This window comes from Pyrus communis, chromosome 3 (assembly GCF_041283825.1).
Source record: "Pyrus communis isolate YQ-2024b chromosome 3, ASM4128382v1, whole genome shotgun sequence".
NCBI lineage: Eukaryota > Viridiplantae > Streptophyta > Magnoliopsida > Rosales > Rosaceae > Pyrus > Pyrus communis.
The window spans coordinates 8,151,898-8,296,076 of NC_142567.1; the positions used below are offsets into that span (position 1 = coordinate 8,151,898).

A 144,179-nucleotide genomic window follows, 5' to 3' on the forward strand; every position below is an offset into this window, starting at 1 on the left:
TTTTCTTTTTAGTATATTGTAGTGATAAAACTCCCTTTTGTGAAGACTTAGTCTTTGTCTATACTGTTCTTAAATTTGAGTCCTATTATAAATAGGCAAAAGTTAGAGAGATAACCTTTGCTAGGTACAGGTGCGAAGCAGGTGCAATGTATCACATTGTTTAGTTTTGTAACTATAACACAAAATGATTGTAGGTAAAGAGAGGAAGGGACAAATATTGATATTATTACTTTCACTTCTTTTCTTTGTTATGTGTTGTGATCACACACGAAGTGCTCTTTACATAGAGCAACATTTGTGAAGAACCAAAAAAAGGAAATGATTGCATTTTTGAAAAACATCATACAACAACAATTACACTACTATTCTCAAGTCTTCCTCACTTTAGCTAAAGTATGTGGGCATTCATTCTCACAACTTTTACAACACTCCCGCTTGGATGTCCACATATCAATATTAGCTGCCTCGTTAAAACCTTGCTTGGAAAAAGTGCAGTGGGAAAAAACCATAACAAAGGAAAAAGAGTGCAACTTTGCTTGGATTGTTGATATAGTGTTAAGTATGATTATGTTGCCTTGTTAAAACCTTGATAGGAAAAAACCAGTGGGAAAAATCCTAGTTAAAGGAAAAAGAGTACAACAGGCATGTATCATGGATGCTCCCCTTGATTCCGCATTCTTCAAATTTAACTGATTGATAAGCCGACATAATCCGATACCATGCACTTTGGTAGAGATTTGGTGAATAGGTTTGCCAAATTTTCATTGGAACGGATTTGTCTGACTTCAATAACTTTAGCCTTCTGAAGCTCATGTGCACTGAAAAACTTTGGAGATATGTGTTTAGCCTTATTGCCCATGATGAATCCTTCCTTCATTTGGGTAACACAGACAACATTATCTTCATGAATGCCTGTTGGAGTGTCTGTCTTTGAATGTAGATTACATGAATTCTGAATGTGGTGGATCATTGATATTAACCAAGAACATTCACGACTGGCTTTATGTAGAGCAGGTATTTTCGAGTGATTGGAAGATGTAGCAATTAACGTTTCCTTTGTTGAGCGCCATGAGATCGCCATATCTCTATTAGTGAACACATATCCAATTTGTGAGCAGGTTTTATGTGGATCGAAGAGAAAACCATCATCTGCATATCCAACAAGGTTATGGTCGTTTGTGGACTTTCTTTGAGTAGAAAAGACCCATTTCTGTTGTCCCACGAAGGTATCGTAAAACATATTTGATTCCCTTCCAATGACAAATTGTTGGAGTAGAGCTATATCTTACTAACAAGTTGGCTGAAAAAGCTATATTTGGTTTAGTACATTATGCTAAATACAATAAAGCACCTATTGCACTTAAATATGGTACTTCTGGACCAAGGACCATTTCATCATCTTCTTTTTGACGAAATAGATCTTTCTTAATGTTAGGAGAACGAACGACCATTGGCGTGCTGAGTGGATAAGCCTTATCCATGCCAAATCACTTCTGGATTTTTTCAATGTAAGCTGATTGATGAACCAAAATTTCATTAGCATAATACTCAATTTGTAAGCCGAGACAATATTTTGTTTTCCCAAGGTATTTCATTTCAAATATTTAGCAGTTTTATTAAGCTCTTCAGGGGTTCTAACTAAGTTCATATCATCAAAATATATTGCTACTATAGCAAATCCAAAATTCGATTTCTTAATGAACACACAAGGGTAAATGACATTGTTGGTATATCCTTCTTTGATCAAATACTCACTGAAACGATTATACCATATTTTTCTAGATTGATTCAGCCCATATAATGATCTCCTTAATTTGATTGAGAGCATACCTCGAGGTTTGTTAGTCGTTTCAGGTAATTTAAGTCCTTTTGGGACCTTCATATAAATGTCAGTGTCTAATTCTCCATATAGATAGGCGGTGATGCCATCCATAAGTCGTATGTCAAATTTTTCTGAAACCACCAAATTTATAAGTAACGGAATGTAATTGCGTCTATTACATGAGAATATGTCTCCTCATAATCAATTCTAGGTCTTTGTGAAAAACCTTGTTCAACGAGTTGTGCTTTATATCTTGCCATCTAGTTTTTCTCATTTTAATTTCTTGTGAATACCTATTTGTAACCAATGGGGTTTACACTTGGTAAGGTTTGGACTACCGGTCCAAAAGCACTTCGCCTTTTCAAGGAATTTAATTCTGTCTGGATTGTATATTTCCACTTAGGCCAATCTTGTCTCTGTTTGCATTCATCAACAGAGTGGGACTCAATATCATTGCTTAATATGATTTCAGTGGCTACTGCGAATACGAACATGACGTCGATTATTATTTCATTTTGATCTCACAATTCGTTTGTACATGCATAATTTATGGAGGTTTCTTTGCTTTCATGTACTTCTGTCTTTTCAGGGACATGTGTCTAATCAAGGACATTTTTTTTTTCTAGAAGTATAGAATCATGAATTGTTGATTCATCATTCATTTTCTTTTCCTGAATGGATTTATTTGGATTCAGTTGTGCCCTCATCTTTCTCTTTTGAGGGGCTGAATCTTTTGAACCTGGGGGTCTACCACGCTTCAAGCGTGCACCGAATGAATCATTTGCTGCCACTTTATTTTGTCTAATAAGGACATCAATTCTTGCAGGCGCATTTGCAGCTGGTATATGTGATTTTGTCACTTTTGTAGCATCATTAAATGCATTTGGCATTTGATTAGCAATACTTTGAAGATGAACGATCATTTTCACTTCATTTTCACATTAAGTGCTTCATGGATCAAAATGAGATAAGGTGGGTGCAACCCATGTCAGTTCTTGCCGTTATTCTGGAACGCTATTTTCTCCCACTAATGATGGGAAGACTGTCTCATCAAAGTCACAATCCGCAAACGAGCTGTAAAAATATCACCTGTCAAAGTTAAGGGTTCCAAATATCTAATGATAGATGTTGAATCAAAACCCACATAAATTCCCAATCTGCGCTGATATCTCATTTTAGTGTGTTGTGGCAGTGTAACAGGCACATAAACAGCACAACCAAAAACTCATAAATGTGAAATGTTTCGCTGATGCCCAAACATGAGTTGTACTAAGGAGTATTGGTGGTTGGCTATAGGTCTCAATCGAACCAATAATGCATCATGTAAGATGGCAAGTCCCTATGCAGACACTGGTAATTTTGTTTTCATGAGCAGTGTGCGAGCTATTAATTGAAACCACTTGATAAATGCTTCTGCTAAACCATTTTAAGCATGAACATGAGAGATATGGTGTTCAACATCAATGCTTAGTGTCATGCAATAATCATTAAAGGTTTGAGACGTAAATTCACCAGCATTATCAAGTTGGGTAAACATCAATGCTTAGTGCTCGCAACTTAATTATCTGAGCAAGAAATCTCGCAAAAACTACATTTCGAGTAGACAAGAGGAAAACATGTAACCATCAGGTAGATGCATAAACCAAAACTATAAAATATCGAAATGGTCCACAAGGTGGTTGAATAGGCCCACAAATATCCCCTTGAATTCTTTGAAAAAAATTGATGGGGATTCAACATCAATCTTTAATTGTGATGGTTTAATTACCAACTTCCCTTGAGAACAAGCCTTGCAAGGGTTACATTTGATATAGCAACATGTCTGCTTAATAATGGATGTTCATTAGAGTTGTTAATGATTCTACGTATCATGGTGGATCCTGGATGACCCAGACGGTCATGCCAAATCATGTAAATGTTTGTATCAATGAACTTCTAGTTCATGACAATATGTACTTCAATTGTCTTTATGTATATATAATACAATCCACTCAATAAACCACACAATTTCTCCAGTGTACGCTTCTGGGTACCATTAGAAGTAATGCATAGATACTCCACATCTTCTGCACTTTTTGTTTCAATGTGGTATCCATTTAAATGTATGTCTTTAAAACTCAACAAATTTCGAGTAGATCGAGTAGATACAATGTATTTTGTATGGACAATATTGTTCCATTTAGTATGATCTGGGCTTTTCCTGAGCCTTCAATTACATTTGATTGGCCTGATATTGTTGTTACCTTTATTTCGTAAACATCAAGCTTGAAATTTTTTTTTGATCTCAAAGTATTGTATGCGTGGTTGCGTTGTCTGCAAGACAAATATCTCTGCCATTGCTCTTGTTTTGAGAATAACCATAGTTTTTATCCATACTCTCTAAGTAAGGGAATCATAGTTAAAAACAATTTATTCATAACAAAAGAAAGTTGAAATGTGAGCTTTAAACTACAAGTTCAGATAATAAGAGTACATCAAACAAAAATGATTCAATTGGACCAATACATTTCATTCCCTCTTTCCACAATGAAGTCTGAGACATCCAGGTGGGTTGTGTTCAATTGCCCTGATAAATTGAACACCGGATCATTTATATTCATTGGTTTAGCTAGGTCAATGAAATTGGTTTTGACACCCTTCTTTGGGGTACGACAAGTATACATCCAGTGCCCATTGCCACCACATCTATGTCAGTCTCCTTTAAGATTTCTAGGAGTGTTATTCATACGAGCTTTACCTTGTGATGGTTTACATTTTTGAAGCTCGGGCCTGAATTATGCCTTGGACCCTGGTTGTAAAACTCGACACCATTATTCTTGCCTTTCTCGTTCTACCGGCCTCGCCTATGGCCACATCCTTGTTTGTAATTATTGCCACGAGATGATGTAGTGTTCACTTCAAGGGAAACAACATTCACTTCTGGGAATGATGCCGATCCAGTGGGTCGGGACTGATGATTTTTCATCAAGAGCTCATTGTTTTGTTTAGCCACAAGGAGCACCGATATCAGCTGACTGTACTCAGTAAAGCCTCGCTCTCTATACTGCTGCTGCATGAGCACGTTGGAGGCATGAAAGTTGCTGAAAGTCTTTTCCAGCATATCTTCCTTAGTGATGGTCTCCCCACAAAGCTTCATCTGGGATCTAATTATGAACATTGCAGAGTTGTACTCAACAATTGACTTGAAATCTTGGATCCTCATGTGTGTCCATTCATAATGAGCCATTTGGAGAATTACCATTGGATCCTCATGAAATGTGTAAAAACTTGCAATAATATGTATTCTGGAGGAATGTAGTGTTAGAACTTTTGGTTCTTACAAATTTTTCATTTTGATCTTCAGACCAAAATGATAAGCACTTGAAACTTCAGGCTCGATATTTACATAATTAATGAGGAAGACAATTGTACCGAACCACTCTCATTGAAACAATATAGCGTATGATGAGCGATTATACCGCACCACTCAAGCAGCAGGAAAATTTAAATATGTAGAGCAGGGTGGGCGATTATACCACACCACCTAAAATTGCAATAAAATTAAATCTGCAGTTCAAGATGGGTGATTGTACCGCACCATCTTTGATCGTAGTAAAATTAAAATAAATAAACATTGGGTTAGTCATCAAGAGCTACACCAAACAAGAAATCAAAAATATATGTAATTGTTATATTGAGAATTATGAGAAGGCATGGTGCTAGCAAATCTTGGCAAGGTACATCAAGCAGGTGAAGAAGAGGAGGAAGAAGAACAATAAGATCCTTGGAGGAAGAATTTTTCAAAAGTGAAGGGAAATGAGAACTAGTTAGGGTTAGAAAGTCGTGTTGATAACATGTGATATTTTTTTTTGAACGAGATAATGTGTTATAGATATGCAAAAGTTTGAGAGATAACCTTTACTAGGGACATGAGCGAAGCGTGTGCAATGTATCACACTGTTTAGTTTCGTAACTATAACACAAAATGATTGCAGGTAAAGAGAGGAAGGGAGGGATATTGATATTATTGCTTTCACTTCTTTTATTTGATGTGTGTTGTGATCACACACAGAGTGCTCTTTATATAGAGCCACATCCGTGAAGAACCCAAAAAAAGGAAATGATTGCCTTTTTGAAAAACATCATACAACAACAATTACACTACTATTCTCAAGTCTTCCTCACTTTTAGCTAAATCATATGGTCATTCATCCCCACAACTTTTACAACAAAACCACCATTATTTTTGTAATGTCATTTTTTCAATCCAATCATTTTCCCAAAACCCCTACTGAATCTTTATAATTTTCTCTGAGTTTTTTCACCTTGCTTATAAAGTTGGATCATTGGTGACCGACCTCAAGATCCACCCACTACTATACGATTGTTTCTTAAATCGTGTGATTGAGTTGATGGCGTTGTTGATTCAATTTGGCTTTCCCTTTTTTTTAATAAACAATATTATCAATACTAAGAGGAAGATGTGGGTGTAGCCTTATAACGGGCTAGCAATAATGTGGTTCAACTTCGTCTTTGACGATAATCAAACCTAAGACCTTTCACTTATAAGTGAAAAGAAATACTAGTAGACCGCAGTACAAAGTGGCTTGACTCAGATTGTTTTAGTAGTGTATTTGGGGTTTAGGTTGTTTTGAGTAGCCTTGGTAAGAGAATGTGAAGAAATTAAAATCTAACATTTAAAAAGTACGAAATTTCTTATTCTGCGGAACACTATAAATTTCTCCATCTAATTGAATGAGATTTTTTAAGAGATAAATCTCTATTTTCTCGAGTTAACCACAAGAAAAAGATTAATTACGTAAATTTCAAACTAAATTTTTTCTTAATAATCAGTTTTAGCTTTGCTCTCACTTTCAGAAAACTAAAGCATAAGTATTTTTACTATTATTTCAATTTTCTAAAAAATAACTATCTCGATTTCATATATAAATAAATATAAAATATTTGAAAAAGACCTTCCGTCGTAAAAAGGAAAATACTTGCATCTTCGGGATCTGATGCAACACAGCTCCTCAATACCACAGGAGAATTTTTTAACAAAAAGATTCATAGACTGATGGTTACGTATCATTTTCAGCTTGGAAGAGAGTGGAGGGGCAAAACAAAACGGAAGTGGAAAGCGTCGGCAATGAAGCAGGAACACCAACAAGCGCGCACTCATATCTTCTCTGATTGGTCTGCCTTTCCCCAACGCGTGGGACGGTGTTTCTGCATACCCCATCCCTCTGGATAAAAAAAAAACAACATTAAAATCTCTCTAGTGCCCAATGGCAAAAATACCTTAAAAGGAAAATAATACTCAAAGGGATATGATATTTGAAATACTACCTACCTTCACAAAACACAGAGTAGCACATAACGTATTAACAATATATATAAAGTGAAACTAAAAAAATATATCATTTGTTCACTTATGTTATTACACACGTTATATCCACTTATGTTCTCAGTATATGAAAAATTTCTCCTTAGTTGGATTTTCTCGTTCTATATTGTTGGTTTTATTTTTTATACTATAACATTTCAAAATTATTTACTTTTTTGTTTAACATTACAAAATGGGACTAAAAGGAAATTATGACACATGTTAGACCGACTTATGTTCTGAGAACATAGAAAAATCTCTCATTAGTTGGATTTTCTCATACTACTTTGTTGGTTTCATTTCTCATACTAATATACTGTACAATAATCTATTTTCTAATTTATCATTACAAAAGGAAAATAAGAGCCGAAAAGGTAAAATGTGAACTTTCAAATGAGAAGATTGTATTTATGTTGTTATATATGCTCATGGAATACAAAACTTCATAAGCTTTCCAACAAGCTTCAACCCACACCCGAATTTCTCTAGATTATTATCCTTACCAATATTCCTTCTTTGTCCTTCTGAAAGTTTGGTTCTATAGCAGCAGCAGCAACAGTATAATCTCGATTGATGAACTGATTGTCTTTGGGTCTTGGACGGATCTTCAATTGGGGCCACAGATTTCAAATTTTCAAGCAAATCGCTTTGACTTTGGAGCTAAAGAGCCAAAGGTGATGGGAAAAAAGAGCAAACCCATCTCAGATTTTTCTTTATTTTATTGTTGCTCTTTTGGGAACTCTTTGTCATTTTTTTGGTTCGTTTTATGTGACTTTTTTGAGGATTCAAAGGTCGAATTTTGTTTTTGGAATTCTTTGGCACGATCTTGGTTGCTGTGCTTACCTTTCCCTGTTTTGCTCCTTGGATTCGTTGGTAGAATATAATCTATCTGTGTAGAAAAGTAGGTAGCTTTATTGGACTGTGCAAATATCTTTGCATTAGTGTGAAAGGGTTTGCTTCTTATTAAGTTTGGAGAAGCTTACTGGAAAAGTGCTTTTCTGGGGTTTCTGGCTTGTTTTGGTTTATGTGAAGGATTTCAAGGTAAGGTTTTCTGGATTTTGAGCTTTGTTCAAGTGGTTTTTGTTCTTTGAATTACAAGAAATTTTTGTTTAGTTTTATATCTTGCATTATTGGGCTTGCTTGTTTTTATGTTTTGGGTTGTGGGTTTTGGAGGAGCTTACCGGAAAAGTGCTTTTTTGGGGGGTTTTGGCTTCTGGGTTTTGCCTGTTTTTGGCTTAAGTGACGGATTTCAAGGTAAGGGTTTCTGGGTTTTGAGCTTGTTCGTGTGTGTTTTGATCTTCGAATTACAAGAAATATTTGTTTAATTTTATATTTTGCTGAAGTTACAGGTTTGTGTACTCTCAGTTTCTTGTGTTGCTTATTTTGGTTTGGGGAGGTTTAGGGATTGAGCGGTCCTTATGAAAGTTCCTTCGATGAATGTTTGGCTTCTAAATTCTATGTTTTTGAGAATTGGTGTTTATTGCTGGACATGCTAGGATTTAGTTATATTTGGGGGTCTCGTTTTAAGCATCATAGAACGTTACAATTTGTATTCAACTGACGCCTTGAATTTTGACTAAAACATTATGAGTTTCTAATTTATGCTGTAATGACGCCTTGGATTAACTTGAACTGTACGAAGTTCTAATGTATTCCGTAAGGTGTTCTATTTCGAATTGGCTTTATATGTTTTTAGTATAAAATTGTTCAGTTTAGTTAAATGATAAATATCTGAGCTGAGTCTTTGGAATTAACTGGGTGGTACTTTCCAATTTTAGACCTTTAATTTTGGAGCGACTCGAGTTTTCTCAGAAAGATCTTTGTTGTGCTTTGCCAGGTTAACTTCCTTGGTGTTTATTAGCATGGATTCTCCTCAATCTGTTGTGTCTCCATTCAAAAGCTCTGTTGCCGAGCCTGAGAAGCAGTTCATTTGTACCAATGGGCCTGTATCCAATGGAACTGATGCCAATATAGATAGTAACTCAGAGAACTTCATTGGTGTTCTCGAGGTTTATGTTCATCAGGCTAGGGACATCCAGAACATCTGCATATACCACAAGCAAGATGTCTATGCTAAGCTATGCCTGACGAGTGATCCTGAAAAAACAGTCTCCACCAAGACCATTAACGGTGGTGGTAGAAATCCAGTCTTCAATGACAATGTCCAGCTCAATGTTCGTACTGTTGATTCCTCCCTCAAATGCGAGATTTGGATGCTGAGCAGGGTCAAGAATTATCTTGAAGATCAGTTGCTGGGGTTTTCTTTGGTGCCTTTGTCAGGGGTCCTCGTTAAGAATGGGAAGTTAGAGAAAGAGTTCTCTCTTTCTTCAAATGATCTGTTTCATTCCCCATCAGGGTTTGTCCAGTTGTCCCTCTCATACACTGGAGATCTGCCAGAAGTAATGTCCCTGGCCTCAAATCCTATTGTGCAGGACTCGGAGATAGCTGAGTCATGTGAATTAGATAGGTTAGAGTTCCCAGATCCGAACATTGACAATGAAGACCAGAGGATGGTTTCAGAGTACATTAAGATCCCAAGCTCTGAGTTTGATTCTCAAAGCTCTGAGTTTGTCACGGCTGACACTGAAACTCAGCCTAGTTCCAAAGTGGGTGTTCATGCTGTAGAAAGCTTGTCGACTGCTACTATTGAGTCCGCTCATGTTTGGAAGCTTGATTCTCCCCCAAGCAGCCTGTCAACTAATGGTGAATCATCTGCGTCGGGTCATACAAGCTCAGAGTCATATGATGCTCCATCAGCTTTGAAATCTCCAAATCACGAACAAGTTTCAGCTTCGGAAGAGAAGAAAGTGGATAAAGATGGTGAGATTAATTCGTCTGATGCGGTGCCGAGTGATACATTTGAGAAGCCTACTGTCACAGTCACCGTTCCAGAGCATACGGCGGTGCAGCAGGATTTTGTAGACATGTACATGAAAAGCATGCAGCAATTCACTGAATCTTTGGCGAAAATGAAGCTTCCGTTGGACCTTGAATCACCAACCAGTTCAGGAAACTCGAGCACTGTTCAGAAAATAGAGACACCAAAGAGCAGTGGTTCCCGTGTGTTTTACGGTAGTAGGGCGTTCTTCTGATCTTTCGTTTCACTTGTTCGGAGGGAAAAAAAACAGGTGACTCTAGATTTTAGATTCCTCGTACTGATGTATAATAATGCTCTATGTATTGTGTTGTTTCCCTTTGTATGTTGAGCTGCTTTAGATGACACGAGAATCTTGACGTACCGGTTACAAGCTTTTGTTCCATCACCAACCTTGTATTAGTAACTTCTGTTACATCTTTCCTCTTTGTATCTACTTTTAATTTTACCTTAATTATTGTGATATCGAATTCCGTCTAACTACGTGTTAATCATGTTTATAAACATGAGTTATGCTGTGTGATTAAGCTCAAAATTTTGAAAGGTGGCCAAAAGAATACAATTTGGTTAATCTTCCATTAAATCATTCATCTCCTTTACAAGTTGAAGTTTTTGTGCCCTTTGAAATTTAGGTGAAATCATAGGCTCTAATTATGATAGCGAAGGTAAAGTAGAATTCAATTACGTAATTAGTGTAATCTATCTGACGACTGCTAATGTTACTGAGAAATATTTCAAAAATCAAAGTATAGAAAAAATCCCTCGCGGTTATCAATCGTCAATATCAGGTGCAATAATAGTTGGTTCCCGTCCTGAATTTCGTATCCTTCACGATGGTGCTTCGAGCGTTTTTAACTGTGAGCTTATATCGAAATTCTGGCATATAAACTTAGCAGCAGAAGCAAATGCTGCAAATAAAGGGAAATTTAGATGCATAATATCGAAAAATATGCATTACAACATCAAAGGAAATTTAGATGCATAATTTCAAAGTGGCACTTCAATTATTTCATGTGCTCTGAGGTTAATATGCCTCCTGCAGATCCATGCAATCTGACCATCGTCTCTGTACCGCACTCTCCACAAACCAAACTTCTCGGCAATATCCTTTCCGGTTGAGCATTTCCGGTCCCTTAGGAAATCCAGAACCCATTGTTGTGCTGTTCTTTGATCTTGCTGGATGTCTCTTGAGCTTTCTGCAGCCTTACTTCTGTTCCTTCCCTGCCCAATTGCTGCAGCTCCCACTGCGCCGGCAGCAACTGCCCCTGCGGCTCCATAAAGGAGGGAAGAATCAGCCAGGTGAGCGACTTCCCTGCTCAAATCCGGTATCATTTCTCCCATGCCAGCGGCTAGATGTGCTCCTATCTTGAGAGCAAATGTAAGCAGTTTCATGAACTTTGTGGTGTACGGTGCCAAAGACTTCACGGTCCTGTTGTCAACCTGCATCAGTTCACACCCCATTTGATCTTCAACAACATGCATTTCTCGTCGAAATTCACATAACATGTGCAGTCGAATAGCATTCATGCCGGGAACCATGTTGGTGATCAATCTCCTCGAGTAGTTTTCTGTTCTAACAAAGTAGAACATATTCGGCACTTTCCTCTCTTCAATTTGGACATTGTATGTCACAAGGTAATTCACTTTGCGATGAAGCTCCGCAAGGAGTCTGTGCTCGTAATATCTCAGCCCTTGGATCTCTTGCTTCAAGTCTCTGATTTCTTGCTCAATGATCTTCAGCCTCTGCAAAACCGCTTCAACCCCCTTGGCAATTCCACCGAAGGTTGGATCAACTTTGTCAGGCTCGTCACTTGTGGATAATGTGTTCTCCGGGTCGCTCTCAGGTGGGATTTGCAGTTCCTGAGCAAGGTTGTATAGGTCATGATATCTCCGATGGAGCACTTCACGGAAATCATCATCTGATAGGAGGTCTCGGGCCAGATCAAAACCAGGTCCTAGAATTTGTCTTCCGGAGTCCGAGATTGGATCCCAGGTATGCTGGTAATCATACATGCTGTCTGCAGGAACAGAAAGTAATGCCTGTTTTAATTGTTGCAACGGCACAAATTGCGTCTTCCTGTATCTTGGAGGAGTGAGATTTTGCACGCATTCTGGCCGTATGACATTTTCAGTCAAGGTGATACCGTTACAGAGGCTATGAATTGCTGGAATTATAAGCTGCTGGATAACCCTCAGGGTTTCTGTCAGGTTCTTGGTGGAGCATGCGAGGATATCGATGTAGTAACCCAGCTGTCCTCCCAGTTCTACTCTGATATAGATTCCATTGATAGTTATCGAGATCAGGTACTTCTCAAGGCTGTATGTCGCTCCATGTTGGTTTTTCAAGGCCATGATTCTGTTATGCAGATGCACCTGGGTTCACAAGCATACAAAGTTTGATAAGAACAGATACAACCAAGGGTAACTTGATGAATGTTCAGCACATTGTAACCGTGGAATCGCTAGTCACAAGGTACATTAACTGGTACTGGTTTTTATTGAGTAACGTGACTCATAAATCCAAAATAGTTTGAAGACAAAACTAAACAAGAATCGAAGAGCAAGTTAAAACAAGGATTAGGGAAATTCTTGCCTGTAATCGAGGAAAGAAGCCAGGTGTGAGGAACATGTGGCTGGAATCATCGCATTCAAGATGCCTCCCGGCATAAAGGGACTCCGGTCTGCTTAACTGCCATCGTTGTGGCTTTCCTCTTCCTTCTTCAAGAATGGAGGGGATCAACAGCAAAGAATTACGATCTGAAGGGTCTTGTTCGTAACATAATTCCAGTTTAAGCATCATTCTCACAAGATCAGTTGCATCCAAGTTCTCAAATACCTTCGTACCCACTCCAGGAATTGGACTCTGCAAGCTTCCTCTTAGAATCTTCTCCAAATCTTTCTTGCTGATGAATCCATTGTTCTCATTTGAGCTTCGACTTCTTAAATCTAGTCTTATTAGTTGGCCAAGCACCTCGCCGCAGAACCACTCACAATCTAAGATCAGAAACCCGAGCTCATCAAAATAAATTACCTCTCCTATGTGGTGAAGGCAAGTAGCAACAACCCGCCTCCTCATTTCCACCTTCTCTTTGTTATCATGTCTTGATCGGACTCTTAATGATGGAACCTTAACTTGGCATAGCTCGTTGAACTCCTTCCACTGCATCGCTGGCTTGTTGTAGTTCTCTGATCTCCAATCTGATAATATTTGTGTCAGATCATTGCAGAGCTGATAGATTCTTGGGACTCTTTGGAGAACTGTCTTGCTTGTCTTTAGAAGGTGATGAGTGAGCTTACTCACTGATGCCGATGATCTTGCATCAATTGTGAACACTGTTGGATAGAAGTCAACAAATCCCTGGAACTTGTCTCGCAATTTTTGAATCGAGTTCACTGCAACCTGTAAGTTTTGTGACGGTTGATTGATTTTGTCATAGTGCGTGAGTACAACCGTGACATTTGGTAGCATGCATTGCTGCACTGCTCTTCTAGAGTTTGAGACTATGAACCTGAGCCAGTACTGGAGGTCCTCTTCTATCTCCATTGAGTTTTTCGGTTCTCTGTTGTTCGTTTTCCTGAATAAACTGGATACGATGACAAAGAATGACGCACTGCCATGCCCCGGGAACATGAGATCATGGAGAGAATAGAATTCATGCTGACCAGCAAGATTCCATATTGAAATCTTTGTGCTGTCATCATCTTTGAAAGTCTTAATCTTCATTCCAACTGTTCGAACAGCTTGCTCAACCGGGTTCACTAAAGATCGTACTTGGTCCACATACGGAACCTTTGAAGAGGAGACACTCTGCAATATGGAATTGCACAATGTAGTCTTACCTGAAATCGAAACCCGAAATTTTTTATGAGATAAAATACACTTGAGCGAATACAACTTTATAAAATAGTTGATAAAACTTTTTAACTTTCACAATTACCTGCATATTCTTGCCCACAGAAGAACACTCTACAACTTTTTGGTACTGTAAGTGGCATGTCTTTAAGCAAATCCATTTCCGGTTCAGGCTTCCCATTCTGCCCGAGTCTTTGATAGACCCCATCCGTCTTTCCTGAATTCTGCAGCGGCGTTCTTGCAAGATCAATATTTTCAAGCCAAGGATTTACCTGCAATGTCTCCATGATTGCCTGCAGAACCTGCTCTCCTTGAACGCCTTTGCAGCCCTGTAACGATAAGTGTCTCAAGCTGGCATTCTTCTCCAAGCTTTTGAAGAGTTTAACAAAATCATCGGGCCTTAAACTCTCATCATCGTATATACCTAACCGCGTCAAACTTTCATTAGTTGTCAGCATCTGTAAAATTGCTGCAAGCCCCTCCCTTCCAATCTTGGTTCTTCCACCTCCAAGTGTTACTGATTTTAAAGTAATGTTTGCTTGATATTGCAAGGCAGAGAACCTGCTCAAAGGGCAGAGTAAATGCTCAACTCCGATACCTCCAAACGCGTTCCCATCTAAACACAAGCACTCCAAGCTCTGGTTCTTGAAGAGTCCAGCTGCTACATACACAACCCCCTTATCTTTCAGCCAAGTTTTTGACAAGTTTACCTCTTTGAGGGTTTGGTTCTGTTCCAAAACCCACCGAAACTCCTTAGCCCACCTTGATTTCAACCGCACTCCAGTAAGGTCGAGGGACTTAACCGTTGAGTTCCACCCGAGAGCACAGGCAACCCTGCAAGCGCCCGAAAGGTCGAGCCTGTAAATCCTAAGCGTGCTGTTTTCGGGTAGAAACTCAACCACCTTCGAGCTTCTTTCTCCGTTTTCTCCACTCCAAACATGGACTTCCATAGACCTATTCCTTGCTAAAACTGCAGAAATAAGTGGAGTTGCAGTGATCGAATTCGAGTCAAATATTGTCAACACCTTCAGTGTTGAGTTCACTTCAATCATCTTCGAGAGCTCCTCTGCGCCTTTCGACCCAATAGAGTCTTCCCATATCTGCAACTCCTCCAAGCTCTCATTGACCTTAAGCGCAGAAGCAAGAAACCCGGCTCCAGCAAACCCGATACCTGATTCCGAAAACATAATCTCTTTGATCACTCTATTCCTCTTCACGATCTCACACAACTCTGCCAAGCATTGTTTGTCAAATCTGTTTCTCCGAAACCCAACTTGCCTGATGCTCGAACTACTCTCAAGCAACGCCGAAAGATGGCGAAGCTGCTGCACGTCCCACTGAACCTGGTGAAACTCCAAGTTCATCAGAAGTTGGTTGGTTTGGGATGTTGCTAAAGCTGTGAGGAAGTGGGAGAAGAAAGAGAGGCTGTCGTTCGAAACGTTGATGTTGACGGAGTTTTCGGTTTCCTGGAAGCCGAAGGAAGAGGGTTGAGAGAGGTAGAAGGAGATGTTGTGGAGGCTGAGGCTTTCGGATTTGATGGCATCCAGAAGCCATTGGAGATCCTTGAGATTGTTCTGGCTCGTTGCCATTGCTAAACGAAACAAAAGGTCCAAAGATTTGTTTTGTGAAATTGTGATGATAATATCAGGATCAAGATCATATCAGTGACACTTTTGATAAATTGGTCGGTAAAATAATAAGAATTTGTAGTTAATTAATTGGCAAACCGCGTATTTTTTCGGTGTAAAGGTCCAGCTTTTGCCTTTTTATGGTTCATATATTCTCAAATTCCATCTCAAGGTATGTAGCCTTTAAGCCACATTGTTTCAAAAGGAACAATATGAACATTTCTCTCCTTGTTTTGCACTCACTTTATTTCATTGGCACGGGATGCCACCGTAGCGGTATGCTTCTTTTCCATCTGCGGAGGTCAAGTTTGGTGTATATGATTGGACTTGATTGGATAACTTATTAGGTCCGTAGAAATGCAAACTAACTTCCAAATTTTGTCCAAGTTGAAGTTAGAAGGTGATTTAGTCACGAAGGAAACTAGGCACCACATTATGTCCCTTCCAGTCCTACCATTTTGTGAGATTTGGAAGGGATACATTTCTTTCATGACTAATCCATATAATTTGATCCTAGACACTAAACGTAACACGAGCCTTGTAAACCACATAACATGTGATTGTATACACCGCAAGATCGATGCACTACGCTCCACTGATATGTTGATCAAAACAGTTTATACAATTATTTTTTGTTACATTAGATGATTTCGAACTCTGAACCTAACTTAGTCACACACATTATCTTACCGACTTCACCACTAGGCTAACCCCAGTCATCAGTCTATACACTTTAGTGTGAAAAGTCTAGGCTGATCACTGGCCGCTTCAAGCATAGAACAGAGGAAAAAGACAGGTTTTGAGGGTAAAAACAAATGGAGTAGTACACTTTATTGACATTTTGAGCTGTGAGCACTGAGCAATGCTCCTTTTCCTTCTTTTCCCATTGAAAAGAACAAGGGAATCCTATAAAGCACAAGAAAATGATGGTTGAGTGTTGGGGGACAAATAAAAATCTCCACATGGGATTTCCAATCATTGGGACTCTACCGTTTAGTTTGAATTATGATCATCAGGGGCGAGAGCAATTTTCATGAAATGAATTAACCGTCAACATAGCATCACAGCTCAATAATGCGTTATCATGTGAAGGAAAACTCACACATGAGAATGCATTGTTGAACCAAATTGCCACGTGACAATGAACTCGTTTGAATGCCGCATGAGTGCAAATGTACTCAATAAACTATTTACATGTTCCACATAATATAGAAGAAGCAGAAAATAGCATGGGAAGAAAGAAAAGAAAACAATTGAACTTAAAAACAAGGAATCTAAATGTTAAACTTATTGATGGGGGTTTCACCAGTTGGGAGTCCTATTGTTTCACACGAGTAAATCAGAAACCTCACATACAATCTGAGAGAAAAACCAAATCCCAGAAAAAATATAACCACCAGCAACTTTGCCAGGCTTACAGAAACGAAATGAAAGGGGAAGAAAAAAACACGAAAGTTAAAAAATCAATTGCTCTCTCTTTCGACAGACTAACGCTGGCTCGTCCCACTGGAGATGGAAGGTGCATTAATTGAAACCGTCTTCCTGAGTGTATATCCCGCGATCTGATGCTACACCTCAATCGAATTTTAAGAAAGGAACCTAAATTTTCGAGGAAAAAAAGCAAATCCCAAACCTTGACACAAATTTCCATGTACCTGCTTTCTCTCTGAATATGTATACTTCCAAATCAAGAAACCTCGTTAGAACTATATGATCAATTTCCTTACAAGCTGAAAATCTTAATAAGGGAGACGTATAATATTCACAATCCTTCAATGCTTGACTGGTTTCGCTTCACCTCTTCATACCAAACAAATCACCTAAGCAGCAATTCCTGAAGTACATATTTATCCAGCAAAAAAGAGCAGAAAAAAATAAAGTGAATTCGATGAAATAACATTTAACTGTCACTCTGTCAGCATATAACTAATTTGACAAGTAAAAAGAGAAGCATTCGAAATTCTTTATATCTGTTACATATAATTTAGTTAACTTCAACGTGCATGACTTCTAGTTAATGAAAAGTCGATTAACACGATCCACGTCAACTTTCAACAATTTAGGTTGGGCTGCTGGAATGTTATCTCTTACATACATGAATGTGAACATAAAGTATGTCGTGGAATCAATGTTATTAGTATGATTGTAGAAAAGGGGGTGGTAGTTTTTCTATGTTGTGCTTAAACATGCATAACTTTCATATGAATTATTCGCAATCGAGAAAGATATATCTTCAAATCAAGAATAAAAATAACTGAGCCATGGTATGCAGTCAAATCTTTCATATTCCAGAAAAGAGTTGTTCATTTGGAATTAATCCGTTCTCTTAATTCAGTTTTAAGGAGATAGTTACCTCTATTTGGTTGTCTACTGGTAACATTGTAACCTCCAATATAGCCACCAGAACTTTTGGCTGTGACGTCTGCAGGTAAATCGCCCAGCCCATAACCAAATGTGCTAGAACCAACTAGATCAGGACTGCTAGAGCGCCAAGTTGAGTCGCCATAAACTGAACCGTTCTGGTACAAGTCTCCATAAGACCCCTCATAACCAACAGTTGATCCAGGAAATGATGATGTTGGGGCTACACAAGTGTCACCGTTTCTTCCATATCCTCCCCCTCCCAATCCAAAGCTGCTACTTCCACTTCCATAACCATTAGCACTATTATAGCCCGAAGCAATGCCTCTACTTTCAGTTGTAAAAGAATTAGCGCCCCAATTTGAGCCATTATTTCCAATCGCAACTTCAAAACCTCCATTTGAAGAGTTCAAGTAAGCCCCGGTACTGGCAGGGTTCGAGTTATTGTTGATGCCGTTATTTCCCCAGACATTCCGAGTAGTTGTGTTTAATACAGGACTGCTCCTCCCATTACCCACATTATATCCAATAGGGGTATTATACCTGTTTGAATTGCCACTATAAAAGGGGCTCAACATTCGTGCATATCCTAGATTACTGCCAAAGTTGGAATTACCACCATACGTTGGTCTCAACCCTGGCTCCAGATTCATACCTAATCCATATCCAGAAGGGCCAAATGGAGACAACCCGCTACGACCACTAGAGATTGGACTGAACCTGGTGTCCATACTAATGCCAAAACCTCCAATCGGGCTCATATTATAACTTTGAGCATAGCTGTTGAGGAAACCATTGGTCCTACCTGGACTATAGTTGTGTCCTATCATAGGGCTCCGGCTGGGCCCTGGGGATAGCCCTTTAGGGACTGCCCTCTTGACCTCAACCATCTTACCATTGAGTTCATGAAATGTTTTATGCAGAACACTGTCAACAGCCTCCTCCGAGTCATACGTAATAAATCCGAAGCCTCTTGGCCTTTGTGTGTTGTGATCATACATCACTACAACATCAGTGACTGTGCCAAATTGATCAAAGTACTTCTTAAAGTCACTCTCGGTGACTGTGGACGCTAAACCTCCAACAAAAATCTTTTTTGTGCGTCCAGGACTGGGGGAACCATTGACAACCCCAGTTCTGTTTAAAATGTGCTGATCCTCCTTAGGAACAGCCTTCTTTGCTTCCACCTAAAATTGGAAACAACAAACTTTACAAAACTATTGGTGCCATCCTAAATTTGCGTGTTGCAGACTCAAAATAACTAAATGCAATTTGAATTGATTGATTCAATCTGGCGAGAATACAGAAACGCAAACTAAAAGGTTTTTTGTTTTGTTAACCCTAAGTGTAAACTAAGTCTATGAGAATATGATCCCTTCTAAAAATACAAGTCTATAGGATATATTGCAGCACTGCAACTAAAAATCTATAGCAGAATTGACATAAAGATCGATTAGATGCGTTACTCACTGTGCGGCAATCGATCATGTGCTTATCCATAACTACTCTTTCTGCAACAGCAGGATCCGCAAAGACAACAAACCCAAAACCACGAGCACGACCGGTTACACGATCCCTCATGATCACAGTCTCCACCACCTCTCCATACTTCCTGAAATATTCCTTGAGCCGTTCCTCATCTGTGTCCCAGGAAATCCCACCAATGAAGAGCTTCCCATGATCTGGCTCCATCTTTTTTCTGCAACAAAACATCACAAATCCAACAACCCAATTCAACTCAACTGAAAAAACACACTTAGGAATATATGCAATTCAATCTGAATTGAAATTCTGCCAAAGAAACTTCATAATTCAATAGTTAAAGGCAAACTTTTCATCGGGATTACATTAATAAATCCGAAAAGACTCCGATATTCAATCGAAAAATAGAAACAAAGAGATCAAAATGTGGATAAGCACAAGACATTACCTTGTCCAAAATTCAGACAGAACCCAGATAGTGCTCTGACTGAAACAACAATTAGGAAACGTCAAATCCAATCTTGGAACCTCCGATCTTCATGAACCAATCAGAACAACAAAGCGGATTTCCTAAACAAACAAAAAAACCCAACAAATAAAAAAATTGAGCAGAATTGTGGATCAGAAAATCAGAGAGACCCAACAATTCAAATAGCAAGATCAACCAAAAGAAATAAAATAAAATAAAAAGCTTAGAAATTTTACCATTTGAGAGGACCCAGATGAGAAAAAAGATGAAAGCTAAGATCTAAGGAGTGGGATTGGAATATATGTAATGAAAAAAACAGAGGAGGATGTGGTGCTCATCCTCTCTATTTCTCTCTTTTGCTATTCTATGTTTCGTGGCTATCCCACTTCCTGTCTTATAAGTATATTTAAATTTAAATCTAATTTATAAAAAAGAAATGGGGAATTTGGAGGACTTTTTATATAAATAGACTGACAATCACTGGTTTAAGAATATTTGGAGGAGCCAAAGGAGGATGATGACAGTGGATGTTTCTTTTGCTCGAAGAAATTAAAAAAAAAAAAAAACACAAACTAAAAGTTTCTCGATTTCCTTTCGAAGCAACATGGTGCATTGTTGTACTACTCACCACACGCTCTTACTACAAATTACAGACAATTCAAATACAGTTGCTTGACTTCTAAGTTTTTCTTTTGGGAAAAACGTATGATATTCATTTATGAGAAGAATGAAAAAGTACAGATTTGGTGCATTTATATGGGCTTCAGTAAAATTTTTGTTTGAAATTTCAACTCGGTCAAAGTAAAAAAGAGTGTCATGCACTCAATTTTACAAGTTATGACCCTTCTAAAATAATATATCATCAATTAACTCCTGAATACCTTGAACCAAATCAATTCATTTTCTACCGATAGTTCAAACCGTGCAACCCCTAAGTTTTTTCAAAATTATTTTTGTCCATCTTAATTCTTAGATTGGATTGCAAACTTGCATGGAAGCACCAAACTAACATTAGACATTTGCATTTTGGTGCCTTTAAAACATGCTCGTGTAATACAAGTTATAATTAAATTTAAGGTTTTGGGATTATAATGTGTATATGTTTGACAAGATTGCCAGTGTAAATTAAAATAAAAGCAAAAGACAAAAAGTACAACCAAAATACAATTCGGGTTAAGATTTCTATGGGATCTCAAACTGCTAAATTAAGTAATGTGGGCACTTTATGAGATTTATGGAGTTCTTAAAATAATCCACATATCCAAAAATTACCACGCAACAACAAGAAGTGTGATTATCACTGCATAAAGTATTTGATTGTTTTCAGAATTAGTTTACATCATTTTCCAAAACTAACTTTAATTATCGACACTCTAATTAGAATCATGAACGTGAGAACTACCAACCACCAAATCTCCATGTGACACTAATTCAATGAAGTTTTGCAGGTATATATCCATCTCTCAAAATTTCTTAATATAGTAGCCTAAGTCGTGATGTATTTATTGGTTTATAGAACGTGATATTATAATTTACAATCTAATTAATAAGCCACATTATATTAGTCATCATTAGTAATTAGGTATTCAAAGTACGTTGAATTTAAAACATTTTACTTATAAGCAGCAATAAATATCACTAGTCGCTTTGCATTATGATCACTTTATTACGAGACTGTAAATGCTGATTAGTCGCCTTTTATGATGATGAGGTGCTGTTGTAATACTCGCAACTTCTCAAACAGCGACCCTAATAAAGAAAACATATGCAAACATGAATACTGTGGAGGTTGCACCTCATCGTTATAAGCTTTAGAAATTTTCAACAATGTCATTTTTTTGGGGTAAGAAAATGTCGTTTTCAAGTTATAGATCAAGGGAAGCTTGGAAATGTCCTTTACTTGTGGCCAATTTGTTCCTTTTCTTTTGTTCGATACTCGATAGAAGGCCTATTAATTTGTTCGTTTGTGAGTTATAGTACATGGAAGGATATATAGGACCACATGCATTCCATGTCTCCTGTGATTCTAAAAAAAAAAGAAGAGATAAGAGCCAAAAACATTTGTTTATTTATGCATGGAATGGACGAGAGGATAAGAGTCGATGTGACCACACAGAAGATCAGCCTCACGATCGATATCAAAAACTGAAAATCCATGAAATTGCTTACAAACAGAAAGGTGGTATTTACATGAAGGGTAAATAAAACGTACTTACGAAAAGATTTGAAACCATATGGTAACAAAACTATATTGTTGCCCATTAAAATCATCTATCTGAACTTACCTATCGTGGTTACTACTCGTATTTTATCTCCCTCCTTGTATGACCCAACATGTGAGAAGCAGATAAAGAAAAAGGTCCATAAGTTCGGTTCCAATTTGTTTGCTAGATCCTAAGAGACGTATGTATTATTGATTTTGTCTTACTATTATGTCGTTACAATTTTGAAGAAATGTTTCAAGCTAAAAAGCATATAGACATAAAAAAATACTTTTGAAATTATTTAAATTAGTATTAAAGATAAATAATTAAATGAAAACCAAGTATCGATGTGCATGTTAGCATGATCAAGTGTTTGTTGACCTAAAAGATAAAAACAGCAGCAGCTTACCCCAACCAAATATATGAATAAGCTAACCTAAACCTCACACATAAATATATTGGACTTACCCAAATAGTGAATAAATATTTCAATAGTTTTAGTGACAAATAAATTAAGAATTCAATTTCGACTTTTCCAACATAGTGCCAGTAGAAAGCAATATGTTTTTGGAAATTTCCGTATGTTTGTTTCTTTCACAGAAGATATTCCGGCAATGTAGTTCACCTAATTACATATAATTTAATTGTCACTTAGTACTATGGACAAGTGGTATTCTTCAGTTGTAAGTGAGAAGTCTTAGGTTCTATTCTCGTCAAAGACGAATTTCAATCACTTGCTAACCTATTATGAGGCTTAATCCACTTCCCTGCTTTGTATATAAAATAATTGACAAATATGATTTAATTCCAAAAAAATGAAAAAAATATTATAATTCTTTCCTTTTTCTGGTCATATTGTTTTGGGGTTAGAGCTTTGATATAGAGTAATTTAAATTTGAATTACAAAAAAATGAAGAAAAAAAAAATTACAATCCTTTCCTTTTTCTGGTCATATTGTTTTGTGGTTAGAGCTTTGATATAGAGTAATTTAAATTTAAATTACAAAAATGAAAAAATATTGTAAATTTTGTTTACAAGTTTAGTCTCCCTAACATTACTCCTCTGTATATATATAGGAGTAATGATAGGTAGACTAAATTTGTAGACAAAATTTACAAAATGTTATGTCACCAATAGAAATGAGCACCTTTAAAATCCTAATTAACTCTAATTCTCTTGGGTGTTGTGGCTTATTTTAATCTGATAGGGGAGAGATGGGCGGCACAGAGAGAGATATGTTTGTAGGGTTTTGTAGAGGATGTGTTATTCCCCTACGCAATACCTTTATTTATAGTAATAAGGGAGGGAATAATCCTTCTCCTTTAAGGAATACAAGTTCTAATAGGGAAGAATAACTAGAATTAAATCTAATATAGGATTTACATTAAATACAAAGTTTATAACATTCCACCTTGAATGTGTAAATACTCAAGTAGATTAGGCATCATGTAGAGTTAAGGAAGTCGACTCGTCAACACTGATTCTGGGAACATGCTAGTCTCAAAGTAAAGTAGGAACTTGCATATGGAACTAAGTCTCACAAAAAACTCTATGGCTATGGTAAAACCCAAGTATGAACAAAACCCATAGTCTAAGGAAAATGCGTGAGAAAATGCAAAGTCAAATGAAACATCTACTGGACATCATCAGGGATATGATCAACCCAAAGTGTGTGCCTCGTCAAAACCTCGTTAGGTAGCAAAAACCCAGTGGGAAAAATGCTCCTAATCGTAGGGAAAAAGAGTACATTAAGATGAAGCAAATATACTTCAAGATACTCCCTCTGAGTTTGACATAATTCCAAAGAGAGCTAAGTATGTTACAACTCATAAAGTTTACGCATACCAATTCCTTGAACAAGCTTATGAAGCGTTGCATTCGGTAATGATTTGGTGAAGAGGTTTGCCAGATTCTCTTGTGAACAGATTTGCATGACTTCAATCTTCTAATGCTCTTTCTGTTGATGTGAGAAGAAAAACTTCAGCATAATGTGCTTGATGTTGTCTCCCTTGATGTAACCCTTCTTAAGCTGTTTAATGCATGCTACGTTATCTTCATAGATCATCGTCGGGACATCAACGACAGGGTAAAGATCGCAGGAGCTTCGAATATGGCCTACAAATGCTCTCAACCAAAGCATTCCCAAGTTGTTTCATGTAAGGCAAGAATCTCAGCATGGTTAGACGAAGTGGCAACTAAGATCTATTTAGTTGACCTCCAAGAGATTACGGTGCCTCCAACAGTAAAGACATAACTCTTTCGAAAATACGCCTTGTGCATATCATATAAGTATCTTGTGTCAACATAACTAACAAGGCAAGAATCGACTCAAGATAAGGGGGTGTAACATCACTCGAGGATCCGTAGGGATAAAACAAGTCCAGATCCGTTGCACCTTAAGGTAATGGAAGATGTCGCCAGTCCAGTATTTGTGTGTTAGTGCATTATTGTATCTTGCCAGAAGATTAATAGAGAAATAGATGTCGGGTATAATGCATTAAGCTAAGTACAATAAAGCACCTATCGCACTTAGATAAGGAACTTTAGGCTCCAAAATATCTTTATCATCCTTCTTCAGATGGAAAGGATCTCATTTTGCATCTAGCGATTGAACGACCATAGGCATACTCGAAGGCTTCGCTTTATCCTCGTTAAAGCGGTGCAACACTTTCTGGGTGTAGTTTGATTGATGTACTAAGATTCCATCCGAATGGTGCTCTATCTCAAGATCGAGATAGTATCGAGTCTTTCTTAGATCTTTCATCTCAAATTCTGACTTTAGGTGCGCAACAGTTCTCTTGAACTTTTCAAGAGTTTCGATGAGGTTTATGTAGTCGATGTAAACTGCAACAATTGTAAAACCGGAATATGACTTTTTAATTCACACGCAAGGGCATAGTTCGTTGTTCACATATCCCTGACTAGTTAAATATTCATTCAATGATTATACCACATTCTTCCGGATTGCTTCAAACTGTAGAGTGAACGCCTCAGCCGAATTGCGAGCGTGTTTCGAAGTTTGGGAATATTTGATCTAGTCAATGTAAGTCCTTCAAGAACTTTCATATAAATTTCTGTATCAAGATCCTATAGAGATATGCAGTTACTACGTTCATCAACTGCATACTCAGTTTCTTCGAAAACTACCAAACTGATAAGGTAGCGAAAAGTAGTCACATCTATAGCGGGTGAATAAGTTTTGTCATAGTCATCCCGAAGCGTAGTGAGAAGCCTTTCGCAATAAGACGAGCTTTGTAACGCACAATTTCGTTCTTCTCATTACGCTTCGTACGAAAACCCATTTGTAGCCAACGGGCTTCACATGTAGAGGAGTAAGAGTTACAAGTCCAAACACTTTATGTTTCGCAAGTGAATTGAGTTTGACTTGGATTGCTTATTTTCAGTTTGACCAATTAGTTCTAGATTGACATTCATCAACGGAACAGGGTTCAATGTCATCGTTCAACATGATCTCAGTAGTTACTACATATGCTAATGCATCGTTGATGATCATCTTATTTCTACACCAAACATCATCCAAGGTAGCATAGTGGACCGAAATCTCACGATTCTCGGGAGGTGGATTCATCTCTTCAAGGACGTTTCCGTACTCTAGAATTTCCTCATGAGTTTGATAGAATGAGTAGGCTGCGGTCGGATTCATGATAGGCTTAGTAGAAGCTTGTACCGTGGGTTTCCTTTTCTGAAGGTGTGAATCCTTTGAACCAAGTGGTCTGCCACACTTTTGTGTAGGGGTAGAGGATTGGCTAACAATAATGTACGTGGATCGGCCAAAGTGGCGTTCCAAGCCTCCAGAAAGGAAGTCCATCGTACATTTGCTATATTCATCTTTGCAGGCACATTCGTAGCTGGAATATGTGATTTTGTCACTCACGCTAGATTTGTGAAAGCATCTGGCATGCTCTGAGCTATGCTTTGAAGATCTAATGTGTGTTGCACTTCAATTTCAAACTGAGTAGTACGGAGACAAAATGGGAGTCATCCACGATAATTCGCGTTGTTCTTCAAGAACATTGATGTTCTTATCTCCCCCTAATGACGGGAAGAATGTCTCATAGAAGTGACAATCCGCAAAACAAGCGGTAAACAAATCACCTGTCAAAGGTTCTAAGTAACGAATAATTAAAGGAGAATCATATCTAACATAGATTCTGATATTTCGCTGAGGCCCCATTTTTTTTATGTAAGAGCTGCGAAATCGACACATAAACCATATAACCAAAAATGTGTAGTCCGGTGACCAACTGAAAGGCGTTATATGGTTAGGTTGCAACAGGCCTCAGGCAGACCAATATAGCTGCGTGGAATATTGCATGGCCCTAACCAATGACCAGGAACTTGGTACGTATGACGAACAATCGAGTAATCATTTGTAAGCGCTTAATGAATGCCTCTGCCAGGTCGTTTTGGGTGTGAACATGGGGTACTAGATGTTCAACTTCAACCCCAACCAACATGCAATAATCATAAAAAGTTTTCGATGTGAATTCTCCAGCATTATCCAATCAAATATATTTGATCAACGTAAGCCAACAGTTTAGAGAATGTAACATTCCTTGTGGATAACAAGCACACATGTGACCAACGTGTGAAAGCATTAACCAAAACCATAAAATATCTAAATGGTCCGCAGGGAGGGTGAATCGGTCCATAAATGTCCTCCTAAATCCTTTGTAGAAAAATAAGAGGATTCGAACGAATCTTATCATAAGAAGGCCTAATAATAAACTTTTCCATGGAGCAGGTTTGACATGCGATTCCTTGAATCGAACTTAAACTTCGGGTTAGTGGATGCCCGTGTGATGATTTGAGGATACGACGCATCGTTGTTCATCCATGGTGTCCCAAATGATCATGCTAAAGTGTAATTTCATGTGCAGTCCCAGAGGTAGGGCTGGTCACATAGTGGTTTTTTATAGGACGTATGTTGTAGTATACAGACCACTCGGGATACACTTCATATTCTCTAGAATACGCTTCTGGGCATGTTCGTAGGAAGTGATGCACAAAAATTCAACTCCATTTTCTACATAAGTTTCAACATGGTAATTATTATCTCTAATATCCTTGAAACTCAACAACGTTTTTCCAGAACATGGAGAATAAAGTACCTCATCAATGGTTAAGATTATATCATTGGACAACATTATACGTGCCTTACCCATTCCTTCAATCAGGTTAGATGAGCCTGAGAGGTTTGTCAGAAATGCATTCTTAGGTATGAAGTTAGTGAAATAGATGTGATCATGCAAAACGGTGTACGTGGTTGCACTATCTGCTAAACAACTAACTTTCCCACTAGTCATACCTAGAAATAAAAATTAATTGAACTAGTCACATGCATGAAAGTTCAAAAACTTAAATCCATTCAATTAATTTTTTTCAATAAAAGTTTATGAACTTAAGGTCATAGTACTTGCAAACAAACGCATATATATACAAAAATATGCAACAAATATATACGAGTAGGTCTTCGGGGCTATGATTATAATTGAATTAATTATTTAGACTTCGAGGCCAAAATTAAAGGTTGGGCGAAAAATTATAAAACCCCAATTGTCTAAAAATAATAAACAATTAAGTTCAGGGTAGAAAAACAATGACCAAAAGCCCACGGTTGGGCTGAGCAAATTGGATTGTGTGGCCCATGCCTGAAAATTGAGCTAGATTGAGCACATGTGTGATATCCCGTCCCTAAAATTATTATTTTATTTTATTCTTGACGTATTTCGAAGATTTGATTGGAACTAGTTCTTTATTTCTCCAAATTTGAGAAAAACGAAGTGAGGGTTACTTTAGTCATTTCCAATTTTCTCGACCTTTTCGGTCAACTCTTGAATTGGTTAGGTAGAGTTCGATTCCATGAGTGCGTAGGCGTAAACAGATCTTATTTCCGAGTCCAAACGGAGAAGTTAAAGTCGTTTAAAGTTGGTTGCATTTTGGTAGTATTACCAAAATGCTATAAATGGGAGGGAAACCTCCAGAAAAGGGGGAGGTTTTCAGAAAATGAAGGGGGGAAAGCTGTTACTAACCCGTTTTAGGGAGATTTTGACCCATAAACCCACCAAACTGGACCCGCTTGTATCTTTTTCATCCGAGCTCCGTTTTGGATGATCTTGGTGTCCATGGAAAGCTCTTGAGGAGCCCTACATCTCTGTGATGTTAGATTTTCCCATTTCTTTTCCATCTTTGCAGTTCGAGGTCGCAAAGTCCACGACTTTTCCGGCGGTTTTATCATTTTTCTGGCGATTCCGGCAACGATCTCCTTCGAGTGAGGTATGAAACTTCATCTACTCTTCATAATCTTCAAGTGGTTATGCTTAGTTTGTGCTTTCGTATTCATTTTAGAGTTGGGTGTTTAGAACCCTAGAAATCCGGTTTTCTCTGGTGAAATTGGACGGTTTCCAGTTAGAATTTGTCGTCGGTCTAGTTGTGAAAAGTGTTTCCCTTGTTGAGCTCTAGCTACCACGTAAATTTGAACTCATCTAGTTAATGTTGAAATTCGGGGTTTGTAAACCCTCCATCTTGACTTCCACCGCGTGTGGTGGTGTGTGGGATCGTTCACGAGTGTTGTCTAGGTTCCAAATACCTTCTAGTGACCATGTGAACCTATGTCTAGCTTGGTTTCCAAAGATTCAGTTGTTTGGTGTGGTGATCAATTTGGACCGCCACTTGTTTGTGTGATTGACGACAATTCGACCATTGGATCAAAATGAAACTTTAGTATGTTATCCTCGAAGCATAATGTGGACTTTGGGAAGTTATGGATCATAAATTTGATTTGTGGATTGTTGTGGACCCCATCGTTGACTGAGAATTGATTTATGGTCAACATGTCTTGGAATGTTCTAAATAATAAAATTAGTGCTATGGGAGACTTAAGTGAAGTCTAATGGGCCTACATTAGTTAGAGAGTGACTTGAACATATGTGATATGGTTATTACCTTGATTTCTTATATTGGTATCATCTGGGAATTTGACTTGGTCTTATAATGTGATTCTATTGAAATGTGATTATATATATATTTATATATATTTAGCCATAGACCTATGTTTATCAAACATGATTTGGCTTGTGTATTGATGATGATCGTGGTATGTGAATTGACGTGCATATTCGAAAGGTGTTTGATTTACATAAATGGTATGTTATGATGAAATGTGAGTGACTTTAATATATGTGAATATGAAATGGTTTTATAATCATTTTTCCTATAAATTGTTAATTTTCATATTTAGCCAATGATATTGTTATATGAAGTGGGATTTGACGTGCATATTGGAAATATGGTTTGTTTTGTTTGATTGGCTTGATTTGATGAAGGTGAGGGCTAGTGGTGGACCATTAACCCATTGTCATGGGGTTTGTTTCTTTGAAACATGTGTCAATGCTCGTTTCATTATTTCATTTCTTGTTTCGTTGAGCCTTTATAACTTGAGCAACTTGATTCATGTGTTGTTTCATTGATTGGTGGTTATGCAATGTACTCCGCGATTCCGTTGAGTGATGGTCCGGAATCGTATCCTGGTTTGGATTCCGTTGAGTGATGGTCCAGAATCCTTCCTACTCCACTCCGCGATTCCGTTGAGTGATGGTCAGGAATCGTATCTTGGTTTGGGTTCCGTTGAGTGATGGTCCGGAATCCCTCTTACTCCGCGATCCCGTTGAGTGATGGTCCGGGATTGTATCCACATTAGTTCATGGAGTTTAGTTTGAGATGGTTGCAAAGGTGTAGGCTTTGGATGAACATTGTCGCCCTAATTCTACTTTCATTGTGTGTATGTGAATATGGGTGTGAGATGTTATGGTTGTTTGAAATGAACTATTAAATGTCTAGGTGACTCCCTCGGAGTTTTCAAAAGTAAGGTATTGATTTCTTATGAAAGATTTATATTCAAGGTTTATAAATTGTGATTGATGGTTGGTTTTATTATTGTATCACATGCTTATTTTATTGTCCCTCACCCGAGCCTTTCGGCTTATCTGAGTGCCTGATTTGCCAGTGCATCAATTCCATAATATTGGCATTGACTTTACATATGACAAGTCTGGGTAGATTATGGGAAACCGCTTGATATTTTGGTTCTGTTGAGTGGTCCGGAACCCAATGTTGTTGGATTTCGTTGAGTGGTCCGGAATCCTTGCTCTTGTTCATTTCGTAAGGTGATCTTAGAATCCTAAATTCGAGTAGATGGGAATTACCCACAATAGATATTGTGAAAATAAATTAGAATTACCATGTTATTATTCTTAACCCAAATTGGGAATTATGTAGAGTTCTTTAATTAAATTCGTGAAATGATATGCTATCTCACTGATTGATTAACGTAATTAAATATTAATATTGTACTTCGTGATTCCTTGATATGTTACAAGCTATGTATTGAGATATAATGTTGGAAGTATAGTGATTAGTATGATGAAATGAAATGTGATTTGACTTGTGTATTGGAAATGGTTGTGACATTTGATTGAAACGCATCTTGAATTGCTTGGGAGATGGGAGGTCTAGTAAATGACTGATGACCCATTGTGATGTGGATTTTGCTCAATATTGCTTCGTTTCGTTGAGTTTCGTGAATTGGGTAACTTGATTATGTCTTGTTCCTTCGAGCCGTTGTTATGCTTCTTGGACTTCCGTTCAATTCAGTTGGGTGGTTTGGAACTGAGTTCTGTTTGGATTCCGTTGAGTGATGGTCTGGAATCCCCTTTGGAGCTTTGGTCCGTTGGGTGGTCCAAAATCCCCTTTTTCCAAAGATGTAGGCTTCAACTGAATTGTGTTGCTCTAGCCTTGCATTTCGACTTGTTGTATGTGTTATTGATGATGTGATGGTTGACATTATTGATTGATGTGATTATGGAATGACGTTGGATATGAGTGTGGTTATCATGAGTATTTTAGTTGATTAATATTTCTAGAGAATCATGTGTACTTTGTTAATTCTTAACTAGGTTACACACTATGAAATGCGATTTTATGTGAAAAACGTGATGCATTACGTGATGGATGAAGTGGAAAGGTTAATCGTCGTGTGGGATTATTATGTTGGATATCATGGTTATTATTATGATTAGACTTGTTGATAAATGTGGCTAGAGAATGGTATTGTGCTTTGTTGGTTCTTTGAAGTGATATATGTTGTGAATTACGGTATCATGTTGCGACATAATGATTTATATATAGTTGGAGGGGAAATCATGTTTTTCAGATGGGTTTGTTATGTAACCCTGAGTCTAGTATTTTCATGCTTGTCAAGTTCTATTGATTGATGTAGAAATGTTATACCTTTCGACTTAATTGGACTGTGTTATATGTCAATTATTGTGCATGACGAACTACAAATGGCTTGATCCCTGTTTAGGGGACGTAGGCAGTCTAACGGGGAGGTTAGATGCAGCCATAAAACATACGAAAAATTACTATGCGAATTGATTTTTGAGTTGTGCTTGCCCATATCCCTGAGGTGGGATATGATAGATACGGATTTTTGATGACGTCACGTGTCAATTCTGGACGTATGTCGGGATTGGGGCGTGACAACATGCCTAACATATAGGCAGGCCCAACATCACAAAAAATGGGCTGCAAACATAACCCCAACAGCAAGGGCCTAAAAAAGCTCTGATTTGGTGTGATGTGTCTAGTGCATGGGTTGGGATCCAGTGCAATGTGGAACAGGTGTACTAAAGCACCAGCGGTAGGTTGGGATCAGGTGCGATGCGGATATGGGAATCGGGATAACCATACAGGGCTGGGTTCCTCTATGGTACAAGACACATAAATACCGTGGCCAAAGAGGGCCAGTGTTGGGTCGAGGGAAGCTTCAAAGCCCAAAGGGCTGAGTGGGTTTGGGTCCGTGATCTAGACACCTTAGCGCGAGCTGGGTGAATGTCGCTGGAGAAGAAAATCGGCTCCACCGTTTTAGGCGATTGTGTAGTGGCACAAAAATCACCGCAAAAGAACTGTGGGTTCGTTGGTGGCCCATAAGAGTGGACTGATAGTGAAAACTCTCAACGTTTTAGAATCCCCAAAAAATTGTATCGAAATTTTGAAAAATCCGATGAGATTCAATGAAATCTCGGTCAATTGACGTTAGTGGATGAACTTCAGGTTGTGGTGACGGTGACCCAAGGTCAAGGTTGGGCTGCAGGCCCACCTGTGAGGGCGAAGACGTTATAGAAGATATCGGGTGTTTTCTGGGTTTCAAACCAGGAGCCTATGGCTCCAACTTCGTGGTCTCGCAGCTCGGCTCAGCCACACAGGCTACGGGCTTGGTGCTGGTGGCTCAATGTGGCGCGGTTTAGGATCTAGTGGCTGGTAGTGTGGGATGGTGACGGGATGGGTTTTATGATAAACCCTAATTTTAATTTTTTTTCTTAATTCCCAGATTAATTCAATGCATATTCAACATATAATTTAATGCATGAGTAGATATATGATGCAATTCATGGCAGAATCAATTCACATAATTCAACAATTATGGATATAATACATACACAATTTATGTAGAATCTAAAATTCGAAAAATGTAAAGTTGGATCATGCATACAGAAGACTTCCATGTCAGATTCCTAAGTGCATCGGTAAGAGCATGCTGATAACATGTTGTGGCTTATTTTAATCTGACAGGGGAGAGAAGGTCAGCGGCACAGAGAGAGAATAGAGAGAGATGTGTTTGTAGGGTTGTGTAGATGATGTGTTATTCCCCAACGTAATGCTTTATTTATAGTAGTAAGGGAGGAAGAATCGTTCTCCTCCAAGGAAAGTCCTAATAAGAAAGAATAACTAAAATCAAATATAATCTAGAATTTACACAATCACACTTAAATACAAAGTTTATAACATTGGGTGCATTTTTGCTCACCCACACTAACTTTGGGCACCATACACCTTATTAGGTGCCATGTGTCCACCCTTCTTACCTTAGTTACTTGCTAATTAAATATGAGTGGTACTACGCCTACCCCATTGTCTTATTTTCCCACCCTATTTTATTTTTTCACCCACCAAATGTGTTATAAGAAGAAAACACTCTTTTCTCATGCACCATCATTCCTAAAATACCCTAATGTGATTTCAGCCTCGACACCTCTACTCCGCTGGAATGCCGCACCAAGTCCCAACGCCCAACCCAGGTCCCCTAGCCATCGGAACACCACCATGGCAACAAAATTGCCTCACCATCCATCTTCTTGTTCCTTACATAGTCTACATATTTTATTTTTCTTATGAATGAATTTCAAGTATTGCAGATTGTAATGGAATTCAATGGGAGGGTTATGTATTTAAAGTTTTAGAAAGAAGGGAAATGAGATAAAAGAAAGGTGAGGTTTGGGTTGGGATTAGAACCAAAGAAAGGGCTGGGAGGACATAAAGTTTAAAGTCATGGATGTTATGAAGTAGTGATGAGTGATATATGATCGATTGGTTCGTATTTGATTAGATCCTTGAAATTAGGGTTTTGGAGAAAGAAAAAATGGAAGTAGAAATACTTGTTTACAAGAGATGAGGATTTCATCCCAGAAAGGCACAATAATTAAATTGAAAGAAGATTTTTTTTTTTCTTTTACAGAGATGGTGAACGGGCATAAGGAAATGGGCAATCCGGCAATGTGCAGTGGGCATAAGGAAATTGGCAATCTGCAGTACGTTTTTGTTTTGGTCATTACATGTCATTTTACGAGGGTAAAATTGACATTAAAATTTATACTAAAGTGTGGGTGGAAAAATAAGACAATGGGATGGATTTATCATCACCCTTAAATATATCATTTTCAATTTTTAAAACTAATTTTAAACATTAAAATAAAAAATAAAAAAATAAAAACTCAAACCCTTCAAGTTCCACACCTAGCTAAATCCCAGAAACAACTACCCACCCACGCCACCTCTTCATAACAGTTCCACCGAGACTTGATAGCCCGGCACCCAACCCCCCAAACAGCTCAGCACCCAGTCAATCTACTCCAGCCCAGCCTAAGCTGGTCTCTAGGCTAGCCTAGAATCGACAAATGCATGGACCGGCCCATTTGACACCAATATGGCATCGGAGGGAAGTTGAAATTTGTTTTGGGCCAGGCGCGTGGCAAGCACTCGTGATTGGGAGCGCGTCGCCGACAGGAATTCAGACATAGGGCCCGTATGCGTAACGTGCTTAGCGAACATATGGGGAGGCCACGTGGCCTATCTTGGGCTGTTGGATTTCCAACTGCTAGTTATCTGGACTGTTGGATTTCCAACGATAAAAAAAAATTGAATTTGAATTTTGATCTTGACCGTCCGATCATAGATCAACAGTCCACATTTTTCCCCCAAATTTTTTATTTTTTATTTTTTTTTAAAAAAAAAGGCACAACGGTTATAATTATGACCGTTGGCCACGTGTCAACTTATAGGCTGTTGGATTTGAATATTTTTCAAATCCAACAGTCTAGATTGATTAACTAAATTAAAATTTATAAAAAAATTATGAAAAATTGTTAAAAAATATAGAAAAAATTTTTAAAAAAATTCTATAAATACCTAACCCTCATCTTCCACCTTACACCACATTTCAATATTTTCTACGCTTTGAGAGAAAAAAATGACTACGTGAAAGCTCATCGAAGATCTTACTTTGTGTGAATGCTGGGTTCATACTACTCATGACCTGATTACGGGTAATGAGATGGATAAGCGAGAAATATGGAGTAAAATTATGAAAGCGTATTGCAATGTACATGGAAAAGATACCAGAAGTAGTCAAGGTCTTCAAGGTCGTTGGAAAAAACTCAACGCATCATTTACTTGTTGGAAATATGTCATCTCTCATGCTTCAGGTAATCTGTTTAGTGGGACAAGTTTAGCAGATTAGGTGACAATATTTTTATTTATTTATATGCATTCCACCCGCATCAATATTTTAATTTATTTATTTGTGTTACACCCACATTTTATAATACTGTCTTATCCCACATTTATAGACACTACAAGCACAAGCATTCTACAATGCGAAGAACTAGAACAAATCATTCAGCAGATGGGAATGTTGGCAAATTGTTAAAGATTACCCCAGAGACAAAATTGTGGCAACCGGTCCATAAGTTATCATGCACGGCATGGGTTTACACAGTTTGCCAAAGGCAGAGACGGTCGAACAAGAAGGCGACACATTTGAAAAGATAGAAGGGACGCCTGAAGAAGTGCTGGAAACCCAACCGACTCGTTAGTCCCTCAGGTCTCAAGGTTAAAAGGCATCAAAGAAAAAAGGTAGTTCTTCCAAAAATGATTACACTAAATATATGGATGAACTTGCTCGCCAAGGTGAACTGAATATGGCATGAGAAATGGCTAGAGATGAGGAAAAAAATGCTGCTATGGCAGCAATATTAGCAACTACTGAGAGACGTGATGCAGCGTTTGAGAGACAAAGAGAAATAGTTAATGGAGAGAACAAGATGATTAGAGAATCACTTAACCAAGAAAATGAGATGCTTAGAGAATAAATGATGGCTTAAGCAGATCGTGACATTATGAACAAGCCTCTAGTAGGACTGTCTCCAAATTCAAAATATTTTTGGACTTCAGAAAAAAGAGACATGGTGTGAAGGAGGTGTGCAAGAGATGCGGAAACAAGTCAAGGGGGTTCTAGCTACACAGATCATAGCAACGAAGATCCTAGCACCATATATCCTAGCTTCATAGACTTTGTATAATTTTGTATTTATTTGTAGTACTTTATTTAATTCCATATCCTAGCTCCTAGGGAAGCCACGCATCTCACCCTTCCTGAGAAGCCTTTGCATGTCGCTTGGTGTGGGTTTCCGGAGGTACTCATTGGTGTAAGGGCTTCAATTGCAGAGCAAAACCGCATCAGGGAATCCATAACAGCTGTTTTTCCCATCCTTGCAATCTCATCCACTTGATCTACATATACTTCATATGCAAGCATTCGTAACGCAACTGTAATTTTTTACTTAGGAAGAAGACCTAGAACATGAAAAACGTCCTTTTTTTGCACAAAGTGTGGATCATGGTTGCAAATAGCACTCATGATTTTGTCGAACAAACTTCATTGCATTCTAAAACGACATCTAAAAACATGATCAAGGAATACACTGTTGGGAATAAAATAATCTTCTGAGAGATCTTCACCTCGTCTTTCCTTTTTTCTATCGAAGTTTGCGGCACATCTGGGTTTGCCTATCTGACCCACAACTTCCATGACACAGCGGGAATGTGAGGCTCTCTACCTTTTATGGTCATCATCCTCATCTTTCTCCATTGTGAAAGCCTCATCTCCACCTCCACCTTCCTCGAGATTGACCAATTCTTCCTGTTGTGCCAACAATCTTTTTTGTTGCTCCACAAACTGTTATACACTTTCCTTGAAGAAAACTTGTAAGAACTCAATATTTGAAAATGATGAAGAAGTATTTTGAGCTAAAAAGAAGGATTGAGTTTGGTGTGAGGATGAATGTAAGGATGTAGGATTTATATGGACAAAAAAAGAAAGGATGAGGTTCTGGACAATGCCAAATGGCACTACGTGATTGGTTGAAAATCTTATTGAAATGTTGGCTAAATTATTGTAAACAGGAAGTGACACGTCGTGCATCGGGATTGGTTGAAAATCTTATCGGAAATCTATCCACAAAATAGTATGTTCAGATAATGACACGTGGCGTGACAAGATTGGTTGAAAATCTTATCGTAATCTTGGCTAAATTATTGTAAACAGATAGTGACATGTGGCGCGTTGGGATTGGTTGAATATCTTAGTGGAAATCTATTCACAAAATAGTACGTTCGGATAATGACACGTGGCGTGACAAGATTGATTAAAAATCCTATCCGAAATTAAAACTATTTTATTTATTTATTCTTTTTATAAAAAATTTAAAATATTTTAAATGGGCTGGGTGCCAGCGCAATTTGTAGGGGTGGAGATCGTTTATGCCAGAGCATTTTTTAGACTTTGTGCCTGCGCATTTTTTTAGGAGTGGAGATGCATTTGGCCTATCACTGTTTATTGAGGTCTATCACTGTTCATTGAGTGGATTAAATGGGTTGGGTGCCGACCATTTTTTTTGGGGTGGAACTGCTCTCAATTGATTCTTCAAAGTCTACCCCCACCCAGCCAATCTTCTTCGTGCCATGGTGAATCACCATGTGTCCATTCTCCTTCTAACACTGTAACTCTAATTTTATTTTAATTTATAAAGAAACCCAACAAATGTCCTCGCCAAGAAAATAATCCTAAATCGGAAAGTCAAATCTGTACATGCACAGAAATATCCTCACAAGAAAGAGAAAGGGTTGATTCTTTAGGTGATGTTGTTATCGAATTTCATGGCTGCAAAGGTGCAGCCATCGTGGTGGTCTCCGGCTATTGTTATGGTAAAAGAAAATGAGGGAGGGCGGAGGACGAAGTCATGGCAAATTCGCCATGCACCCGAAGAAGAAGATTGGCTGGGTGGGTGGGGAATGAAACACTGCTGGGCAGGGTTTGAGTTTTTTTTTTTTTTATTTGTGTTTTTTTAAGTTCAATGTTTAAAATTAGTTTTTTTTTTAAGCAAATTAGATTATCTACACTAAGGGGAAGGGTGTTTACTAGCAATAATATGGTTCAAATTCGTCTTCAGCAAAAATTGAACCTAAGACATGTCACTTACAAGTGAAGAGGAATATCACTATACAGTAATACTAAGTCACAATGTTTAAAATTAGTTTTAAAAAGAAATTGTTATTCGCACTCTAAAAATCTCATTTTGCACTCCAAACTTTCCATAATTAAAAAGAAAATTACACTTATGAGGAGTGTAGAATGAGATTTTTGGAATGCTAATATCAGTTTCTTGTAAAAATTGGGAATGATATATTTAATTAACAAGTAACTAGGGTTAGAAGAAAGGACACATGACAGTTGATAAGGTGTATGGTAAGCATACACCAAAATTAATTTGGGTAAGCAAAGAAGCACCCGAATCTCTTCCTTCTCCTCCTGATTTGTTGTTCCCACCACCATGAGGCTCTCCACTTTTTAATCACACGCCTCTTCTGTTTCTCTAGTAACTCCCTTCGCTTCAACACCACTTCTATTCCTCATGCTTGCTTCTATATAACTTTAGCCCCTAAAATTTAATTTTTTCCACATAAAACCCGACATAAGTTTTTTACTCAAATAAAACCCATTTACTAGATTCCACATCAGCAAATTATTAATTATGTTTGACTTAACACATTTAAAATTTTTTGAATGCCTAAAATACCCCTATTTGAATGTTTGATGTACACAATTAATGCCATGAGAATTATAAGGGAGAATTAATAATTTTACAAAAAAAAAAAGAAGCATTTGTTATAAATTCATTGCCTAATATATAATAACAATAAAAATGTCTAATATATTGACATGCTTATTTAAGTCACTAAAATTATATTTTACATATTAATGTAGGTAAATTATTTCACACACACACATACATACATATATATATATAAGACTAATATATGTAAAACTTCATGCAAAATAATTTGCCTAAAAAAAATGTTATTTGATTCAAATAGGGCACCTACTATTAAAATTTTAAAATGTTAGATTGCTCAAAATAATTTACCCTATCTATGTAAAATACATGAAAAATAATTTACCTACATAATAAACAAACCCAATATATGCAAAATACATGCAAAATAATTTACCTACATAATAAAGCAATATTATTTTATTTAATACTACAAAATATTATTAATTTACCTACAAAATATATTATTTGATGATCATAAATTTACAAATAGGTAAACTAATTACATATAATAATTTTTTAACATATACGTTAGTACTGCACATATATATATTTGAACGTACAGTAGTACTATATACATATAGGTAAATTATATGTATATTGAACTTTTAGTAGTATGATGTACTTTTGAATGTATTTATGTGTATATATATATATATATTTATATATGTTAGGGGTAATAGTATGTGCAATTATTATTTGTTCATTATAATTAAGGTAAGTAATAAGATTTATTGATTTGAATTGAATATTGTGGCACAAGTTGTAAATATTTTGTAATAATAGGTCAATTACATTTCTATTTGGCAGTCTTTTTCAAATTTGGATTTTATTTTGATGTTTAGATTTAGGTGGATTTTTATCCAAGAAATTAGAGTTGCAAGGATCTATATCTAAAAAACCTTATTTATAATTGGTTCACTTTGTTGGATTATTATTTTTTTTGAAACGTGAAGACCTAAAGGCTGGGAGCTTGAAAGCATTCTTGTTGCAAAATAACATGGCTTCGGTGAAATTGTAGAATCGGATTCTAAGGAAACTATTCTCGCATTGCACAACTCTAATGAGGATAGCAGATGAGAGGCTTTTCCTACACTAAGGATAATTTTGGAGGTTGGGGATTCCTTCCAAGTGTGAAGTGCCTTAGGTTCCTCAATCAGCCAACAAGGTGGCGGACTCTTTGGCATTGCAGACAAGTGCAGAGATGAGCTATTCTACTTGGGTCGACAGACCACCATCTTATTCTCAACAAGGATCAATGGCTTGCCCTGTCCTCTAGCAAACCCAAGGTTGTAGCGTATTTGTGGGGTGACGTTGCTCATGCTGCAACAGCTTTCTTAGTAGCAACCCCTTTAGACTCGTGTTTTCTTGGAGCCATGCATGTAATTCTCCTTGTTAATCCTCTGCTTGGACTTTCTTCGTAAGTTTGGGTTGTTTGCCCTTGGTGACGTAAATTCTAGTTCACCACTTTAGATGCGGTCCCTAGTCATTAGGGTACGAGAATTTATCGTTTATAGCTAAAATTTAGCTTTTAAATTCATAAATGTCAATTTTTATAAAAACTTTCAAATTTACCCAAAACCTCACATTAATATACCAAAATACTCTCCTAATTACATAACCACACACGAAAGAGGTGCTTTTTCTGTTCGTTCTTTTTTGTTCATTTTCAATTTAGGGTTCTATATTGTAATTCAAAAATATAGAAAAAGGATGGGGTATTTGTTCAGATGGAATTGAGCCCATTATATTCTCAAGTTCATTTCATAATTGACAAACTTAGAACCAAGACCATGAAAAAAATTACACAAAAATACAATTTATGTATCTTTTTGTGTAAGATTCAATTGGTATTTTGCGGAAACTTTCATGGAAATTGCCATTAACGTTCTCATGGCATTCTGCACATTTGTTGGATCACTAAAATTAGATTAGCTATTTAATTAAGCGATGGATATTGAGCATGAAAGGCATGCCCAGTCCACCAATTATAACACGTTTGGATCCTTTTGATTTAATGGCCGTTTCCATGGCTCTCATCTGTTCTACTAATCTAATTTATTCTTTGAACTTTATACTTGTGGTAGAGTTCTTTGAATTTTATACTTAGGATAGACAAGTAGAATGTGTTTCCATCTTTGCAATGGTGCAGCTGACGTACATCCATGGTGTCTTCCTTGTTCAACCATGGCTGTAACTAATATACATTCATACGTGTCCAGTTTACCGCTCCCAAAACCTCATTAACAATGACACAAGATTTGAAAGGATTTTGACGTAACTAGGTGTAAAATTTAAGGGCAATTGGGTCTATTCAAGTGGCATTTTGGCTATATTTGAAATATTTTATAAAAACTGACATTTTTGAATTTGCATGTTAAATTTTGGCTATATACGATAACTTCTCCTAGTGTACATTGCTTGAAACCCTATTAGTTTTTAGATTTTAATCAAAGTCCTTTGACTTTATACACATCAACATATTAGCATTAATCAATTTCCATGTCAACTATTTTATATTTTAAATTAAACATTATATTAAATATTGTAATATAGACATCCTTTAAAGCAATTTTTTGTACGAACATTTAAAACAATTAAATAAAATAAATTACCACATTTATGGAATATAAGGTCTCATAAGATTTGAAATTTAACGTTTATGGGATTACAAACTCCACCCTTAGAAAACCTTAAACCAATTAAAAATTGGTGATTAAAATGTGGAGAATAAGTTATGAAAATAATTTTTTTTTTTTATTGAATGTCATGATAAAAGATAAATGTTCCCTTAAGAATGTACCCATGTACAATTATAGTAATTCACAAGAATGTACTCATATACAATTTCAAAATTAAAACCCACATGTGACAACAACAATAAAAATAAATAAATAAATAAATAAAAATGTGCACATATAAATTCTTAATGTAAAAAATGATTAAAGGATAGAAAAATGGAAGCAAACCATATGACCAATTTACTTAAGGGTACATAGTATATAAATCTTATAGGAAAAAGTTATACATATATGGGTACAAAATAATTTAGAAGGAAAAGTTACAATGGTAGTATAGATTAAACGTTGGGTACATGGATTAAGAACAAGAGAAGAGAATGTATCCAATGAAATTAAAATTGTGTTCACAGCAATATAATGGTCATTTGTTATGATTTTTGCAATATGATGGCCATGGAGAAAAAGTAAGTTTGAAATTTTTTTAAGCAAAATTTAAATTTGAAGGTACATATTCAATATAACAATGTTGAATTTGAAGATAAACATAAATTTGAGTGAGAGAATTTTGAGATTTTCAATTACAAATGTGATAATGTGGTAGAAATTATAAATTAAAATTTGTATAAAAAATAAAAAGATGACATGAAAGTATTTTAATAGTAAAATGCTGAGGTGTACAAAGTCAAAAAACTTCGATAAAAAACTAAAAACCAATAAGATTTCAATTTATGAACATTGGTAACTAGGGACTGAATCCTAATTTTTCCGAAACAAAAATAAAGGCAAGAAAAGGAAACTGATATCACATGAAAGGTACGCAGTGCAGGACATATTGGTATTGGCATCATAGTGGGCCAACAGTTTAACTTTAAAAATTAATGGCCTCATGCCTAATCCAAGCTGGAAGCCTGAGCCTCCGAGCAAAGCATGTTATGAAATGTGCTTTTAGAGAAAATAAAATCTAATTACACAAAATAGAAGACAAAATCTAGCTGTACATACTACATTGGATATCATGAGTTACAAGATCCTTCAAAGTTTGGGCACTTGTTTTTTTATTCTCTTTTTTTTTTTTTTTTTTTTTTTTTTAAACAAACATAAGATAATCTATACTAAATTCATGTAAATTATGGGAAGAGAAAATGATTTGCACTCACATTGCATTAGAATAAAGAGGAGAGATTTTGTAGCGTACACGAAATATAAAGGGGGGGGGGTACATCATGTGTTGTAATATAAGTAGAAGGATACTAGAAAATATATCAACAAAATGAGACATATCAATCATGTCGTCCATTTATATTATGACACGTAATATACCTTTATGTGTTATGAGTACAAAGAAAAATATCCTATATTTAAAATAGAAAAACCTTATCCACTATAATAATCCACTACTTACAAAGTTTGAGTACTGAACAGAACATAAGTTGATAATCTGTGACCAATACATACAACACCTTAATTTGCGGTCACTAAATGAGAAATTATGATGTGGTCCATATTTCTCTCTGTACCTATTTTCTCCCAACTCCAACCATCTCTTAAACTTCAACCCTTCTACAACAGAAAATTAAAAACACAAGAATTCGATTTACACCCAAAAAACTTCTCATTACATCCAAACTTTAATTGAGTTTTATGGTAGTTACACCCCTTTTTACAATTACTCAAATGGATTAGTCCTAAACACACACAAAAATTCTTTAAAATTAAAAAGAAAAAAATCAACTAACTCTTACTCTATATAATGGCTGTCTTTCCAATGTTGACATATTAAACTCGACCTGGCAATGCTAATAAGTGACCAAATACAACCTAGAAAGTAAAGAAACGCCCCAACCATAATGGCTTGTTAGTCAAGATCATGGATGAGGAAATCTCACCCGATGATTCGACCTGCCTTCAGCCTTCTGTATCACATTAAGTGAAATTGGGACTTCGCTCCTGGCTTCTTGCACTTCCCTCTCAGTACATGCAATAAATCGTGGAAGAGGTTAGGTTTTCATTTTTATGATTTGATCAGTTACGTTAATTAAATAAACCAAAAAATTGAGGTCCCTTGATAACAATTTGTTTTTAATTTTTTTGCTAGATATGGTGGGGCAATGCATGTGAGAACTAGGGATATAGTATTAGAAAAGTTGATGGATGATGAGAGAAATGCAGAAGCAAATATATAAAAACAAATGTACACAAAATTTATGTGCAAAAACACTTTTAGTTGGACTTAAGTGTTTTTTTTTTCAACTAAGAAGCACTCTTTTTTTTTTCTTTTTTTTTTTTCCAAACACTATCAAAAGTGCATTTGGTGATCTGATAGCTTTTTTAGTTATTAAAAATACTTTCAAACATATGCCATATGACATTCTTCTGCACCTTGCAAAACAGATGGAGTTAATAGAGTTTCGTATGGCAAGTGGTGGATTACGTGGATAGCGCTTTCCTGTTTAACCTACTGCGTTTCAGATTCAAACTCTTCCTGTAATTTAGTATTTAAGTGTGTAATAAAACAAATTAATAGAGTTTTCATACGCTTCTCACCGATGTAACGGAACAGGTCACTGGGTAACTTCATTTGTAACTGAAAATAGAGGATCGAGTATGACTTTTCCAAAATGATTATTTAACGTTCTAGCCAAGAATATAAACATCTAAATTCGAATTTAATAAAAATATACTATTGTTTGACAATAAAAAGTATGTGGACTATGGCATAGCATTTGTACCTATGAATTTCTTGTTAAGAGTGGGTGAGATTATTTGGATACTTTCCAATAGCATCACTCTAGTTCATAAAATCTTGCTCCAATTTGAAGTTTCTCATGGTATGTGTAGTTTGGAGTATATGGGACGGGACTCCTAATATAGTGTTATGCGAAGGCCGCGAATTGATAGCTGAGCCACTTGTGTTCTACTTACCATTTTCAGAGGGATTCGTAAAGTTATCTTTTTCTTTAGTAGCATATAACTTGGACAAAATATAAAAAAAATTTCATCCAATTTTTCTTTCAAAATGGCTTCAATACAATGAACCTATCCTCTCTAACAAACTACGCCTTAATTTACAGAATTCATAGGTAACTAATAATAACAATGATGATATAAACCTTGTTAGTCGAATTGAAAGCATTATTTTCTTCTTTTTCCTATAAATGGTTATCTAATTAAACTGTTTCTCGAAATCATACACGGCTACTAGTCTCTGACATTTGTGATATATATATATATATATATATATAAAATATATATGTGTATATATATATATATATATATGGATATGACTAGGATTGAAAGCTAAGTAATTACTAAGACAAGAAGAGATGCCTGATCATGAAACACAGCCCGACATGATATATATCATAAGTTTATTGTACTCACTCTACCTAATAAGTAATAATACATCCACTGCTGCCTTCTTTTATCTAACAACAGAAAATACACAGATCTTCTATCATTAACGGGGCTAGTTCTTTATGTTGAATGTAGATAAAAAGCTTGTCGATCTAAAATCCGGTACAAAAGTACACGAAACTACACACGTATAGAACCCTCGGTTAATAATTTAATAGTTTGATCCAGGAGTATCCCAGGTCTCAGGTATGATGGAGTGAAGCATACAGTAGTTGTCTTGGTAGCCACCACACTCAGTAGTAGAATCCGGTGAATTCGGGGTGTCATGTATAACCTCTTCAATCTTTTCGTAAACTTCTTCAACAGTTGGCCTGTTTGTAGGTGAAGCTGATACACACTTGAGGGCAATGTTGAGTAGAGGAAAGGCCCATTCTTTTGCAGCTTTAGCAACCTCCTTGTCAAAGACCTCCCCCGTCCACTCCTCCTTAACCATGGCAGTCACCCACTTAGGAAGGTCTATCCCAGTTCCTTCTACAGTTTTGCCTGTTAGTAACTCCAGAAGAATCACACCGAAGCTATAAACATCTCCCATCTCCGACAACATTTTTTCTGGGGCTGTGTAACCATTGGAGGAAATGAGACACCCTTTCTTGGGGTCGAAGAAACTTGAAAGCCCATACTCGCTAATCAGTGGTTCATCATTGTCATCCAAGAGGATATTTGAAAGCTTGAGATTCCCATGAGGGATACAGTCATTAGACCCTTGATATATGAAGTCTAGCCCCCTTGAAATGCCGCATGCTATGGAGAGCCGAAGCCTCCATGGAAAATCCCTCTTACCTTCTGTGTAACCTGCACATAATCAAAGAAATAGATAATCAAAATGCCTGAATCAGTTAAGGGCATTTGTAAATTCTATTGAAAGTGTATAAGGAATATGCAGATAAGGGCAGTGTGTTTTGCCCCCTTGCACCTGAGTTCGAATCCTGCCCCACAACTAAGATTAGAATAGTTTGATGTGAACGTACTCTCAAGCAGGTTTAGCAGACTTCCATTGCTTTGAAACTTGTAGATCAAAACTTTTTCTTCATTAGTGGAATTGTAACCAAAAAGTGGTAGAATGTTGGGATGCTTTATAATCCCTATCTGCCTCATTGTTTGGCCAAACTCCTCAAAGGGTACTTGCAGTTTCTTCAACCTTTTGACTGCATATAGGGCATTGTTTTTCAGTATTACCTTATAAAGGCCGCTGCTGCTAAAGGACTGATTTCTCAAATCTGCTGTGGCTTCAAGGAGGTCCTCCAATTTAAAACTCTCATGTTCTTCAACAAAGAACACGAGCTCCGAACGGTTCTCTAGTGGCTTCTCTCCCTCTTGAACATTAGGAGGAGGCATTTTCAGCGGAGAGTTTCGAAGCGACTTCAGAATCTCCCTGTCTTCAGCTAACTTAGCAGCCTGCCTTCCTACAAAGTACATGAATAAGAGAAAGAAGCCAAGCCCCACAACTAATGGTACCATGAATTTGTATCTCTTGTACCACGGTGTAGAGGGATGTGGAACACTGTCACTGCCACCATTCAGGCTCTCGGACTCTGTCACTATGGCCATTGAATCTACTACCTTTTCCTGCTTCTGGGCACCATGTCTTTGTAATCTCCTCGATTTCTTTACGTATGTATGAACCGGCTGAAATCCCTGTTCAAAGCGTGAGGCAGTGCTAGTAAAATGATTGTTAGAGAGGTCCAATCTCCTCAAATATTTCAGTTTAGTCAGAGCCTTAGGTATCCTCCCACTCAGAATATTGCTGCTTAGATTCAAATAGGTTAGCCTTGTGCAATGCAATATTGATTTAGAAATAGTTCCCCCAATTTGGTTTCTTGCTAAATTAACAACTCGAAGATTTGGGAGCTTACATAGTGAATCTGCATCAAGTATGCCACTAAGATTCAGATTTTCAAGCCTGATTTCTGTTATCGAAGTAGAGTGAGAGCTGCATGTCACACCCTTCCATTTATGCATGTAGGGATTTTGCCGCATAGGTGCATTCTGGCCAACTTTTAGCACATCTTGAGGATCAACAGCTCTAACGAATTGCAGCAAAGCTTCAAACTCTGATGATTCGACTCCCATACATACTGCGATTGAGCAAGAAAACACCCCAATGCATATCAGTCCCTTCAGAAACAGATTGAAAGCTCTCCTGCTCGGCATTTTTGTTGGCTCTACTTCTTTGATTGACTCATCACAAAGTGAATGAACTGTGATAAACTACGTTCCCATTTCTCAAATTCCACCCCCCCCCCCCCTTCCTCCCTCGTTCTTCGCAAAAGTCTTGAAGTATCTCAAAGCAGGAATATAACTTACAATATCAAGGTGCATGGCTCAATTACTGGTGCATCAGATGAGGATATCCTTCGTATACTACAAAGTTCGTCATAAGTATTTTCTCCAATGTGTGAGATAACCAATGTTTTGAATAATTAATTTTCTTAATCCATTATCTTTAATGTGATAAACAACAGCCATAAAAGCGCGCGTTTCAAATAACTTGCATAAAGTCAGTTAAGCAGTCTGCATTCAAATGAGTTTTGGTTAGGAAAATAGTTTCAACACACCCTTTTTTTTTATGTAAATTCATGTTTATTTGTGTCTCTTAATTCTTCGTTGATTTATTCAACTCATAAACATTAATAAACAAGAGTATGCATGTCAAGAAAAGGTGAAAACATCATCACTTCTCTTTTTATTTTTTATTCAATTACAATTGAGGAACTAAATACTGGATTATTCACTCTAACGGGTATATCTACATGACGTCATTGAAGTACTAATTATATGACTTCATTGGTATTTAAACTCAAGATACGGTATTTCGACTAAAAATCTCTAGAATTTGATATTTAACCTCGAGTTCTCTTTAGTCTTTTTATCAAAGAAGAGACATGTCAAGGTAGCATTGGTTCACGTCAAAGAGGTGGACATAAGGTTTCAGCCAATTGGTTAGTGCAAGTATTGTCCTTTGTTATAATCACGAGGACGTGACACTATAATTACATAACGTTTCTTTCAAATAAAAAGTAAATACATAAAGAAAAGAAGATTGCAAAATGATTTTTTTTGGTTGAAATAAAAATCCCAAATCTTATAATAATTTATGGCTTGTTTGAGAAGTGGTTTTAAATGACCAAAAAAGGTTTAGGGAAAATTATTTTTGTAAACAGTTCATTATTTTTATAAAGAAAGGTGACAAGATAAATGGATTATCATAGGATAGTGTTCTTGTTATATTTCTAAGCTAACTACAAAATACACCTTTAATTTTAAAGTTTATTGTTATTTTCAAAAGGGTGATCAACCTTTCAATTTTTTCACATAACTAATATGGCGATTAAGAGTAAACAATCCAAACCACTCTAATGTTGGCAAATCGTTAACAATTTGTGAAATGAAAATCACATGCTTCTGCCCGTTAACAAACAGGAATCCAATGCTTCTAGTATAGTTTGAATTTTTAGCAATTTAATATCTCAAGTAGTAATCTTAAAGAAAAGAAAATTTTGATCTCTTTTTAGAATTGCCCCAAATCATATTAGTTGTTGATGCAAGACTAAAAGATCCTTTTACATGGGTTGGAAGAAATGGAAGGTTCTGCCAGCGTAGTCACAAACCACAGCCATGTCTTTCCCAACAAAACATAGTGTGTGTGACAACAAAGACCACAACGGCAAAAGGGGCAAATTGCCCACTCACACTTTTCAATATCATTGTGTTTTGCTTCACGCCAAGACACCCTTTTCAAATCTATTTTTTGCTTGTGAAGGTAATCGTCTCTTTTCCAGGTTGGCTCATCAAACCAAATATGCCGGCCATTGCTCATTCCACCAGTTGACTTAAACCCATTTTTTTATTAATTAATATAACTTGAAATCTAATTTATGCTTGTTTTTAATTTGATTCAACACTATAAGCAAACGTCTTCTAAATCTATTAGAACTATAAGTGAAAGGATTGCTCTTGTGGATATGATCTTATTCTTCAATCCACTTTGTTTCGGATTCAACTCACTTACCTCCACATAATTTAAATGAATTTTTATTGTAGATTATTCTTATCCTTTTTATACAAGAAAAAAAAAAAGAAAAAAAATCTATTTACTTTTGTTTACAAATAATAAATCATCTTTTATAATATGCACATAAAATTGTGTGAACAGTTTAGAGACAGATTTTGGAAAACAATATTACAGGATCTTCATAAATATTTAATACATACAAGTATTCTAATCAAGTTATAAGACCGAAATCCTCGTAGTTATATAGCATCCCAATATTTGAATAAATCAAGCGACCAACAAAAGGAGAGACTCCAAGTTTTTCAGTCTACAACAATGACTTTATAATGTGAAAGCCCAATGTGCAAAATTAACACCACGATCTTCAATCAAAAGCTCCCCCAAACTAAAAACAAGAAACAAATTCAGAGTTAAAAACCCACCTTCCGGTCCCTCCCCATATATCCCTACAAATCGGTGTACAACTTGAACAAAAGCTAAAAATAAAAATCAAAGCACTAATCCACATTAGTGGTCAACTAAACACACATAAAGACATAACTAGTTAAGAGTGCTCATGGTCAAACGTCTTGATCATTATCGTCATCTTCAATTGCATTAAAGAACGCGTCCTTGAGAAGTTCAGTGGCAGAAGGTCTCGCTCTAGGCTGGGCGAGGCACTTGTCAACAAACGCTCTCACCTCCGGGTCTTTGATTTTGTTCAAGGCCTGGGGTCTTACTCCTGAGGATACCTTCTTGTATATTTTTGCAACATTGTCACATTCACTATAGGGTATTTCCAAGGTCACCATCTCAAGCACACACATACCAAATGAGTAAATGTCCACCATCTCAGTGTAATCTTCTTCATACAGCTCTGGTGCCATAAATTCTGGAGTCCCTAACACTGAATGCGCTGAATGGTTCTTCCCCACTATAGCAGCCAATCCCAAATCACCAATCTTCACCTATTGAAACCATAAAGAAAATTTTATAAAAAATTAAGAAACTACATAGAAACAAATCTGATAAAAAAGAACCAAAAATAGAAACAATTTCTTATATAAATCCGAAAAATAAAATCTGGAAAAACACATGAATAAGATGGAAAAACCCCCAAAACCGAAACTATTTCTTATTAACAAAACCCTAATAATTCAAGGAATGACTGGCTCAATATATGACTTAACTCAGATCCCCACCCGCTCTATAAAAATAATCAATAATAGAGAATGAATAATAATTATACCTGGCCAACATTCCCATTGATAAAGACATTGCTGCAATTGAGATCTCTATGAATAACACAAGGTTCATGTGTATGCAAATACTCCAACCCTTCCAAGATCTGTTTTGACCACTTCTTCAAGGCCTTCATCGAAACATGCTTATGCTTCTTCCTGTACTCCCTCAAATTCCCGCTTGTACAAACCTCAGTAATAAAATTGAGAGTGCTATGCTCAGCGTCCCGCCACACGTTGTACAAAGTGATGATGTTCTTGTTCGTCAACGACCTCAGAAGCCGAACCTCGGAGTAGAGCCTCTCGATCATAGCAGGATCGTTCGTAAAGTTACGTAGCTTCACTTGGTTCCATGCTACCTCTATGCCCTTCTCTTGATCGAAAGCCCGGTACACCTTTTTCACAGCCCCGCAACCTAGGAGCTCGTTGTACCGGCCGTAGCGGCCCGTTGGGTCTATTTCTATGAATGGTTCTTTGTCGGACTGATCTTCGTTTTCACTCGGCATCTGCCAGGAACAAACAAATATTAGCCCAGAAAAAATAAAGAGCCTCAAAATCAATGGAAATACTAATTATAGAAGCTCAATTATTGTTGATACAATAAAATTATAAAATATTTGTTGAAACTCAAAACGAATAACAATCTTAGAACAAAGCCGGAAAATAAAAGTCAAAGATTAAAGCAGCAACCCTATATTTTAAGAAATTAAATTACCATGATAATACTACTAGCCAAAATTAACAACGTGTATGCCGATCGATGAATTTCTTGATCTTGAACGTTATTGAAAACAAAGAAAAGTGAGAAGAAAGAGAAAGATGGGTACTTTCAAGCTATCAGAAACTATTATCTGCTGCAGAAACTCACTTTAAACACCTAAAAGGTAGAGGAATGAAAAGAATTGGGTTTAGGAGGCGTGGGGTATATAAAGGAGGTGTGAGAGTTCATAAAGGACTGAAGGAGTTGGTGGGGATGGCTAATCCTGATTATTGCAGGGTTAGTGAAAATTAATTGGGATGCTAAACAACATTGAGCCGTTACTATAAAGTTTTCTATCAGGATTGGATTCGTCAAGATAAGAAGATATATATAAAACGAAAGTAGTACTAAATTAAATAACTACTTTCTATATAAAAATTGCTCTAACTGGTTTCCTGGAGAATCACTTTGCTTATTTTGTTGAGTTAAGGTGGGAATTGGTTTGGTGTGAAAAATCTGAAATCAAATATTTTTTTCTATTCAACCCGAAGCCAACTGGGATCAGGATCTTAATCCTCCGCGTAGGCGGACTGACGGTCTGGATGAAACCAGAGCTTTCCAAAATTAATGGAGAAGGTTTTCTAGCGGTAAATAAATCACATGTGCTTAATTGTCAGCAAATAAAAACTATGAAAAAAAGAATAGAACGAAAGAATATCACCCCACCCACACAAGCTGTTTGTTTCGTTTCAATTTTATCGGATGTCTCCAAAGGAACCACACAAGCTGTTTATTTAGCCAAAAAAAAACCGACCGACGATAGAGAAGGGTCAGGAAATTACCCTATGTAGGGAAGGACCTATGTGTCGGCAGCCTTGGGCTGTAGTCCAAGTGAAATTTTGAGAAAATAAATGGAAAATGTTATTGGCACTCCAAAAATCTCATTATACACTTTTTACAAGTGTATTTTTCTTTTCTAATATAAAAAATTTTGACGGTAGAATATGATTTTTGAAGTGCTACTAATAGTTCCCAAATAAATAACTACTAGTAAATTAGTAATCAATTATTCCATTGCAGCCCATTGAGTTTTTAGTAGTAGGTTTGAGACCTGTATCACTTTCTCTCATGCCAAAGTGTCTTGCACAGTTTCTGTTTTACCTGTAACACTTTCTGTGGTTTTCTTATTTAAGATTGTCTAAATACGGGTTTGGTACTGAGGTGTTTTTATAAATTGTGTATATAAAAAAAAGTTGAGCTCAAAAAGGTGTTTGGTAAATACTTAAAAATAACTTATTTTCACAATTTTGGATGAAAAAAGGCTAAAACGTAAGCAGCAAAAATGAGCTTTGAAAAAAAAGTTGAAAACGTGAAGCAGCATAAATGTTGGATTATAATTTTTGTTAAAAGTTGGATTATATGTTTAAGATAAAGTTTATAAATATTTTCCTTTTAAAAATAAAGTATATTTAGTAATTCATTTTTATTTGTTAAGAAAATTAAATTAATAGCACATCTAGTATTATACTTTTTTTAGTCATTTCACACTGTCTCATCTGTTCTACATAAAATTTTATCAAATATTATAATATTATTTTTTTTCCAATAGCACTTTTACAAAAAAATTTACCAAACACTATGGTTCTTTATTTCATAGCTACTTATTCTCATAGCATAACAAAAATAGTTTTTATTCAAAGCATAGCAATACTAAACCAATCATAACTTTAAAGAAATGGCTGATACGGTTGCGAAGAAGAAGAAGCCGACAACTTGCTTTCTTAACTCCAATTTTTTATTTTTTTTATTTATCAATCTCAACTGTAATTAAATGGTGGCTTTCTTTAGTGTTTACTGGTCTAGGTATTGCGGCATTTATGATACAACAAAATATTGAAAAGACATATGGGCCATGTGAAATGTGGCTATGAACTATGTAACTTTCCCCACTAACACTCGAAGATATCGTAGTAATCTTATAATTATATTGGTAGGTTTTCGTGTGTATTTTGAGGGACAAAACTTATTACATTTTTTTTTTAATTAGTGTATATTTCGTGTTATTAGTAAAAGTCTTTCGTATCGTTGAGTTTATTCATCACAAGGCATCGTTTTGGTAAGTCTACCAAACCCACAAGAACAACGTGTGGTTCCCAATGGTATATCTATAGATATTTGTTATGGGATGTGTTATCTAAACACCGCTTTCTATTTCCCACACAACCCTCTCAATTTTCGGTCATATAATTGAATGAATTGAAGAATATTAAATGACAAAAATTAACAAAGGATGAGTGAGAAGTAACAAGGGGTGTGTGGATAACACACCCCATTTGCCACATCTATAAACCACCATTGGCGTCACCCAATGCTATAGAATTTGGGCATGGGTCTTTTGTCGAAAGAGTGTATTTTAACTCACACCCTCAAGTGGTGGTAATGCTTATCACCCTATTTGTCACCGTTAGATGAGTTTGAATTTCGAGATTCGTAAATGGATAGTCACAAATCTCAAAATTCAAACTCATCTAATAGTAATAAATAGGGTGATGAACATTACCACCACTTAAGGGTGATGAGCAAAAATGCACTCTTGTCGAATTCAAATGGTCATATTATTTTATTTTATTGGGTGTTAGTATTGCTACTCTAAAAACTGTATTTTGCACTTTTCACAATTCTATTTTTCTTACAAAATCAAGAAGTTTGAAGTGCACAATGAATTTTTGAAGTGTCAATATATATCAACACATTTTTATTTATGTTCAAACATGTTTGTGTACGTATTCTAGTTGCGTAGGTAGAAAACAATATCAAGAGCTTTTTGACAAGTTGTGTAGCTTACATTTACAACCCACCTGAGAAGAAAATCTCGGCTACTTTCTTGACATAGAAAAGACCAAGGGTCTCGAAAAGACAAGGGGTTGTAACCTGGGAATCGCTCAACCAGGGGGAACGGAATCACTCACGTCTCTACGGGGATAGAACCTAAGAATCACTCAACCAGGGGCAACGGATTCACTCATGTCACTAATCGTGGATTCACTCACAATACCAAGCCTCACACTTGATTTAAGAAAGGAGAAAACCATCTTCTTAGATTACTTTTAATTTACTCAATTCGCCCATTAATCTTACATATAAAGCCCTTTAAATAGGAGGCTACCTTACATTGATAGGATAAATAATTTAATACTAAAGATTATAGTTACTAGGCAACTAATTAAAACATGGCTTTGAAAGATGAAAAGTCTCCAACAACATGTTTAATGTAGAAACCATATTAATTGTTCTGCACTACATCATTCTCCTATTCTCGAAAAAAACTCATCCTCGAGTTTCATTTGGTCTTCCTCGATCTTTGCATGGGATGACCTTGCAGATTCTTCCACAACAACCACAATTGTAAAATGAAGTTCACGGCGAACAAGGTGTTCCAAGCCACAAAATATTCATGAAAACACCATTTCCCCATTCTTTCAAATGTTGTAAGCCCTAGTTCCTTCTTCTTGATTGAAAATGACCTTCATCCACTAGAATGCATCTTGAAACCCATTAGAATATTCTCTGTGATAAATCTATAAATCCAACCTAGCTCTAACCCCCATTTAATTATGTCTTCGTAACTGTAACTTATCACATGAGTGGCCTCTTTAAGCATCACAGCTGGGCTTGAGGAAGGAAGGACACATCCTTGTTCCGTCCATGTTGAAGTCACAAAAATTATAGACTGTCTGAAATTCTTTTCAAAATTCATTTGGGCCATCAGTAGCATTTTGCCATCATCCATTCCTTGTAGGTTTGAAGCATCTCCATTTACTTCATGCTTGTAGTACTTTGAAAGGTTCTTGTAGCATCCAAAGGATGAAGAACAATCACAACTTACCATTTGACATATGGAAGGCTCGCTGCCATCCTCATTAAGTTCATTCACAAGATGATTATTGACTTCGTCTTCATCAACGTACTCATCGTAAATTGGTGGTAAATTCCAATAGACGAAACTAATTTCTAAAACAGTGTGCTCTTCAAACAGATTGTAAATCATAGCCATGGTCTTCAACCGCAGCGAATAACCTTCTCTGATGCCACTTGATGCAGAAAAGACCAAGGGTCTCGAAAAGACAAGGGGTAGTAACCTGGGAATCGGTCAACCAGGGGGAACGAAATCACTCACATCCCTACGGGGATAGAACCTGGGAATCACTTGACCAGGGGCAACGGATTCACTCATGTCGCTAATCGTGGATTCACACACACGACCAAGCCTCACACTTGATTTAAGAAAGGAGAAAACTCTCTTGTTAGAGTACTTTTAATTTATTAAATTCGCCTCTTAATCTTACATATAAAGCCCCTTGAATAAGAGGCTACCTTACATTGATAGGATAAATAATTTAATACTAAAGATTATAGTTACTAGGCCTCTAATTAAAACATGGCTTTGAAAGATGAAAAGCCTCCAACAACATGTTTAATGTAGAAACCATATTAATTGTTCTGCACTAAACTAATTAGGTCGTTATCGAGTCATACGGTAAGAACCCGTTAATAACGGGTCCTTAATATGTTTACACGGAGGTAACACGCGGGTAACCCGTCTCGACACGTTAAGAAAAAAGTTATTTTGATGATTTTTTTTTAAAATTTTTTAAACTACTAAAAAAACTTACTACAAAATTCAATAGTCATAGTGCATATGTATATATTGTATATTAAATATGTATTATTGTAGTATTATTCTATATAATTTTTTTTTAAATTAAATTTTATTTATTTATTTATTTTTATAGTATATTATAGACAAAGTGTGAGATTAAAAAATTATAAAACACATTAAAAATAAAAATAGCAAGAAATTTAAAAACACCAAAAACATTAAAAAATTATAATAATTAATTTACCAGTATGCAAAGGCTCGTGATAGCATCCTTTACGCTTTGAGTATGGGTACATCATCGTTTGAATTTTTAAAACTATATAAACCCTCATGAATAATATTTTTAAAGGACTTCAAAATAAATAAAATTCATAATCATTAATGTATAAGTCTGAAAAATGTGAAAGCAAATATAAACGTGCAAGGTTCCCCAACCTTGAAACGCAACTCCCTTCATTTTGTATATCCTTAAACATTTGGTATTTTATAGTAATGTACTAATGTTTTTTCTTTAGACTCTTATTTTGGAGTATGTAATACTTGAAAGACAAACTTTATTTTATTTTTATTTTTTTATGCTTTGAAGTGATATTTATGTGACAATGTGGTAAGTATATACTAATTTAGTTTTTTTTTTTTTTTTTGTGTCAAAATATGTTTTTTATTTTTATTATTTATTGAATTAAAATATATTTTCTTTAACGGGTCAATTTTGGGTCGGGTCATATTATCCATTTACTTTAACGGGTGTTACAAGACACGATCAGTTAAGATGTTGAGTATGTCACGAAAATGACATGAACATGAAAAACACAACACGAATGTCAAGTCTAACTCTAGTCATGATCATTTAAATTTGGGAAATACCCAAAATGGGACAATTTCTTAATCTTGGGACATAAATAGGATAAATTGGCCATGCACATTATGCACAAAACCGAAATTACTAAAATACTCACATATAAATACTAAAAATTAGAAGCTTATTGCATCAATGTTCTCATTTAGAAGAAGGGATGTGGGGAGAGCTTTGTGAGCTCTGGGTTCTGGGTTGAGCTTAGATCTCTAAGCTCCGATTTTGAAGAGAGGGAAGTCCAAAGAGAGGTGAGAAGAGTGAGCTGGGTTTTGGGTTGACCTCATACCTCTGATTTCGAATAAAGGGAGGCAAGATAGAAATGAGAAGAGTAAGCTAGGTTTAGTACCATATTTTCTGTTTTGTAAGATGAATTAATACTTAGAAGTTAAATTAGGGTTTGTGCTTCATGTTGGGGCTTATGGGTTGTAGAATAAATTTCAGGTTTTGAAGTGCTACAAAACTGGGATAGAACAATTTCTGGTTCAAGTGTTCAATTGTAGAAATTTGTGAAATTTTTTCTATAATATTCATGTGGTGTGCATATCGTATGCATGGTTACATCTTAATATGAGAAGCGAGAATGTTCACTAGTTATGATGCACGTATGTTATGCCCCAGAATTTAGCGAGTATGACCACAACCTAGTTGGCCTCGGCGAAAGACAAAATTAAGAAAAAACTTAGAGGACGTTAGGGATCATGCATGTCCCATAAATTACGACAACTAGTATCATGTTTTCCACGTGCACGATTAAGCGATGATTGATATACGTAACAAAACTTTTCAAACTACCACTGTAACCTTATTTACGTAACAATTATGTTTTAATTGTATCCACTATACCAATAGGTTGCCGTTCAAGTTTCTTATTAATGCAAAAAGCAACTTGTTGCTCGATCTCCGGTTATGTGCATATCATGTGCATGTAATGTACATATGATGTGCATATAGTGTATATGGACATGTGATGATGTCATTTTTTTGATTTCGAAGAGAAAGCTGTAAGCTCTGGGTTTTTGGGTTGACTTAGATTTCTGAGCATATCATGTGCATGTTGTGTACATATAGTGAGCAAATCTTGAAAAATTAATCCAACAAAGCACCAGCATTCAATGACTAGGCTTTGTTCCCACCCTCGATGCGAGTCCAGTGGTGGTGGTCTCAAGCCTCAATTGTTTGTCGTGTTGCTAGAAAATGGGCGAAAAACTCGCAGCCTGCTTGAGTTTCAATCCCAACGATCGGGGATGAGATTCGTAACAAGGTTAGGTGTTTTGGACTCGTGAGAACAAGATGAAATTAGTGGTGGCTTCGATTTGGACGGTGTTGGTTGGGACAACTATGCTCCGTGTGTGCACAGTGAGAATGGAAGAGAGCGAGTGAGGGAGAAAGTGAGAGAAGAGAGAGAAATAAGAAAATGGGAGGAAATAACCCATTTATAAACGAGGGCAATTAAGTCAGTTCATGGTGTAGGAAAAATCCTATTTCTGTCTGATTGTTGTGCATAGCATGTGCATGCCGTGTGTATATTCAAAATGTCCTATACTTCTGTCCCAAAATTAAGGAATTGTCTTATTTCTGGATATTTCCCTTAAATTTTGACAAATTTAGGCTTTTGGTTTGCGGTTAAGTCCAATTCGTAAATTTTGACAAGTCATTAGATGGAATTCGATCAATGTGCCGGAGTATTTTGTTGACAATATTTCAAATGCACGCTAGTTTGTTTTATGACAATTTTTCAAAAGTTTTCACTCCATCCTAACAAATAATCTCCAGTTAATCAATTTTCTTTACTTAAAATCGAAACAAAACCTTTTCCCTGTGATAAATTAGTACATGGAGTATATAGAAATGTATTTGAAGATACTAGGGTTTTTGAGTATACAGTAGAGGCCTCGTAGGTTTTGTGTTTTCTTGTGATATAAGGCTTTTGCATGCACAGAATCATAAAACACATGAAGAAACCTTGTGATTGATCCTGCAAGTTGACTGCATGCAGCCGCTCACTGTTGCTATATAGGGTTTATGCATGTGAAATCATAACTGGTTACTTATATATTTTCGTGATCACCAAGTTACTAAAGGAGCTTAGAAACTATTCAATTTTTATTGCCATCAATGCATCCCCACGAGGTTAGAGCGATAGTACGGATCAAATATTTCTTCTTTGTACAACTGTTTATCAAGAAAACTATCACTATCTTTTAATCAAAACTGTAGGGTAGATCTTCGTATAAACCATTCTAAGGCTCGTATATGATGGGCGTCTTCAGATTGACTCCATCAGGAGTCATTAATTCTCCTATTTGATATTAAATGGGTACTAGGAGCTTATGCTTTTATAGCAGAGAAATGCGAAGCACAGTTGGGAATTCTTCCAGAAACGTTTCTGGGACTTGTTGCTTTCCTCATATCGATTTTGCTTTTTGGTTGGTATTTGTGCTTTTTGTATTCTCCATGTGATCAACTTCTTGTTGTTCCACTCTGCTTGTTTCGTGCACCAATCGATTGATTCACTTTTAGATCATGTTTGGTTATTGGAATGGATTGGATTGGATAACTCAGTGTATTCAATTTATGTTGAAGGAAGAAAATGAAGGCCAACTTCCATAAATTTTCCAAGTTGAAGGCGGGAGATAGATTTGTCACAAAGGAAACTTATCCTTCCAACTCCAACATGGAAAAATTTAGACATTGGCCTTTATTTCTTCATTTAACATATCTTGAATGACAATCTAGTGACCTATCCAATCCGATCGTAGCCACGTACCAAACATGGCCCTAAACTCATTTGATTCTTGTAATAATTTATATACAAATTTTTTCGTTTGTTAATAATTAGGTCTAAACAAGTGCCCTCATAGAAGCGAGGACTTACATAAAACGGGTTCACCACCATTTGATGTCCTTCGTCTAATAATGTAAGTCTTCTCTACATGACAATGTATTCTTCGATTAAGATGTCACGTGACGGTGAACTCGTTTCACGTAAGTTGCTCTTCAAAGAAGCACATTGTGTTTGACATATGTAATTTGCGGCAACACCAATTTTAACCGATTGTTTGATGGAGGTGGATTGTTTGCCCTCCTATTTCTATACTCTCCCCATGCCCTCTTGTAATGTGTGGTCACGGTTAAGTCACGTTAACATTTTATATTAATTTTTTATATAAATAATAAAACAAAAAATAATAGGAATATAAAATATTAACGTGGCTTAATCGTGACCACACAAACAGGAGAGCATGAAGAGAATATGGAAATAGAAAGGCTGACAATCCACCTTTTTGTTTGATTTCCGATCATGATCATACATTTTATGCGTGCAAGAGTACCAGATTTATAAGATGTCAGTTGATAGCTCAACACAGTGATTGCTCTTAGAATGGTCAATTCATATGACGTTGCCAGAAGCGTGTAGCTGTTTCGAACAGTTTCGGAATGGAAAACGTGGTCCATGAAGCTCCTGCACGATGGTGTTAATAAACAGAAGTTATTCCAATAGGTTGCCTCCTTTAAACTGCTACTGTTCCCTATTAATTCGAAGAGGGTCAGTCTATGTACGCAGAGAGGGTTGAGTTATTAATTCACGAAATCCAGCCCATTCCCATGTCGGCTAATGACATTTTGAAGGTAAAATTCTGAAAGTATAACTCATTACTCCCTCGGTTGATGGTACCTATGTTGATAAGGGCACTTTCACCTCTATCATCATCTTCAACTAATAAAATAAACTTAAAATATAAACTTTAAAACCTCTCAAATCATCTTCAATTATTGGGCTAAAATAAGCCTGGAAGAAAATATATTTCTGGGCTAGATTTCTCCAAGATTTAAGCTTGGTTTAAATTATCTAGACCCACCAAAACTATCATACTTCAAACATTTTTTTGTTTCACATTACTTATAATTTAACAGCTGTGATAAATGAGATCAAATCTAATGGTAAAAAAAAAAGATTTGATTGCCCAAAATTAAATTTAACGTCTAAAATAATTTAGGAAAATTATCTAAATCATATTTCACTTAAAACTTTATAAATACCTATGTATTTGTATGAATTTTAATTACTTATTAGAATTTTAAAAAATTTAGATAAAAATGTTCATAAATCATATTAGGATCATCTACATAAATTTTATTTTCAAACAAGTTACTGTAAAAATAAAAAAAATAAAAAAATAAAAGGCTAAAATCATTATTTAATAATCTCAGACTAAAATTTTAAGCCATAAGAGTTGAAGGAGAAAAACAGTTTATGAGTTATGACTTAAATTTTTAAGCTTTAGGGTGGAAATCGTCTAAGGGATAGTAGATTAAATCCCCTATCTCCCCCAAAAACTCCTCCACCCTATTCCAATCCACTCGGCTATGAGGGAGCCTAGTTGCTCACCTAGGCTAAAATCGACTAGCCTAGCCCTAGGCCATGTGACGCAAGGCTGTCATTACATACAATTAAAAAATTGTAAAAAATTAATTAAAAATACAAAAAAATTATAAAAAAAATACAAAATATATATATATATATATTTATTTTTCTGTAAATACCTAATCAAGTTCTTCCATCTTACACCATATTTCAATATTTTCAAATATTCTCAAATACTTCCAACCAATATTTTATTATCATCCGAAATTAATAAGATTTTAATACAAATTGTCTGAGCTATTTAGTTTAGGGATGGAGATGCACTTGGACAATTACTGTTCACCAAAAACAATTACTATTCACTTGGGGGATTGAATTGCCTATTGCCCAGCTGGCTTTTTAGGGGTGGAAATGCTCTAAGAACCCTGCCACGTTAGCGAAACTAACAATTCTCTTAACTTAGTTGACAAAATGTGTTACAGTAGATTTGGAAATTTTTTGCTTGATCCATTACCTCGATACGGAACGATAAGAAAATAACAGGTTTTTGGTCAACCTGTTAATGAGTTGGGTCGTTATCGGGTCGCTTGTTAAGACAACAGGTATGTTACAAAAACAACTTGTTTGACAGATCTAGACATTTGACATGACAAATTCTTGCATGACCCGTTAAACAGCTCCAAATCGACACGCAAATAACAAATTTCAGATCAATCCGTTAACGAGTCAGGTCGTTATCTGGTTACATGTTGAGAACTGTTAAAATAATAGATTTTATATGCTACAATTCCTTAAGATAATATGTATGACACAAAACGATATAAAAACGACTCGTTTGCTAGGTCTAGATAAAGTGGGGCAACAAAAAAAGCATACATAAGATAATGTATGATATAATATAGTGTACGAGGCAAAGTGAGATTGTGTAAAAGTATAACAACATAACTAAAACTGTCATTTTATATAGGGGTGGGAAAAAGTATAACGACATAACTTCACATATGGAATGGGCTAATTTTCAATTTAACCGTTCATTAATATTAGTACCAACTTAATAATTGATTCTGCTGTTGGACAGATAAAATAAATTATTACAAACACAAAAAAAAAAAAAAAAAAAAAAAATTTATACATGCGTATGGAATTATACTTTGTGTAGAGGAAGCTACATTTTGTGTCACTTAGTATTACGATCTAGTAGTATTCATTTTCACTTGTAAAAAAACTACATTTTGCCACTTCAATTTTGCTATTTATGATATGGAATTTAATCATAATCTATGTTTTTGACTCAAATAAATGGAGGTTTGTTACATAAATTCTCATATTTGAGATTCTTTTCTCTTTTTCTACATTAGTGTTTTGTTTTGGTCTTGACTCAAAACCAATGCTTGCACTTACGACTGAAATATCAAATATGGTTCCAAAGACTGAGCCTCTAAATTAGGTTTTCTGGATAAAGCTCCCTACTCCAACTTGGAAACCACTTTATTTGATCCAACCCAATGCAATCTTAGATCTGGATAACGATATTTCTACAAATAGATACTAGCAGACGTTGATTTCAATACCACTTTATTTGCATATGACTATTTTCTTAAGAAGTTTAGTATCGAATTCTAACTTAGCATTGATCTCAATTACGTTAACTCATTGCTTATAATCAACTAATGTAATCCACGTTTGCACAAAAATCACAATTCAGTTTACACTCTTGCACGATTTTTACCCGGTACGCAGAGGAATAGAGATCCAATGCAACAAGTCAACATGCGTCTCTCTCACTCTCTGTGACAAAAACATTCCGAATTACCATTTTACCCTTCCCTGCTCTTCCCCTGTTCTGAACAAAAACGAACCCAGTAGTCCCCTCTTCCCTTGACTCCATCAGACCACACGCAAACCCACCAGCCCTCCAATGGACTCGACCGCACTCGACCACCCATCCGGACCCTCCGATGACGTCGATCCGGGTCTAACCGATTTCCACCCCAGCTCCGAGGCGGCCTTTTACTCTTCTGCTGCTGCTTCCGGTGGGGCCAAGTACAAGCTCATGTCCCCGGCCAAGCTTCCGATCTCGAGGTCCCCCTGCCTCACTATCCCTCCCGGCCTCAGTCCGACGTCGTTTCTCGAGTCCCCCGTCCTCCTCTCCAACATGAAGGTTCGTCCGCTTCGACGTCGTTTTCCGATCCTCTTAATCTTTTTTTTTTTTTTTTTTTTTTTTTTTTTTTTTTAATTTTAATTAAATTTCTATTTTTGGGGAGCAAAAAGCAAATGCTCTTTTGAATGTTAGGCCGCGTTTGGCTGCTTAATTTATTCTGTTTAGTTATTAATTTTTGAATTAAATGTAAGACTCTGTTTGGTTGCTGGGAAAATGAATTGGTAGGGACTCAAGTGTTGAAGTTATTTTACTGCCTTAGTAGCTGAGCTTCTGATTTGGGAGTGAAAAAGTTTCGATTTTGAACTTTTTCTTGGCCATTTTCTCGGTAACCAAACAATGGGTAGATACGGGAAATGGGTTTGACGGCCTGAGATTTTACCACGTGGTATATATGGGATAGTGGGGAATTTGGAGGACTTAAAACTGATGTGATGTTGATGATGAGTGAGCTAAGAGATGCTCCTTCTTTCAGAAAAATTTCAAAATTCCAATTACTATTTTTGTTTATATTGTTGCATTACAGCGTAAGCTAAGAAGATGATGTGATGTTGATGATGAGTGAGCTAAGAAGATGCTCCTTCTTTCGCTGCGAATGCTTGATTTAATTTATATTATGCCAATGGCAGTGAGATTTTCTATGTGGGTGCTTCAGATGGGACCCCGAGATTCTGATGCTTTGTTGCTGTTTGAGAGTAATGTAATGGTAGTATTGGCCTATTGGGGTCTTTTCTCTTTATGCCCGTATAGATTGTTCGAAAGCAATTGCTTTCAGGAGTAATGGGGCTTTCACTTACAAGTCTATGAACTTTGTTGTTCTTTGTTACTATTGACAGTGTTTGTATTTTCACATAATGAATCTTTCTTCTCTTCTTTTTTGCTTTGTTGGTGGGTTCTAGCCTTTCTGCTTGTCATTGTTTACCGTTGGCAGTGGATTCAAGTATGACAAAAAGGTTTCTATTTGTGTATGTAGAATAAGGAATAAATGCATCAGCAAGGAGGTATAGGGAGTCTAGAGAGATTGTGGGTAAAGGGTGTGGGTAACGGTGCTGTTAAAAGTTGTGATCGGCATGTGTTTTTATAGGGGCTATGACCCTTCATTGTTCTAATTGTGATTGGAGATGACATTTTTTGTTCGAAGCTTATTGCTATAACTTCAGTTATCTGGGTAATCGCTCTAAATAATCGCTCTTTCATCTTCAGTGGGTTTGTTTAAGATATGTTTATCTTCCTTAATAGTGTTTGTTTCATTTTTGCTGGTAATGGACGAGCTTGTTAGAATATTTTGGTAATCTATGCTGGATGCACAAATTCCATCTCTGTTAAGAGATGCCAATCACGATCATGCCCAAGTGATTCTCAGAGTTTCCTGTTATTGGACAGATATGTAACAGCATGCCAAAGTACTGCCAAATTCTTTCCATCAAATTAAAAGGGCTTCAAAGTTGCAGGGATAGCTCATGGGGATACATTTTCTTGTCAAGTTTCCTTATAGCTTTGTTTCATGAAGAGTTTTATTTCCTCCCGCTCTAGTTTTACGAGATTTTCCTTTTCTCTACATGCCTCATTGCTTGATTAAAAGGTATCTGGACCAGGAATTTTGTGACATATTTCTTGATTTCTACTTTTTCTGGTCTTGCAGGCAGAACCTTCCCCAACTACTGGGTCCTTTTTGAAGCCTCAAATGTTGTACGGATCTCTGAGTTCTACTACATACTCAGCAACCACAGTTTGTTCAGATTTCAATACCTCGGATGAAAGAAATTCTGGAAGCTTCGAGTTTAAGCCCCATGCTATATCAAATATGGTAATTTGTATGGATTAGTTGTCCATTATTCTTTCATTAGTTGCGTCCTTGACTGATATGTTTTATGTATGTGAGGAAAGATACTAATTAAATGGTGGCCTCGATCCTAAGTTTAGCTGATTGGTCTTTGGCCAATTTTGTGCTCTAGCTTAAACTTCAGTGGATGTCTACTTGATGCTACAAAATCTTATATGATCGTATTCTGAAGATTAACTGATTTATTTAATCTCTTACCATTATTGTTTCAGTACTTTTCTGTCTATCAAGTGCTGTATGATGAGTAATTAAATTTGTTAGTGTGAAATATACTTTATTTGGCTTTTTTTTCAATATTGTTTCTTAAAGATGCTTTATAGGAAACAATGTTTTCTAGTGATAGACTCTCGTTGAGATGGACCGTCGTATTTCTTTCTAAATTGTAGAACAATGATATGTCTTTATTCAAGTTCTTTATATATCTACAAGTGTGCCAAAGTGGTTGTAGAATACTGGTTGCCTAATGCTTTACAATTATTCAAGGTTACTACAGATTATAACCATTATAGGAATGAGCAGCCTGTGCAAGTCCCAGGTCAAGCTCAGCCTCAATCACATGCATCACCAACTTTGGCTAAAAATGAGATGGCAGTCTCTTCAAATGAATTGAGTTTATCTGCACCTGTTCACACTGGAGGAGCTAGTGGACCCGTGGAAGATGATTCGGGTGACATAACACAGAGGGAACATCCACATCCTGGGGTCCAAACATCTCAGGGTGATAACAAAGGAAATGGGCCTTCAGTAATATCCTCTGATGATGGGTATAACTGGCGAAAATATGGACAAAAGCATGTTAAAGGGAGTGAATTTCCTCGCAGTTATTACAAATGTACCCATCCTAATTGTGAAGTGAAGAAGCTATTTGAGCGATCTCATGATGGACAGATAACAGAGATTATCTACAAGGGTACACATGATCATCCTAAGCCTCAACCAAGTCGACGATATAATACTGGTGCTATGATGCCTGCTCAAGAAGAAAGATCTGACAAGGCTTCATCATTGACTGGTCAAGATGGTAAGCGTCAGAGTAATTCTCATAAGCTATTTAACAAATAAACTAATGTTCTTCTATCATCTCTTCTAATTTTGTTGTTCTTCTCTAATTGTAGACAAACCATCCAGCATTTATGGGCAAATGTCTAGTAACAATGAGCCAAATAGTACTCCTGAGCTCTCTCCTGTCACAGGCAATGATGATAGTGTAGAAGGCACAGGCTCACTGTCAAATAGGTTGCCAGATGAGGTTGATGAGGATGACCAATTCTCAAAAAGGAGGTATAAATATTCAAGAAATGCTTATGTTTTTCTAGTGTTGTTCATTTTCCCTAACTAACAAGGTGTCAAATTTGTTGAGCAGGAGGATGGATGTCGGTAGCATTGATATCACACCAATTGTTAAGCCTATCCGAGAACCACGAGTTGTTGTTCAGACTCTCAGTGAGGTTGATATATTAGATGATGGATACCGCTGGCGCAAATATGGTCAGAAAGTGGTAAGGGGAAATCCTAATCCAAGGTATGGCTAGGCTACTTCTCACTGATTTTCATCTGTTTCAAGATGTAGCTTCAGTGCTGATTTGATAACTTTGTGACTACTCATAAAGTAGTTGGGCTTTCTTCTGTTATGGTTAATGGACTATTCTGAAAACTAAGGTAGGTGGGAACAATAACATTCATGCAAAAAGTAAGCCCAATGTCTCTGCTATGGCAGCTGTTGTTCGAACTATCATGATCTTGTATGGACGGCCTATGGCAATTCACTCCCCCACCCTCCTCTGGCCGTATCATGCTCCAGGAAGAAATTTGGATAATTTTCTTAAATATAGTATAAGCACTGGGTCTGACAGTTGATGTCTTTAGAGATTAATCGTGCAGGCAAATATGCAATTATTTGTTGGTACTTTGACAGTTCTTCCCAATTAGTTTAACCAAAACTTGCCTTCATCCCCCCAGCCATTTCCCCCTTTTTCGTCTATGAAATTAAAGAGTTTAACTGAGACTCTGCTTTTTAAAGTGAATATTCAGAAAGAAGTCTTGAACAATGGTACTTTCACCGAGATTGTCGTGGTACTTTTGAATATTGCTCAATTGGCCCGAAGCTTGACTTCACTAACTGTGTAAAAGGTCTATCAAAAATCTTCTTGAAGAAACAAGGAATAAAAGAATAATTCAAGATCTCTTCCCAAATTTGAACTAGCCTATAACTTTTAACCACAGATGTAACCTCTAGCATTGTAGAAAAACCTCGAGCATGCTTGTTTACTAATTAGCTGCGTGCTGTATTTGGTCATCGTATATGTATAAATCACAATGGTGGTTCTGAATAACTAGGAAGTGTTTCTATTTCCACCCTGCACTGTTTCTTTTTGTTTTAAATAGAAAAACACGACTTGCAATACCCCCAATATTCCAAAGAACTTGCTCTCTGTTTATTTGTTTTTTGTTTTTTTGTTTTTTTTGTTATTTTTTTTTGGTTTTTGTCTTTTTAGGTAATTGACGTCATGGTAAACTTTAATTACAAATCGGATTAAGAACATACCACAAATATATAAAATGGGGTGATAATAGAAGCACTCATAACTAGTTACTACCTTTAATTTAAAGTAAGTGTATGAACTATATGGCTCGACTCTTTGTTAACTGCAATTCCCAAAAGATTTATGTGGTTTCTCATCGTTGTCATGTGTTATGCAGGAGCTATTACAAGTGCACCAATGCTGGATGCCCTGTTAGAAAACATGTGGAGAGGGCATCGCATGATCCAAAAGCAGTTATAACTACATATGAAGGGAAACATAATCATGACGTCCCTACTGCAAAGTCTAGTAGCCATGACACTTCAGGACCAACAACTGTGAATGTCCTGTCGAGAATTAGACCGGAAGAAAGTGACACCATAAGCCTTGATCTTGGTGTTGGAATGACCTCTGGTGGCGAAATTAGAACCAACGAGCACCTGCAACTGCACTCTGATCTTGTGGAACGGCAATCTCACACGAATTCCAATTTCAGGGTTGCTCAAAATACCCCTGTTTCGACATACTATGGTGTTCTTAATGGTGGCATGAATCAGTATGGATCTAGGGAAAACCCAAGTGAATCACGCAGCATCGAAATTCGACCTTTAAATCATTCCTCATACCCATATCCACAGAACATGGGAAGAGTACTAACAGGTCCGTGAAATTTCTTACGATGAAGCCAACAGAAATAAGCTGCTTCTCCCCTTCTTTCGGCACAGGCGAAGGTCAAAAGGGCATCTCAGTTTCAGACCGAAAAATAAAAACAAAGGTATGTCTATTTCAAAGAAAGAGGTATTATAATTAGGTGCCTGCTACAAAAAGCCTTCTCTGTCCAAGTAATGTATTTGTTACATTAACTTGTCAGGGAATACTAGCATGTACACATATGAATCAATATTAATATTATATTCAGTGTCTTTTACACCATGTGTTGTAATTCAAATGCTTAAAATGTTCAATTATTACAAGAAAATTTTGTTTCTTTTTGCGTTTGTGACGGGATTTTAAAAGTATAATTAGTACTCACCGAGCTGCCGCTTTAGAGCCTTAAGTTTGCTCGGCATGGTGAGTGCTATTGCTAAAGCTTGAGCAGAGGTAGATGCCGGAGCACGTTGCAGTTTGGTGTCATTTGTGCCATTTGCGTCTGAAATGATGATATTGTCTGTTGCTGCAGTAGATGATAAAGTTTTCCTAAATGTAGATGCAAGAAGTATGATGCATCGTAAAATGATGGAGTCGAAGATAAGTTGTAGGGATGCCCTCCCGTAATTAATGGTCCGAGTGTTGTATTCAGTCAGGATTTTAAATGAGTTTGTGAAAGTTTCAGGTAATCATCAGAAATCAAGAGGAGTTTATAAAAAGCAATAAAAATCCTATTCAATTAAGATTTTAAAGAATTTTACAAGTCTATATGTATTAAAAAAAATCATCGATTTTAAAGGATTTGTAAAAGTGATGGATTTTACCGGATTAAGGGATTATGAATAAGTGTAATAAAAAAGAAAGGAAAAGGATTTGGACTAACGAAGGTCCCTCTTTAATGTATGTGGAAATTTATGAATTCGCAAGTCAATATAAGATAAGGTTATATTTCCCACAAGGAAACGATGGGGCTGAAGCAAAACCGTCCTGAGGGTGTGGAACTCCATAGAAACGCTCAAAAGGTTGTAACCGTTGTACAGAGAAATGATGAAGATATCCAAAGAGAGAATTTACGAGGCATCTAAGAAGCACGGTAGATGGAAACGAGCTGTTGAGATTCTATGGTAACGGCACAACAATGGCCTGTCGCAATGGGGAATTGAAGCGAGTATCCGAGCTCTGTAAGTTTCGAGCTAATTCAGTCACACTTTGACACAGAATGTAGAGTGAAGAATGACATTCAATTGAGTACAAGTAGCGAGGACTTCAGCGACGACACCAGTTCCATCGCAAGGAGGAAGAACGTAAATGTAATAGTTTGCAGGACAATTGCAGGGAGAAATGTTGATGTATACGAAAAAGGCTCATTTATTTCTGCTAAAGCATAACCCTTGCAAGTTGCAACATAACTATCACTCTGCCAAAGATAACTTATCCCAACGAGAATAAAAAACGAAAGACGAAGAGTTCAAACGAGCAGAAGATAACTTAGGGTTCAATACAAGACCAAGAAACACAAATTTTCAAGTGTTTTTACCTCCATGCACAAGAGGCAACCAGTGGTTGATTCATCCAGCCGAGATATAAAGCTCCGTCTACCTCTTCAAGCGTATACTTCTCAGAATAACCCTGCAGTAGAGTCTTGATTGTTGCATTTACGAAGGAGCTCAGAGGACAAGGCGAAAACCCAGCCATAATGAATCGTGACCTCCACTTACTGAGAAGCTCATAACGTTCTACCCTTTCCGCCCCTTCACAAGCTATAATGTTAACAATTTCTCGTGCCAGACAGTGCTGCTCGACATTGATCCGCTCCCTATGCTCCCTTGGCAGAGCTACATCAATTGAATCAAATACAGCCCTAAAATAGCTCAGAGTGTCAATGAAACGGGGAAGGAAAGGGGCTGTGTTGGTGTTTGATTCTTGTTCAACAAGAGTCACCACCTTGGGTGACAAACTCTTAGCAAGCCTCATCAACCGGTCCCTGTGATTATGACTACTCACACTCTCATCTGGCATGTGGTGCAGCATGAAGGCAAAATTCACTGCAATAGCCTCGCCAGGTCGAATCTCAAGGTCCTCAAGTTGAACCTCGGAGCCAAAAATTCCAGTAGCATGGAACTCAAAGGGTACCTTACATGACTCCGCAAGCCTTGACAACCTCTGTCCCACAACACCAAGTCCCCCTCCCCGAACATAAGCTGATGCGGAATCATCTATGCCCGTGATCCTAATCTGTGGGGGTCCTCCTGGCCGAGCAGCTAAAGCCTGGATTAAAGTAATCCACTGAGTACCTTGAGCTACCTGAAAATCAATTATATGAACTCTACTTTCATCCTTCATAGCTTCTGCAATCGCCCCATTTGCTGACATATATCCGAACTTGAAATATGGGCAGATTTCATAAAGCATGTGCATGTACGAGAGGAGTTCAGCACTGGCAGGTTCCTTGCATCTTAGGGATGCACAGATAGAACTCCCCGACGAGGCCAACCTTGCAATAAGACCTTCCAAAGTGTAAGCTCCTAAACGTTGGATTGGCTCACCTGAAACTGACACCATCTGACGTAGGTCTGAGATCAACCATTCAGTCGTTGACATATCATTGTTTGCCAATGCTTTTGCACATGCGCAAAGCATTTCTGTCAAGTCACCTCTGGAGATCATCAACATCATCTGCTCCCGGTGTTCTGCTTCTGAATAAATTTGATTCGCCCCAGCCTCATCAATGATGTCGTACACGTCAAAGGCATCTGAATCATTTCCCAGCAAAGCATTTTGCAGTTCCCTAATTTTGTGACCCAGGTCATCCGTATCAGTTGACATGCACGACTGGTTGACAGGAGAGCCACCAGACTGGTAGGAATGCAAATCTGGATGTGAAGCTGGACTTCCATTTCCTGAGAAATTTAAACTTGATGCAGAACTGCGACCAGGGTAGGCACTGGTTCCCGAGGATGACTCAAGGGTGGAGTGCTGTTCAAATCTTTGAACTGAAAGCTTAGTTCCTTGGATAACCTCATCAGAGGCTTGATGGTCAGCATTCTGGAAGGAAGGCCAACAATAAGACTCCGGCTCTTCCACAGGCTGTTCTCCGAACGGATGAGAAACATTCGGGATTACATGCTTGTAAGATTCTTGCATTTTCAGGAGAGCCAATTCGTTTGATTGATCATAACCAAATGAAATGCTATTGAGCTTTTCTGGCACAAAATTTCCCAAATTAACTGACAACTCTTGTTATTTTAAGACTGAACCTTGACCACATCATAACATGCAGATCCATCATAACCATCTTGGAAACGTTTGTGCAAACTCCGGTAGAAAACGGTGGCATATTAAAGAGAGTGCATACTCTGCAGAAAACGGTAACAAGACAATAAGTGTTATCAAGACGAACAAGGATAATATATTTCAAAGATTCTAGTGAAAAGTATTGAAGCAATCTCTTTGAGATGCCCACACGTTCTAGCTAATGTTGTCAAAATAATTTTTATCTTCGAGGCGTTTTAGCATAAACTGTAAAGTCGAAAGGGAGGACAATCCTACAGATATATGGGAATCGAGCGCATAATTTTCAGCTCAATCATTGCTGTAGCTTTATAACTCTCAGTTTATATTAAGAAAATGTTCAGAGTAATCTGAAACTTCATTTCTGGTTTGAACAAAAAATCAAGACCTTGAATTTAACCTTAGAATTATGAAACCATCGCCATATCTTTATTCAAACAAAAACAGAAAACAAGTTCAAACCAAAAGGGTTTCTCCTTTTTCCTGCATTTGTGGGAGCTAAAAGATCCCACTCCTCACCACAATTCAACAGCCAACCTATGAACCACCTTTAATGAAAACCGGAAGACCTCGGCTTCGCCAAGTTGGTTAGAACAGCGTGCTTCTCCCTATGCACGCAAATTCAAATCCCACTCCCCCAAGTTTACATGAATTTAGCGTAAAATATCATATTGTTTGTTAAAAAAAATGAAAAGCCGAGACGAAATACTACCTCTCACTCTCACAACACAAGTTCATGCTTGAAATAAAACATTCAAAGCTACTAAATTTACCACCAAGTTATCACCTTCATCAAATAATCTAATTTGAAGAACAATAAAATAAAATAAAGAAATTAAAAGTATGAGATTTGGTGAAAACCCGTTTGAGTTTCTGATGGGTTTTTGACAACCTGAAGATGTGGTGTGTGGTTGATGATCACCCTTGAGCTTCAGTTTTCGTGTTCTCCTTTGCTTCTGAGTGCAAATGTAAAGATCCAAAGTCTGTCGGTAAAACATCACCTCCCACCTAATTTGGGCCTTATAACACTGCTTATCTAACAAAAACCTCGTTCTTTTCGTGAATTACAATGCTGCCACTGACAGTACGACGTTAGCGCGTAAAACAAACCCGTTATTTCTTTTATATCTTTGTTTTCATACCCATCATCGTCCTTTTTGTTGAGAAAGAAAGGTTCAAGGGGAGAGAGAGGCTGCGCTGTTTTAGGAACATGGCATATTATGTCTTTATGAGGACTTCAAAGAGGGATTTTAATCTTCCTTTTTTTATGACTTTTACAGATCTCTCACTAGCGGAATTGTATTATAGTCCCTAGTCAAGGTTGACTTGTGACATGAGAGTCTACTTAGAGCAACTCCACCCCTATCCACTTTGCGCCAGCACCCAACCCATTTATCCACTTAATTGAACAGTAATAGACATAATGAACAGTAATAGGCCAAAGCATCTCCACCTCAAAAAAAATGTGCTGGCACCTAGTCTAAAAATGCGCTGGCACAAACGATCTCCACCCCTACAAAATGCGCTGGCACCCAGTCCATTTAAAATATTAAATAATTTGTTGAATGATTTGTTATGGTTCTTTGCATTGTAGAATGCTTGTGCTTGTAGTGTCTATAAAAATACGGGTGTAACACAAATAAATAAATTAAAATATTGATGGACGTGGAATGCATATAAATTACATAAGAAATTACATAGAAATTACATAAAATATTGATGGGCGTGGAATGCATATTACATAAAAATTACACAAGAATTTAAATAAATTAAAATATTGATGTGGGTGGAATGCATATAAATAAATAAAAATATTATTACCTCATCCGCTAAACTTGTCCCACTACGCAGATTACCAGAAGCATGAGAGAGGGCGTTTTTCCAACAAGTAAAGGATGCGTTGAGTTTTTTCCAACAACCTTGAAGACCTTGACTAGATTTGGCATCTTTTCCATGTACATCGCAAAACGATTTCGTAATTTTACTCCACATTTCTCGCTTATCCATCTCATTACCCGTAATCGGGTCATGAGTAGTGCGAACCCAACATTCACACAACGTAACATCTTCACTGAGCTTCCACGAAGTCATTTTTTTCTCTCAAAGTGTGCAAAATATTCAAATGTAGAAAGTGTAGAAAGTGTAGAAAATATTGAAATGTGGTGTAAGGTGGAAGATGAGGGTTAGGTATTTATAGAAAAAAAAAATTAATTTTTTAAAATTTTTCTGTATTTTTTAAAAATTTTTTGACAATTTTTAATTAATTTTTAATAAATTTTAATGTTGTAATTAATCTGGACCGTTGGATTTGAAAAATAATCAAATCCAACAGCCAACACGCTGCCACGTGGCCAACGGTCAAATTTCTAACCGTTGGGCCTTTTTTATTTTTTTTTTATTTTAATTTTTGGTGAAAAACACGTGGACCGTTGATCTGTGATCGGACGGTCCAATTTAAAAGTGAAATTTAAATTTTTTTTACCGTTGGAAATCCAATGACCTACAAAAACTAGCCGTTGGAAATCCAACAGCTCTGAGGAGGGCTGAGTCCACTTGCGCGACACGCGGGCCCCACCGCCTGCAGACGCGGTCGGCTACTCGCGAGGCGGAGCGCGTGTTGTGCATGCGCCAAGAAACGGACCGGCCTCTGGGTCTGTCCATTTTGGGTTGGGCTCTTGACTGGCACGGGCTGGGTGCCAGTCAATTTTGCAGGCTGGAGCAAATTCACTGCATGCCGGACCATTTTCTTCACTTGGTGCCAGTCCATTCTGCACGGGCTGGACTTGCTCTTATGAAAAATTAATAAAATGTTCGGCGATGATTTTGCAGTCATTTCTGTTTAAAGTATTAATCATACATTGGAGAAAGAATGAACATTACATGCACTTGTAAGTAATTGAGTTACTTTTTGTATTATTATTTGGGGATTTAATTTGCTTTGGTTGGTATAAGTTTCTTGATTTGTCTTATTTTAGTTCATGAAAGTTCTTTCTTTTTTTTTTTTTTTTTTTTTCTCCCCAGAAATTAAGGGTTGGATAATCATGAAGCATCTGATGAACCCCCGAATCTGTTCTGTGTCGGAGTCAACTCACCATCTGAATCATTTAACTACCACCTGCATCTGCACAAACCCTGCAATTCATTCATCCTCGTCGTCACATTCACTTGCGCAACTCCGTCTGCCTGCACAATCCACTCTTGATTTGCAATTTAACCACTTGTACCTGCATTCCTATGATGTGAAAAATCGCAACGTCTGCACCATTGCCGCATCTCCCTACACATAACCTGTTGCTCACATTCTACATGAGCAGTTTGTTCTATGTGTGAAGGTTAATGGCCACACGTGCTCCACATCATCCGATTTGTGTTGTTCACGTGCTACGCTTGAAAATTTACCACATGTGAGGGGTGTGTTGAGAGTATCAATCCCACATCGAGGATAAAAGCAACCTTGCATGTGCTTATAAGTAATTACGTTACCTACCATATTGGCAATAAATTTTATGTTCGAACTTCAACTTTTTTGACTTCCACATAGACATGGTTATCCTTTTCCATCGGATTGATTGACATAGTTATCCTTGTAAGTAATTGAATAATGTGTTTCTATTTTCACTTAGTACTACAACCTAGTGGTATTCCATTTCACTTGGAAGTGACAGGTTTTAGGTTCGCTTCTCGTCAAAGGCGAAGTTAAACCACATTATTATGGCAAACATATTGTAAGGCTTAGCCCACTCCTCTACCCACTTAGTGTAAATACTATCGTTTGTTGAAAAAAAAAGAAAAGAATTATGTGCTTCAATTAGTCATGCTTATAGTAAGAATTTTATAAACTAAAGCCCAAAGACAAAGGGAGTAATCATGTTGTTTAACTTGAATTTACAAGAAGAAAAATGAGAAACACAAACTTTTTATTATTTTTGCACATTTTTGTTTAATCATGTTCATTCTTTTCATTTGATTTATTCAAATTTGATAGTAAAAAAATAAAAGGTGTGATCGTGTGAGAGATGCTAAAAAAATGTGTGTTCAGCTTCCTACAAAAAAAAAAAAAAAAAAAAAAAAAGAAAAAAGGATTATTTCAAGGTAATTTTCAGTTTTTTTTCTAGTGAGTATTTTAATTTTTGTTGGTGTGTTACGGAGTCCTCTTAGGTCTTATTTATAGTCGGTATCTTCGTTAATGGTGTTGAGCACAAAATTCACATTGGTATGAACACTAGTTGGTTAGTTCCTATTTGAAGTCGGCTCTGCTCATTGTCAATGAGTGTCCTATTCATTATATTGCAGGTTTTATGAGTAGAATTTCTCAGATACCATTTATTAGGAATAGAGTTCATTGGCCTTTGGAATGCCATTTGAGCCTTCAAAGTTTGTGTGTGCATGATCTCAAGATTTGAATACGTTCCGTTGCTCATCCTCGAACTTGTCTCTCTCAAACCCACCAGTATATCGTCAACTAATTTGACCAGTTTTTTATGTTTTGTTCAAGTCTTTTAGATTGGGTCCCTCTTAAATATTGTTACAAGTATGCTTTTTGATATTCGATCGGTTCTTAAATGTCAAATGAAATCTCTATCACTTCGTTTTAAAAATATTTTTCACAATAAATTGTATGTGAACTCTCAATTAATTGCTTTTTGCGTTTCTAGCAAAAGGAGTGCGACATCCTTTCTTTATTTTCTTGCTCCTTGATTTGATAGATGTCGCTTATAACTTGGGTAAGAGTACTCTAGTATTGAAAATCGAATTCACCCAAATAAATAGAGCAATACCAAACTAACTTGAAGGCTCGAGGGCATGGCAGGTCTGCGTCCAAGTACGTACAAGAATTCCCCAGAACCGTTTTTTCTAGCCACTTTATTCACAAGTCATACCATATATATATATATATATCAAATATATCTGTGATTATACGACGAATATGAGTGCCACAAGATGGAGAACCAACAAACACAACTTTGTGTCGTATATATCAATGAAGCATGACCCACGTACTTATATTACCCAAAACATATTTTGCAGGCTGAAAACATTTAAACCCTGTTTGACACGCTGTATAGAACATCAGATAGGACTAATTATATGAATTCAATTGTTTGGTGCCCTTATCGTAAATATAGTCATCCAACTATTAATCTGGGCCCCCTAAATAATAAGGTTCGTGCCCGCTAAGTTGTCCCCTCCAAGGCGTCGGTCTAATTAGTCGGCTTCACAAAACGCTTGGTTTGGCGAATCTGAGTTGACACCGTTGGAATTGTCTTCTCCAACAAAAGTTCTTCTTCTTCTGCCGTTTGAGTTTTCTGGGTTTTCTCCATCACCAAGGACTTGGGTATTTTTACTGCAGACCAATTTCAACAGAAAACTTTTGATTTTTTCTCATGTGCTTCTGAGCTTTTTGCTTTTCTGGGTTGAGGGTTTTAAATAAAGTGTAAATCTTCGTCAGATTTTATCTTGATTTTCTTTTTGGTAATTACGGACTGCTGCGGCCATTACATTTTCGAGTGCCAGATTTTGGAGAGTGGATTTCACTGAATCGGGATCCATGTTTTCTAGAAATTGAAAAGTTTTCGGATTTGGAGCATGGATTGTAGTATTCTTCAGTAATCAATGGGTTGATTCCAAATCTGGGAATACATAGTAGATGCAATCGCTTTTTTTTTTTTTTTTTTGGGATTTTGGGGAGGAAAGGGTTCGATTCAAGAGCTTATACTATGTATAACATAATGCTTCTCTTATGGAATTATATGAGACACATATAACTATGTGTTGCGATGGAAGTGCTATCTACCAAACTGGTCAATAAAAGATACTTAATTAATATACCAATTAATTAATTAATTTTCAACGGAAAAGCGGTTGATTTAGATTTCATGCAAACAACAAAATAGTTATTATTACACTTGACTTTGAAGACCAATTGGCAGGGTTGACTTGCCATAAATTTCAAAATATATGATACAAAATTCAAAAATTAATTCAAGATAAGGACCTTTGTCTATTGAAATTTGATCCAATAACTACAAACAAGGGTTTACTTTAAAAGTTATAATAACTTTAACTGTTGGATCAAATTTCAATGATCCGGATCCTCAAACTTAATAAATTAGGAGAAAAAGATCCGGAGCGGATCCCTTTTCCCTCTGTACCTCCTGCGTTGATTTTGTGAATAAAAGGCCAAAAGGCATTTCATCATAAATTCCATTCGCCTTTGGAATGCCATTTGAGTCTTTTAAGTTTGGGTGTGGGTTTCAAAATTTTGATGCGTGCCTTTGGAATGCCATTTGAGTCTTTTAGATTGGATACCTCTTAAATATTGTTACAAGTATCCCCTTTGACATTCGGTTCTTAAATGTATAATGAAATCTCTATCACGCCGTTTTAAAAATATTTTTCATGGAAAGTGATATGTCAAATCTCAATTAATTGCGTTTTGCGTTTCTACAGAAAAGCAGTACGATAATCTTACTTTGTTTTCTTGCTCTTTGACTTGACAGGCGTTGCATATACACTTGAGCAATACTATTATAGTATTGAAAATCGAATTTACCCAAATAAATTGAGCATATTACCAAACTAATTAGGTTCGAAGGAATGGCAGGTCTCTGTCCAAGTATGTACAAGAATCCCCAGAACCGTTCTTTCTGGCCACTTTATTCACAAGTCATACCATATATATTAAATATTTGTAATTATACGACGAAGATGAGGGCCACAAGACGGAGAACCAACGAACACTACTTCATTTTTGTGTTGTATATATCAATGAAGCGTGACCCACGTCCTTACCAAAAACACATTTGCAAGCTGAATACAATTAAGACCATATACAACACAATGCTTTTCTTAACGAATCACATAAGTAACATATAACTACGTGTCTATATTAAACTTATAATTTCTCCGCATTAAACTTCTACATCTCACGTTTACATCTCACGGCATTCTGTTGAAACTCAAAATCGAATAATTTTATGGCGATGGAAGTGCTTTCTACCAAAACCAGTCAATAAAAATAATCTTAATTAATTAATTAAATTTCAACAGAAACGCGGTTGATTTAGACTTCATGCAAACAACAAAATAGTTATTATTACGCTTGACTTTGAAGGCCAATTGGCAGGGTTGACTTGACATATGTATCAAAATATATGATACAAAATTCAAAAATTAATTCAAGATAAGGACCCTATCTACCTCCGGCGTTAATTTTGTGAATAAAAGGCCAAAAGGCATTTCATCATATACTGTCCTTAAGAAAGCAAAGGCCTTTAGGCTTTCGCAAGCAAAATACCAATTGATTGTGGAAACTGGAAAGTTGGTTGAATGTATCTGTACGCCTTTTATTTTCATTAGGGCTGGGTTCGGTTTTTTTCGGTTCGGTTTTTTCTTAAAACCGAAACCGAACCGAAATTTCGGTTCGGTTCGGTTCGGTTCAATTTTTTTTCGGTTTTTTTCGGTTCGGTTTTTTTTCGGTTCGGTTTTTTTCGGTTCGGTTTCGGTTTTTTTCGGTTTTTTTTTTTTTTTTTTTTTTTTTTTTTTTTTCCTCCAAAATTGAAAAAAAATGGAAATATGAAAGTTCACATTCAAAGTCACTTCTTCATAGTCATCCACATAAAAACCTACAAGTATGAAATCAATCAATTAAGTCTTCTAAGTTCCAAATAGAATCATCAATCAAGTCTTCCAATTTCCAAGTCCTCAAGCTCAACGCTTAGGCGGCCTAGGCGGCAACATAACACCTTTGTTTGAGTTTCCACTTGCCATTTCTACATACAAATAAAAAATGAAACAACATGATGTAAAGCAAGCATGCGACTTAGCATGAATCAATATTTGTGTTATGTACCCTTCAATCCAAAATCAATTTACAAAAAGCTTTACGAGAGTTCAACAACCAAAGACTTGTGAGTGAACTATGATAAGTCTTTAATGCAGTTGTATCATTTGGAAGAAGTTCTATCATCTATAAGAAACAATAGTGGCAGGAAAATGGAAAACATAATACTAAATATCAAGTACTAAACAAATTTTAAACTTTTCATTAGCAACTTAAAGACATTGCGTGCTCTTAAGACCAAAACCAATACTCTTAAAAACTTGACCCAAATCAAGAATCCTTGTAAAGTAACTTTCACATCGACAGTTTCACTTATTTAGCTACTTTTATTCCATCATTTTATTTTCCGATTCTTGCACTACTGCATCACTGTGTGGTTTCCAGTGCAGGAGATCCATGACATGGAGTTTGGTGTACTATACACAAACACCAATCTACTGAAATCAAACAGATCCTAAAATTTTAAAATAGGGTTATCTTTTGAAGCAATATAAACAACAATGTACTAGAAAGTTTTGAAGAATATGACTAACACTTCAAATGTACATAAAAACATCAATCGCCTTTAATGATATAAATAGCAAGCCGAGTATCTTCAAATGCCATAGAAATCAGGAAAAGTAGAGAAGAATATAAGCAATCTTCAAATGCCAAAGAAATCAGGAAAAGTAGAGAACAATATAAGCATGTCACCTTAAGGGCAAGTAGGAGTAGAAATGTCTCAACGGAATAGAATCCTCTGTCAACAAAATCTCCAAGAAACAAGTAATTAGTCTTCGGGCAATCACCTCCTACTTTGAAAAGCTCTTTCATGTCATAGAATTGCCCATGGATGTCGCCGCATATCTATTCATCAAAGCATAGAGAACAATAATAATTAATCAGCATGAAGCCCGCAACATTCAGGATTTAAATACTTCGTAATAAGCACAAATTGTAGTGAAAATATAGGCCGCTCGTCAACAAAGTAAATGGTAACTACTGTTAATGCTATATATCGCTCCAAATTCTAAACCCGACACGCATTTCTTTCAACCATTTGATTATCCAAGTAAAAATAGGAAAACCCAATTGAAATATCATTCTAAACCCCTTAGCTATATCCTAGAATCCAACACTATTTTACGGTTTTTTCTTCATAAAGTCGGGTTGCAATTACATAAAAATTGAAAAATCAAAGACAAACCCACTTGTCTCGAATTAAACATCGAAAAACATTGCCAAATCAAATCCATCCCAAACAAATCAATAAACCCCCAGATAATTATCATAGTACTACTTCGATGACTACCCGAAAAATCCACTTTTCCTACTGCCGTCACCAATCTGTTGGATCTCACTAGGCTGTAAGAACACACACCTCTTCAATCTTCTGGTCTGTAATTTCTTAGCCTTGAGAGAGATGAGATTGAGCCTTGAGAGAGAATGAGATTGACAGAGTCTGAGAGAGAGATGAGGCTGAGAGAGGATGAAGAAGACCGAGAAAATGGCTGAGAGTGAGGCGAGACCGAGAGCGGAGACGGAGAGACTGAGAGAGCGGATGAAGAAGACCTAGGTTTAGGTTTTACGTTTTAGAATTAGGCATAAAACGGTGGCGTTTTAGAATTAGGCATAAAACGACGTCGTTTTTTGAAGACTTCGGTTCGGTTCGGTTCGGTTCGGTTTCTGAACCCCAGAAACCGAAACCGACCAGACACTATTCGGTTCGGTTCGGTTCACCACTATTCGGTTCGGTTTTTTTTTTTTTTCGGTTTTTTCGGTTTCGGTCCGGTTTTCGGTCCGGTTTTTTTCGGTTTTCGGTTTTTCCAACCCACCCCTAATTTTCATAGTTGTTTTCATGGACTTCGGGTTTCGACTTTACTTTCGATCGAGCAGTTATATTTAGATGGCGTTCAAACTGTAATAAGATATCGCGTCTGCAGTGCGTAATGCCGTCGTAATATGTAATATTATTATATGTATTATTGTAATGGGAATGAAGTTTGAAGTTACTAATGTTGATGGCACATGATGCCAATCCTTTTTTGAAGTTACTATTGTAATGGGAATGAAGTTTGAGGTTACTACAGTTGATTACTAATGAACTGTTAAGATTAATTAATTTTCAAGATCTTCGAAAAGAGAACTCAAAAAGAAACCTCATCCGTAGACTACCTTCTCACAATGCGAGATTGCACTTTTTCTAAAGAGGCTATGCACGTAGAGAGGGATGGTTATCAACCTTTTCATTCGGAGCTTCTCAATTTATCTTTTGGGCTCTATTTTTATTTGGGTTGATGTTTAACTTGAGGATTGGAATCATCACCAGATCAACTCTTTATAAATTCAACTAAACAAGAAATTGTTTTAGCTGTTTGATTAACATTCGTCAAAATTTTAGTATTTAAGTGAGAAACATATATTATGTATTTATTAGATAATGATTAGATGAATAAACAATTTCAAATTTAGTTTTGCACATATGAAAAAAATCAACTCTTCCAAAAATCAACCAAATTTATATTTGCACATATAAAATAGACGCTTCGGATTATCATACAACATTGCAAAATCAAAAAGAAATACGAATAGGTAAAACGAGAGAGTTTCTGACATTCCTCATATATAGGAGAGATGTTCATTGTGCTACAATTTTTTTTTTTTTTAAACTAAAATAAAATTACAAATATGATCATTTTAGGACACTTCACTTACTTACACACACGTGAATGTAAGGATAAACGAACTCTATACGACTGAGCATAAACTCCCACAAAATCCCTATTAGTATTCAAGCCTTTTGTTATATATGTGTTTCAATAAATTTGAGTGAGTTTGTTCTTATCATACTATGCACATATTAAAGCATGAAAAATGTGGTCAATATTAAGTATAGCCACCGACGTTACTTTGTTTGATCTTTCTGCTGCCTGTTTACTAAAAGTGTCGTCAGCCTGGCCATTTATACCGATGACTAACAAAGTAAATTTATTTTTTGAACAAATGATATTATCTACATTAAAGGAATGAAATAGTGGGCTAAGTCTCACAATGAGCTAGCAATAATGTGGTTTAAATTCATCTTTAGTGATAATCGAATATAAGATCTCTTACTTACAAATAAAGAAGAATACTACTAAACTGTAGTATTAATTAAAAAGAACATATTGGACATTTTATTAGAGATAATCAAAACCCTTCAGGGACGTCTTTCACTGTAGATAGAAGTAGAAATGGAATACGTGAAGCAGACATTTATGAATTAAAGGTTTTAAAGTTGAGGGTTTGGAAGAATGTATGCCTCTTCAAAGTCAGCGGATTAGATGTCCAAATTAAAGGAGGAAAGCTGATCGTAGTGGGGACTTTTAGCAGCCATGATCAAGTTTAATAATTAAAGGGCAGCTTTGCTAATACTTTTTAGTTGCTGGAAAGTCAAGGATTCCCACAAATACTTTTTGATGAAAGATCAATTTGGGAATATTGATTGGGATTATTCATAAAAATACTACCTAGTAAGATTAATACACGTGGATTAAGCATGTTTAATACTCGAGTCCAAAAATATTCTTCACCTGCTTTAAATGAAGCAGACGTGACCTCAGTAAGTTTGCCTTTATATGCTGGACTCGAGTATTATACACGCTTAGTATAAAAGTTCAAGCTGCTAAACTCAGCATAGCTAGTAGGCCTCAAAGGCTTGGCAAAGACCAGAGCCATCCCTCAAACCTAGCAAGACCTGAAAGGTAAATTAGCCCAACAGATCTGGATAAGGATGAGATCCAACAGAGTAAAAGACGAGATAACAATTCCTATAGTCATGGCCCATTCATAGCCATGATCTCCGATGTGGTTACTAGCCTTCCTTATTTGGACCCTTAATGACACCACTCATCATGTTTCCCTAACAGAAGGGAAGATGTTATCACATTGGTGTATCATTTTATGTAATAATTGATGTGTACATGTCACGTTAATGAATGAAATTATCTGATTGGATGTTTATTGTATACATTATTTGCCACATGAGAATGACACGCAAATGTAGCATAAATATGTGGTCTCTCTAACATTACTCGTAGTGAAATAGCTAATTGATTTGATGATCGGGGTAATGGGTTCCAATCACAGTACATCACACATACACTATTGAACCACCTCCGTGCTCATCCCTACAAGTATACAAGAACATGACCATAAACTATGAGAGGTAACTGTTCCTCCACAAAGAAACCTTAATCTCTTGAAATCTCATTAATATTCTTACTCATCGGAGAGTCCTTGGCTCCCACCACACTAGATGACAAACTCTAACTTATTTTTTTTGCTTGGTTATAATTGTAATTATATGTTCGTATGAAATTTGTTCCCGACCATTGTTTAGGTTAATAAATAATTTCGTATTTCGGTATAGGTTGATAAATAGGTTGATAAACATATTATTTTCTAACGAACGGTCATAAAAGTCACTTAAAACTACGATCTAATAATATTTCTCCACATTTATAAGTAATAAGACTTAATTTCGACTCTAGTGGTGACCGAAAACAGTGAGGATTTAGTGAGTTCTTGGCCAAGACCTTTTTGTTATCTGGTGTGCTCTCAAGGTGCCCAATTATGTAGTTCAGTCCCTCAATTTTCATGAAGTGGAGGGTTTAGTTCTAATCCGAGCTATTATGACTAGCAAGGGGATTCTAGCTTGGGGATGTGTTATTTCCTTCGCTTGTTGGTAGTGGTACCTTTGAAGATGGAAGAAACTTGAGCTATTTAATCTAAATTTTAGCTTCCCCATTGAATCGCAGAATATCACATGGAGTTTTGCCTCTGAAAAGTTCTCCACTGAATGTGTTGATGCCAAAAAGTCTAAATATGGGACATGTAAAAGGTGTACAACGTGGGATAAGTAAGTTTTTCCCGTCAAAGAGGCTCAAAATTGTATTTTGATCGCCTAAAAGAGGGATAAGTAAGTTTATACAACAGTTGTTCAATATTCTGCAAGCATACATGCACAAAACATCATTGACAGATCCTATTCTGCCTGGCAGATTGAGATTTTCCCCCTACAATTTCTACAAAAGCTTCCACATTGCTGCTTTTGTCCCACGAAATCGCACGCCAAAATGCACAGAGCAACTTATGCTTCAAATCAAGTTGCAGCATAAAATTGGATGAAATGTGCCCCCATGCATCGAACCTTACAGAAAATGTACGTATTAATGCTAAAAATTAATGTATCTTAGCCAGAAAAGAATCTTTTCCATGATTGCCAAGGGTGAAATCCACCCGGAAGAAAAAAATTCGAAAAGGGAAAAGGAAACTGTGAATTAACAAGACAAGATCATAACAGCGAGTTTTCAGTCCAAGAAAAATAAAAGAACCAAAAAGATTCGCACTTTCGTTTTCCTCTTGCACTCCAATTTTTTTCTTCGAACCTTCTTTTTTTTTTTTTTTGGGAGTTCTTCGAACCTTTGGATTGAACAATTTAAAAGAGATTCAAGAGTCTAAGAAAACGAATTGTACGGGAATTGTATTCCCTTGTATATTCATTCAACTAGGTTTACATTTTTATATACATATCAGTCAACACATTCTTATTCTATTGCCTACAATCAAGGCTAGACCAAAGACTAAACAAGGAAGTAAATAACTAATTATCAATTTACAATATATGGTAAATTAATCAGAGATTTCTTTCTCAACACTCCCCCTCAAGTTGGAGTGTATGTTAATGACACCCAACTTGCCAAGAGATTCAAGAGTCTAAGAAAACGAATTGTACTAGAATTGTATTTCCTTGCATATTCATTCAACTAGGTTTACATTTTTATATACATATCAGTCAACACATTCCTATTGCCTACAATCAAGGCTGGACCAAAGGCTAAACAAGGAAGTAAATAACTAATTATCAATTTACAATATATGGTAAATTAATCAGAGATTTCTTTCTCAACACTCCCCTTCAAGTTGAAGTGTATGTTAATGACACCCAACTTGCCAAGTAGAACCTCAAACCGTGTCGAGCTTAATGGTTTGGTGAGCAAGTCTACAGGTTGATTCGAGGTTCGTATGTAAGTTGTTTTCACCATTCCTGTTTGAATCTTCTCACGCACTAAGTGGCAGTCTATCTTTATATGCTACATTCGTTCACGAAACACTGGATTTGAAGCAATGTGCATGGTAGCTTGATTATCACAAAATAGTGTGACAGATTGCGCATGGTTCACCCGCAAGTCCTTCAAAATGTTCTTTAGCCATATAACTTTACAACATGTAGTAGCCATAGAACAATATTCTGCCTCTGCACTAGAACAAGATACGGTGCTTTGCTTCTTTGTTTTCTAGGAGATTGATGCTTGACCAAGGAAGATGCAATAACCGGTTATCGATCTTTTAGTGTCTTTACACCAAGCCTAATCAGCGTCACAAAAGGTTTGTAATTGTAACGAACCTGTAGAAGGTAAGAAAATTCCTTGTCCAGTAGATTGTCTGATGAACCTGAGAACCTTATGCACTGCTTCAAGGTGTGGTTGTCATGGCTTGTCCATGAATTGGCTCAACTTATTAACCACAAAAGTCAGGTTAGGCCTTGTGATGGTTAAGTAAATCAGCCTCCTTACGAGTCGTTTGCATGAAGAAGGGTCATGAAGGAGTGTCCCATCCGTTTGTGTGAGGGACAAGTTTGGTTCCATCGGGAACCATGAGGGCTTCGCACCAAGGAATCCAGCATCTTTTAGTATCTCTAGTGCATATTTGTTTTGGCACAAAGCAATCCCCTGTTTTGATCTTGCAACTTCTATCCTCCAAAAATATTTAAGTTTTCCAAAATCCTTTAGCTTAAAATGTCGGGAAAGAAAGAGTTTAGTCTCTACAATTTCTCTCAAATTGTTTCCTGCAAGTATCACGTCATCAACATATACAAGTAATGCCATGAAATTACCTTGATAGTTTTGGACACACAATGAATAATTTGACCATGATTAATGAAAACAAACGGCCTTAAAAGCACTAGACATCTTGATAAACCATTGTCTCAAGGCCTGTTTTAAATTGTAAAGGGATTTGTTCAATTTGCATACTCAAGTCCCCCCCTCCCCCCCCCCCCCCCTTTTGTCCAAACCCAGGAGCCAGAGACATATAAACATCTTCGTATAAGTCACCATGCAAAAAATACCTTGTTCACATCTAGTTGATGAAGATATCAACCACAAAGTGAGGCAACACTAAGGAGGACACGAACGGTGGTGAGTTGGCAATCGAAGCAAAAGTTTCCTGATAATTAAGCCCTTCAATTTGAATGTATCCTTTGGCAACTAGACGGGCTTTGTAGTGCTCGACGTTCCTGTTGGGTTTAAGCTTCACTTTATAGACCCATTTGCAGCTAATGGGACATTTATGAGAAGGCAAGGGCACAAAAGTCCAAGTGTGATTATCCTGTAGTGCGACAATCTCTTGTTGTATGGCGTTACGCTATTTGGGATCCCAGACAACCTGTAAAAAACTAGTGGGTTCTTTGATAATGGTGAGGTTGGTGAGGAAAGTTTTGTGAGTGGGGGAAACTATTATAGGATAAATAATGAGAGAGAATGTGGGTTGTACCTGAGGATTGGACCATGCTTGTGGAAGATGTGGGAGCAACGCAGGATGGGAAGGTTACCTTGACGTGAAAGTCCTGCAAAAATATAGACGGTTTGGTCTGTCTAGTGCCACGACGAAGTGGAGAGGAGTGGTCAGGTCGTGAAGTGGTTGGAGATATGGAATGATAAGGTAGCGGGGTAGTGGGAGTGGTTGGGAATTATTTAGCGGTGGAGTGATAGTGGGTAAAAGAGATAGAGGTGAGGTGGGGTCAACAAATGAGGAAGTATAGGTATCTGAATTGTCTCCTAGTGCAAGACGTGTGTAATGCGACTCAAGGGAAGAGTCCAAATCATACTGGATAAGTGAGTAGGTGGTGTTAGATGGGGTTGGGGCAACGGAAGTGGAATGCTTTTGGAATGGAAAATGATCTTCAAAAAACACAACATCCCTGGAAACAAATGTCTTATTTTGCTTTATATCAAACAATTTATAACCTTTTTGACCATAAGGATATCCAAGAAAAATGCATTGTGTTGCTCGGGGGTCGAATTTAGAAGGGCTTTGGGCATGTGTAGAAGCAAAACAAAGGTTACCAAAAACCTTTAAATGGGAATAGTTAGGTGCTTTGTGGAATAGTTTTTTGTAGGGTGTTTTACCTTAGAGAAGCGGAGTAGGTGTTCTATTGATGAGGTGGGCTGAGGCTAAAATTGCATACCCCCAAAAACGTTTTGGCAAAGAGGTTTGGAAGAGCAAAGCCCAAGCAACATTGAGCAAGTGCCAGTGTTTATGTTCAGCAACACCATTCTGTTGTGGTGTGTTGACATAACTAGATTGATGTATAATGCCTTTGAGAGCATAAAATTGTTCAAGTTTGAACTCAGGGCCATTGTCACTTTGTATTATTTGAACTTTAGTATTGAATTGAGTCTCAACCATTTAATGAATTTGACTAAGATATCTTTTGTGTTGGATTTATGCTTCATCAAATAAACCCAAATGCTTCTAGAATGATCATCTACAATGGTAAGGAAATATTTGGCACCTGAAAGAAAAGCAACCTAATAACCACCCCAAATATCAATATGCAATAATTCAAAACATGATTGGTAGAAATAGAGCTCAATGGAAAGGGCGATCTTGTTTGTTTGGCCAATAGGCAAAGAAAACATTTGTTTGAATCACAAGTCTTATTACTTAAAAATGGACCTAACAGAGAGACTTTATGGGATGGGTGTCCTAGTCACTGGTGCCAAAGCTTTGGTGAGATGGTTTGGATACTGTTGTATTTTCCTTTCTTCGATGGGTTGAGGTAGTAAAGTCTCTCTATTTCAATTCCCATCCCAATCATCTTCCCTGAGCGAAGGTCCTGGATGACAAAAAAACAGGTTAAGAAAATTGTGACATATAAGGAATCATAGGCTAGTTTACTGATGAAGATTAAATTCAATCTAAAGAACGACACACATAGGACATCATCAAGGATAAGATTGTGAGAGAAAACAACTTGTCCAACATGAATGACTTTGGCAACGGAACCATTAAGTAGTTCAACAGTATGGTTTTCAATAGCTTGTGAATGTGTAAGAAGACTAGCAAACTATGTGGCCTGTGACATCACTGGCCAGGATCATAATATTGTTAGTGCCTTTATAAGGAAAAGAGAAGGCTTTACCTGAAAGTTCTTCATGACTAGAATGATTACCAACTTGATTGGCAAATGATGACTTGTTATTGTTCAACATCTGAAGGATTTGCTTGCAATTATCCTGAGAGAACGGGAAACTAGGCATTGTCTCCTGCTTTCCGTTTTCAACAAAATTCGAAAGTGTGGCCTTTCCATTCGCAAAAAGTGCACTTGAGATGTGCACGGCAGTTCTTGGTGGTGTGATTTGTTTTATTTTACTTTCCATATCGCACCTCATTGTCCTTTGCCACAGGTTCTTGTGACGAATTCTTCACTGCAAAGACAATAGCCTCCGGTTGTGTACTCTTCCCATTGGAAACCTCTGCCTAGCGTTCATGTCGAAAGACCAATGCATATGCCTTGTTTACCATAAGTAGTGGTTCAAGGAATAGAGTATTGCCTCGAATCATAGCATACGATTCGTTTAGTCCCATAAGGAACTTCATGGTTTTCTGAGTTTCAACATACAAGGTCATCTCCTTCTTCGTTCCACAACTGCATGCAGCAATGGAACATAAAGCATCGCGTTTTATAGACTTTTAAGTTTAGTGAGGTAAGAACTTACACTCATGTCGCCTTGGACGCAATCATGGATCTCGTTCTCGATATGGAACAATTGGACTATATTCATATGTGAGAATCTTTCCTGCAAATCGGTCTATATATGTCTAGTGTCATTTTAGTTGATGACGCTTCCTGAAATTTCTTACGACATGGAACCTAGCAGCCATGTCTTGACCAAGCTGTTGCAACAATTCCATTGCTGCAACTCCTCAGGATTGTTTTCACTTGGTTTCTTGATTGTCCCATCAACAAAGCTGAGTTTGTTCTTGACTGTTAAGGCCATACTTATGGATTGAACCCATGTGTTGTAGTTGTCTTCCACCAATGGTTGTGGCACAAGGATTGCAAGGGTTGGTCCGAGTGATGGAGATAAAGTGGATGGTTAGGATTTTCCCATTTTGAATGAAAAGTCATGCCTGAAATGGTTGACCTCCAGTCTAGCTTGTCGCCCATGATTGCGTCTGCCTTATAACTATGTTTTTTTGTTTTTCCCAGATTAATGCTCTAATACCATCTAAGAAAACGAATTGTACTGGAATTATATTTCCTTGTATATTCATTCAACTAGGTTTACATTCTTATATATATATCAGTCAACATATTCCTATTCTATTACCTACAATCAAGGCTAGACCAAAGACTGAACAAGGAAGTAAATAACTAATTATCAATTTATAATATATGGTAAATCAATCAGAGATTTCTTTCTCAACAGAGAGTCCTAAAAAAGAATGGAGTATGAGGCATACCACATTCAAGATATTTCACATGGTTGTCATTTGATAAAACAAGTCATAAACCTCCACATACCTTGCATCTTTTCTGTGTTATCTGTTAATGTTCTTGGAAATTTTGTGATGCAAAACTTCTAATTTTAAGAGAAAATGATGATCGAAGAAGAAGAAGATAAGAGTGGTATTGATATTCTCTTCTCTGCAAATTAGCAGAGGAATGTTTCCATTTCATTCACACGGAAAACGTGGGACTGTAGCAATATTTGCTCAGTATCCTAGTTAGTTGCACAACTAGAATAATCTCAATTACAACCAAATGATCTCAGCCACTCATTAGATCATAATCTAGGATTCTCACATATGGCATCCATAGCCTTACCTCATTTTGCCTTACACTTGCCAATATTCTAGACTAAGTGAATGCACAATTTAGAACAAGGCTTATTTCTAAAACAGCTCATAACTTACAATTCAACATTCCCCTTTTAAGTTTTGAGCTGACTTTACTCCAAGTTTATCTTTGAGATAGTTGAACTTGTCCTTTGCCAAAGCTTTAAAATGTCTGCCACCTGCTCATTTGTAGGACAATATACTAGATCGATGATTCATTCCTGTAAAGCATCTTTAATGAAGTGGTATCTTCGATCAATATGTTTGGTTTTTTTGGTGAAACACAAGATTCTTAGTAATTGCTATTGCAGATATGTTATCACACTGCAATGGAGTAGCTTCAGTTTGAAGTTCTCCAAAGTCCTCCAGCACGAACTTGAGCTAAATTGCTTGTGCAGTGGCCTCAGATGCACTTATGTACTTAGCTTCTGCTATTGAAAGTGCTACGCAGTTCTGTTTGGCAGAGGCCCATGAAAAAACACCACTGCCAAAGGAGAAGGCATATCCAAAAGTACCCTTGTTGTCATCAATCAATCCACCCCAATCACCATCACAAAATTTGATTAAAACAATATTCATTCCTTTCACATATTCCAGCCCATAATCTAGAGCCCTTTTAACATATCTCAGCACCCTTCTTGCTGTCCCATAGTGCTTATTGGTAGGATTGTTCATGAATCTGGCAAGCAAGCTAGCAACATACATTATATCAGGTTTAATGGATGTGAGATATAATAAGTTGCCAACCGCTTTCCTATTTTGTTCTTCACAAGGTGGTCCATTCCCATTATCTTTGCTCAGTTTCTCAATTGCTACAAGTGGAGTAAAGTTTGGTTTACAGTCACTCAAACCAAACTTACTCAATAAAGAAGCAGCATACTTTCTCTGATGGATAAATATGCTTGAGTGAGTTTGAATAATCCCCGTACCAAGAAAATGATGAAGTAGGCAAAGATCAATCATTTCATATTTTTTTCATCACATCTTGCTTGTGTACGCTATATCATCTACATAGATGGCCACAATTAATATCTTAGACTCTCCCCTTGTCTTGGTGTAAAGAGTTGCTTCACTTTGACTATTTTCAAAACCACAAAGAGAAAAGTAAGTATAAATCTCTCCATACTAGGCCCCAGGTGCCTGTTTTAAGCCATAAAGTGCCTTGTGGAGTTTATACACCTTATCTTCACTTCCTTGCACTACAAAACCATTAGGTTGCTCCACATAAACCTTTTCTTTAAGTACACCATTGAGGAAGGAAGATTTAACTTCAAGCTGATAAAGTTTCCAACTCTTTTGTGCAGCTAAAACAACCAAGGCTCTGATCGTATCCAATTTGGCCACAGGTGCAAATGTTTCATTATGATCTACCCCTGGCTTTTGAGCATATCCCTTTGCAACAAGCCTTGCCTTGTTCTTTTATACTTTTCCATCAAGATTAAGTTTAGTTTGGAACACCTATTTAACCCCATTCATAGGTTTGTCAATAGGTCTGTCAGCAAGATCCCAAGTTGCATTCTTCTCTATCATGGATATCTTATCTTTCGTTGCTTTCATCCATGATTTATCTTAAGCTGCATCTTTATATTTCTCTAGTTCTAAGATGCACATATTGCATTGTGTAAGCACATCATCCAGTCTTCTCCATTTCAGTGGCGTATGATCATAAAACTATGCATTACTTATGTTTCTATCAATGCCACCAGGTGATTCACATGTAGACGATATCAAAGATGGCTGAGTATAGCTATTTCTACAAGAAGTTTCACTATACATTGCTGGTGACTAGACATTGGAAGTACTAGGGGTAGTAGGCACATTTTCAACCTTGGAAGCAATTTCAGTTTATGTTTCACATTCAAGTATTGTGATCCTCCTCTTTGAGTTATCTTTCTAGCACCAAGATGCATCTTTATCAAAAATAACATCTCTAGATAGCACAAGTTTCTTAGAGATAGGATCAAAAACTCTGTAACCTTTCTCACATGTTGTATAGCCAACAAACACTCTTTTAGTACTCTTAGCCTCAAGCTTGTGCCTTAACTGAGATGGTACATGTACATAACAAAGTGAAAAAAAAATATCCTTAAGTGTGCAATACCGGGCTTTCTTCCACTCTAAGCTTCAAATGGAGTTATATTGTCTAGTGCCTTGCTTAGACATCGATTTAGAATATAAACTGCAATGTGTACAACCTTAGCCCAAAGATAATATGGTACACCTTTGTCATGCAACATGGATTTTGCCATCTCTACCACAGTCCTAGTGTCCTTTCCATCACTCCATTATGTTATGGGGTGTAGGCAAGTCTCAACTGCCTTTGAATACCCTCAGTGTCACATAATTGAGTGAATTCTGAAGATAGGAACTTTCAAACCCTATCACTTCTCAAATATTTCACCTTAAAGCCATATTGTAACTTTGTCATGGCTTTGAACTTCTTGAAGCAATTGAAAGCTTCTGATTTATACCTCAGAAAATATACCCACGTTATTCTAGTGTAATCATCCACTAGCAGCATGAAATATTTGTTCCCTGCAATAGATTCATTCTTCATTGGTCCATGGAGATCTACATGAACTAATTCAAATGGAAAAGTAGCTCTCCAAGCTTGTTCTTTTGGAAAACTTTCCATGTGATACCTACCATATTGACAACCTTCACACACTTCATTATACTCTTCCAAGTATGGTAGTCCATGCACCATATTTTTGTCCCTTAGCTAAGTGAGCCCTCTAGAATGCAGGTGCCCTAATCTTTTATGCCAGATTTTAGAGCAGTGAGTAACATTGGCTTTCAACACAAGTTAATCTTTAGGCAATAGAGATAATGGATAACATCTATTTCTTTTCATTTTTACATTTATCACAAGACTGTCAAATGATGGACTATAAAAAACACAACACATACTACCTCCAAATAAAAGATAGTATCCATGCTCATCCATTTGTCCCACACTTAGCAAATTCTCCTTTAAACCAGGTAAGTACATAACCTCCTTGATATATTTTCTACCTCTATTGGTTTCAATCACCAGTGTCCCCATTCCTGCAAGACTTACTAATTCTCTAGTTGGCATTTGTACATTTCCTGCTATATTAGCTCTCACATCAACAAGGAGATTTGCATTCCCTGTCAAGTAATTACTACACCCGCTATCAATGTACCATTCACCATTGACTTTTGTATCAATGACTGCACTATTTGCAAAAAACAGATTTCCTGCAACCACCACTTTATGCGAACAATTTAGTTCTAGGCTCCTATTTCTTTCCTCTAGAAGTACAATTCTTTTGACTCTTGAAAGTACTAGATTGAGTGCTTCCCCCAACCTGATTATTTGGACTCACAGAGAGAGATGCAAAAGCTTTCTCGGTGGTATTAGATGAATGCAAATCAAAACGTTGTTCCTGACTTTTGAGAATTGCAACAACCTCCTGTAATTCAACAGTCTTTATACACTTTGTATTCTCAATCACAAGACAAATGAGATCATAAGATTTGCTAAGACTAATTAAAACCTTTTGCACAAGTCTTTCATTCAATAACACCTAGCCAAATGTCTTCATTTGATTAATTAGTTCATTAAAACGAGTAAGATACCCATATAATGATTCATCGTCACGTATTCTAATATACCCAAATTCATGGAGATTTTGGAGTTTAACAGATCGTACCTGATCACCACCATGATATTCTCCATATAGCAGATCCCAGACCATTTTCTTTGAATTTGCATTGGCAATTCGAGGAAATATTTGATCAGAAACTGCACTCTGTATAATACCCAGAGCTTTTGCATCTTGCATAACTGCTGTTTGTTCATCGTCTTCATTTTCTGAGCTTCCTTCGACCTTCTTCTTTTTCTTTGAATTTGATGTCGTGACCCTTTTTTCAACTAATCTCCACAGCCTGTGAGATTTAAATATTGTTACCGTCTTCATTCTCCCGAATTCATAATTTTCACTAGAGAAAATCGGTGTTAGCACCTCAGAGCTTTTAGATCCAGCCATTTCACACTTCGATTTTGCTGGATTAAGATAAATTCCAACCTCTTCTAACCTTTAATATACTTTGTTTCAAAATTTGAGCAAGCCTAGATACTTGCGAGCTTGATTCTCAGACCAAAACACTCTCCAATTTCACAAATTACGCCCAGATTTTGCGACGCAACTTGACTCTAAGGCCATGTTAGTGTTCTTGGAAATTCTGAGATGCAAAACTTCTAATTCTAATAGAAAATGATGGTCTAAGAAGAAGAAGAAAAGAGTGGAATTGATATTCTCTTCTCTACAAATTAGCAGAGTAACGTTTCCATTTCATTCACACTGAAAACGTGGGACTGCATCAATATATGCTCAGTATCCCAGTTAGTTACACAGCTGGAATATTCTCAATTACAACAAAATGATCTCAACCACTCATTCGATCATAATCTAGGATTCTCACACATGGCATCCATAGCCTTACATCATTTTGCGTTACGCTTGTCAATATTCTAGCCTAAGTAAATACACAATTTAGAACAAGGCTTATTTCTAAAACAGCTCATAACTTACAATTCAACACTATTTACAAATTCCCTTTTTGCACACATAAATAATAAACAATAACATATTATACAATACAAACACACAATTTATTGGATTATAAGCCCATTTATTTATACATATATTGTTCATGCAAATATTCATGAACTCATTATTCTTTTGCTGAATTCAATTCCAGTGACCACAAAAGGTGCAACTCCAGCTGCACAATATTAACAAAAATTTAAAGCACTAAAACTAAAGCACTAACATATAAAATATAAGGATGAATACATACATACATACATACGTACGTACGTACGTACGTACGTATTGTTCACAAAATGTTCCTAACTCATACCTGGCTATGGATTTGTCTTTGTTAACTTGTTTTGAAATTTTTATATCGATACACATTTTCAAACCTTCCTTCTGGATAATATTAATTATATTTCCATAAGTAAGGGCATGATATGGTATGATACCTTCTTCGTTAACTAAGACATTTCTAATTTAGTGTGCAAAATGATTTGGTAATCCATTTATAAATTTTTCTTTCAAACAATTTCACCAATCAAAGTCTTCATACCATAGGAAAACAATTAGATAAAATTGAAATCAAAATTGACAAACTTTCACAACCAAAATCCATAATCAGGGAAAAACCCTTGGTTAACTTCCCGGATACTTCTTCAAAGGCAATAGCCTTGAAAACAATTTCTACAAGTCAAAGAATTGACCAAATGTTATCAGAATTAAAACAAGAAAAGACAATCCATGTCTTACAACATCCCAATAATTCTCCAACAGAAACATCCTCAATTTCCTCTGAGTTAGAAGATGATTCAGATTCCATTTGAAAAGTTGAACAAGCTTTTCAAAATCTTGAACTTAAACGAATCACCAATAGTCGAGTCAACCCAACTTCTCTTACCAAAAATTGGTATCTTAGGCCAACACCTCCGGATATTCGGTTTGAGGAAAGAAACATTCAAAACCAATTCTCAATCTCCTCTGATAAACTTTATGAATGGAATATAGATGGTTTGTCAGAACAAGAACTTCTTAATAAACTCTAACATATCTCTATGGTTGCTAATAGTCATATTACCAATCATAATCTCACCCAATCACAAGTTGTCGACCTTTTGGTCACTGGATTTACAGGAATGCTCCATTCCTGGTGGGAGAAACATCTCACAGAGCAGTCTAGAAATGAAATAAAAAATGTTGTTAAAAAAGACTAAGAAGGAATACCTATTTTTGATGAACACATTGGACAAGGTGTCCCAGACGCAGTTAACACGTTGCTTTTTACAATCATAGAACATTTCATAGGAACACCTAGTAATGTCACCTCTAGGATCCATGATTAACTCAGCAATCTGAGATGTAATTAATTTTGACAGTTCCGTCAAAATATTGTTCAATGTTGTCTAGATTGACTAGACTGTTTTGGATAACTACTGTCTTGCTTTTATTAATCAAACACCAATATGAAGGTAGACTGATATCTAACCACCTAATGGTTGTGGGAACTTTGATGTTTGCATTTTCTTGATTGGCTTGAATTAAAAGTGTATGGTCTCTAGGACTCTTGGTTACAGCTTGGAAATTCATGTTTGTGCCAGTGACTTTATAATATACTCTGTATATTAAGGCCGAGGGCTGTGTTCCTTTAAGGACTTGGTATCCTGAAGTTTTGATGTTTAGAGTGAGTGCTTTCAGCATATGAGGATCTAAAAGACTTATGGTGAGATTTGGGAAACAATCAAAATGGACTAGCATCTCGGAGACATAACAGAATAGAAGTATTAAGGCCTCTACGTGTTAAAGGTTTTACGGCTATCTGAACTAAGCCAATGTGGATGTAGTTATGACCATCTTTTCTATGTGTTTTGATTTGTTCTGGAGAAAATAATTGACAAGTTTCATTTTCTTTACTAAGAGCATAGGTTTTTTCAACTGTTTTAACATGATGTTCACTTATAAATAAGGCTACTGACCATTTCTTTTTGTAAATATTTTTACTTGAAATCTTGGGGATATTCCAATCTCCAAAGTCTACGCTATCTCCAAAGGCTACTAATGCAATTACCACTCACTTGGCTCTAATACCAAATGGGGGGTGGAAGGTTACCGTCTATTGACGATGGTAGAAATTATGAGGACAACAATCAAGACTACAATCATTATGATCATTAGGCTCTGATACTAAATGGGGAGCAGAAGGTTACCGTTTATTGACGATGGTAGAAATTATGAGGACAACAATCAAGACTACAATCATTATGATCATTAGGCTTGCAGATATCATACCAAAGGCTATAAACAAAAAGGAAAAATTGAACAAACGATTGATCGGTATTTACCTTGAATTTAAGATACTCAATGAATTGACTGGGAATAAGAGATTTATGCCAATTAAAATCAGTTGTGATAAAAATATTCTTCATAATGAAAATAATGAATTAAAATTAATTATGCAGATATATTTGAAAATAATTTTTATTTCAAATTGGAAATCAACTTACAATTTTCGTCTACTGACGATTGATAAAAGAAACAATGGTGCTCATAGGCATCCTTGATTGACAATGAAAATACAGGTGTTTTATTATTTTGCTGAATATGGGATGGAACTGAATAGTGGCTTCTATTCTTAAGAGAATTCGCAGAAGTCTCAGTTATGATGGACAAAGTCCCCTTTCTCTGAAATTGAATTCTTCTTTTGTAGGGAGACGAGTCTCGGTTGTTGAAGCAGGATTCCCGGCTTGCATGTGCTAAAAGTTGTAAAGGCTGGCGAATGAGCTGTAAAGGTTGGCAAATGATGATGTTTTTTTTACTGTGGATTCACGCTGCTGCTACTGAAATGATGGATGAATAGTAAACGTGATTTTACTATTCATGAATAGTTCTTTGTCAAAATGATTGCTGCTTCTGCTGATGCTGCTTTCGGTGATAAAATCACATGGCTGCTACTATGCGATTTACATAGGTAAAATTTAAATGATTACAAATGATTACATTTTGAAATTCAAATTTCAAATGGGTTTTGAGAATCTTGTTAATCTGCCTACTTGACTGGCTGAGACGAAGTGTATGATGAGTCGAAACTTGTTTCTTCTTCTTCATTGTGCAGCAAAGCTGCTTCTACCATGAGCTTGTCTGCTAATTCTTTAAGCTATGAGGATTTCTCTTTTTTCTTCAAACTTGTTGTCTTGGATTATCTGGATGATTTAGTCTTTCCTTTGAGAAATGATGAAGGACTAATATCTGATAAGGATTGTGTTTGTTCTAGAATTTCTAGCAATGCCTTTGTTGTTGGTGGAGGTACCATTGGGACAGGAACAATGGGAAATTCTGATGAAACCAAGTTGATGATTTTTTGATAGTCGAATTTATCCCACCATTTAACCCATCTGGAACGATAAACTTCATCTGTTTCAATTTCGTAATTCCATTTCATGATCCAAGGGACCTTGTATTTTTCCATGAACAATAGTAGAAGTAAAATTCTGTTGTCGAAACGGCTGCGATCAAATCTTTTCTAGAAACCATTTGATAAAACTTGCATGATATCTGGCAGTAAACTGGCTGTTGGGCCGTGAGTATACCACCATTTTGGAAACCATGCTGGAAAATTTAGCCTGAAACTTTTATCAAAAGTTATGAACCATGAATGACTAGAGTCTGTTGTTTGATAAAAGAAATGTTGGTCCAGGCTTGAATGTAATCAAAATAATTGTAGTGGTTATTGGGAATAAGAACATGTTGGGTATGAAGTGGTTTGGTTTGATAGAGGGGGATTCCCTATTCTTGTTCGAAAAGTGAAGGGAATGGTAAAGTATTTTGTTGTCATGGGTGTTGCTGAAAATGGGTTTGATAGCAAAGCTTTCTATCTCACTGAGAATGGCTTGGTAGTATTTAAGGGTTTTGAAAGATTTAGTTGGTAGGTGATGGAAATTTGGAGGTAAAAGTGTTTTGGCTATTTTTTCTGGGAGTTGTTTATTTTTTTTTATTTTTTATTTTTATCAATATGGTGAGGGATGCTGAAAAGGTATTCTATTGGATTTTTCTTGGCGTAGGGGGATGTTTTAGCAAAGCTAGGTGTTCTGGGTGTTGATGGGGATGACATTGATGAGTATGGATCATATAGACTAGCTAAGGCCTTTTGGTAATTTGGTCTGATGTTTCCTAAAGTGGATCCTAGAGGAGTGAAACGGTTGGTAATGGCTAAGACCGATAAGGAATCGGGAATAGATTCCTGTTTTACTAGTGGTGGAGGTGGAAAAGTGGCTGGAAGCCTTCTCTAGAGTAGACTTAGGATAATGTCTACCTGGGTACTTATTGGAGTAAGGAAGTTTAATAATATGCTGTTTTCGATGCCAAAAGGCATTGGGAATATCTGAACAGATGTCATTAACAAGTTTCATTTGAAAATTATTAATGGCTTCTAACAAAGATTTATTTGTTAGTTGTTCTTCAATTCTTTTGTGATTAATTTCTTCCTTCAAGAAATTAATTTGTTGTGTTTTATGAGTGATTAAATTGATGGATCGCGATATGCTATCTTTCTGAAGATGTTTTAATTTTTTGAGGTATGTTTCATTGTCGAACTCAAATGTGACTTTCTATCTTAAGACTTGGGTGGTAATCCTATTGTGATGAACCTTGAAAGGATATATGAGTGCCATAAAAGGGAGACCTAAAATGACTGGATCAAAAATGTTTCTGATTAAAACAAATGAAGTTTTAAAATAAATATTATTTTAGCAGACACACGCCTTTGGAATCTCAAAATTTAATTGCATTGGTGATTGGTTAGCAACACTAAGTATTTCGTTTGACTTATGAAAGTACTTAGTAGGAATTAACCCTTCTTGAATACAATCCAAGTCTGTGCCCGAATCTATCAAAGCAATAGTTTCAAAATGAAAGTCATCAATTATTATTTTGATTTTAGAATTCCATTTCTAGATTCTTATTTTGTCTAAAAGACCTAAGATTAAATCTTTTTCTCCAAATTAGGAGTCTGAATTGTGACCAGAAGAAGAACTGCCATGTTCTTCATCATTGTTATTGACAAATGTTTGGGTCTGGACTCTACTGAGATGTGTACGAATTTCTAGGTTTAGGACTTTAGAAACCTAATTTCATCTTTGATTTTATTAACTTCACATTGGAGGTCTTTGATTGTAATTTCTTTCTTAGTCTTATTGAACCTTTCCAAGGTTGTGCTAAGAGAGATTTTTGGAGTTGGCTGAGGTTGGCTAGTGCCAGATTCATCTGAAGAAACTAATTTCTTAAGTTTCTTAAGATAGAAGGCTTTAGGTTCTAGGTCATCGACTTTACTTATTAGTTCAATAAGAAGATCTTCTTGTTCTTTTTGTATTGAGGACTGAAATTTTATTACAGCAAACATCGGTACATCCTAGCTTGATGTCGGGGGATGAAATATTGGTTGAGGAGCTATTATCAGAAGAGGATAATTCCAAATCATCTTCTGATTGACTATGGTCTGTGTCTTTAAGATCTAAGACTTAGATTAACTGAAGTTTCTCTTCCTTAGAGATCTTCAATTGGTTAATTGTTTTCTTAACACAGCAATCATTGGCGTAATGGCCATATTTGCCACACTTGTAGCAATTTCCTTTTTGTTATGGATTCTTATTGTGGATTTTTCCAGAGGGTTTCCTCTTCCACTTGTTGGATTTGGGTTTTTCATAAAACTTAATAGTTTCAAAATGTTTATTTTTGGATTTGTATTTATTGGACTTGGGATGTATGTATGTGTGTATGTACGTACGTATGTATACCTATATCTCCGACAACAATTTGGCAGGTGATGACGACAGGGGTCGGATCAGCTATAGCCGAAACATCGTCAATCGCTACAATCCTTCAAGCTTTTATGTTCCATGGTTTTTTGGTAAAGTTTGCACACTTGGGATGGTGCTGCTTTCAAATAATAGATTGTTGTTGAAAATGCATGGTTTTTGCATGAGTATGGAGGAAGAAGCTGAGGCTTTCATTGCCACAACTAGGAAAGATGCCACTGGCAATAACCTCTGGTAGTGATTAGAGAGAGAGAGAAGAGATAGGTTGATTGTCACCATCGTTACAAAATATGCCACGTTGGTCAACACATACCCACTCATCAGGGAATAAATGTGGATAACACTCAATTAGGAAATTTTACATGCAAAGTGGGAATACAACTTAGGTATTTAGTGTGTTATCTAACCTACATATTAATAGAACCCTAATTGTCGATCAAAACACAATGAAATTACCATTTTAACTCCTTAATCATAACTGCCACCACTTAGAACTATGGTCTGGTGGTATTTCTCCTTACTTGTAAGTGAAAGGTCTTAAGTTCGGATTTTGTAAATAGAAAATTTGATGCTAAATTAGGTTGCTCATTATGTAACTCAGACGAACTCCCTCTCATCTGAGTGTAAAATATATTGTTGTACTAAAAAAAAAGTCGCTAATTAGAACTAAACAGAAATAACAACTGTGAGCAATTTACCCCTCATCTTGCCACATTCCTTTCTCTTTTTCTCTCATTCTCATTCTCTCTTCTTTTTCCATTCTCGGCTTCACAGATTTGGTTCGAGCTTAGGTAAGGATTGGTCTCAGAAGACGGGGGCGTTTGATCCAACATAAGACATAGAGATCTTAATGTTTCATGGGTTTTGGTGGGGGTAGATTTTTGTGGGAATGAGACAGAGATCGGAAGAAAGATGTGGTGGTGGCTGATGGTGGTGATGAGTTGAGGGCGTGGTGCGGTTCCTGTCAGTTACGATGCTTGTTAGGTTTTGAGTTTAGTTTCGCTTGAGAGTTTTAGTCTTCGATAACGGCAGACAGGGAATTCATGGATCTATAATTTGAACTTTGGTTTTGTAAGTTCGGGTTTAGTTTTTTAAGATGAAGAAAATAAGAGAGAGAGAATCACAGATGGGGGAAGGAGAGAAAGAGAGAGCTTTTTCAAGCTGTGGAGAAAAGACAAGCAGTCGCCGACAAGTTGGTGTGGCTGACGGATTGGGTGGCTCCTAGTTGGGTATGAGGAGGTACGAATGGCTATTTGGCTCTTTTTTGTTTTGGGTGTGCTATCCACACACGCTTTTTGTTTTTCCTTTTAAATTATAATTTTTCAATCCGTTTCAAACCTAATGATGTTAAAGCTCCTGTTATGTAGAAGACATATGTCAAAATAACATGTTTGAGTTTAGAGTTGAGGGTATGGTTCGGTTCTCGTCAATTACAATGGAGTTCGGTTTTTTTTTTAAATCATGGCACGCCACATGCGATATATAAAGTTCTTTTTTATTTTTAACACTTGAGCATGCATGAAGACATTTTAATAAAATCATGCCAAACATTCTTTACATCACTTTTTTTATTGTAAAGATAGGTTGCATTAAATACGAGTTGAAAGGTTTACGTCTTTAGCTAGAATATTGAAAAGAAACTATGGGCCAATACAATTCTAGCTGAATGATCCACTATGTTTTTGAACAAACATAGCTACATAATGCACCACTCGGTTACCTTCCCTACAAGTAAACTTGAACAAAACAATCCCCACTTCATTTGCAATAGCCTAAATATCATGTATGATACTTTCCAATGACGCCTCCACACTTATCTTCCTTTTGGCCATTTGAATCACCAATTTTGAGTCGGATTCAACAACCAAAGTACTATATCATTCCTCTCTACAAAACTACAGTGCCTTTCTAATGGTAGCCGCCTCTGCCATCACAGTAAAGGACGTCTACAACTTCCCTGTCCCTCTTGCAACCACCAGCAAACCAACAAAATCACGGAGCACCCACCCCACAGCCCCACGCATTCGTTTACTACACCAAGCAGCATTACAATTGAGTTTAAGTGTACTAAACTATGGTTTGTGCTATCCATCCCGCACCCCCACCATTTTTACCATTGTACTCCTATTCACCGTGCTTCTTCCTTCATCAGCCACCTTCTCACTTTCTCAAAACTCTACCACTTGTTTCCTCCACAATTCTGAAGCCTTCACAGGATGATAATTATTGAAAATCATGGCATTTTTGCACTTCTAAATACACCATAATCCAAACACAATACTCTACAGAATATCATCCTTGTCCTCAACATCCTGAACCTTTAAGCAAATCTTCTTCCAACTTTCAAGAAATCCACACCTGTTACTTCCTGCAAATTTAGTTGAACCAGAATCCCAAACAAAAAGCCCGACTAAATTCACATTAAAAAAAACAAGTGATTCTCCGTCTTTATTTTAGTTGCACAGATGGCACACACATCAGGCACTCACATATGTCTTATTTGTAAGTTACGGTGCACAATCAAAGCATTGTTACAACACCTCCATAATAAAATCTTCATTTTATTTGGAATCCTCAACTACCGAAACCTCATCCACGTGTCGTTGTTTTTATCCCGCTCACTCGTCGAACCCTTCACCTTCCTTCCGAACTCCCCTGCTTCCGTCGTCTCCATCACTACTTTATACCCCGACTTCACCGTATAATCCCCATATTTAGTAAAATGCCAAACGATCTAGTCATGACATCCTCATTTACGAATAGGGATACCCAAAATCTGGTTCATATCCTCCAATGCGAAATGTGCGCCTAGCAACTCCTTATTCCACACTGATCTATCTTCGTTCATTAGTTTCATCACCATTTTAGCCTAAAGGTTATGGTTTGGAGTAACCTTAAATGCTGGTGGCTTCGGTACCAAGGATAATCCCAAATCTAGATGCTCATCGCATCCCCCATTCTCCATCTCAACCCCCGCTCTAACAACATTTTCACTTCCATAATACATTTCCATCCCTATGAAGAATTCCTTCCCAACCACGCCTCCCAAAATGATTGCCCAGGAAAGTGTTTATCACGCAGAATTGTAGCTAAGACGAAATTTTCTTAAGGGGGTAGATTGTAACAACTTGTCTTAAATTTTAAGTTTTAATTAGTTAAATTTACAAAAATACCCCTAACAATGAAAGTGCTGGCTCTCGTTTTATAAATGTAGAAATTTTTCTTTTAATTTATTCACATAGCACTCGTCGATACGAACGCGTAGGCGCAAATAGATTTGAATTTGGAGCTAAAACGAAGTTTTTATAAATTTTTGAACATCAAGGGCATTTATGTAAATTCACATTAGAAGATAGTTCTCCATTTTGGATCTTCCCTTGGCTGACACATGTCAGATTCCCCCTTTTTTTGGGGTGTTCCTTCCTTGTCCCAAGATCTCTTTCGCTCTCTTTATTTTCTTATTTTTCTTCTTCTGTCCTCTTCATCATCACTTTCCCGCCCTCTCATCTCTCACTTCTCCCGTGCTCTCTCTTGTCTCACCTTAGAACTCTCCCTCTCCTCTTCGTCCACAGCAGCGCACCACCACCCAGGCACCACGTCGAGAACCCCCAAGCATGGCGAGTTCACCACACATTCCTTTCCTTTTCTTTGCATAGTAGAACCTTTACTGTGCAACCCATTTCTCTGGCGAATTCTTGCCGTTTTTGACGAAGGTAAGTCTCAAAATTAGTCCATATTGTTGTAGATCGTGTCAAGGTTCACGATTAGTAAGTTTTTGGGTGGTTTTGGTGATGTAGGAACATGAAAAATACAAGGGAAGTCATTGTTCAACTCTGGAAATTTTCAAATCCATGGTCGTTTGGCCACCTTCCAGCCATTTTTCTGACTAACTCCGATCTCGGTTGGGCCTCCTAAGGTTTAATCAGAAATCCGACGAAAAACCCAGTTTTTTAGCGAACTTGCAACCTTCCAGGCCATTTTTCGGCCAAACCATGGCGAGTTAACCGTCAAGAAGGGTACCAATCTGTTCGCCACGTTCTGAGCTGCGTTGTCAGTGGCAACCCTGTTCTCTCTAGCTTGAACGGCTCTTCAGTGATAGAGTATCTGCGAGTGAACCCTTCTCAAATTGCATGTTTTTATAAAGATATTAGGCTTGCATGCATTTCATATTCCATTATATTTAAATTTACTTATTTGATTTACGTCTGCTCTTTCTTCATAACTTGCATGCATGATAAAATGGTTTCGTCACCCTCGAGTATCGACTAGCATGTGCCCATCCTGATGTTTGAAGGGTAACGGGGTCGAGGCATGTCATACCAAATTTAAAAAAAAGGGTGAATTGCTAATTTAGTCCATGAATTGTTACCTGAGTGAAAATTGTCCCTAAACTATTTTTTTTTCTTCTGAAAAATCAGTCATTGAATTATAAAAATCAACCAATTACACTCCTAATATTATATTCAAAGCTACTATATTCAATTTAGGTCATGTTACTTGCACGTGATACACATTATAGGGTAGATTGGTAATTTTCATAAAGAAATAGTATATGAAGTTAACTTTGGACGGTAAATTAGACGTTAAATTCGTAATCTATATGAAATTTTAAGGGCTTATGGGCAAGAAAATGACGATATTACACTCTAAAGTGTGTCAGGTGACTTAAGTTGAAGAAAAATTAGACAACATAGTTTTAAATATAATAACAGGGATGAAATTAGCAATTTTTAATGAATTTAGGGACTTATTTTACCGAAATTAATTTAAGGACTTAATTTTCACTAAGGTAATAATTCAGAGACTAAATTAACACTTGAACCTAAAAAAAAGTAGATATGATAAACACACTATTTTTATTTTTCTACACATCTATGTTTAATCGTGTTACTAATTGTTATCCGTTTGATGGTCAAAAATAAAAGTAATGTGTAAGAGCCGAAAAATAGTTTGATTAGGGGCTGATTAGGGAAGAAAAAAGGAAAAAAGAAATTTATTTTTGTCTCTGAAGTCTGTGAGACTCTGAACCCCAAAAAGATATATTTTGACAGGGATCAAGATCCTCTCTTGAGCTAAGGGTGAGAATCCTTCTGAGCAAGCCCATCGGGCTATTCAAATTTTATCCAACGGTTACAAAAAGGGAGTCATTCTAAAAGTTATAATAATTGTAATCGTTGAATAAAATTTGAATGGCCCGATAAGGTTACTTAGGAGGATTCTCACCCTTAACTCAGGAGAGAATCCTGATCCTTTTGACAGCATGAGAAAGCAATAACCACATTCACCAAAAAAAAAAAAAAAAAGATAATAACCACAACAAGTGGCACGGAATGCGCTTCCTTGATAAACAAAAAATATGAGAGGTTTTAGATTCGATGCTTCAATTCAAGCTGATGAGTCTGCTTAACTGTGGTCACGAACAGAATGAAATTTTTATAACCTCTCCGGCCCAAAAAGAGTGCATAATTGTGACATGGCACCAGTTATCTCTTTAAAAAAATAAAAAATAAAAAAATAAAAAATAAAAAAAAGGGAGGAAGAAGATAACGATAATATAGATAATTCTGTAGAGGGTTTTAGGGTATATTCTTTGTCTCTCTTCCTCTATCTAGTAAAATGGTACCTTTCTCTCTCTGCCCCTCCTCGCATTCCTCCTCCTCCTCTTCTTGTCTGAAACTCTTCTCTCAGTCCCAGTTCATCATTACTACTCTCTCCAATCTCTCTGGTCGCAAAAGGAGGTCCGATTCCAGCTGCCGCTTCGTGGTGCTCTCCACCCACTCCAACCCCAAAATTCTCAAGTCCAACCGCCGGTCCCGCTATGGCCAGCCTCTCTCCCCCTACGACCAAGACGACGACGACCAGGTCTCTCGTGTTACTGACATGTCCGACGACGATTGGTTGCTCAATGTGAGTAAATTATTAAGCACCCCCATTTGTTTGTTTTTCATTAATTCTAAGCATAATAAGAATGCTGCTGCTTCAGTTATGCTGACTTTTGGGTACTGCCCATCTGTTTGTATAGGTTAATTTGTAGTTTCAAGTTTTTTTTTCTTTTGGAGTTGTTGGTTTTTCCCTTCATTTGGTTGCTTATTGGATTGAGGTTGATACTGGTTTTGTGTGTTTTTTCTTTTTCCCAAGCTTTATGGGTTCTTGAAAATGTATGCAACAAGCTAAATGTATAATGAAAGACGATAAGCTTGAAAGTATTTCGCATTTCGTCACCCAACATTCGGAAAATTGATTCTTGGGTTGTGATCAATTGTTTATAATTATATGTGATGTGATAAGCTGTTGAATGAAATGTTAGTTTGGTATGAATGTATATATGACACGAGTAGCTTTTTTTTTTTTTTGGAACATCATCTGAATTTTCTGTGTGGATTGCTTCCCCAGGATGACTTTTCGAAAATTTCAGATTTTGATGTTAGTAGAAAGAGGCCCAAATCCCACAAGGGGTTTTCCAATGGTCATTTGGATGGCAGAAACAGCAAGCGCACTCTAGAGAAGAGTAATAAGGAAGACTACTATTATAGTCCAAGCAAAAAAGAAGCAGTCACTTCCGTGGATGTTCCTCGCAAGGGAAAGGTAGCTTGTGGATTGACATGAAGAGCTTTCAAATTCTATGATCAATTATAGTAGAACATTTGTACACCATTTCATACGAAAGTGCTGATTTGTTTTATTTGATTGCAGCTAACAACGAGGAAGGCTATGGAGGATAGATTCCCTCGACTGTCTGAAGAAGTCCAATTGGATGAGAAGTTGTTACCCCTTATTGATTATCTAAGCACATTTGGGCTTAAGGAATCACACTTTATTCAAATGTATGAGAGGCATATGCCTTCTCTTCAAATAAATGTGTGCTCAGCAAAGGAAAGGTTGGAATATTTGTTGAGTGTTGGTGTCAAACAGAGAGATGTAAGAAGAATGATTTTGAGGCAGCCACAGATCCTTGAATATACAGTTGAGAACAATTTGAAGTCCCATGTTGCTTTCCTGATGAGTCTGGGTATTCCAAATTCCAGGGTCGGGCAGATTATTGCTTCTACACCATCCCTCTTCTCCTATAGTGTTGAGAACTCGTTAAAACCAACTGTGAGATACTTAGTTGAAGAGGTTGGGATTAAGGAAAAGGATTTGGGTAAAGTTGTGCAGTTAAGCCCTCAAATTCTGGTTCAGCGGATAGATATATCATGGAATACTCGTCTGCTATTTCTTTCTAAGGAAATAGGAGCAACCAGAGATAGTATAGTGAAGATGGTTAAAAAACATCCGCAGTTCCTCCACTATAGCATTGATGATGGGCTATTGCCCAGGATCAATTTCCTTAGGAGTATTGGGATGTGTAATTCTGACATCTTGAAAGTTTTAACTAGTCTAACACAGGTATGCTTACTTTCCTTTATGCCCATTAGATTATTGTTGCATTCTTTCTATTTGGATGGGATTTATTTATACTTGTGTGACAAGAAACAGTTTTTTTTTCATGTTTATGTGTTTTGGAGTACTATGATTCCTGACTTCCTTTACTGATAACCTGTCAAGTTCCGAAGAAGAAGAAAAATAGCTTTCTTGCTTCTTCCCACTTCACAAGTTAATTTTCTGAATCTTTACCAATGTTCCTTGTCGATTTCTGACATATATCCTTGCAGGTACTATCCCTATCGCTGGAGGATAACTTAAAACCGAAGTACAAGTACTTGATAAATGAACTTCATAACGAAGTGCATTCCTTGACCAAATATCCTATGTACCTAAGCTTGTCATTAGACCAGAGAATTCGCCCTCGACATAGGTTCTTGGTTTCTCTGCAGAAAGCTCCTAAGGGGCCATTTCCTCTAAGTTCATTGGTCCCAACTGATGAATGCTTCTGTCAACAATGGGCTGGAACTAGCTTAGATAAATATTTGGCTTTCCGGCAGAGCTTACTGCTCAAAGAGTGTGCAAAAAATATGAAAGAAAGGGATAACATCCTCCATTAAAGTATGTGTGGGTTACTGACACGTGTTTGATGAGCCAAGCATCCTCCCTTAGCAACTTCATATGCCTGTAAATTTCAAGGTATGACATTGTTAACAAAGTTTCCATGAAGTTGGGAGCCCCCGCTTATAACGAATCTGGAATAAGAAAGTTTCCAGGTTTTTGACAGTTTTTGGTTTGGGTGGCTAGTTTGCTTCTCATATAGAGTATATGGGTTGTCGTTGTGCACTCCAGTGCCATTATTTGTTTATACCGGAGCTGCTCCAGTTTTGTGTACCAAGGTTACGCTCCAGGTTGAAGCATCTGGATGAGTATTTACTGCTTGGGACGGAAAAGACAAAAGACTCTCATCGTGGAGTTCAATACTTTTAAGGTGATTAATATTTATATATACTATTTATTCTTTGAGGAACTTAAGATAATTTATTTCTAATTGAACAAGAAACGTTAGTTGTTTGAGGAATAATTGGTCTGCCATTTGAATGTTAACATCTTTGATTATCCGTACTGTATTCCTTCACATTAGTAAACAATTGATTTAATACAACATGATGTATCTGTTACATTGTTCTATTTACTGTCCTTTCTCAAGATATTTTCTCATTACATTATTTTATAGATTTTATAGTTTCTAATGATTGACCAACTCATTACAGGTTATAGTGTATTTGTATCATCTCGACGCTCAAGTGGACAAACGAGAAGCTTTACTAAGTGCAATTGATTTAAAACACAAGGGCGCATTCTTGTATTAGCACTTTTTGTACCTACTCTATGCTTCATCCGTCATCGGTAGGATGACTTTTTGTTACTTCTTCATCCTCAATGAAACCCCGGAAACCAGCACTGCTAGCTTGTAAACCTTTCTTTCTTTCTCTTCTGCCAAACTTTTTGTTTTTATTTATCTGTAATACGCACTTCCGAACTTTCGATTTATATTGGTAGTATATATGTGGTTTTGTAACCTGACTGCTATAACATTTGTTGAATGTTGATGTGTTTTAAGTTAGAATGTAAAGCTGCCTTTCCAGTCCAAGTTTCATATATAAAAACCCGAGATGTATGAATGCCTTTCTGCAGGAAATGTAACTTTGGAGCGGCAGTGTATTGTTTGCTGCTAACTGTTGGTTTATCTGTGCTCTCTCCTTTATAAGGCCCATTACTTATGTACTTTGTTTGGGCTTTAGATATTCAGTCCAAAGGGCCTTTGTAAGGCCCAGATACCACCCTTAACATTGTCACCACCCCCAACCATTGTTGCGACAATACCATTCTCATCACAAGGCCCGTAACCTTAAACCCCAAACCCTAAACCCCAATTCTACTTGGCTCAATCCATTCTCCACGTATGTAGTCATCGTGCTCTGGCGAGGAATTTTTCAAAGTGCCCGATCTTCAAGTCGATTCTCCATGTGTCGTAAAATAAGTGGAGGGATATGAAAAAATATATCATTTTCTTCACTTGTATTATGACATGTGGATTACCATTTGAATACTTATTATTTAGAAAAATCTCACCTCACTAGTCCCTTCATCCACGGCCTAACCTTTGGCAGTTGTTTATATCACTCAACCTCTACTTCTTCGTGACTGTAAATTTATATTACAAAAACATTACTACCAATACCGAATTTACTATGTTTTTTTTTTCCTTTACTATTTTAGACATTGGCACATTACACGTTTTTAATATTTGTTTTTTTTTTTAATTTTTTTTAATTTTTTATTTTTTATTTTTATAGAAAAAAACTCCATTACCAAATTAAACTACCATTCCACATTCTTAGATTTTAAAATGCAAATTCCTATTTGTCAAGTCTTTTTCAACTCAAAAATCGTTTTCTAAAACTTAACCAGGCAGGCCCCTACTTCTTTTTATATCTTTGTATGGTACAACGGGATTGCTTGGTGTCTATGATATATAAACACCAAATATATATTTCAAGGTATACTGAAAAATAAATGAAATTGTTTTGTCCAACTTAATGGTAGAAGATGGATTGCTCATCAAAAAGACTTATCTATTCCTAATAAAAAATCATTCACATTTACTTTCAATATACTTCGATCAAACCAATTCTAATCACCAAACAAGCCCTATAAGTTTAGAAATACAGTATTATTAATAACAGCCTCATTAGGAGGATGATTTCCCAATATTGGAGTTCACAACTTCAAGTCTGTGATTATATTATTAATTTAATTAATTAAGCAATCGAATTATAATTAAATAGTATGCTATGCGAATCTAAAAATGATACAACCGGCCACTTAATACTACGGTCTAATAATATTCCTCTTCACTTGTAAGTGAGAGATTTAGGTTCGATTCTCGCCAAAGGCGAATTTAAACCACATTATTACTAGCCCATTGTAAAGTTAAGCCCACCCCTTCCCCTTAATATAAATAATATCGTTTGTTCAAAAAAATAAAAATAAAAATAATACAACTGAGAACACAACTTGGTTGTCACCTTAACTATAATAAATGTAGGGTTTGTTTGTAAGTGCTTTTAAAATGACTGAAAGCGTTTTTGGTGAAATTAATTTTGGATTCCAAGAAGAAGCACCAAATATGTGCTTCTTGCAAGAATCACTTAAAGTGCTTTGTCAAGATCCAATTGAAGTTTCAAAACATTTTTACCAAAAGCCCTTTTAGTTATTTTAAAAGCACTTCCAAACAAACCTGTAGTAAATTTTTTACTAACTACTCATTTGATTAGCCTAAATTGCCTTCCCATCGATTTGTTGAACCTAATAGCACTTCCAAAAGAGCCTGTAGTAGATTTTTTACTAACTGCTCGTTTGATTAGCCTAAATTGACGTCCCATCGGTTTGTTGAACCTAAATTGTCACATCCCCGCTTGGGTCCCCACCACATTCCGGACTCGATTCCACCGTAGCTCGATATTGTCCGTTTTAGGCCCTGACCACGCCCTCACGGTTTTGTTTCTAGAAACTCACATGAGAACTTCCTAGTGGGTTACCCATCCTGGGATTGCTCTCGTGCGAACTCGCTTAACTTCGGAGTTCCAATGAACTCTGAAACCAATGAGCTCCCAAATGCCTCATTCTAGGTAGAGATGGGAATATACATATAAGGCTTCCAGGATCCTCACCCTTAGGCGATGTGGGATGTTACAATCCACCCCTCTTAGGGGCCCGATGTCCTCGTCGGCACACATACGGCCAGCGATTGGTTCTAATACCAATTTGTCACATCCTGGGCTCGACTCCACCGTAGCACAATATTGTCCGCTTTGGGCCCCGACCATGCCTTTACAGTTTTGTTTCTAGGAACTCACATGAGAACTTCCCAGTGGGTCACCCATCCTGGGATTGCTCTCGCGCGAACTCACTTAACTCCGAAGCCAGTGAGCTCCCAAAAGGCCTCGTGCTAGGTGGAGATGAGAATATATATATATAAGGCTTCTAGGATCCTCACCCCTGGACGATGTGGGATGTTACATAAATACTGAATAACATACAGTAGTTTGCTTTCTTACATCACAAGCTTTTGGCTGGCTGTAACCCTAGAATTACATGACCTCAACTCATGATCTCACAGTTGGCTTCCATATAATCTTTACCCTTTTTTGAAACCGTTTACTTAAATTTTTTTTACAAAAAAAAAAAAAAAAGATATAGTATTTTATTGGTCAACACATACAAATATAGAGATGTCAATTGAGCATATTGTTCTTGTGACCAGGAAATTGATCTAGAGTTAAGTTTTACGGACACACAAATTGAATGAGACCACATAAAGTCATCGCAAAGGAGCAGTTGAAAATAAACAAACAAAATGTAACTATGAAGACTACTTTATTAACGGAAAACAAGTAAACAAGATTGCCGAAACGATTGAGTTGTTCTCATACTAAACTACAAGCCATATTTATAGAGAGCAAAAGAAATCCTAATTTGGATGGGATAATGCCCAATCCCAAACAATAAAAATGAACCTAAATGTTATTACTTTTCAATAGAAACAAGATTAATCGTTTAAAGACTAGAACGCATAACTCAATACTCACAAAAAATACATCCAGCCATCACAAAAGCGAGAATACAATTTAAGGATTTTAATAATACAACCATATTGCATTGGCATTTGGTTGTGAAGTCCTCCTCCAACGTAATTGTATTAACGAAACTTGCGGGCATTTGATCCAGTCTGTGGGCAGAAGCTTGCACGTTATCGATTCCAGGGTCGGTTTGCTTATTCAGATCATAGAAGACCCTCAATATAATTTTGTGAATGTCAATTTCGGAAAACTAAATTTAGCAGTGAAAGGAAGAGACAGTGAATGAGACAAAGGACACTGCAGGTTTGTCCTTTCGATATCTTTGCTTTCAGCATTTTTATTACTAGTTATAGATATTTTGAGATTTTTATTTAAATAATACACGAATTTTTTTAGTTATCACTCTTATTTAATTATGTTTGTTGTCTTCGATGTGTTAACAGAAATGCAGATTCAATTTAATAACTAGAAATAAAAAAATAAAGAAAATAAAAAAACTGTTAAGAATGCAGTATTCTTGCTCGATATTCATTTGTGGATGTTGGTTTTTGTAAAACTTGGAAAAAAAGACGTTCTTACTTGTCACCGCGTGTATAAATGATCAAGTAAATCAATGATGAGGGAAAAAAATGTGCCACGTCTAGGTGAGTTCTACTCCACTAAGCATTACTTTGGGAAAAATCAAATGAAACTTTTCTTAAGAACAATCAATAACGTGCACGATGTAGACATGTTAAATGTAAGCCAGAGGATATGGATTAGCCACATTCAAATGACTGAAAAAATAACATTCACAAGAACTTAATTTTGAAAGTTAATTGTAAATCTAACAGAAAAGCACCAAGAGGAAAACATCACACAACCCATTGATGATCTTGCTGTAGAAAACCAAGATCCACAGTTTCTAAATATCTCTCATATATTGATTAATCAGATAATCTTACAATGATGCAGCAGTGTATATATAGACAGTACACTGCTCTTACAATTACAATTATATCCCTGTCTAATCTATTTATTTACATAAGAATCATAACAAACATTTAACTGATTTTACTTGACTCTTTACACCCCCTCAAGCTGAACTTGGAGGCATCGAAAGGTCCAAGGGCAAGCTTGGATTGCAGATACAGAAACCTAGATTTAGACAGAGATTTGGTATGAATATCAGCTAACTGATCTTGAGAACACACATACTGGACTTTGAGTAGATTAGCAAGGACCAACTCTCGAATATAATGGTAATCAAGTTCAATATGCTTGGTGCGAGCATGAAAGACTGGATTGGATGCAAGGGATATGGCAGACAGATTATCACACCAGAGAGAAGGGACTTGAGGAAGCTGGAGACCAAGATCTTTGAACACTTTGCAAATCCAGGTGATTTCAGCGGCTGTGTGCGCTAATGATCTGTATTCGGCTTCAGTGGAGGAACGAGCAACCGTGGGTTGCTTCTTAGCACTCCAGCTAATAAGATTGGATCCCAGGAATATGCAATAGCCACTAGTAGATCGACGATCAAATGGACAGCCAGCCCAATCAGCATCAGAATAGGCAGTAAGATGAACATTACCTTTCGTGAACCACAAACCATGACTGACTGTGGCTTTGAGGAATCTGAGAATACGTTTGGCTGCTTGAAGATGGGGTTCGCGGGGAGCATGCATAAATTGACAGACTTGATTGACAGCAAAGGATAAATCAGGTCGTGTCCAAGTTAAGTATTGCAAAGCACCCACAATAGATCGGTATTCTGCTGGATCAGGTAACAAGGGACCAGTGTGATCGAGTTTGAGAGAGCCAAGAGGAGTGAGGCATGGTTTAGCACCATCCATGCGGGTCTTGTGAAGTAAGTCAAAAATATACTTGCTTTGATGTAAGAAAAGACCAGCAGCAGATCGCTGAACCTCAAGACCCAAAAAATAGTGCAAAGGGCCTAAATCCTTCACGGGAAAAACAGTACTTAGTGTCTGAATGAACCGTTGACAAACTGCAGGATTTGGACCTGTGACAAGTATGTCATCGACATACACCAAGACAAAAACAGGAACAGATTCTTGGAGCACAAATAAAGAAGCATCAGATTGAGATTGATGAAAACCCAAGGACTGAAGTACGGCAAATAATTTGTCAAACCAGGCCCGAGGGGCTTGTTTCAATCCATACAAGGATTTACGAAGCTTGCAGACATGAGTCGGATAATTGGGATCACTGAAACCAGGAGGTTGCTACATGTAGACATCTTCTTGAAGGTCACCGTGCAGAAAAGCATTACTGATATCCAATTGATTGAGAAACCAGTCATATTGAACTGCAAGAGATATAAGAATCCGAATGGTGACAGGTTTTGCAACAGGACTAAATGTTTCCTTGTAATCCAAACCAGCTTGCTGATGAAATCCTTTGGCCACAAGCCGAGCTTTGTAACGGTCTATAGTACCATTTGGATGTTTCTTAACTCGAAACACCCACTTACATCCAACAATATTTTGTTGGGAGGTAAAAGGAACGAGAGACCAAGTGCCGGTGGACTGCAGAGCATTTAGTTCATCCTGCATAGCAGCCCTCCAGTGAGCATGTTTTGAGGCCTGAAGATAAGTGGTGGGAAGAATATCAACCGTATCAGGTAAAGGGTGTTTGGTGGCGGAGTAGGCTTTCGGTTTAGAGATACCAGCTTTGGATCTAGTGAGCATAGGATGAGTATTAGGGGCAGAAGAAGGATTCACTGAAACATCAACAGGTACTGGAAGATCCCCAGGAGGTACTGGAACATCAACAGGTACTGAAGGATCCGCTGGAGATACAGGAACATTAACAGATACTAGAGGATGCACGGGAGGTACAGAGTGAGCAGCAGGTATTGTGAATTGCAGATTGACAGATGAATTCATTGGAGAAGTATCAGCAAGAACATGAGGGGCACCAGGAAAGTCAGATGATAAACTCTGAAAGGGAAAGGTAGTCTCGTCAAAGAGTACATGCCGAGAGATATATACCCGTTGTGTAACTGGATCAAGACAACGATACCCCTTGTGTTGAAGACTGTACCCAAGGAAAACACAGGATTTACTCTTGCTGGCCAACTTAGATGTAGTATAAGGTTTGAGCCAGGGATAACAACAGCAACCAAAAATCTTGAGTCGAGAATAATCTGGAGGAGTGCCAAAGAGGAGTTCCCAAGGGGACTGCAGTACACCACCAAGGGGAAGGCGATTAATTAGATATGTAGCAGTGGAAAAAGCTTCAACCCAAAACATATGAGGCACTTGAGATTGCACGAAGAGTGTACGAGCAGTTTCAACTAAATGACGATGTTTCCGTTCAACACATCCATTCTGCTCAGGAGTATGAGGACAGCTAAACTGTTGCAAAATGCCATGAAGTTTAAGAAAATTCTGAAATTGATGACTGGTAAACTCACCCCCTGAATCAGAGCGAACAACTTTTATTTTATTACCAAGAGTGTTCTCTACATAGGACTTGTACTCCACAAAAGTTGAAAATACAGACGACTTGGACTTTAAGGGAAAAAAACCAACTATACTTGCTGTGATCATCAACAATAAGCAAGTAATATCTATAGCCACTCACTGATACAACAGGAGATGGTCCCCAGACATCACAGTGCAACAAATCGAGACTTTTAGTAGATACAGATTGATGAGTACCAAAAGGAAGCTTGTGATTCTTTGCTAAAGCACAGTCTTTGCAGGAGAAGGCCAGAGAAGAGTTGCCGTGAACAACAACTTTATTGGTAGACAAGACTTTTCGAAAAATAGCAGAAGATGGATGACCAAGGCGGCTGTGCCATATGCGAACATTAGCAGAGGTACTTACAAGTGCAGTAGGAGTATGAGTGACAGGAGAGAGATCAGATGAACCATGAAGCGGAAAGAAGCCATCTTTAACTTGGCCCCGCAAAAGCGTCCTCCCCGTAAAACGATCCTTGACAGAGGATCCATGAATGTCAAGTGTTAATGAACAATCATTATCTTTAATAAATTGATAAGCAGAGAGAAGACTATGTTTCATTTGAGGCACATGAAGAACATTTTGCAATTTAAACGAGTGAGCAGGAGTATGCAAAATAGAGGTGCCAATATGATCTATAGACAGACCTTTACCATCTCCGATGTACACCTTGTCTTCACCATGGTAGGGAGTAGGAGATTGAATATGTGATATATCATTCGTAATGTGAGAGGTAGCACCCGAATCAATGAGCCAAGGATTGGAGGACTTTGCAGTATAGTGAGCACACATGGCATCAAGTTTAGCTGGAGGAAACTTGCCTGAGATTTCGGGATTCATTCTGTCGAAGCAATCAAGAGCTTCATGACTAGTAGAGCCACAAATTTGACAAGAAGTTTTGGGTCCTGAAGAGGAAACATGACGATTGAATCCAGAATTATAAGATCCTCGAGTGAAACCAGAGTTGAAATTCCCACGATTGGAACCACGATTATAGCTGCGATTAGAACCACGGTTAAAGCCTCGGGTAGAACCACGATTGTAGCCTCTGTTAGAATTATACCGAAAAGAATTCTGAAGTGGTGAAGCTCCAGGATTGTGAGCAGCAAGAGCTTGTGGTGGTGTAGGAAGGAGAGGCGGTTGACTTTGCACAGAGAAGGCATGAAAGGGCTCAGAAGAGGAAAGTTTCTTGCGACGCTCCATGGACAACTCCTTAGCGAGCAACAGGCCATGTAATTCATCCAACGAAGTAGAAGAAAGGCGAAGTAAGATGGAATCAGTGAAAGATTCAAAATCATCAGTAAGACCTGCAAGAGTCGCAGCAATGAGATCACGATCAGTAACAGATGCACCAGCGGCAGTGAGAGAATCAGAGATCTCCTTGATTTGTTGAAGATAGTCAGCCATGGATTGAGAGCCTTTCTGAACATTTTGAAGCTTCGAACGCAATTGATGAATATGTACATCTGAGATACCACCAAAACGCTGCTCAAGCTTGAGCCAGAGAGCACGAGCAGAGGAGACACCGACTGTGAACGGAATAATTTCCTCAGAGAGCGTCGAATTGAACCAGATAAGTAAATTCTGATCTTTCTCATACCATTGCTCAAAACCTGGATTGATGGAGCGATCTGGAAGAAAGGGAGATGGACAAGGCTCAGTGCCATCAACAATCCCTAGAAGCTTGTAGCGACGGAGAATCGGAGCAAACAAAGCTCGCCACGGCAGATAATTGGATCGCCGGAGCTTGATCGGAACCATACTGCCAATGTTCTGAATCGTGAGAGAATTATACATCTGAGAGGTATTGAGATTTGGGGAAGAGGAATTAGGGTTTGAGGGAGGCACCGACTCAATTGGAGAAGAAGAATCGGAGGGAGACGCCATCAAGATTCAAGAAAAGGAAGCAAGAATCTGAATCGGAGGAGAACAACACTTCAAACAAGCACGACGAAGAAGACGATCGGAGAAGACGATCAGAGAAGAGCGGAAGAAGGCAGGATCGAAGAAGCCGTGAGGCGGTGTGGCGATGATACCATGTAGAAAACCAAGATCCACAGTTTCTAAATATCTCTCATATATTGATTAATCAGATAATCTTACAATGATGCAGCAGTGTATATATAGACAGTACACTGCTCTTACAATTACAATTATATCCCTGTCTAATCTATTTATTTACATAAGAATCATAACAAACATTTAACTGATTTTACTTGACTCTTTACTTGCAAGCATTGACAATAAAGCACTACTATAAGTTACATTTAAGATTCCTCCTTATATTTCCTTGACCAGTGGACAAAAACCACCAAAAACAGAAAAATCACCACCCTAGCTATGAAAAATCACCACCCTAGCTATGAACAACTCCCACTCAAAGATGAGTTTAAGAAATAAGTTTAATTAGATTCAAATGATTTTGACGTATAATTTTGCATGGGTAATGTTAAGGAGACCAAATTTTTGAACCAAATTGTGGAAATCAAATGACTTGATTGTTGATGATTGGATTATTAATTAAATGTCAATTAATGTGCATATTTTCTATTGATGACACATCATTTGGTTTAAAAATTTGTATTCATTTTGCGAAGGAGTAATGTTAAGTAGATCAATTTTTTAAACCAAATTTGTAAACCATGTGATATGTCACTAATAAAAAATAAGTACACTAATCAATACTTAAATAATAATCCACAACCCCACTTATACAGTTTATAAAATTCAATTTAAATAATTAATCTCTTTAACATTTTCCCGAAGAGGCCTATGATTTGATCCTTCCATTGGCTGTGTAACTCTGTTGAAACCATAAAACACATCAACAGAGATTTTTTTTATCATGTATCATAAAACACACAGTAATCACAAATAACAAGAAAATTATGATCACATATATATTAAAAGAATTATTACTTTGCGTTGTGACAAATTCAAAAAACAATATTCCACAAATTTTGAATTTTGAGATAAAACTCTAATTAGACAAAAATACATAAACCAATACACCATGTTTCTCGACATTAGAAGAACATTTATCTTGAAAAAAAGTGTTGATGATCCCAAGGTGTGGAAGTCTCAAAGACCGCCCTCTCTCCAAACCAAGCAATGTCATGTGGTAAGATACTGCAGTTTCATCTTCCCAATTAACACATTCAAGTAAAAGTACAATTTGTTAAAGGACAACGCAATCTTCGCCTAAAATACAGAAAAATGAAAAATATATGCAAACCTTGAATTCATGGAAATTAATTGAAATTAAAAGCACACTTCCACTCTTTGTTTTGTTCTATGCAGCAATTATAAATGAGGAGCTTCAAGTTCAACGAGAGCATAAAAAATAATAAAAATAAAACATTTCAGCAGCAATAAAATAATTAATTAATAAATATAACTACCCACTTTGATTGAAATTATACAATTGGTATATTTTCTAGCTGACATATAGTTCAAGGTAATTTCATTTTTGCTCAATGTGACACAGATTTTAACAAATTTAAAACCTCCTGAAACCGTGAAATATTCGAAGATCCTTTGTTCAACTAAAAGACTAAAATATTACATCAGACACTTACAAATATCAGTTTCATGCCTTATTTCTGTGACTTAACACTAAGAAACTGTAAATCTTTCTTGCATATACTTCTACGTATCGAGGAATTCTTCCTTACTATGTCCGTCAACCCGTGTGTGATAGGGAGGAATGTCATCTAATGTTTCTTCTGTAGGCAGTATGTACTTGCAGGAAACTTTGCCAAAAAGTTGATGAAGCCAAAGAAAACGAAAGAAGGTTATGTTGTCAAACAAAAATGTCGCATTTGAACCGTTACCTAACTCTATAATCTTCGCGTTGCTGAAACTATATGAGTGTTCAAATGCCACTAGCTATCGGGTTGCAAACGGGCTATCCGGGAGATTAAGTCCTTGACTGCCACAAAAATGAAAGGGAAAATGAAGCAACGACACCCCCTTGTCAGAAAACCAATACAAACACGAACAATCATTGACAGACGATAAATAGAACAATGCGAAGATTTAAAACCTTCCATCGGAAGAAGAAAATTAACTCATCAAACATGATATACCTATCATGGTCAGTGTAATTGGTATCTGTATGCTTGGGTTTATCATCACTTGTAGACCCACTGTTTAGAGCATACAACAGATTATTGAAACATTCTGCAGACGGGAAGTTGAAATTATCTGCATGCACTACAACAATAAGAAATATACCAAGAAGAAAGAAAAACATGGAGTACTAAATTAAAATGGTAAAAGAAGAAAAATGGCTTGCAGACAACTTAAAGACTTGAAATGAATTACAAACCTTCTGATACTTTTAGCCCATCCATGAAGTAACTGGATTGCGGCTGACTGGCCACAGGCTTTTGCACAAAACGCAGCTCTGCCAGCCTCCTCCTCTCAATTTCAAGTGCATATTCTTGTTCCTCCAAAAGCTTCTTCCTTAACAATCTAGAGTTATCACTGCTTCTTGACACTAAAACAATTTGTGCATTAGCAAAAATAAGTACTCCGTCACCAATTGAACAAAATACGCAATTAATTTGATAAAAGAATAAAATAAAATAAAAGCAAATAACCAAATATCGCAAAAAAATCTAAAAGAATTTATTGTCACCATATCTAAGGTCGGTATAAACATAAACCTATATTGTTTTAACGATTTGAGAAATTTCAGGTGCTACTCACTCGAATAGAACTCGGATTCCATGTCCGTATAGTGTGGAGAATAATATGCTGTAGGTTCCATTCTCTCTTGGTACTTTCTGCACAAAGCAAAGACATGTGAAATTGAAAAAGAGGGTCATTAACACGGAAGAGAAAAAAAGGCCTTCCAGCATCATTTTAACTGAAGCTAAGATCTTAGAGGCAAGAAAAGTATTTGCACTAATGCAAGCTATTTCACAAGTAGAGAATTAAAGACAGCTTTACCAACTGTATTGAAGAATTCTACGAACTGTTGGATATATATGGAGTGAAAAATCTTATCACAATTTCGGTTATACAAAATCTCATGGAGGTTTTCATGTTACAGTTTCCACTGATTACTTTGAGAAGTTTGACTTAGGATGTACAAATCTAAACATAACAATAGGAAAATTTACCTATCAACAAGCTTTGATTTTTCCCTATAAGGCTTCACGAGAACACGAGCCCCACAAACATAATGCGGATTTCCCTTTGCCAAAATTGTTTTCACAGTATCGGCATGGACAAAGGTTACAAACCCGAACATCCTTTTCTGTTGGCATGGAATTCTTACATCTTCAACAGGACCAAAAGTGCTGCAAAGAAAACCAGCAAAATGAGAAAACTATTAAACCCTGAAAATATATACCTAAAGAAGCCTGAAATCCTTGTTTCAAAGAGAAAACCAAAAATTAGACTAACTTGAAGTAGTTTGAGACTTCATCTTCACTGAAAGTGCTCTCGGATGGAAACGTTAGATAAATTTGTCGCGAACCGCTAACAATAGGACCAGGACCACCTTTTTCATTCTGATTTTCCATGTATTTTGCAGAGTCTTCCGACAAAATTACAGCATGCTGCCCATGAGGCCTGTAAGTAACACAAAGGCACTGGTTATGTACCAATATCTGAAAGACTATCAGTCAATCAATCACAAAACACTGAAAAGGGGCCAAATTTTGCACCTGTCAATCAGCCGAATACTGTTTCCAAGTCGAGCGAGAAGCCTTGTCAAACTGTAACCAGCCTTGCCATGTCTCTGGCTTTCAGTTAGGTAGCCTTCTGCCTGAAGAGATTTTCCATATCTCTCATAATACATCATTGGCAGAGAAGCAATTGAAATAGGAATCCCTCTTCTTGATCGAAGAACCTCGGTGATTTCCCACTCCAACTTCTCACGAGACCCCGGTGACAAAACATGATCATCATTAAGGCCATCATTTCCATAGAAACTATCAGAAATCACTTGTCCATGGTAATACCTACAGCTACTTCCATGCTTACAAAAGCCCTTATTGAAATAGTGACATATCTTAACTGGAAAATCACCGAGGCTTGAAATCCTTCTACCATTTCTAGCACTTAAGCTGCACATTTCAGCATCCCTGTAAAAGTAATCGTTAGAGAATCCTGAAATCCCAGAATTAACTGATTCCATTTGATCCTCCAAACTCAAAAACTGAGCCTGGTTTTGCAGCACAGCAATAGAGTCAGGGCAACCCAATGGGATAAAATCCGGGCTGTGCCTATCAATTAGTTGCCGATCCCAACATGAAGTTGGGACTTGAAAGGCTGCCGGAGATGAGAAATGCCTAGACAAAATAGGCGAATATGGTGTGAAAGCACCTGTTGTCCGGTTCAAGGAAGGTGAAAGTGGGGATGACACTGATTTGGTAGCCAACTGCTGAAGTTCAGCCTTGGCTGTCAGTATCACTTGGTGAATCAAGTGTTCCGGAGCCATAGCCAACCGAGCCATGTCCTGCTCGCCATGGTCTTGTAAAAGAAGAAAGCCAATAATCTTCGTAGCATTTTCGGGTTCTAGTTTCTGGATTCTATTGTAAACAGCGGTTGTTGACACAGAAAAATCCATCATCAATCTATTCACTGCCAAAGAATATACATATTGCAAAGTTCAACTCTCTGAAAAAATGCCCAAAAACACCGGAAATTCATAACCAAGAAAATAAAAGCATAAACCAAGAGAAAACATGTGATATATAGAACATTACCCTTCAATGGGGCGAATAGAAGAAAATCAATGCTCTCAATATACCAGTGATGTACGAACAGAAATATGACTAAAATACAGAATCTAAACCCTAATATTTGTGAAGAAATACTAAAAATCTAACAGCACTAGGTCAAAGATTCAGTGAACCAAAGATTTTGAGGTTTCTTTCTCTTCTGTCGATTTTTCCTCCTTTTTCTTTGCATCCATAAAAGGAAAATATAATAAATTAAAATAAAATATAATCCAATACAACAATAGAAAAGCTGTAAAGATTATGAGAACAGAGCAGAGCGAGAAATGGACATTTCTCCAAATCTGCATAAATATGATTTAAATAAAAATAACATGCTTAAATATTGTAATTTCCATATTTAATCCCAGGGAACAACCAAAACCATAAACAAAGAGAATATTTGGAAAAATTCAACTTACCTTTCAGAAAAGATTGCACTTGCACAGCATATATAGTGTGTCTTCAAGCACAGAAACTATTGGAACCAAAAATCATTCCCCTTTTTTGGAAAAAATTACATTACGCCAACCAACAATATTCTTGACAGTAAAATGACATGGTGCAACTTTTAAACATAAAATGTCTCAGAAGTTGAATTCTTTTCCAACTCAAAAACCCAGTTAAAAATAATCGAAAACAAAACTAGAAGTTATCATGATAATTAAGAGGGGATTTAAAAAAAAAAAAAGTTGATTTATTTGATAAACCGATAAGCAAAACACATATTTGTCTTTATCAAAACAACAAAAACATTATTTGTACTATAAAATCTTTGTGAAAACCCTAAAAATTCAAAGCTTAGAATATTTTTTTTCTGCAAGAACGGAATCAACAGAGTGAATAAATAACGTGGATGCAAAAATACTCACCAATTCATTCAGTCCAACTGCAGCAAAAACTAGTCAGAGGCTCAGAAGAAGGAGCACAAAAATCAAACGAGTCTATATTTAGTACTACTTTCTCGTATACCTATTTTGTCACTGAACTTATCCAAAAATATAAATAATGTCTCATTTCAAAATCATATATGTACTGACAAAAATGATGCTTTAAAGCGCACATTTTGAGAGTTCAAATAAAAAAGGATAACTTGAATTAAAATTAATATTTATCATAATCTAGAGATTGTGCACACTAGATTGTTTAAACTTTTTGTGAATAGATTTTAAAAAGTTCACAGGTGGATATTCTATAATCACAAAAAAATAGGCAACAAATTTTCCATGATTTTCGAATCTGTTCATAACTGTTTTCAAAGTTTGAAACTATTCCAAACCCCATAAATATAAGCAATGATTCGGCCATGCATTCTCATATCAGGTTAATTTAAATGTATTTTTAAAATAACTGAAATTATTTTTTGATAAAAAAAATAATCTTCAAAATACATTTCTTAATAAAATATAAATAAATCTTTAAAATACACTTGAAGTACCTCTCGTTATTTATATTTAAAAATGCAAAGTGCTTCAAGTGTTTTTTTATAACCACAAAAATTTTCTATAAAAACATTTTAAGTCATTTTAAAAACAATGCAAACGAGTGGTTAACTTTTCTAATCCTCTCTTTCTTTATGTTTAATAATTTTATCTACGCTGTTGTTATTAAAAAATCATAAACATAAAATGTATTGAAAAATGAATAATTAAAAAAGTATTATTCGTTATTCGAAAACAAATGTGCTAAAATTCCAAACTAGACATGTGCGCAAACTGCAACTGTCACATTCCAGCCCAGGGAGGATCACTTCCCGGGTCCGCTCCACCATCGTAGCACGATATTGTCCGCTTTGGGCTTACCATTCCCTCACGGTTTTGTTTTTGGGAACTCACGAGCAAATTCCCAGTGGGTCACCCATCATGGGATTGCTCAAGCCCCCTTCTCGCTTAACTTCGGAGTTCCTACGGAACCCGAAGCCAATGAGCTCCCAAAAGGCCTCGTGCTAGGTAAGGATGGGAATATACATTTAAAAAATCACTCCCCTGGGCGATGTGGGATGTCACAATCCACCCGCCTTAGGGGCCCGACGTCCTCGTCGGCACACACGCGACCAGGGTTAGGTTCTGATACCAAATTGTCACATCCCGGCCCAGGGCGGATCACTTCCCGGGCCCGCTCCACCACCGTAGCACGATATTGTCCGCTTTGGGCTTACCATTCCCTCACGGTTTTGTTTTTGGGAACTCACGAGCAACTTCTCAGTGGGTCACCCATCATGGGATTGCTCAAGCCCCCTTCTCGCTTAACTTCGGAGTTCCTACGGAACCCGAAGCCAGTGAGCTCCCAAAAGGCCTCGTGCTAGGTAAGGATGGGAATATACATATAAGGATCACTCCCCTGGACGATGTGGGTTATCACAGCAACTCTTTAAAACTGAGTTGCAAGTTATGTGTTTCGTGCTTTGCTAATAGAGTATGGTCCGTTGAATCTTCCTTGAGATCAGCATGACAAGATTTCAAGGGTGTGGCTCCACGTGGGAAGTTTATACCTTAGGTCCTAAGAGCATGCAGCACAGCAGTTTCACTTAGATTTTCGGTGCACACAAATCTTCACGTAATTTAATTATGACAGTCACTTAGATTTTCCTTTGAACTATTTAACCTAAGTGTTAAAAATAAAATAAAAAGTAAAACTCTTTTTGTAGACTAAAATTTAGAGAGAAGAAGGGAGGTGCGGCATGGAATGGGAGAAAAGTTTGAGGAATTTTTTGTGTATGATACTCCTTATGTCTAATGTCTCCAATCACAATTATAGTAGGAAGGTAATAACTTAATCTCTAAGTAGTACAAAATCTAATAAGAAAGATTATCTAGATCTTGAATGTTTGTTATATGATGTGTCACCAATAAGAAACAAGTACGTTAATCGATACTTAATTAATAATTCAATCATCTACAGCCACATCATTTAGTTTACAAATTTGATTTAAAAAATTTGGTCTATCTAGCATTACTCATAATCTCTACTTATAATTTACACAACCACACAATATTAAATATTAGAAAATGTCATTATAATCCTTGAAGAACTACCTTCGAGACTATAAACTTGTGTTAGATTGAAGTATATTTTAGTCCCTAATTACCTCATTTATTAATTATATTTTGATGTTTGATTTCTTGTTTTTCTTCCTAATTTTAAAATATTAATTGTGTGATGACCTGTCCCTAATTTTCCAATTTTATAAATTTCAAAAGAGTGAATTTATGAAAATGCCACTAGAGGCGAGATCGTTGACTTTCATTGACTGTCATTTAGTGGCGTGTATGGGCTATCACTTTACCGTATTCTCGAAGTACTCGACAGTACGAATGCGTAGGCGCAAGAGAAATCGAAGCCAGGGTTATGAAATTAGTTGAGAGAAGAGGAATGGAGAGAGAGACAAATGAGAGGAGGAGGAAAATAGAGATGGGGGAAAGAATTGCCCATTCAGGAAAGGAGAACAGGGAGCGAAAAGAGGATGATGGACCAACTAGAAGAAGGAGGTGAGGAGATGACCAATGGGAGGAAAAAAACAAGGAGGGAAAGGAGATAAGAGGGAGAGCAGCCAACCAGGGCTGGATCCCCTTGACCCGGTTTCTAGCGGCTTCTTCCGTCGCCATTTTCGTCTATTTTCTAATGAGTTGGAGTCTTACACCACCACCATTCGACTCAATGACATTCCCTCTTCAAATTCCACACAAACTTGACGGCAGTTAGTGGAGATTTCACGACGAACTCATACCGTCTTCTTCGATGAGTCCGAGGGCACCCACGGTGGTTTTTTGCCGTTTCTGCAGTCACCATTGTTGACCACCACCATGGTTCCACTCCTTGTGAACCTAGGAACAAGTCTCAAGCCTTGGTTGGTGCGTGAAAGCATCGGAGACAACGAATCGACAACCACCATTTTCTAAGGTTTCCAGCGAGTTCGTGGCGAATTGAGGCTTTTTCGGACCAAATTGGACTTGTCCATAGTATAAAAATTGCTCCACTCATTGAGATCTTCATTCCTGTAAAATTTGGGAATTTTTGGAGTTGTTTGATTTTTCGACAAGTCGAGGCGGCCGACCGCCACGTGTGGCGACTTGTGGCCAGTGAGCCGATGCTGCTTTGTTAAGTTAAATTCGATATTCTTATTTCAATTTGATCACTGTTTGTTATAGTTCGTTAGTTTGAACCTAAAATGGAATACTACGATACTTGACCATTTTATGATTCGACAATCCGACCATTGGATCGTCACCAAACCTTAATACGTTATAGTACGTAATATTTAAGGATATTAGGAATTGATGGGTCAGGAACTTGTCGTACGGATCTTCCTGGATGGGTTTTCTAAGTTTGTAAACCTAAACGTCGGCCGTCACTTAATTTTGGTGATTGACGGGGATCCGATCGTTGGATCATTCCGAAACTTTAGGATGTTGTTCTAAAAGCTTATTGAAACTCTTGGTAAGTTACGAATTGGAAATTCAAGGTACTAATCTTCCAGATCGAGTTACGTAGGGTTGTGGACCCTACTGTCGACCTTTAACTGACAGTTGACTTTTGGTCAATGGGTTACAAATCATTCTAGAACGTCTTTGGGGATGTGTTTTATGTAAGTTATGTGTTCTATCGATAAGAATTCTGAGATGTGATTTGATAATTGTTCTAGGTGACGATCGTTTGTGACGCCTCGATATTCGTGCTAGGGAGTTGTAAATATATATATATATATATATATATATAAATGATTGATAGTTTCCATTTATGCATTTGAAAAAGAATTTCTTACATATGCGTGGATTAGACTAAAGTTTATAAGAATTAGCAAAATGATGGAATTTATGAAATATGCTAAATCCTACGGGATGTGCAGGTAAGTTTATTATGTTGACTAAAATTATTGAATTGTTATGGCATGCTTATATTTATGTAGTCTGCTCATCATTGTTGCACCCTGGTGTTAGTGCTCGTTCAGGGCCAAGGCCTTTCACGTGTATGTTCACCTCCTTATTACACGCTCGCCTTGGATCCAAGTAAGTGCCAGTCATGTCGTACGTGTTGTATTTGGCAACTCCGACTTGTAGGTGACCACAAATAGCATCAGTCTTCACGCGATTATAGCACTAGAGCGTATATTATGATTACAACCAGTCATGTCGTATAGGTTGCATTTGGCAACTCTGACTTGTGTGCTAGCATAGATTGATGAGCATTAGTTCAATCGTACAGGTCGCATTAGGCGACTCCGACTTGTGTGCTAGCATAGATTGTGTTGAGCACCTGATTTTACTTATATTACTGTTGAGATTTTGTGATTTTGGATATCCTGCCCTTAGTTAAGAGATATTGTGTCGTAATGAATTCTTGAGATTTTGCAGGCTACGGTAAGTATTTTTATACTATGCGTAGTAAGTATATTTTGGAAACTATACTTGTTGTACGGCGAGGGGTTACAATGTTTTCATAAAGGTTTTTATCAAACTTTATTTTCAGGCCCACTCACCCTTGTTTTTTTCGCCTCTCCAGGTCTTAGCTGCTGAACTTTTGTATTGACGAGGATTCTTGGAAAATCTCAGTATAGGTGGCTACCTTTGAGGGTATAATCCTTATCCTACCTACTGTACTTTACTTATACTCTGTCATCACATGTGAAATAGGTTCATTCCTACTCACCAACGCACTCTTATATTTAGGCACTTTTAGGTTTAAATTTATTTACATTTTCCACATCACTACACTTTATGGCTTCGTCACCTTCCAGGTGTCGGCCATCATAGCTTGATTTGGAGTCCTAGTGGACATTCCGAGTCGGGGTGTGTCAAATTGCATATGATAGTAATTTTCATTTTATTCCCATAGTATATTTTGCGTGTAGACAATGAGGTAAATTATTTTTATGTAATATATTTTGGTATACTTTGTGTTCATTATTTATGTATATAAATTAATTGAATATATTCTAATATATCTATTTTGGTATAGACATTTAGGAACATTAGTACCATTGCATATATTTTTGTATATACATTTTAGTACATTAATTTAATATAATATATTTTTAGTACATGCATCTCAGACATTTAGATACATTAGTTTATTACAATATATTTTGATGCATACATTTGTATACATCAAATCATCTTAAATATACTTTTGTTACAAGTATGTATGTACATTTTTTTTTTTTTTTGGTGTCATTTTTTAATGTTTTCTCATTTAGATATTTTATAAGGAAATAATTGGAGGGACTTAAATAAAATTAATAATATTAACATGTGTATATTAATGAAACCTTACATGTAGAGACAACTATACAATATATTTTAAAGAACTCCACTAATTTTTAAACGTTTCAAGAAGAGATAAAAACACAAAAACAACTAAAGCCCAACCCAAAAACATAGGAACAAATTTTAAAAATACTAGCCATACCCCAAATATTTTTATTTATTAACAGAGCACAACCCACACAACTATAGTGAAATTAACGTGTGCAATCAGCTCAATCCCTTATTGAACATTTATGCAAAATCAATTTCAAATAAATGGAGAATCAGTTTTGTATACTTTTTAGTAGAATCACTTTGTGTAGTTTTAATAGAATCAGTTTGTATACTTTGAACAAAACTACATACATGCCATCAGCTCAACCCCTCATTGACCATTTTGTAGAATTAGTTTCAAATATATGTAGAATAAGTTTTGTATACTTTTTAGTAGAATTAGTTTGTATAGTTTCAACAAACTACATGTATGGCATCAACCCCCTACCCCCTAATGGATCATTTTTGCAGAATCAATCTTAAATATATGTAGAATAAGTTTTGTATATACATGTCTTCAATCCAACCCCTTATCGACCACTTTTGCATAATCAATTCAAATATATGTCAAATCGGTTTTGTATACTTTTAAGTATAATCAGTTTGTATACTTTCAACAAAACTACATGCATACTGTCAATCTAACCCCTCATCGAACATTTTTGCAGAATTAGTTTCAAATCTATATAAAATCATTTTTGTATACTTTTTAGTAGAATTAGTTTGTATACTTTAAACAAAATCCCACGTGGTTATTCTAGCATTGGACCCACTAGGCGTGGCAAAATGTTTACCCTAAAAATTAGAAAATCTACGTGGTGCACATACTGAGTAACTATGAGTTAACTACGTTCTTCTTGTGAATGCGGGCATGCCAATTCACAACTGAGCTCGGTCAGGTGAGTAGAATGGAGGTGGTGGTGGTGTCAAATGCAATGCTGATGATAGGAGCATATTTATGCGACTTAAATGGCTTGTTCTCGTACATTTACGTTATGTTTCTTTAGTTATTTTAGTACTTTAAGCTATTTTCGTGTGTTTGTAGGTCCAAAGGGCTAAAGGAGCAAAAAGATGCATTTTGGAGACTTTTGGAGCACTTTTGGGCTAAGGACGGATAGCTTATGCTTGAAGCCAAAGTGTTGGACGAAATTGAAGACCTAATTGGAGCCAAAGTGTTGGAACCTTGTTCTCTTTAGTTTTAGGACATTTAAACCTTTCCTAATCCCAATCATGCCATGCATAACACACATCCATTCTAACACATTGTCATTGCACATGCATTTCCTTCATTAGTTAACCCACATGCACTTATCACTTATCATCACCACATATCATATCACTTAATCACTTATCACTTATCATCACCACTTAACCACTTATCATATCATAACCACATATCATATCACTTATCACTTATCACTTAACATAACATCCACCTACTTCACCTACAACATCCACTTCACCTACAACATCCACTTCACCTACAACATCCACCTACTTCACCTACAACATCCACCCACTTCACCTACAACATCCACCTACTTCACCTACAACATCCACTTCACCTACAACATCCACCTACTTCACCTACAACATCCACCTACTTCACCTACAAATGACATAGTCATATGTTCCCTCCACTACTCCTATAAATACCCTTGCATTCATTCATTCATAGACATCTCATTTCATACACAACACATTACAAACACATTCTCCCTTCCCTAGCCGTGAGCTTCCCATCTCTCCCCTTATAATCCAAACACCATTTTTCCATTCCCCTTCCACTTCTCAACCACTCCTCTTCCATTCCACACTTCCATCCCCCAAACCAATTATCCCTAGACCTTATGCTACAATAAAGAGGAAGAGAAGAGGGCCTAAACGTTCATACAATTCAAGTTTGAGTTGTTGGAATGTTTAGGCGTTTCTTTGATTTCAATGTTTAATTTCAATTCTCTTTGTTTTGTATGACGAACTAAACCCCCCTTTAGCTAGGGGGTGATTCGAAATATATGTTTATACTTGCAATATAATTTGATTACTTCTAATTGCGTTTCATAAGTTGTGGATTCAATTTGTTTAACCGTTTGATTGATAACTTATTTATGTATGTTTATTGAGAATGCGCGCTTAATTTTCATGCATAAATATGACGCTAGAATATAAGTGAGTTTCACCTAATAGTTACGAACTTATATTCACAAGTAGTGGAGGTTGCTTATAAACAATCGCGTTAAATGAATTCTTGGCACTAGTTTCATGCGTATTCCATAGTAACGAATGTCTCGTCAACACTTATAGTTTTCATGATGCTTAATGATCTTTGATTGTATCTTTATTGTGCTTTTCACGTAAAGGACTTTTGGAGAATGTTGTGAATTGCGTTGCGCTAACCCATCCAATTCATTAACTTAAGGAAAACTTGACGGTTAATTTAAGCGGACCTAATTGACCCAGGGCGTTGAGAATTAATGATTTGTTGAAACGCAATTGGAAATCTTTTTATTATGCAAGTGTAACATGTGTGGAGAAGAACCCCTTGGCTATTCCATCATCCATATTTTATTCACATTCATATTTACATTCTGTTTTAATTGCAATTTGTTCATTTAATTTAATTTCGTATAAACTTAAATCCCCCTTTACTTTAATGTCAATTTAGTTAGAAATCATTTTAGTTTGTGATTTTAAAAGCATTTTGAGTCTTTTGATTTGTTTTAGTGTTTTAAAGTTTAGTTTTACATTCTTTGAGTCTAGTTTAGTGTTTTATATTGTGTTTTTACATTTTTAAGTCAAATCCAAGTGATTAACAATCCCTCCTAATCCCCGGTCCAGAACGATCCCTACTTATACATATACTACAATTTGACGAAAAGAGGGTTTAATTTGTGTGCGTATAAATCACGCATCAAATTTTGGCGCCGTTGCCGGGGATTAGCAACTTTGCTAATCCCTTGGTTCTTTTTTTTTTTTTTTTTTTTTTTTTTTTTGGTTTAGTTGTTTTCGTTTTAGTTTCTAACTTAATGTTGTTTTCTTTGTTTGTTGTTACTTTTGATATTTGATTTAGTTCTCTTTCTTTGATTTTAGGTACTAGAGAAGTAAGATATGGATTTTGCTAGCATTCAAGCTCAATTGGCAAATCTTACTTCTAAATTGTCGCCGTATGCCGAAAGGACCACAATGCAGAGTGTCCCTACATTTGGTGCTTCATATAGGCAAGGATTTCAAGCCAATCAATGTCCACAAAGAGATTGGAGGGATCATTCAAACTCTATATGGTGGGAAGATCAACAAGTTCAACGTGAAGCATATTGGCAACCATATGAGGAGTTCTATTCAAGACCTATGCAGCCACCACAACTTCATATGCAATATGCTCAATTAAATTCAAGTTCGCCAATAGATTATAATCAAATTCTTAATGAAATAAATTCTTTGGCGCAGGGCTTACAAAATCAAGACAATGAGGCTCAACAAGAAGGATATTGGCAGCCGTATGAGGAGTTCTATTCAACGCCTATGCAGCCACCACAACCTGCCCAAAGTAATGTAGGTAATTCAAATGATAATGATACGATTTTTCAATTACTTACTACTCTGGAAAAGCAAATTGGGCAGATAGCGGAATTCGAAGGACAATTTTGCGACCAAGGCGAACTCCCTAGTTCAACCATTGCAAATCAGAAGGGAGAATTTGAAACCACCTATGCTATCATGTTGAGAAGTGACAAGGAGGTTGGAACGGACCCTCAACCATCAAAATCAAATCACAAGGAAGAGGAATACACCCAACCCACGGAAAGGGTGGAAACACCTTTACCGCAGGCACCTATCGCTCCTACGCCATCCAATTCAGATAAGGTTGTTCCAAAGTTAATTATTTCTAACCCCGTTCCACTGAATGTCCCTATTCCTTGCAGGATTATGCAATCCAAGGAAGAAGAGGGTGAGAAAGGCATCTTCGAATCCTTTCCAAAGAATCAAGAGCAAGATGTGACTGGGGAATGTCTAGAAAAGGATATACTTGAGGCAAACAACCCCAAAGAAATTGAATTTTATGACACAAGACAAGGACCAATACTCACATGCAATCTGGCCAAGTCCAATATCCCTGAAACTTTCCAGGGAGTGGTGTTTATTCTTGAGTTTATGTCGGAGCACACAGGTAAGCCGCCTCCCCGAATTTCAATTTTCTTTTATACTAACATGTGGTTAATGATTCAGGCACCCAATCTGGAATTTAAACTATTACCGGATCATTTCAAGTATCACCGCCCATTCAAAGATAAATTCCATGCCGTTTGAGAATTGATGAAAAAAAAAAAAAAAAAAAAATCTTTTGAAAAACCCAAAAATATGTGTTTTTAGAGTCATTTGAGTCATTTTGGTGTTTGTTTGTGTCTTAGCGCTACTTGGGAGGCAACCCATGCATTCAACAAAGGAAGACTTAGAAAGCACTCCAATTCCAGATTCCTAAAAACTCTTCTCTTTGTTGCTATTTCGTTTCTGCCTTATTAGGTTGTTTAGTTGTTATTGTTTGTTTGTTTATTAATTGTGTGAGTCTATGATTGTAACATTGAGAAAATGTTTGGTTTATTGATAGGCACTGCTAAACAAGGAAAGATGGAGCCTTCACAAAGGGCGTTTACTTGAAGCCCCACTACTGGGCAAAATTCTAGAAGCAGGAGGCGTCGAAGCGGAAGGCATAGATGCGGGAGGCATAGAAGCGGGAGGCATCGGAGCAGGAGGCATCGGAGCTAGAGCATTCCAGGCCCCAATACTTGGCCAAACGCTGGACGAGCCAGGAAAAATATGCCTCTGGAAGTAAGCCGAAAGCCTTTGACGGTCAGTTTGACGGTCACTTTGCATCCGACCATTGGATTCTTGTAGCTCATCAAGCTTCCTCTTCATGCCCGTCGAATAGTTGTTTGCAAGCACATGCAAACTTCTATTCTCATACTTCAGCTGCTTGATCTCTTGCTTGAGACTTTCCACCTCAGCCATCAATGATTCCACCTGACGGGAGCGGGCAAGCAGGCGTTGGCCCATATTGGACACAGAGCTCGCACACTGAACACTAAGTGCGAGGGACTCTTGAACGGCCAACTCATCGGACCGTCCTGACAGCAGCCTACTATCTTTTGGAGTGAGGAGGTTCCTAGCTACTATTGTAGCTGTTGTGGCGTCCTGCATCACGGAGTCTTCACCTGTGAGAGGACCGTTAGAAGAAAAGAAAGAAGGGCGCCATACGTTACCTTGACGCGGCGCGCCCGTATCACTGCTAAGGCTCAATTCCAAGCTAAGGTTCGATGAGTTTGCCATTTTTCAAAAGTGTTCAAAGAGAAGGGATGGAGTTAAATTTCAAAGGGCCGGAGTCGATTATCAAGAATGGGAAATCTTCAGAGTGTGTTTGTTGTGGTGATCGATAGCTCAATAAAAAAGCCAAGGCGACGCGTCCACCAATTCAAAAAGCCGGAATTTCCGGCGTAATTTAGGCGACGCTTTCTCAGCTTTTCAGAAGACGTGTTCAACTTTGTCAAAAGAGTTCTTCTTTTCAGACAACACGTGGAGGCCATCATCGCAACTACACATCTTTAGCCGACAAGCGCAAAGTTCGGCGACGCTTTCTCAGCTTTTCAGAAGACGCGTGCAGCTTTGTCAAAAGGAGCCGCATCTGCACTACCACGTGTCGTTCAGAAAGCGAAGGGGCGTCGTTCAGAAATCGAAGGGGCGCCTGCTCAGAAATCGAAGAGGCGTGTTCAGAGATCGAAGAGGCGCCATTATTTCAAAAAGCCGGATTTGCGGGATCAAAACGTTTGTCGACAAAGGTAAAAAGTACCACCACTTGATATTATCTCTATATATGTCGACCTTCGTCTTTTATGGCAGGGCAAACCTGAAGAAAATGCCCAACTCTCCCTCACCTCTGAGGGCGCACTCCCAGCAAAGCCTTTCGAATTACTCAATTTTTTCTTCTTCCCCAAAGATGATACCAGATGTCTGGAGTACATATGACCCAGGAGGAAACAGCACAACAAATACATGTGCTGATTCATTCACCGCTTCTTCAAAAGCAAAGGTATCTCATATCATCAAGGTCAAAAGCAAAAGTATCTCATATCATGCTCTTTCCCTGTCTTTTTCTTTGTCCTTGTTCTTACTCGCATGGCAAGGTAAAAGAAGCAATCAGCCGGCACTTGGAACCAGTCTTCCGATCTGGAGCCAACTGCCTGGAATCTATTCCTGATTGCTTACCTAGCGTTGCTCTCGAGTAGTCATCTTCAACGGTTGATACACTTCCAGAGAAGGGACCACTCCTGCAAAGATTGAACAAAGAAACAGATAAAAGGGGAAAGCTCAGACCTCCGGGGGAGACCAAAAGAATCCTGCTGCCCAGTTCAAGAGTAGCACAAAGGAAAATCAACGATGGGAGGAACCCCTGTGGAATCAACAACATCAAGCCTCAATGAAATCAACAAGGAGAAGATGGAATTTACATTCCACAACCAGATTTGCGTCTCTAAACTCTTCTCTTTGTTATTTACATTCTGCCATGTTTAGTATGTTTAGTTGCTGTTTTTATATTTACTTTTGTTTGGTGTGATTTTAAGCTTAAAACATTGAGGACAATGTTTGATTTAAGTGTGGGGGGGGTAACTAATGTTGTTGATACAAATTCGTGAGATTTTATCGCCCATAACTTCAAATGTTGTTCCTTACTGTTTTAAGGTGTTTTAAGTTGTTTTAGAGTGTTTTAGTATGTTTTGTTATTATAACTCCGAAAATACCATAAAAATTTGAAAAAAATTGTTTTGAAAAGCCTAAAAAGAGTGTTTTGAGTCGTTTTGTGTGTTTGTGTCTTAGGGTACCTTCCAACACAATAATGAGGATTTGGTTTGTAATTGCATGACTGTTAAAAAGAGTTATAAACATGGATGAAAGTTTGATTTACTCTTGGTATATGCTTGGTTATGGTTATAATGTATGACTTCACATGCAATCATAAAAGAAAAATTCGTTTTTGTAACATGCTTGAAGGAAGGAACTCAAACAAACGCTACAACCCTGAGAGACTTGAGCCTATAACGTTCTTTGGAGAGTATAATCTGTGATTTCTTGTTTTCTAAAGTCGTTGCATGATCTCATTATTCTTTGTTTGGTTACTACTTAGAAGGCGTTTCATCATATAGTTCCAAATGCTAGAACTCATGCCCATTTCATTCAAAGCATGTTATTGATTTGCATAACACATATTCAAGAAGAAGTTGTGTAGTGACCACCACCATAGCCAAATAGCCTTACTTCCCATACTTCGTATATGTTGTAAGTTTTAACCCCGTTGAGCCTCGTTTTGCCTTTATTCCTTGTTTACCCACATCACCCCTTACCTAGCTTAGAGTAGGACTTTCCTATACCCTTGTTCTTAAAGTTTAGTGAGCATGACTTAAATGAATTCCTTTTGAGTTACATTATGCAAGAAAATGAGTGTGGGGGAGTAAAAGTTTGTTCTTACGTTTATATGTATGTTTTGAGATTCAAAAGAAAAAGAAGAAAAAAAAAAAAGAAAAAAAAAAAAAAAAAAAAAAGAAAAAAAAAAAAAAAAAAAAAAAAAGAAAAAAAAAGGAGTGAAAATAAGTAAGAATGAACTCACGAGCGTTGATGGTTGAAGAAAGGGTCCAAAAAGTTGAATATGGCCCTAAGTTTTGTGTGATTTTCCCTTGGGTGTTCAAAGTTGACTTCTGCGTTCTTAAGGGAATTCTAAGTGTCTAATTCAATACTTTGCTCACTATTGCTTTAAGAATGTTTGTTTATCCTTCACCTTTCATTGTTAGCCAATACCCTAGCCCCGTTACTACCCTTTGACTTCTATATTGAGTGTTATGTATTTCAATTGTGGAGTTTGAACTTGGTATGAGCTTATGGTGTCACTGGTTCTCGCGTCTAAGTAGTAGCATTCCATTCATGAGATCATATCTAAACATGCTTATTAACTCCAGAAAATGCTTTCCTTATTATAACATATGTGAGTGTTCGTCTACATGTTTACATCAATCTTCTCACATATACCTAGTGTAGGGTGTGTAGTCAGAAAATCTGTGTGAAAAACGAGAGTACATCTAGTAAGAAATTGAGGGAATTCTCTAAAGGCATGTTACTACATTTGAAATGTGTTTTAATTGCTTAATTGTGAACTAGTATGTGGTGACTATGATTAAGAATGTACTTAAGTGTAAAGATGGCTCAAATCTGTGAGAATAATGATTTTTAACTTGTCATGTGCATTGGAAGTCCCTGATACGATTGTTGGAAGGTGTAGGTTGTGTTTTGTTCTTTTTGTTTTGTTTTTCTGTTTTGCTCGAGGACTAGCAAAAGCTAAGTGTGGGGGTATTTGATAGGAGCATATTTATGCGACTTAAATGGCTTGTTCTCGTACATTTACGTTATGTTTCTTTAGTTATTTTAGTACTTTAAGCTATTTTCGTGTGTTTGTAGGTCCAAAGGGCTAAAGGAGCAAAAAGATGCATTTTGGAGACTTTTGGAGCACTTTTGGGCTAAGGACGGATAGCTTATGCTTGAAGCCAAAGTGTTGGACGAAATTGAAGACCTAATTGGAGCCAAAGTGTTGGAACCTTGTTCTCTTTAGTTTTAGGACATTTAAACCTTTCCTAATCCCAATCATGCCATGCATAACACACATCCATTCTAACACATTGTCATTGCACATGCATTTCCTTCATTAGTTAACCCACATGCACTTATCACTTATCATCACCACATATCATATCACTTAATCACTTATCACTTATCATCACCACTTAACCACTTATCATATCATAACCACATATCATATCACTTATCACTTATCACTTAACATAACATCCACCTACTTCACCTACAACATCCACTTCACCTACAACATCCACTTCACCTACAACATCCACCTACTTCACCTACAACATCCACCCACTTCACCTACAACATCCACCTACTTCACCTACAACATCCACTTCACCTACAACATCCACCTACTTCACCTACAACATCCACCTACTTCACCTACAAATGACATAGTCATATGTTCCCTCCACTACTCCTATAAATACCCTTGCATTCATTCATTCATAATCATCTCATTTCATACACAACACACCACAAACACATCCATTCTTCTTTAGCCGTAAGTCCCCCTCCCCTTATAATCCAAACACCATTTTTCCATTCCCCTTCCACTTCTCAACCACTCCTCTTCCATTCCACACTTCCATCCCCCAAACCAATTATCCCTAGACCTTATGCTACAATAAAGAGGAAGATAAGAGGGCCTAAACGTTCATACAATTCAAGTTTGAGTTGTTGGAATGTTTAGGCGTTTCTTTGATTTCAATGTTTAATTTCAATTCTCTTTGTTTTGTATGAGGAACTAAACCCCCCTTTAGCTAGGGGGTGATTCGAAATATATGTTTATACTTGCAATATAATTTGATTACTTCTAATTGCGTTTCATAAGTTGTGGATTCAATTTGTTTAACCGTTTGATTGATAACTTATTTATGTATGTTTATTGAGAATGCGCGCTTAATTTTCATGCATAAATATGACGCTAGAATATAAGTGAGTTTCACCTAATAGTTACGAACTTATATTCACAAGTAGTGGAGGTTGCTTATAAACAATCGCGTTAAATGAATTCTTGGCACTAGTTTCATGCGTATTCCATAGTAACGAATGCCTCGTCAACACTTATAGTTTTCATGATGCTTAATGATCTTTGATTGTATCTTTATTGTGCTTTTCACGTAAAGGACTTTTGGAGAATGTTGTGAATTGCGTTGCGCTAACCCATCCAATTCATTAACTTAAGGAAAACTTGACGGTTAATTTAAGCGGACCTAATTGACCCAGGGCGTTGAGAATTAATGATTTGTTGAAACGCAATTGGAAATCTTTTTATTATGCAAGTGTAACATGTGTGGAGAAGAACCCCTTGGCTATTCCATCATCCATATTTTATTCACATTCATATTTACATTCTGTTTTAATTGCAATTTGTTCATTTAATTTAATTTCGTATAAACTTAAATCCCCCTTTACTTTAATGTCAATTTAGTTAGAAATCATTTTAGTTTGTGATTTTAAAAGCATTTTGAGTCTTTTGATTTGTTTTAGTGTTTTAAAGTTTAGTTTTACATTCTTTGAGTCTAGTTTAGTGTTTTATATTGTGTTTTTACATTTTTAAGTCAAATCCAAGTGATTAACAATCCCTCCTAATCCCCGGTCCAGAACGATCCCTACTTATACATATACTACAATTTGACGAAAAGAGGGTTTAATTTGTGTGCGTATAAATCACGCATCAGCTGACTTTTGCACCGAAGCAATTACGGCCGAGGAAGGAACATGTCTCGGCCTTGGGTTCTAGAGCTTGAATAAAAGGTTATACTAAATCACTACAAAGTTCAATAATTGGTTCAGCTTTCTTTGTGCCGAATAGGGAGTGAGTTGGGAACACTTCACTTTGTCGAAGCTGATAAGATGACATCTTAAGACTAAAGAATATAGAATTTTTTGTCTGCCAAGACTTAGATAGATAAACCAACCAACCAATTGCAGTGCTGTTCATTGATCCAAACAAAAGGTGCTCTTGAATTTGATTCTAAAACTCTAGTGCTGTTAATCCAAACTGAAGATGTCGCCAGTCGTCAACATAATGTTGTTCACTTGACCAAATTGGAGATGTGTTGACGGGAAGATTAGGATAGTTAGTGTTTTTCTTAGGGGTTTGAGAAGGGTTTCGCCTAGAGCAAGGGTTTTCATGTAAAGCATTTTGAGTTGTTTGTTGAGTTGAAGGGGTCCTCTTCTTCTGTTGCAGAACATTTTCTATTTATAAATGAATAGATGAAGACCCTAAGATAAAAAATCATGTCGAGGCAGAGTTTTAATGGGTTTGTACCTACTCACCATCTCCTTGAATATTCCCTTTATCTTTTAGTAGCCAAAACCTCATCTCCAACCAACCTTGGCCTTTTTACTTCAACGTGGATTCTGAAATTGATTTCATTGTGAAACTCGTTCACCTTTATCTAATTACATAGGCAATATGATCTAGGGGTGGGCGTGGATTGGTTTGGATCGATTTTGGGCCAAAATTGAAACCAAACCGACCTAGTCGATTGGGCCAAAATTTCAAGCCGAAACTGATTAAGTTGTGTCTAAAACTGATCAAGTCAGTTAACCGATAGTGGTGGGTTAGTTTCGATCAGTTCTTGATTTGTTTGAAGAGGAAAATACATAACACATTTCTCTCCCAAAAGTTACATAACGCAACACTAATATGAGTGATTGCTAAAAGAAAAGTACAAATGAAGTAGCCCAAGGAAAACACCAAAGCAGCAGTTGCTGCCTTCTCCAAATGGTCCCCCTGTTCTTCTCCAAAGACTCTTAAAAGTAACTAGGTTTTGTTTCCATGTGGTGAAAACACGGTAACTTGTAAATAACTAACCATTTATATTATTACATATACTAAGTATGGATAAAAATAATTAAATATATGCAGGTTGTTTGGTTAAACTGATTGTCAAACCGATTAAGGTCGGTGTGGTTTAGTTTAACCACCGAAAATTAAAAAAAAAAAAAAAAAAAAAACTAAACCAAGTTGCTGATGCAGTTTGGGCGGTTTAGTCGGTTTATTTATTTGTTAAATGCCTAACCCTAATCTAATCCTTGGGATAATTCATATTTATCTAAGGCTTAATCTCTTGGAAAATTCAACTAGTGTAGGACTCGACTGAACCTTCTTTGTGGGCTGAAAGCCCATTGGCCTAAAGGATGTCCATTGGGCCGAGTTTCGTAATTCCCAGGTCAACCCTGCTCGGCCCAAACTGTCATTTTAAGTCAAAACACACTCACACATGGATATATAATATAATATAATATAATATAATATAAAAAATAAGCATGACTAGCGAACAAGGCGAAGAAAGTACGAATTACGATGAAAGTGCAGAATTTATTTGAAAGAGGTGAGACATTAAACACCCAATGTGTCATTTGGCTTTGGGGAAAAAGGAAATGAAATCTAATGTTTTTGTTGTAAACTTTCTTAGTTTATGAGTGATTGTGTAAATCCTAGATTAGATTTGGTTCTAGTTATTCTTTCCTATATGAACTTGTATTCCTTGGGGATGAATAATTTCTTCTCTCCCTTATTACTATAAATAAAGGCACTACGTAGGAAGGAATAACAACACACATTCCCCTACGATTCTACAAACACATCTCTTTCTCAATCTCTCTCCTTGCTGCCAGCCCCCTTCCCTTGTCAGATAAAATATGCTACAACATGTTATCATCACGCTTCTACCACTGTGCTTAGGAGTTTGACGCGGAAGCTTTTTCTGCATCAAACCATTTCATCCATATCATCACGCAATCAAGTTCTTCCATGTTAGATCCTATATCGCCCAGGGGAGAAGATCCTATATGCCTTATATGTACATGCTCACCTCCATATAGCATGAGGCCTTTTGTCAGCTCACTGGCTTCAAATTTCATCGGAACTCCAAAGTAAAGCGAGTTTGGGTGAGAGCAATCCTAGGATGAGTGACCCATTGGGAAGTTCTAGCGTGAGTTCCCAGAAACAAAACCGTGAGGGCGTGGCCGGGGCCCAAAGCAGACAATATCATGCTACGGCGGAGTCGAGCCCGGGTCGGGATGTGACATTCCAAAACAACGATTTGTATCTCAATATGTTTGCAGCCCTGATAGCATGAACATTCACCATAATGCATGACCCAACTTTACATTTTTTGAATTATAGATTATACATAAATTGTGTATGCATATTGTTGAATTATGTGAATTTGATATTTGCCATGAATTGCATCATATATATGTACATGCATAAAAATATTTGAATTGAATTGAAAAAAAAAGAAACAAAATTGAAATCGGTAGCGCTAGGGTTCTTCGAACCCACGACCTCGACTCACCCATGTGCGCAGTCTGTGTGGCGGAGCCGAGCTGAGCCATTAGCTGAGAGCCAATAGTTCTCTCGTTCATGGCATCGTCCCCAAAAACCTTCACTTGCCTGCAGCCGAGTCATGGCACCAACGCCGACTTCCATCGAAAACCACGACCTGAAGTTGGGATTTTTGGGACAAATTCATCATCTCCGACGATGATCATTAAAATTCCTGTTGTTTTTCATTAGGATTTCGATTCGAAATCCCCAAGGTTTTCACACCCAAACGTCAAGAAATCGAATTTTCTCCGTTCAATATAGGGTTCCAGATTGAACCCGTTCTTCGCCCCGACCAATATTTACCCAGAACACGGCCACCAGCAGTGGCGGCGCTATAGCGACCTTACCTTGCAAACGATGGGATGTTTTGGTTCTTACCCGAGCCCATGTGGGCTTGGTTTGGTCTACACACCAGCTCTTTGGGCTTTAATGCTCATTTTGAAGCCCATTGGAGAGATATACCAATCTGGGCTCCCAGATTGCAACCCATAAATTGAAACTCGACCCAAACGTGAAACTAACCTGAGGGCTATGGTGTCCCATACGCTGCGACGCATGGATCACATCTTTCCCTGGGTTCACTGTCTGCGCCGCACTGGATCATACCCTTTCATGGGCTTTTATTTTGGATCCGACCTGTTTCTTTTTATTTTTTTCTCTTGCCATTAGGCCTGTAGCCTACCTAAATCCAGCCCAATCTGGATCTGGACCTCACAACAGAGATCTGCTCAGCCCACATGTGGGCTTTGGCCTATATTTTTAGGCCCCGAGCTTCAATTGTTTAATATTTTTTGACAATTTGGGTTTTGTTTTTTTTCACCCACACTTTAAATTTGGCCCGAAGTCCAAATAATTAATTCAATTATAATTATAGACCTGAAGTTCTATTTCCATATTTTCTTGTTGCATATTTCTGTGTATATATTTGTGTTTGCCTGCAAGAACATATGAACTTGAAGTTCATAATTATTTCGAAACCTGAAGTTTCTTAAAAACATGCCTTGTTCGAAAACCTGAAGTTTTCCTTAAAAACATCACCCATGAAAACTTGAAGTTTTTCATGCAAATTTAAACTAATACATGTCTATTAGAACCTGAATGTTCTACTTCTATGTGAATGGATTGATTTTTCTCTATTACGCTAACCACATCTTGTCCATCTGATAGGAACATGTTGAATTTGAACAAACTCGACTTCATAGCTTTGGAGGTCTCTGGAAGGAACTACCTTTAGTGGGTCCAAGATGTGAAGCTCCACCTCACTGTAAAGAACTTACATCCCGCCATTGAAGATGAGACGAACAACCCGATTGACGAAGCTGAGAAAGCCAATACTACGATCTTCATCCGAAGACATATCCATGACGCCCTACAAACCGAGTATCTTGCTGAGGAAGCTCCACGAGCACTATGGGTTGTTTTGGTTGATCATTTTGATCACCAGAATGACGTCTTCTTGCCTGAAGCAAGACATGACTGGCAACATTTACGCTTCTAAGGCTTTAAGTCTGTGAATGAATATAATTATGAAGTTTGTCGAATCTGATCACTTTTCAAGTTTTGTAACGAAACTTTAACCGAGGAAGATCTCCTGGATAAGACCTATTCGACCTTCTTTGCTACTAATATTGTCCTGAAGCAACAATATAGAGCTTAGAAATTCTCAGATTTGATCTCTGTTTTACTTATTGCTGAAAAATAGAATAAGCTGTTGATGAAGAATCATCAAGCTCAACCTACTGAGGCAACTGGTGTGCCTGAAGTACACTATAGCACGAACCAACGCCCAAAACACCAAAAGAGGCATGGTAGGGCTAGCCAGAAGCCACCTTGTCAAGCTCAACATAGCTAAGGCCCATCTAAGGGAGGAAACAATGCCCAGAAGCACCCAAAACTCGCTCCCAAGGCCCCAAACTTCAAGAATAAAGGCAAAGCACCTGAGACCATGGATGCAGACATCTGCTATCACTGTGGTTCAAAGGACCATTGATCCCTCATTTGCCGAGCTCCCTAGAAGGTTGTAGTTGAATATCATTCTCGTCGTCAAAAGTTTAAATCAAATTTTGTGTAAATGAACGAACCGGAGAGTACCAAGATGGAGGTTTCTGACTTTTAGGAGGATACCACACCTATGGAAGATTAGAATCTTAGACATAAACTATTTTTTTTAGTTGAAATAAGACATTGGGGCCGAATTCCATAGTAGTAGCCGAACACCCCTTATTTTTGGTTAATTTTTGAACAATTTTCCTTATGTTTGGATTATTTGTTGGTGATTTGTTTTTGGTTATTAGGTTTTTTAATTACCATCCTTGAATACTTAAAATTATTTTGAATGGATATTTGTTTTTACGAACTTTTATGCATGTAACAGATTCAAATTAATTTTTCATTGTAAGTATGACTAGTGGGGAAGTTAGTTGTCTGGCAGATAGCACAACCACATACACCGTTTTGTGTGAACACATCTATTTCACTAACTTCACACCTAAGAATGCACCTCTAACAACCCTCTCAGGCCTATCCAACCTGATTGAAGGATACGGTAAGGCATGTATAATGTTGTCTAATGGTACAATTTTGACCCTTGATGAAGTACTTTATTCTCCATGTTCCAAAAGAATGTTGCTGATTTTCAAGGACATTAGAGATAACAATTACCACGCTGAAACCTATATAGAAAACAAAGTTGAATTTCTATGCATAAC

The 144,179-nt window shown here is 36.9% G+C and overlaps 9 protein-coding genes across 16 annotated transcripts; 3 read left to right on the forward strand and 6 right to left on the reverse strand.

Moving 5' to 3' along the window:
• Nucleotides 1-7,502: 7,502 nt before the first annotated feature.
• Nucleotides 7,503-10,542, forward strand: LOC137714998 (uncharacterized). 3 transcript variants are annotated; one of them, XM_068454192.2, is made up of 2 exons: nucleotides 7,503-7,861; nucleotides 9,025-10,542. In XM_068454192.2, the coding sequence occupies exon 2, from the start codon at nucleotides 9,050-9,052 to the stop codon at nucleotides 10,277-10,279; it is 1,230 nt and encodes a 409-aa protein (XP_068310293.2). In that variant the 5' UTR covers nucleotides 7,503-7,861; nucleotides 9,025-9,049; the 3' UTR covers nucleotides 10,280-10,542. The 3 variants fall into 3 exon arrangements, with proteins under 3 accessions (XP_068310293.2, XP_068310294.2, XP_068310295.2); XM_068454193.2 differs by having other exon boundaries at nucleotides 7,564-8,228; XM_068454194.2 differs by lacking the exon at nucleotides 7,503-7,861 and adding an exon at nucleotides 8,241-8,441.
• Nucleotides 10,543-10,977: 435 nt separating this feature from the next.
• On the reverse strand, nucleotides 10,978-15,802 carry LOC137714996 (protein TORNADO 1). Its single transcript, XM_068454191.2, has 3 exons — nucleotides 14,001-15,802; nucleotides 12,656-13,902; nucleotides 10,978-12,435 (listed from the first exon to the last, which is right to left on the reverse strand). The coding sequence occupies exons 1-3, from the start codon at nucleotides 15,502-15,504 to the stop codon at nucleotides 11,050-11,052; spliced, it is 4,137 nt and encodes a 1,378-aa protein (XP_068310292.2). The 5' UTR covers nucleotides 15,505-15,802; the 3' UTR covers nucleotides 10,978-11,049.
• Nucleotides 15,803-16,802: 1,000 nt separating this feature from the next.
• On the reverse strand, nucleotides 16,803-20,578 carry LOC137715320 (heterogeneous nuclear ribonucleoprotein 1). Of its 2 annotated transcripts, none has more exons than XM_068454603.2 (5): nucleotides 20,092-20,578; nucleotides 19,835-19,956; nucleotides 19,375-19,603; nucleotides 17,897-19,091; nucleotides 16,803-17,377 (listed from the first exon to the last, which is right to left on the reverse strand). In XM_068454603.2, exons 3-5 carry the CDS (start codon nucleotides 19,594-19,596, stop codon nucleotides 17,364-17,366), a joined length of 1,431 nt encoding a protein of 476 aa, XP_068310704.2. In that variant the 5' UTR covers nucleotides 19,597-19,603; nucleotides 19,835-19,956; nucleotides 20,092-20,578; the 3' UTR covers nucleotides 16,803-17,363. The 2 variants fall into 2 exon arrangements, with proteins under 2 accessions (XP_068310704.2, XP_088546989.1); XM_088690863.1 differs by having other exon boundaries at nucleotides 20,484-20,574.
• A 24,097-nt stretch (nucleotides 20,579-44,675) lies between these two features.
• LOC137714474 (putative leucine-rich repeat receptor-like protein kinase At1g68400) lies at nucleotides 44,676-46,675 on the reverse strand. Its single transcript, XM_088690232.1, has 2 exons — nucleotides 45,493-46,675; nucleotides 44,676-45,316 (listed from the first exon to the last, which is right to left on the reverse strand). The coding sequence occupies exons 1-2, from the start codon at nucleotides 46,673-46,675 to the stop codon at nucleotides 44,676-44,678; spliced, it is 1,824 nt and encodes a 607-aa protein (XP_088546358.1).
• Nucleotides 46,676-48,752: 2,077 nt separating this feature from the next.
• On the reverse strand, nucleotides 48,753-50,998 carry LOC137716108 (putative serine/threonine-protein kinase WNK11). The gene is made up of 3 exons (XM_068455503.2): nucleotides 50,472-50,998; nucleotides 49,765-50,262; nucleotides 48,753-49,483 (listed from the first exon to the last, which is right to left on the reverse strand). The coding sequence occupies exons 1-3, from the start codon at nucleotides 50,472-50,474 to the stop codon at nucleotides 49,097-49,099; spliced, it is 888 nt and encodes a 295-aa protein (XP_068311604.1). The 5' UTR covers nucleotides 50,475-50,998; the 3' UTR covers nucleotides 48,753-49,096.
• Nucleotides 50,999-61,907: 10,909 nt separating this feature from the next.
• On the forward strand, nucleotides 61,908-67,849 carry LOC137716354 (putative WRKY transcription factor 20). 3 transcript variants are annotated; one of them, XM_068455793.2, is made up of 6 exons: nucleotides 61,908-62,499; nucleotides 64,139-64,303; nucleotides 64,823-65,360; nucleotides 65,455-65,620; nucleotides 65,703-65,861; nucleotides 67,040-67,849. In XM_068455793.2, the coding sequence occupies exons 1-6, from the start codon at nucleotides 62,257-62,259 to the stop codon at nucleotides 67,527-67,529; spliced, it is 1,761 nt and encodes a 586-aa protein (XP_068311894.2). In that variant the 5' UTR covers nucleotides 61,908-62,256; the 3' UTR covers nucleotides 67,530-67,849. The 3 variants fall into 3 exon arrangements, with proteins under 3 accessions (XP_068311894.2, XP_088546990.1, XP_088546991.1); XM_088690864.1 differs by lacking the exon at nucleotides 61,908-62,499 and adding an exon at nucleotides 63,473-63,664; XM_088690865.1 differs by lacking the exon at nucleotides 61,908-62,499 and adding an exon at nucleotides 63,609-63,664 and having other exon boundaries at nucleotides 63,880-64,303.
• Nucleotides 67,850-68,859: 1,010 nt separating this feature from the next.
• LOC137716355 (scarecrow-like protein 21) lies at nucleotides 68,860-71,969 on the reverse strand. 3 transcript variants are annotated; one of them, XM_068455794.2, is made up of 2 exons: nucleotides 71,693-71,969; nucleotides 68,860-70,865 (listed from the first exon to the last, which is right to left on the reverse strand). In XM_068455794.2, exon 2 carries the CDS (start codon nucleotides 70,651-70,653, stop codon nucleotides 69,043-69,045), a length of 1,611 nt encoding a protein of 536 aa, XP_068311895.2. In that variant the 5' UTR covers nucleotides 70,654-70,865; nucleotides 71,693-71,969; the 3' UTR covers nucleotides 68,860-69,042. The 3 variants fall into 3 exon arrangements, with proteins under 3 accessions (XP_068311895.2, XP_088546992.1, XP_068311896.2); XM_088690866.1 differs by having other exon boundaries at nucleotides 71,662-71,762; XM_068455795.2 differs by lacking the exon at nucleotides 71,693-71,969 and adding an exon at nucleotides 71,513-71,690.
• A 33,514-nt stretch (nucleotides 71,970-105,483) lies between these two features.
• Nucleotides 105,484-108,954, forward strand: LOC137716205 (transcription termination factor MTERF9, chloroplastic-like). The gene is made up of 5 exons (XM_068455619.2): nucleotides 105,484-105,845; nucleotides 106,332-106,523; nucleotides 106,632-107,324; nucleotides 107,591-108,291; nucleotides 108,575-108,954. Exons 1-4 carry the CDS (start codon nucleotides 105,555-105,557, stop codon nucleotides 107,918-107,920), a joined length of 1,506 nt encoding a protein of 501 aa, XP_068311720.2. The 5' UTR covers nucleotides 105,484-105,554; the 3' UTR covers nucleotides 107,921-108,291; nucleotides 108,575-108,954.
• Nucleotides 108,955-118,785: 9,831 nt separating this feature from the next.
• On the reverse strand, nucleotides 118,786-122,991 carry LOC137714812 (zinc finger CCCH domain-containing protein 18-like). The gene is made up of 8 exons (XM_088690867.1): nucleotides 122,574-122,991; nucleotides 121,096-122,014; nucleotides 120,833-121,000; nucleotides 120,547-120,726; nucleotides 120,131-120,207; nucleotides 119,748-119,918; nucleotides 119,506-119,623; nucleotides 118,786-119,389 (listed from the first exon to the last, which is right to left on the reverse strand). The coding sequence occupies exons 2-8, from the start codon at nucleotides 122,001-122,003 to the stop codon at nucleotides 119,302-119,304; spliced, it is 1,710 nt and encodes a 569-aa protein (XP_088546993.1). The 5' UTR covers nucleotides 122,004-122,014; nucleotides 122,574-122,991; the 3' UTR covers nucleotides 118,786-119,301.
• Nucleotides 122,992-144,179: the final 21,188 nt, after the last annotated feature.

Excerpts from the sequence above, each read along its gene's own strand:
- LOC137716355 (XM_068455794.2), bottom strand. The coding sequence starts at position 70,653 with ATGCAAGAATCTTACAAGCATGTAATCCCGAATGTTTCTCATCCGTTC.
- LOC137716354 (XM_068455793.2), top strand. The coding sequence starts at position 62,257 with ATGGACTCGACCGCACTCGACCACCCATCCGGACCCTCCGATGACGTC. Across the intron at positions 62,500-64,138 it reads TCCTCCTCTCCAACATGAAG|GCAGAACCTTCCCCAACTAC; the intron begins GTTCGTCCGCTT and ends CTGGTCTTGCAG. Across the intron at positions 65,621-65,702 it reads GACCAATTCTCAAAAAGGAG|GAGGATGGATGTCGGTAGCA; the intron begins GTATAAATATTC and ends TTTGTTGAGCAG.
- LOC137714812 (XM_088690867.1), bottom strand. The coding sequence starts at position 122,003 with ATGATGGATTTTTCTGTGTCAACAACCGCTGTTTACAATAGAATCCAG. Across the intron at positions 121,001-121,095 it reads AGTATTCGGCTGATTGACAG|GCCTCATGGGCAGCATGCTG; the intron begins GTGCAAAATTTG and ends TGTTACTTACAG. Across the intron at positions 119,390-119,505 it reads AATTACACTGACCATGATAG|GGGGTGTCGTTGCTTCATTT; the intron begins GTATATCATGTT and ends TTTTCTGACAAG.
- LOC137714996 (XM_068454191.2), bottom strand. The coding sequence starts at position 15,504 with ATGGCAACGAGCCAGAACAATCTCAAGGATCTCCAATGGCTTCTGGAT. Across the intron at positions 13,903-14,000 it reads CTGTGGGCAAGAATATGCAG|GTAAGACTACATTGTGCAAT; the intron begins GTAATTGTGAAA and ends TTTCGATTTCAG. Across the intron at positions 12,436-12,655 it reads GCTTCTTTCCTCGATTACAG|GTGCATCTGCATAACAGAAT; the intron begins GCAAGAATTTCC and ends TTGTGAACCCAG.
- LOC137714474 (XM_088690232.1), bottom strand. The coding sequence starts at position 46,675 with ATGCCGAGCAGGAGAGCTTTCAATCTGTTTCTGAAGGGACTGATATGC. Across the intron at positions 45,317-45,492 it reads TCTGCTAAACCTGCTTGAGA|GTTACACAGAAGGTAAGAGG; the intron begins GTACGTTCACAT and ends GATTATGTGCAG.
- LOC137716205 (XM_068455619.2), top strand. The coding sequence starts at position 105,555 with ATGGTACCTTTCTCTCTCTGCCCCTCCTCGCATTCCTCCTCCTCCTCT. Across the intron at positions 105,846-106,331 it reads ACGACGATTGGTTGCTCAAT|GATGACTTTTCGAAAATTTC; the intron begins GTGAGTAAATTA and ends TTGCTTCCCCAG. Across the intron at positions 107,325-107,590 it reads TTTTAACTAGTCTAACACAG|GTACTATCCCTATCGCTGGA; the intron begins GTATGCTTACTT and ends ATATCCTTGCAG.
- LOC137716108 (XM_068455503.2), bottom strand. Across the intron at positions 49,484-49,764 it reads TCAATGGGAATGTTGGCCAG|GTGAAGATTGGTGATTTGGG; the intron begins GTATAATTATTA and ends TGGTTTCAATAG.
- LOC137715320 (XM_068454603.2), bottom strand. The coding sequence starts at position 19,596 with ATGGAGCCAGATCATGGGAAGCTCTTCATTGGTGGGATTTCCTGGGAC. Across the intron at positions 19,092-19,374 it reads ACATGATCGATTGCCGCACA|GTGGAAGCAAAGAAGGCTGT; the intron begins GTGAGTAACGCA and ends TTCCAATTTTAG.
- LOC137714998 (XM_068454192.2), top strand. The coding sequence starts at position 9,050 with ATGGATTCTCCTCAATCTGTTGTGTCTCCATTCAAAAGCTCTGTTGCC.